The sequence below is a fragment of the Scyliorhinus torazame genome, chromosome 1 (genome assembly GCF_047496885.1).
Source record: "Scyliorhinus torazame isolate Kashiwa2021f chromosome 1, sScyTor2.1, whole genome shotgun sequence".
NCBI classification, from domain to species: domain Eukaryota; kingdom Metazoa; phylum Chordata; class Chondrichthyes; order Carcharhiniformes; family Scyliorhinidae; genus Scyliorhinus; species Scyliorhinus torazame.
This window is the reverse complement of record NC_092707.1, coordinates 156,907,728-157,025,617: the sequence shown is the minus strand read 5'-3', so window position 1 is coordinate 157,025,617 and position 117,890 is coordinate 156,907,728. Positions and strand designations below refer to the sequence as shown.

Here is a 117,890-nt window from a genome sequence, read left to right as displayed (position 1 = left end):
ACTTGCGTACGCTCCACAGTCCATTCCTTCCACACCCTCAGGGAGACCCAGTATCCGAAGGTTCTTCCTTCGCGCTCCATTTTCTAGGGCTTCGATCCTTTCAGTACACTTTTTATGAAGTGCCTCGTGCGTCTGTGTCTTAACCGCCAGGCCCAGGATCTCGTCCTCAATATCTGTCACCTTCTGCTCCACCACGCGGAGCTCTGTCTCCTGGGTCTTTAATGTCTCCTTGAGCCCCTCAATTGCCTGTAGCAACGGGGTCAGCACCTCCCTCTTCAGCAGCTCCATGCACCGTCTCACAATTTCATCCTGCTCAGGCCCCCATGTCGCCTGCGCTTTCTCCGCCGCCATCTTGTTGACCCTTTGGTCGACGATTCCTCGTGCTGCAGCCGCCGCCGCCGGTTTTTTCCTCCTTCATTTGGGGGGGGGACTCCCTTCTCACACACCCCACACCGGGTTGCGTCGTCGAAAAATTCCCCGTTGGGGCTCTTAAAAGAGCCCGAAGGTCCGTCGGAGCTGGAGCCGCCGAAGCGAGCGGCTAGCTAGGCATCACCGCAACCGGAAGTCCCTTCAGTGGCCTTGATGAGGTCTTTTCACAGTTGTTCCCTCTGCTGCTAGAATTCTTCTTTGATACAGGCCCTCAGGTCAGCTTGCAGCTTTAAGCTTGCCCTTCCCCCGCCTGCATGCTGGAAGAGGCCCTGTTTATCCTGCAGTTGCAGCCAAATCTTTTACTGTTTCTGCCGTGTCTGGCAACCCAGAGACATACCCTTCCTGGGGGACACTGTCGGGGGAATATTGCAGCCTTCTTCCCACACCGGGAAATGTCAAACAAATGCCGTGGGGGCCCTGTAAAAGAGCCCAAAAGTCCGTTCCAAGCAGGAGCTGCCGAATATGCGACCTAGCTCTGCATAGCCGCACCCGGAAGTGAGGAAACAGATAGTTAACAGTAACTTTGAAAAAAAATTTAAAATATAGATTTTTTTTTTAATTTTAATTAATTGACGCAATGTCAGTTAGAGGGGTGCAGTGCTCTGATTGCGAGATGTGGCAGGTCCTGGAGGCTTCCAGCGTCCCGGATGGCTTCATCTGCAGAAAGTGCACCCAACTGGAGCTCCTCACAGACCGCATGGTTCGGTTGGAGCAGCAATTGGATGCACTTAGGAGCATGCAGGTGGCGGAAAGCATCATAGATCGCAGTTTTGTAAATGTGGTCACACCCAAGGTGCAGGCAGAGAAATGGGTGACCACCAGAAAGGGCAGGAATCCCCTGTGGTTGTCCCCCTCTCGAACAGGTATACCCCTTTGGATCCTGTCAGGGGGGATAGCCTATCAGGGGAAAACAGCAGCAGCCAGAGCAGTGGCACCACGGCTGGCTCTGATGTTCAGAAGGGAGGGTCAAAGCGCAGAAGAGCAATAGTAATCGGGGACTCTATAGTCAGGGGCACAGATAGGCGCTTCTGTGGACGTGAGACTCCAGGATGGTATGTTGCCTCCCTGGTGCCAGGGTCCAGGATGTCTCCGAACGGGTAGAGGGCATCCTGAAGGGGGAGGGCAAACAGGCAGAGGTCGTTGTACATATTGATACTAACGACATAGGCAGGAAGGGGCATGAGGTTCTGCAGCAGGAGTTCAGGGAGCTAGGCAGAAAGTTAAGACAGGACCTCTAGGGTTGTAATCTCGGGATTACTCCCTGTGCCACGTGCCAGTGAGGCTAGAAATAGGAAGATAAGAGCAGCTGAACACGTGGCTAAACAGCTGGTGTTGCATCTAAACCGGAGAGGCATAAATATCCTGGCCACGAGGTTTGCTAGTGTCACACGGGAGGGTTTAAACTAGTATGGCAGGGGGGTGGGCACGGGAGCAATAGGTCAGAAGGTGAGAGCATTGAGGGAGAACTAGGGAATAGGGACAGTGGGGCTCTGAGGCAGAGCAGACAGGGAGAAGTTGCTGAACACAGCGGGTCTGGTGGCCTGAAGTGCATATGTTTTAATGCAAGTATTACGGGTAAGGCAGATGAACTTAGAGCTTGGATTAGTACGTGGAACTATGATGTTGTTGCCATTACAGAGACCTGATTGAGGGAAGGGCAGGATTGGCAGCTAAACGTTCCAGGATTTAGATGTTTCAGGCGGGATAGAGGGGGATGTAAAAGGGGAGGCGGAGTTGCGCTACTGGTTCGGAAGAATATCACAGCTGTACTGCGGGAGGACACATCAGAGGGCAGTGAGGCTATATGGGTAGGGATCAGGAATAAGAAGGGTGCAGTCACAATGTTGGGGGTTTACTACAGGCCTCCCAACAGCCAGCGGGAGATAGAGGAGCAGATAGGTAGACAGATTTTGGAAGAGTAAAAACAACAGGGTTGTGGTGATGGGAGACTTCAACTTCCCCAATATTGACTGGGACTCAGTGCCAGGGGCTTAGACGGTGCGGAGTTTGTAAGGAGCATCCAGGAGGGCTTCTTAAAACAATATGTAGACAGTCCAACTAGGGAAGGGGCGGTCCTGGACCTGGTAGTGGGGAATGAGCCCGGCCAGGTGGTAGATGTTTCAGTAGGGGAGCATTTCGGTAACAGTGACCACAATTCAGTAAGTTTTAAAGTACTGGTGGACAAGGATAAGAGTGGTCCTTGGATGAATGTGCTAAATTGGGGGAAGGCTAATTATAACAATATTAGGCGGGAACTGAAGAACATAGATTGGAGGTGGATGTTTGAGGGCAAATCAACATTTGACATGTGGGAGGCTTTCAAGTGTCAGTTCAAAGGAATTCAGGACCGGCATGTTCCTGTGAGGAAGAAGGATAAATACGGCAATTTTCGGGAACCTTGGAGAACGAGAGATATTGTAGGCCTCGTCAAAAAAAGGAGGCATTTGTCAGGGCTAAAAGGCTGGGAACAGACGAAGCCTGCGTGGAATATAAGGAAAGTAGGAAGAAACTTAAGCAAGGAGTCAGGAGGGCTAGAAGGGGTCACGAAAAGTCATTGGCAAATAGGGTTAAGGAAATCCCAAGGCTTTTGACACGTACATAAAAAGCAAGAGGATAGCCAGGGAAAGGGTTGGCCCACTGAAGGATAGGCAAGGGAATTTATGTGTGGAGCCAGAGGAAATGGGCGAGGTACTAAATGAATACTTTGCATCAGTATTCACCAAAGAGAAGAAATTGGTAGATGTTGAGTCTGGAGAAGGGTGTGTAGATAGCCTGGGTCACATCGAGATCCAAAAAGACGAGGTGTTGGGTGTCTTAAAAAATATTAAGGAAGATAAGTCCCCAGGTCCTGATGGGATCTACCCCAGAATACTGAAGGAGGCTGGAGAGGAAATTGCTGAGGCCTTGACAGAAATCTTTGGATCCTCACTGTCTTCAGGGGATGTCCCGGAGGACTGGAGAATAGCCAATGTTGTTCCTCTGTTTAAGAAGGGTAGCAAGGATAATCCAGGGAACTACAGGCCGGTGAGCCTTACTTCAGTGGTAGGGAAATTACTGGAGAGAATTCTTCGAGACAGGATCTACTCCCATTTGGAAGCAAATGGACGTATTAGTGAGAGGCAGCATGGTTTTGTGAAGGGGAGGTCGCGTCTCACTAACTTGATAAGAGTTTTTCGAGGAGGTCACTAAGATGATTGATGCAGGTAGGGCAGTGGATGTTGTCTATATGGACTTCAGTAAGGCCTTTGACAAGGTCCCTCATGGTAGACTAGTACAAAAGGTGAAGTCACACGGGATCAGGGGTGAGCTGGCAAGGTGGATACAGAACTGGCTAGGTCATAGAAGGCAGAGAGTAGCAATGGAAGGATGCTTTTCTAATTGGAGGGCTGTGACCAGTGGTGTTCCACAGGGATCAGTGCTGGGACCTTTGCTCTTTGTTGTATATATAAATGATTTGGAGGAAAATGTAACTGGTCTGATTAGTAAGGTTGCAGACGACACAGAGGTTGGTGGAATTGCGGATAGCGATGAGGACTGTCGGAGGATACAGCAGGATTTAGATTGTTTGGAGACTTGGGTGGAGAGATGGCAGATGGAGTTTAATCCGGACAAATGTGAGGTAATGCATTTTGGAAGGTCTAATGCAGGTAGGGAATATACAGTGAATGGTAGAAGCCTCAAGAGTATTGAAAGTCAAAGAGATCTAGGAGTACAGGTCCACAGGTCACTGAAAGGGACAACACAGGTGGAGAAGGTAGTCAAGAAGGCATACGGCATGCTTGCCTTCATTGGCCGGGGCATTGAGTATAAGAATTGGCAAGTCATATTGCAGCTGTATAGACCCTTAGTTAGGTCACACTTGGAGTATACTGTTCAATTCTGGTCGCCACACTACCAGAAGGATGTGGAGGCTTTAGAGAGGGTGCAGAAGAGATTTACCAGAATGTTGCCTGGTATGGAGGGAATTAGCTATGAGGAGCGGTTGAATAAACTCGGTTTGTTCTCACTGGAACGAAAGAGGTTGAGGGGAGACCTGATAGAGGTCTACAAAATTAAGAGGGGCATAGACAGAGTGGATAGTCAGAGGCTTTTCCCCAGGGTAGAGGGGTCAATTACTAGGGGGCATAGGTTTTAGGTGAGAGGGGCAAGGTTTAGAGTAGATGTACCAGGCAAGTTTTTTACGCAGAGGGTAGTGGGTGCCTGGAACTCGCTACCGGAGGAGGTGGTGGAAGCAGGGACGATAGTGACATTTAAGGGGCATCTTGACAAATACATGAATAGGATGGGAATAAAGGGATACGGACCCAGGAAGTGTAGAAGATTGTAGTTTAGTCGGGCAGCATGGTCGGCACGGGCTTGGAGGGCCGAAGGGCCTGTTCCTGTGCTGTACATTTCTTTGTTCTTGCCCCTCGCCTGAGGTGTGGTGAACCTCAGGTTAAGTCACCACCAGTCACCTCAAAGGGGAAAGCAGCCTATGGTCATCTGGGACTATGGCGACTTTACCTTTACCTAAACCAAAGCCCCATCTATCCTCTTGGGTCAATGTAAAAGATTCTATGGCACTACTTTGAAGGTGAGCAGTGAGCTCCTTCCCAGTGTCCTGGCCAGTTTTTATTCCCCAATCAATATCAAAAACAAATGATCTAATCTTCATCACATTACTGTTTGTTGGACCTTGCTGTGCACTAATTAGCTGTTGCATGTCCTGCATTACAGTTATTGGGGAGGCAGTGGCATAGTGGTATTGTCACTGGACTAGGAAATCTTACCTGGTCTGTCTGGTCTAGATGACTCCAGATCCACTGCAACGTGGTTGATTCTGAACTGCCCCCTCAAGGGCAATCAGCAATGGGCAATAGGTGCTGGCCCAGCTAAACAATTTAAAAAAAACTTTCAAGAGTGCTTGATTGGCTATAAATCCATGAGATTGTGAAAAGCTACTCGGAGACAAACAGCATTGCGTAATCAGGGCGGAAAGAGAAAACTGAATTTGGAGGCAAGATGCCCCAATGAACTCTCAACAGCATGAGCCAATATTCAAGGCCATTATTGGTCATCTTTTACTAGTTTACTTAATGGGCTTGCATCCAATATTAACCTATAATCAGACGGTTTCTGGTAGATCAGCTTGGCTTAATTTTAAACCATGAGAGTTATAAAGTCACAATTTACCCTGTAACATATCTGATCTGGGCTGACAATCCAGTGCTACTTTGAGGGAGTGCTGTGTTGTCAGAATTGCGGACCTGTGGCTGAGATGTTAACCAAAGTCTGTTCTCATGGCTTCGGTGGATATTAGAATTCCCACGTTGTTAAATAAAGAGGGGCAGGGAATTTCTGAAACAAGATTTGTCCCTTAACCATCACCACTAAAACAAAAAGTTTTAGTTGGACATCCTTTCTCATTTCTGGGATCCGCTATGTACAAATGGGTTACTGCATTCATCGGCATAACAGTCATTATTCTGTAAAGTAATGGAGTACATATGAAGAACTTTATGATCTGTGTGTTAGGTGATAAGATGCTACCTAAAGAGTTAACACAAAATGCAGATGAAGTAGGTTAACTATCACTGAACCTGAAATGTCAGACACGCAGGACGGCACAGTGGCACAGCAGTTAGCACTGCTGCCTCAAGCGCCAGGGACCCGGGTTGAATTCCAGTCTTCGGTGATTGTCTGATTGTTTGTGTGGAGTTTGCACGTTCTACTCGCGTCTGCGTGGGTTTCCTCCGGGTGCTCAAGTTTCCTCCCACAGTCAAAAGATGTGCGGGTCAGGTAGATTGGCCATGATAAATTTCCCCTTGGCCAATAAAAGGATAGGTGGGGATACTGGGTTACAGGGATTTGGGGGGGGGGGGGGGGGGGGGGGGGCTGGGTAGGGTGCTCTTTCGTTAGGAGGGTGTAGGCTCGATGGGCCAAATGGCCTCCTCCTGCACTGGGGGATTTTAATGCATCCCCAATATTGGGTCATGAGCCTCGCTTGCCTCAAACTAGAGTTACAGACAAGAACATAGCTCAACCATGAAGCAAGACTGAAGATTGAGCCAATTTACAGCAACAGCTACTCGTGGATCGGAGGGGACAACAGGGATGGGAGATAGGCTTACATTCTTCAAATATAGGGTCAGATGCAGGGCCTAAAAACGTACTTTGTACAAATGGGTTACGGCATTCATCGGCATGACAACAGTCATTGTTCTGTAAAGTAATTGAGTACATATGAGTACTTGCAGTCCTTTGAGGTCCAAGTTGATCTTGTGATCCTGATTTTCCAGATTGCGGCTGTAAGGGGCTGCCTCTGGGCAAACTACTGTTGCAATGTTGGCCACAGCAAGGGTTGGGGCTCTTTTGGCCTATGCAAAGGACCTAACATGCACACTACTTCTTCTAGAGTTCCCTGCCTGCATGCAGATCTGACCCACAGCACTGCAATCTCCAGCATGGACAGGACAAGGAGGCAGGTCCCAAATCCACCCCAACCGGAACAGGGATCAATCCCCATCCAATGGTACCAATTGGATCCAAACCAGCCATACAGCCAACTGCTGGATTCTGTGTCTTCCAGCTACCAATCCTTCTGCCAGTGGAAATTGTTTCCTCTTCTTTACTCTGTCAAAATCCTTCATGATTTTGATCACTTTTCTATTATAAGGATAGCCTAAATACATTAGTAAGACTTGTTACAATACAGTACTCGTATGTTCAAAATCAAAAAGTTTCCAATCTGGACTTGCCGTGATGCCACCATCTCTGATAGCACATTCCTTAAGATACACTTTCCATTTACTAATGTCTATCCATTTATAGGATTCAAGGAAATGGGTCAACAATTTAATGTGCCACCATTAGAAATTCAGCCACACACTTCAGAATGAATTTCAATACCCCAACTCTTTTTGTTCCGATCCCAAATCATGACCTGCCTTAAATCAGAGTAAGATTCAAAACTCCAAACTCAATTTTAACTGAGGCTAATTCCTGAGCTAAACAATGTTCATTACAATGTATTTTGAGATAACTATTGCCTTGTTTAATGGCTGTACAATCATAGAATTATAGAATCCCTACAGTGCAGAAGGAGGCCATTCGGCCCAGCGAATCTGCACTAACCCTTCAAATGAACACAGTACCTAGGTCCATTTCTCCGTAACCTAATCTGCACATTCCTGGACACTAAGACAATTTTAGCATGGCCCATCCTTCTAACCCGCATATCTTTGGAATGTGGGAGGAAACCGGGGCACCCAGGGGAAACCCACGCGGACATAAGGAGAACGTGCAAACTCCACACAATCTCTGGTGTTGTGTCATTTAATGGTTGCAAGTATGCTGTGGAAGATTTAGCTGCATGTAATGAGGTGGAAGAAAATGCAAAAAAAAAGACTACCAGTGATCAATCTATGCCTGTGTTAAAATGTAAGTTAAATCCTAAGTGAACCAAGATCATTATACCAACAATACCTCAATTTTAAAATTCTCATCCATGTTTTCGCAATCCCTCCACATCCTCACTCCCTGCTCTAATCTCCTCAACCTGACAGCCTTCTGTAGTCCTCAATTTTTGACTTCTTGTGAATCCCTGATTTTAAATCATTGCACCTTTGGTGGCCATGCCTTCAGCAACCTGGGCCCTTAGATATCTGTCCTAATAACCCAATTTTATTAGATTAAAGGCATTACTTAAATTCATCCATTTGAAAAGACTGTATTGTAACATGCAACTGCTTCTTAAATGATTATGGTTAAACTCCCAACAGGCAAACTGTGGGAAGCATTCTAAGAAGTACTTGATAGGAACAAAAATTCAAAGCCCTAAAGGGCAACTCCTCCACTTGTGTAGTTAACTTTGTACAATTTGGTCTCCTCAGCTGAAAAAGTATATACTTGCATCGGATTGGGGGCAACAAAGGTTCACTAGGTCAGATAATGTTCTCACCCCAGGAACCAATTTTGGGGAGAAATTTGTCTTCTGTTTCTATGGCTACTTGCACAGTCCATGGAGCAGTCTTCATCGATCGTGTTGATAGTGAGCGTTTGGAATGTGGAACTCACTGCCACAAGGAGTTGTTGAGGTGAATATCAAAGATGCATTTAAGGAGAAGTTAAATAAACACAATAAATAAATCCATAGAATCACGAGTGAAGGAGGTCATTCGGCCCATCAAGTCTGCACCGACTCTCCGAAAGAGCACTCTACCTAGGCCCACTCCTCCACACTAACCCCATAATCTAACCTGCACATCTTTGGAAGGGACAATTTTAGCATAGCCAATCCACCTAACCAGCACATCTTTGGACTGTGGGTGAAAACCAGAGCATCCGCAGGAAATCCACGCAGACAATGGGAGAATGTGCAATCCCCACACGGACGACCAACCGAGATCCAAATCGAATGTGGATCCCTGGTGCTGTGAGGTAGCAGTGCTAACCACTCTGCCACAGTGCCGTAAAAGAACAAAAACAAATGCTGGCAGATGAAGCAGCGTAGGAGCAAGTTCCAGAGCATGGTGGCACAGTGGTTAGCACTGCTGCCTCTCAGCGCCAGGGACCCAGGTTCAAGTCCAGCCTTGGGTCACTGTCAGTGTGGAGTCTGCACTTTCTTCCCGTGTGGTGCCTTGCCGGTTTCTGTGCTGCAAATCTATGCAATTCCATAGATCTAATATCAGGGATATCTCATAGCCATTGAGAAAATAAAAACTGGAAAATTACTTTTTTTTTTTAAAATGGAAAAAAAAAGCTTAATTTAATAATTTGTTGACACTCACATTTCTAAAGCAAGTTGAGTGCAAGTACTAGCTACTCGAGTTCATTGAATTGAAATATCTGAAACTGGTCTGAAGAGGGAAAAAGCAGCATTTTACAAACATAGCTGAAGATTCTATTTTCCGCAAAGCAAAGGCCAGACTTACAGAAGAGCGTGAGGAAAAAACAGCACACATTTTGTTTCCAACTACAGGAAAATACTTCACAGACACTTAAAAACGGACTCGTAAGGCAGTATTTAATGGAGGCGGTGGGGTCTTGTCCTCTGGCTGGAGTGCTGGCAAAAGCCCTGCATCGCCTCTTTTAAGGAAGGCCCCGCACATCATGTGCCACTCAGACACTTAACTCGTCAGCGGCAGGCCTACTTCAGGATCAAAGGGCCTCAACGCGTAGGTCTCACCCACGGAGAATTGCTGGGCAATTACAGGCTGGCACCTCTACTGAACACCAGGGAGGGAATGTCTACTGCCAGTGCTACACCCACATAAGGCCTAGGATCATCACAAGTTAATGATGGTGGGTGGAAGGTCAGAGGATGGGGCCAAGAGTGGGAGGTGGTTGGGGAGGGTTGATGTGGCCCTCAGCAGGCCTCCCCCGTATCAAATCCCTCAATTCCATTGAACAAGGGACCGTCCCCCCACCCAAAATCCCACAAGCATCTCCGCACAGGCTTGGCTGTTGTGCTCCCCACATCGCGAGTGCCTGCCCGCCGCTCAGTTAATACAAGTAGCAGCAGGGTGAAGCCCTTTAGTGGACTTTAATTATATACTTAAATAATGGCAGGGCAGGAAGGCCGTCCATGGGCCTTACCGCCACAGACTTAATTGGGATGGAGGCAAGAAGGTGGAGGGGCCCCGACCCTGCACCCTCCTGCCTGATTAAATGCCACCCCACCTCGCTGCAAAACCCACTAGTGGGGGTGGGGGTGGGGGCGGCGGAGAGCATTAAATCGTGCCAAAAATGCAGTTTCAGACAGGAGACAGAGGATTACCAACTATCCAGGAGTCTACAGGAATTAAAGGTTAATGTTTAGGAAACTACTGTAACATCAGAGAAGAAAATCCTGGTGACCACTTTTAACACTTTTGTCTGTCATATATCATAGTATTTACAATGCAGGAGACCATTCAGCCCATCGAGTCTGCACCGGCCCTTGGAACGAGCACACTACCCAAGCCCATACCTCCACCCTATCCCCATAACCCACTAACCCGACCTAACCTTCTTGGACGCTAAGGGGAATTTATCATGGCCAATCCACCCAATCTGCACATCTTTGGACTGTGGGAGGAAACCGGAGCACCCGGAGGAAACCCACGCAGCCACGAGGAGAACGTGCAGACTCCGCACAGACAGCGACCCAAGCCGGGAATCGAATCTGGGTCCCTGGAGCTGTGAAGCAACAGTGCTAACCACTGTGCCACCGTGCCACCCCAAATAAAAAAATATTAGACATGGGAGAAATAAAAAACTGACAAGAGGGATCATCCAATCGAGTAACCAAAACAATGTTCGCCTCCACTTGGCTGCAGGAAGCAGACAGCCACAGGATTGGATAAGTTGAGTGTCCAATGGGAGAGTCTGGGAATGCAGTGGTTGAAGACAGAAATATGGGCAATATCTCTATTGGACTTTTTGGGGAAAGCACACAAAGAGATGTATTTTTAAACTCTGATCTCCAACCAGGGTCGGCAACCCTGCTACTAGAGAATCGCAGCCTGGATACACAATCACAGGATTTCTGTTCCACTGACTTCAATTGTGTATGTGTGAAGTCATTGGGCAAGATTCACGCTCGACTGTGATTCCCTCACAGCCAAGTAGCAACCCAGCAGTGACGCTTCAGTGAGATATAGAAGGGCATCCCTCATAAATCATGGAACTGTATGCGGCAAAAAGCCATCACCTTGCAGAGAAGGAGGAGGATTTCGAAGGGGGAGGGGATTTTGGAGGCAAAGCGGTGGTAGAGCACTTCTTAAAAAGACACATTAACAATTATCAAAAAGTAACAGACAGTCCTTTTAAGCTATATTAGCAGTGACTGGGCTTTCGGACTACGGTAGTACATTGTTTTTATTTCTTCACAGGCTGTGGGCGTCGCTGGCTCGGTCAGCATTTGTTGCCCATCCCCAATTCCTCCTTGAGAAGGTGGTGGTGAGATGCCTTCTTGAACGGCTGCAATCCATGTGGTGAATGAACACCCACAGTGCTGTTAGGGAGTTCCGGGATTTTGACCCAGCAACCGTGGAGTGACAACGACACAGTTCCAAGTCAGGCTGCTTTGTGACCTGGGATCAAAATTGCAGGTGTTGATGTTCCTCTGCACCTGCTGCCCTTCTAAGTAGTAGAGGTTGTGGGTTTGGATGTTGTGTCTAAGGAGCCTTGGTGAGTTGCTGCAGTGCACCTTGTAGGTGGCACATGCTGCAGCCACTATCGGTTAGTGGTGGAGTGAGTGTCTAAGGTGTTGGCTGGTCCAGTCCAGTTTCTGGCCAGTTGTAACCCCACCTCAGATGTCCATACTCTCCTATAAGTGCAGAATTAATTTTTCATTACAGCAAGGAGAGTTGGTTCCAAATTGTATTCTCAGACAAAACTACTTCAGGTCAATCTCAAACAAAACATTTTTTTAAAAATCGTATTAAGAGTGAGAAATATCCTACTTGTCTCCTGGTTCCTGCAACAGAATTAACCATTTGAGTACTAGCTTAATATAGCTGCAACAAAATAAACAACTGGAAAACCACCTCTTGAAATTTTAAGAATGCCACAAAATTTGGTTCTGTGCAATTTGCAAATAATTTGACGAAATTCACAGTGATCACCAAGTGCAGAAATCTGAATCTCTTTTAGATGCAATTTACACAGCGGAAAACATACAGCATGCAAAAGGTCATTCAGTTCAATGGTTAAGAATAAAATTACTCTCGTCCATCGATGAAAAGGACAGAGAAGCACAGCGAGAGTCTCTGGCCTTGCTGAATTACACTCTTTTTCATCTTATCACAAAAGATTGCGGTTTAAATTGCAGTGAAGAATGTTTCAATGTTGTCCATGCAGTCAATCAGCAGAACTGAAATGAGAAAAGTAGTAAAAGTTGCTTCAGGATTTTGATATTTACTGGACTCTTAAATAACAATAGTGCTTTACTTAACTGTTGAACAGCAGTGACATACCAAGGGTTTAACATCAATCTATCAAAGCAAAGCCAAGATATTTAAATTAACATCATCAGTTCACAGTAATTTGGCCCAGTAACGTGCTCCAGTCTTTGTTATTCCCAAGAATAGAATGCAGATTAGGAAAAAATGACAATTGGTTTACTGACCCCAGCTGGGGCAATAAATTAACTAAAAACTGGCAACAATCAATCAGTGCACCATAATGGGGAAGAAGGGAAAAAGTAGCGAGACAGATTTAGGGCAGTCCGGTGGAATGTCCACCACGGAGGTACTTGCCGACACACACTAAAAGTGCTCAGTTGATTGGGACAACAGCAAGTTGTCAGCACCCATGGAATTATAACCGAGCTTCAGGCAGTAGCCCTGAGTGACAAGGTGAGAAACATGGGCCAGGATTTAGCGACCTTGCCGCGCGGTGTGTCTCTCCTGGCGGATGCAGTGAACGATTTAAATCTCATTCAGTCCAGTGGGACTGTAATATCCCACCAGCTGGGAGGAGCCATAAAATCCTGGCCATGTAAATACAGAGGGTGGAGCCCCCCAGCAGCATCGGAGGGGAGAAATTAGTGCCCTGAATTCCCACCTATGATTGCTATCCAGTGACCCCCCCCGCCAAAGAATGCATGTTTATGGACTTTGAGTAGAGATTAAACCTGTAATAGCCTTCATATTTGAATAATGTGCCCAAGGAATATTTATTTGGTACATGTCGCAAAGATGTAGAGTTGAAGTGAGGGAGCTGGAAAATGGTTAGGGCAGCACAGTGGTTAGCACTGCTGCCTCACGGCACCGAGGTCCCAGGTTCGATCGCGGCTCTGAGTCACTGTCCGTGTGGAGTTTGCACATTCTTCCCATGTCTGCATGGGTTTCGCCCCCACAACCCAAAGATGTGCAGGGTAGGTGGAGTGGTCACGCTAAATTACCCCTTAATTGGAAAAAATGAATTGGGCACTCTAATTATTTTTTTAAATGATTGAATAATGTGCCAATACTCACTCCATTGGCTAATGAACCACCCATGAAGAATGGGACTGAACCTCACTGTGACTTCTTTTAATGTGGGGGAGGGGTGGGGGGGGGGGGCAAAAGAGAAGGTATGATGGAATGATAAAACAAACCTTCCACCGGTTTCCGCATTCATTACACAGAACAAAAGTGGTCATTGGTTCATCAGCACTACGGGTCTGAACCTATGGAGATAATGAAAAGAAAAGATTCAGTACACAACTACAAAAGAACTTCGATTTAATGATCAGGAGTCCAGGGAAAGCACAAATTGGATGTGTTGAGCTCCTTAGCTGACTCTCAGACCATTAAGGAAATTGAAACTTGCTGTGATATTTAGACTCATCCAATTGTTGATGAAATATTAAGCATAAATGTCAATGATGGCTAATGAAGTAATATCAATGTTTACACTGTGATGTAGTATGAGGGAAATTGGGGTTATATGCACCATATAGATCTAGGAAACAGTACATTAAAGCTTTTAGCATTAATCATATTGCATCAATATCCAATTACCTGATTATAGGTACAATTTTTCTTCCTGCATTTCCCACATTGGAAGAGAGAAGAATGAGTTCCTCCTGTCTTTGCCATTTGATGCTCCCTGATTGCTTCCTTCGTTATCACATTGCGAAGTTCCTTTAACTCATCACTGGCCATCTCCTGCAAAGACATGGGTGAACGATGGGCTCAAGAAGATGGTCAACTTTACAAAAAGTTACAAATCCATGCATAACGGCAGAGAAATTGGTTCAGGTCTTCACCTCAACTGGATTCCAGGGAACAAGAGCCCATTGAAATCAAAACCCAGACCCTAACCATGGAGTCAAAGTCAACAAAGGTCGGACTCAACTCCAGTCTTCGCAGAAAATTTGAGATTCATAGAAAACAGAGGAAGTCACCGTCTTATAAGAAAGCTATACTAGTGTAGCCTCTCTACTGTATGACTCTAAATTCAGTACATACAAGTAGAATCATGTTAGATGGTATTAGCTATATAATAAAGTAAGATTGACCAGATGCTAATGGGATTATTCCATGTCAGCTCTCCACCCCTCTTCTCAAAGATGGGCTCTCCCATCGTGAAACAGTTCCACGTGCAGCAGAGACACTTTGTCCCTTGCCCAAGTGGCCGGTTGCTGGTCAATGAGCATCTGCAATTAGTGCAAGTTGGTATTGCAACCAGTTCTGTAACACACTAGTATTTTTTTCCATCTCTTCACTGTTGAAACCTGCAGGTGCTACCATATACCTTGAAGCCACCTCACCTCTGCGGTCATCCTCGCCAGATGCAGCAGGTCGATCGCACCAGCCAACACATTCTTTCTCAGGTTGGGGTTCTTTGGATCCTTCAGGTTACTTATTCTGCTTCGGACACGGTTTTTGTATTTCATATCAGTTTTCTGAAATTCCTGGTAGATATGTGAAATGGTTCAGAAAAAAAACATCATGGCAAAGGAAGCTGCCGACACAAGAGGAAACTTAATTAAGCTGTGAGAGAGTGGAATGCATTGGCTGAAAGGCTTGGTGGAAGTAAAATTAATGGCAACATTCAAAGGGAAGTCTGATAACTAGTGGATGGGAGAGATTTACAGGGCTGTGGAGGAAGAGCAAGGGAATGGGACTAATTGTCTTTCGAAAGAACCTGCCCTGGCAGCTAGGCTAGGCCGAATGGCTGGCATTCTGTGCTGCACAATCTCACCTCTGAATCACATGTTGGGATTCAACCCCTAACTCCACGAGATTTGAGTGTAAAATCTAGACTGACACTCCCAGTGCCTTAGAGGGAAGGCTATGGGATGATGTGCCATCATTAAAACAAGGGCCCATCTACCCTCGCATGTGAGCATAAAGGATTCCATCACACTATTTTGAAGAAAAGCAGGAGAATTCTTCCTGGTACCCTGGCTAATATTTATCTCAACCAACATCTAAAAATAAATAATCGGGTCATTACCTCATTGCTCTTTATGGGGACATGCTGTGTGCAAATTTGTGGTTGCATTTCCCTAATAACAGCAAAGACAAAACTTCAAAAATACTACATTAGCTGTAAAGGGCTTGGGGATGTTGTGAAGTTGTGAAAGGCACTATGTACAATTTCTTATTTCCTTTCACTCACTTTTTGTTCTCGACCTCCTGACACCATCACCCCTCAGTATCATCGCTGATTAATAGAAGTGGGGGTCGGTTAGCTCAGGTGGCTGGATGGTTGGTTGGTTCATGATGTGAAGCTATGCCAACAGCGCGGGTTCAATTCTTGTACCGGCTGAAGTCATCCATGAAGGCCCTGCCTTCTCAACCTTGCCCCTCACCCGAGGACTGCTAACCCTCTGGTTAAATCACCACCAGTCGGCTCTCTCTCAGAAAGGGAGAGAACAGCCTATAGTCCTCGGGAGTGTGGTGATTTTTATTCATTCATTTAATATAAAGGATATAATCCTCGATTTCTGCGCCCATCTTGTCACAGTTGGCACCATAGTCTTTGTAATCATCTATGGAAAGAAGAAGCAACACATTATTCCAACATCTGGAGCTGAAATGCACAAGAGTTGTTCCACAGTACAGTATTCCCAGCAAGGACAAGCATTCACAGGGAGCATCTGTGGGGAACATGCAGGCTGCACGTCCTCTATTTCCCATCTTGTGCTTCCTGTTAGGTGTGGCAGGGATTGTGGGATCTCGCCTACTATTTACTGCTAAAGCTGAGCAATTATTAGAGATCGTGCTGGGTCAGTGAAACTGTAGAAATTTGCAGGATTCTGGAAAGGTTCCATCAGGCTGGAAAGTAGTAAATATAACCAATTGCTCTATTCATGGAGGGAGGGAGGCAGAAAACAGGAAACTATAGGCCGGTCAGCTTGACATCTGCCGTGGGTGTTGTACTCCCGGAGACATGAAGAAGGTTTAACCAGATTTATTCTGAACTCAAAAGTAAAGCCGCACCCACGCACACAACACAAGTGTCCCAGCCCGTGGCCAACAGAACACTCGGTCCAAGTCCGGAACGGCATTTAAAAGGGCTCTGCAATGAGTCCCTGCTGGGAAGGCCTCTGCCTGTTACCATGGGAACTTGTCCTTCACGAACCCCACGGGGACATCGGGAAGTGATTACCCATGGTCCTCGTGAGGGTTATCACAATAGGGGAGGTGTTAGAATTATTACAGAGGTTAAAGAAGGGCATTTAGAAAAATCCACGGCAATCAGGAAGAGTCAGCCTGATCTGTGAAAGGGGAAATTATGTTCAACCAACTTATTGGAGTTCTTTGAAGGGGTAATATGCGCTGTGGATACAAAAAAAGAGCCTGTAGACCTACTGTACTTCAATTTCCAGAAGGTATTTGATCAGGTGCCACAGCAAAGGGTATTGCGGAAAATAAAAGCTCATGGTGTAGGGGCTAACATCCCTCCTGGATTGAAGATTGGCAGAAAACAGTATGCATAAATGGGTCTTTTTCTGATTGGCAGCAAGTGACAAGTGGAGTCCTGCAGGGGTCTGTTATGGGGCCTCAACTTACAATTTACATCAATGACTTAGACGAGGGGAGTGAAGGCATGGAAGACCAAGGCAGATGCCACAAAGATAGATAAGAAAATATGTTGTGAAGAGGACATAAGGAGGTAGCAGATGGGTAGAGTTAGGTTGAGCGAGTGGGCAGAAACCTGGCAGATGGAGTATAATATGGAAAAACATGAAGTTGTTCATTTTGGTAGGAAGAATAAAAAAGTGTTAGTCCTGGACTGGGACACTTGTGTTGTGTGCCGTGGGTGCGACTTAACTTTGCAGGGGGGGGGGGCGGTGTAAGAACCCGAGAGTCCCCAAATCAACACTGCAAAGGAGAAAAGATAGGGGCGGCCTGGCCTTACCAAACCTGCAATATTACTACTGGGCAGCCACGGCAGAAAGAGTGAGGGGATGGGTATGTGAACCCAAGGCGGAATGGCTGCGGATGGAGGAGGCCTCCTGCAAGGGAACGACCCTCCGGGCCCTCGCCACGGCAGCGCTCCCATTCCCCCCGACAAAATACACATCCTGCCCAGTGGTGGTAGCCACGCTAAGGTCGAGGAATCAAATGAGGAACCATTTTGGTCTGACCGAGCTGTCTCCCATGGCCCCCATCTACGGAAACCACAAGTTTCCATCAGTCATGCTAGACACCACCTTCAAGAAATGGAGACAGAACAGAGGGACGCCGACAGTCAGGACCTTTTACATGGGAAACAGACTAGCGACACAGAGAACTGACGGAGGAGCTGGAACTACCAACAGGACAGGAACGTAGGCACCTACAAGTAAAGCACTTCCTCTGCAACGAGACAGTAGGGAACCCCAGGGCCCCTGAGACCACACTGCTAGAGGACCTGATAAATACGGGAAGTAAGGAAAGGGGAAACTGTGGGACAATGTACAGGCAGCTACTGGACAAGGGACGAACGCCACTGGACGAGGCCAGAGGGAAATGGGGAGACGGAAATGGGGAGACGAACTGGGGACAGAAATGGGCTGGGGACTCTAGAGGGAAGCACTGAGCAAGGCCAACTCCACCTCCTCCAGCGCAAGACTCAGCCTCATGCAGTTCAAAATGGTACACAGAGTGCACCTAACCAGAACCTGAATGAACAGGTTCTTCCCAGAGGTGGAAGGTAAATGTGAATGGTGCCAGAGAGGCTGGCCAACCACACCCATATATTTTAGGCCTGTCCCAAACTGGTAAGGTTCTGGGCAGCCTTTTCCGAGATTGTGGGGGTGAGGGTGGAGTTGTGCCTAAGAGTGGCAATGTTTGGGGGAGGGGGGGTGAAGGGGGGGGGGGGGGGGGGGGTGTAGAAGAGCACACCAAGACAGAAGATAAGATATATATAAGCACCACATGTACTGTAAATATTAAACAAAGTGCAAATGTGTAAAAATTGAAAATACCAATAAAAATATTTCAAAAGAAACTTCCGGTGGGGGCATGTAGAGGGGAAGTCACACGTTGGGTGGCTCCTGCTCGGGGCCTGTTTTTAGGAGTTAATGTCTGGTCCTGGGGCAATTTGTGAATGATTGGGTGCAAGAAGGTATAAAAAATGCAAAGAATGTCAAAGAGTCAAATGAAAACAGCCACGAAGAAGGGAAATGAAATGAAAAATGAAATGAAAATTGCTTATTGTCACAAGTAGGCTTCAAATGAAGTTACTGTGAAAAGCCCCTAGTCGCCACATTCCGGCGCCTGTTCGGGGAGGCTGGTATGGGAATTGAACCGTGCTGCTGGCCTGCCTTGGTCTGCTTTCAAAGCCAGTGATTTAGCCCTGTGCTAAACCAGCCCCTTGGAGGGAGTGAGGGTTCACCGTCGAGTGAGAGGGCCAGCCCAGGAGCTGGCAAGATAGCATATGCTGGGCTGCTGGGTGGGGCCGCACTGCTTACAGCAGAGAAGATGACTGAGGTGATGTCCTTGGAGTTGAAGAAGCAGTTTGCGAAACATATGGAGGTGCTGAGAAAAGAGATGGTGGTGGCATTGAAGGCAGTGGTGGAGGAGGCAGTCATCCAGGTGAGAGTAGCTGTGGCGAAGACATCGGCCGAGGTGAGAGAGCAGGGCAAGAAGATGAAGGGAGTGGAGCAGGCCATGTTGCAGCACAGCAATCAGCTCACCTCGGTGGGGCATGAGTTGCGGAGGGTGGTTGAGGCCAATAAGGGGTTGCAAGCAAAGTTGGAGGACTTGGAGAATCACTCGAAGCGCAACATTTGAGGATTGTGGGCCTGCCCGAGGGGGTGGAGGGCCAGAGGCCAACGGAGTACTTTGCCAAGATGTTGGCGGAACTGATGGGGGAGGGAGAGGAACCTTCTCATATGAACTGGACTGGGTTCATCGGTCGCTGAGGTCTAAGCTGAAGTTGAACGGGCCACCAAGGGCAGTGATCATCTGCTTCCATAGGTACCACACGAAAGAGAAGGTTCCTGAACTGGGCAAAGCAGAAGCGGGAGGTGCAGTGGGCTGGTGCTGCTGTTCGCATTTATCAGGACTTGATGGGGGAACTGGCAAGGAAGCGAGCGGCATTCAGCCGAGTGAAGATGGTATTGTACAACTGTGGGGTGTGGTTAAGAGTGGTGTATCCAGCGAAGCTGAGGATGATATGCAACTCCAGACTCCTATTTTGAGACGGTGGAGGTGGCGGAGGCGTTTGTGAAGGCAGAAGGCTTGGGGCAGAAGTGAAGAATGGGACCGAAGAGGTGTGGTGGACTGTCGAAGGGGAGTTAGGAGAGCTTATATGTAGTTTTGACTTATGTTTTTACTTCATGCTGTTATACAGGTTAAGTTTTTTATTGTTGTTCTTTGTAGTGATATTTTTTCCTGAGATGTGCATATTTGATTGTTTTTCCTGGGACTGGGCGGGAGGGGGGAGGGGGGGGGGGCCTGGGGAAGGGGCCCCTGCACTTGCAAACTTAAGTCAGCTAGTGAATGGAGGTGTGGTGGTGGGAGGGGCTGCAGACATTGGAGCAGGTTTCAATGGGCCTAGGTGTGAAATAGGGGGAGGGGGCTTGATACGAGGTGAGGCTATCGAGAGGAAATGTAGGGGGGGGGATTCTGGGAGGGGGGGGGGGGGGCAGGGAGATGAGGTTCGATGTTAACAATGGATAGGGGCAGGTCAGGCTCATTGGGCAGGGCCCGGAGTTATGATGAGGGGAGGGCGGGGGGAAGAGACCCCCTCTAACAATAGTTATGTGGAAAGTGAGGGGGTAGGGAGGCCCAGTGAAGAGGTCAAGGGTGTTTGCGCAACTGAAAAGTTTGAAGGCTGATGTGGCAATGCTGCAGGAGACTCACTTCAGGGTGAAGGATCAGGTGAGGCTTATGAAGGGCTGGGTTAATCAGATGTTTCACTCTGGTTTTGATTGCAGGGCGCGGGGGGTTGCGGTCCTGGTTAGTAAAAGAATGCGGTTCCAAATGGAGAAAGTGGAGGTAGATCAGGGAGATTGGAGGGGAGGTTAGTGGCGTTGGTTAGCGTACATGGTCCTAACTGAGATGATGTAAAGAAGGTGCGTGGGGCCACCCCCGACTGGATTCACATGAACTGATAGTGGGTGGAGACTGGAACTTGGTGCAGGAGCCAAGATTGGATAGGTCACGTCCGCGGTCGCTTGCCCAGTCGGGGGGGGCGAAGACGTTGGTTGGACTAATGGTGGAAATGGGAGGAGTGGACCCTTGGAAGATTTTGCATCCGGGGGAGCGGGAGTATTCGTTTTTCTCTTAGGTTCATAAGGTCTATTCGCAGATAGATTTTTTTGTGGTGGGAAGGTGCTGTTGGCCGGGGTCAAGGGGCGGAATATTTGTCAATTGCGATATCGGATCATGCGCAGCATTGGGTGGACATGGTGTTGGAAAAGGGAGCAGTGCAGGGCCCGGGGTAGAGATTGGATGTGCGGCTGTTGGGGAACTGAGGGTTTTGTGATAAGATTGGGAAAGTAATTCAGGAATACCTGGAGTTTAATTGTGCGGTGGAGGTTTCGAAGGCGGTGGTATGGGAAGCTTTAAAGCGGTGGTGAGGGGGGGAGGTGATATCGTTTAAGGCAAAGGTGGACAAGGAGGAGAGGGTGGAGCAGCAAAGATTAATAGACGAGATGTTGGAGGTAGACAGGAGGTATGCAGAGGATGTAGATCCAGCACTGTTGGAAAAGAGGAAGGAGTTGCAGGCGAGCTTTCATCAGCTGTCCACAAAGAAGACGGTGCGCCAATTGAGGCGGGCAAGGGAAGCAGTCTACGTGTATGGAGAGAAGGCTGTGCTGGCAACCAACTTCAGAGGGGGGCAGTGGTGAGGGAAATTGTTCAAGTGCGGGATATGGCAGGAAAATTGGTGGTGGCTCCAGACCAGATTAATAGGGTGTTTGAGGAGTTTTAGGAGAGGTTGTATAGGTCGGAACCACCGGGGGAGGATCGGGGGATGCAGGAATTCCTGGATAGTTTGGAATATCCGAGGTTAGGGGAGGAGGAGTGAGTGAGATTGGAGGGGACAATAGTGGAGCAGGAGATAAAGGACGCGATTGGGAGGATGCAGTTGGGGAAGGTAGCAGGGCTGGATGGGTTTCCGGTAGAGTAGTGTGAGAAATTTAGGGATAAGTTGGCACCGCCGATGGTGGGGATGTTTGAGGAGGCGATAGTGGGGTGTTGCAACCGACTTTGGGGCAGGCATCGATCTCCTTGTTGCTCAAGAAGGAAAAGGATCCAACTGAGTGTGGGTCGTATAGATTTGTGGATGTGGATGCAAAGGTGTTGGAGAAGGTATTGGTGGGTAGGTTGGAGGAGTGCCTCCCGAAGGTGATAGGGGAAGATCAGGCAGGGTTTGTGAAAGGGAGGCAGCTCTTTTTGAACATTAGGAGTGTATTGAATGTAGTTATACGAATAGTAGGAGTTTGGGGTATTTTGCGCTGCACTGAGGGACCAGACAGGGATGTCCTATGTCCTCCCCTGTTGTTTGAGCCGGTGGCCATCGTGTTGAGGCGTTCAGGGGAGTGCGGGGTGGGGGGATGGAGCAAAGGGGCAGCACGGTAGCCTTGTGGATAGCACAATTGCTTCACAGCTCCAGGGTCCCAGGTTCGATTCCAGCTTGGGTCACTGTCTGTGCGGAGTCTGCACATCCTCCCCGTGTGTGCGTGGGTTTCCTCCGGGTGCTCCGGTTTCCTCCCACAGTCCAAAGATGTGCAGGTTAGGTGGATTGGCCATGATAAATTGCCCTTAGTGTCCAAAATTGCCCTTAGTGTTGGGTGGGGTTACTGGGTTATGGAGATAGGGTGGTGGTGTTGACCTTGGGTAGAGTGCTCTTTCCAAGAGCCGGTGCAGACTCGATGGGCCGAATGGCCTCCTTCTGCACTGTAAATTCTATGAAAGGGTATCTTTGTACATGGACGACGTACTATTGTATTTGTCGGAACCGAGTGCATTGATGGGGGGTATACTGGAGCTGCTTCGAGTGTTTGGGTCTTTTTTGGGGTACAAGCTAAATTTGGGAAAAAACAAATATTTTGTGGTGTCTCGGCCAGGGGTGGGAGCCGGGGTTGGGCGGCGACCCACTTTAGATACCTAGGAGTGTAGGTGGCACGGGATTGGGGGGGCGCTCTGTAGGTATAATATTACTAGGTAATTACTTTTTCTCAAATAAATTTTAGAGTACCCAATTCATTTTTTCCAATTAAGGGACAATTTATTGAGGCCAATCCACTTACCCTGCACATCTTTGGATTGCGGGGCCGAAACCCACGCAAACACGGGGAGAATGTGCAAACTCCACATGGACAGTGACCCATAGCCGGGATCGAACCTGGGACCTCGGCGCCATGAGGCAGCAATGCTAACCACTGCGCCACCTTGCTGCCCGGGTACTAGGTAATTACAAGGTGGGGAGGGTGAAAGCGGAGAATAAAAATAGTTTAAAAATGTTTGTTTTTGTTTTAAATCACATAGCAATTTTCCCTTCTCCCAATGACAGGTTGGTCTTCCCGCTGGCCACTGGCGTGAACGCCTTTTGCATTCATTTGCATCCCGTGAATGCTCATTAAAACAGCTACCTGCTGGTATCCCATCAGGCCTTTCAATCTTGCATCACACCTGTGGGAAATTATGTCAGTCTGAAACCAATTTCTAAAGAGTGACGTGCACAAGGCACTCCTCAGTTTACAAGAGACTTCAGATGGAGTGCAACAACTTTCTGCTACAGTGCTGCGCTGCTCCTGATGCACTGTACATCACTCTGCCAGGACACACTGGTTCCTGCCCTCCATCTCCATGCTGAGCTGATCTTCATGGACAGCACTTTGCTGCTGGCTCCATGGACTCTCCTGTGTCACCGTCTTGGATCAGTACTGGTGCCTGGGTTGGGGACTACAGAGGTCTCCACCCCCTGGTGCCAGACACCAATGGCTCTCTGGACTGCGCTATGCTGCGGGTCTCGTACAACCAGCATAACAAAGGTCCGAAGATCAACCGGGGGTGGAGTGGAAGGAGAGACCAGTGGGGTGGCTAGACGAAGGCAATGGGTAATGTGGAAAGAGGATTGTGCAAGGAGGAGGTGGGGGGTGGGAGCGAGGTTGAGGGCTCACAATGGCAGGCAGAAGGTCAAGAGGATGAGTATGACAAACAATGGAAGACCGAGGGGAGAAGTTGGACCTCGACAAGGCTGCATGAAAAGTTCACAAACAAGGGGGTCAAAGGAATACCACATTGTTTATCGTGAGCAGTTTAGGGTTTCCCTGACCCAAATGTTAGTCTTACTAGTCTATTTCTGACTAAACCTCCAAAGGAGAGAAAGCCATTTTTCCTGCAAAGAAACAGGACAGCTCTCACTGGAGGGAGATGACTTCCAGGCCTCAAACAGGTTTCAGTTACCTGCTAATGGAAGGTTTTTTTGAGTAGATCGCTCAAAACTCAACCTCCTACTTTTTCAGCCTTCGTCATCCAAGACATCCTAAATGAGCATCTCGGAATTTAAACTTACTCACTGTAGGAATATGCAGTTTATTGTTCTAGTGGGTGTTTATTATAAGATATTTCAGGACTTCCGGGTGCGGCGATGACCAGCTGAGTCGCACGTTTCGGCAGCTCCCGTTGAAACGGACTTTTGGGCTCTTGATAGGAGCCCCAACGGCAATTTTGACGGCTAAAAACACTGTGCGGTAAACCAGAAGGGAATCCCCCCTGGATACGGATGAAAAAAGGAGAAAGTGGCCGGATTGCAGTGGATCCTTTAGAACAGCGGCAAGGAAAGCAAGCAAAAACCAAGATGGCGTCGGAAGGTGGCAGTTGAACATGGGGCCCTGAACAACAAGAGTTCTTGAAATGCTGTGTGGAAGAGCTCAAAAAGGAAATGAAGAAAGAGCTGTTGGCCCCGATACTACAGGCGATCGAAGGGCTAAAGGAGGAACAAAAGACCCAGGAGCGGGAGCTTCGGGTCGTGAAGGCAAAGGCAGCCGAGAATGAGGACGACATTCAGGGCCTGGTGGTGAAGACGGAGACGCATGAGGCACATCAGAAACGATGTGTGGAAAGGTTGGAGGCACTGGAGAACAACGCAAGGAGGAACAACCTGAGGATTCTTGGTCTTCCTGAAGGTGCGGAGGGAGCGGACGTCGGGGCATATGTGAGCATGATGCTGCACTCGTTAATGGGAGCGGAGGCCCCGGCGGGTCCGTTGGAGGTGGAGGGAGCATACCGAGTGATGGCGCGAGGACCGAGAGCAGGAGAAATTCCCAGAGCCATAGTGGTGAGATTCCTCCGTTTTAAGGATAGAGAAATGGTCCTTAGATGGGCAAAGAAAACTCGGAGCAGTAAATGGGAGAACGCGGTGATCCACGTTTATCAAGACTGGAGTGCGGAGGTGGCGAGAAGGAGGGCGAGCTTTAATCGGGCCAAGGCGGTGCTTCATAAAAAGAAGATAAAATTTGGAATGCTGCAACCCGCAAGACTGTGGGTCACATATCGAGGGAGGCACCACTACTTTGAGACGGCGGATGAAGCGTGGACTTTTATTGTGGAAGAAAAACTGGACTGAGCGGGTTATTAAAAAGAACGTTTGAACAAAGTGGTGGGGCGAATGTGGGGGGCGAAGAGGGGGGTTAAAAAGGGGGGAAAGAGGAGTTTTATGTACTAATCCTGCGATGTGGTAACTTTTCTCTCTTCCACAGGTGGTGATGGGGGAGGAGGGGAGGTGGAGGAGATGGGGCGTTGGCCATTGGGGGCAGGGCCAAGGGAGAAGCACGGGCTTGGTTCCCGCGCTATGATAATCATGGCGGGAATAGAGAAGCAGGAAGGAGGGGGCGTCGCACGGTGCGAGCCGAGGTCACGGGGGGAAGCCGAGGTCGGCCAGAGTTTGCTGACTTCTGGGAGCAACATGGGGGGAGTAATTACGCTAGCGGGGGATCTAGCGGGGGGGGGGGGGGGGTGGGAGGGGGGAATTACTGGGTTGCTGCTGCTGGGGAGAGGGGGGAGCTGGTATGGGAGGGGATGGGCGGGGGGGCACCGCCTGGGGGAGATACAGCTGCGTGGGAACCGGGTGAGGAGCTGGAAAAAGGGGATGGCTAATCGACAAGGGGGGGGGGGGGTAGGAAGCCCCCCAACCCGGCTGATCACGTGGAACGTGAGAGGGCTGAACGGGCCGATAAAGAGGGCACGGGTACTCGCACACCTTAAGAAACTTAAGGCAGATGTGGTTATGTTACAGGAAACGCACCTGAAACTGATAGACCAGGTTAGGCTACGCAAAGGATGGGTGGGGCAGGTGTTCCATTCGGGGCTAGATGCGAAAAACAGGGGGGTGGCTATATTAGTGGGGAAGCGGGTAATGTTCGAGGCAAAGACTATAGTGGCGGATAACGGGGGCAGATACGTGATGGTGAGTGGCAAACTACAGGGGGAGACGGTGGTTTTGGTAAACGTATATGCCCCGAACTGGAATGATGCCAATTTTATGAGGCGGATGCTAGGACGCATTCCGGACCTAGAGATGGGAAAGCTGATAATGGGGGGAGATTTTAATACGGTGTTGGAACCAGGGCTGGATAGGTCGAAGTCCAGGACTGGAAGGAGGCCGGCAGCAGCCAAGGTACTTAAAGATTTTATGGAGCAGATGGGAGGTGTAGACCCGTGGAGATTTAGCAGACCTAGGAGTAAGGAGTTCTCGTTTTTCTCCTATGTCCATAAAGTCTACTCGCGAATAGACTTTTTTGTGCTGGGAAGGGCGTTGATCCCGAAGGTGAGGGGAACGGAGTATACGGCTATAGCCATTTCGGATCACGCTCCACACTGGGTAGACTTGGAGATAGGGGAGGAAACAGGAGGGCGCCCACCCTGGAGAATGGACATGGGACTAATGGCAGATGAGGGGGTGTGTCTAAGGGTGAGGGGGTGCATTGAAAAGTACTTGGAACTCAATGATAATGGGGAGGTCCAGGTGGGAGTGGTCTGGGAGGCGTTGAAGGCGGTGGTTAGAGGGGAGCTGATATCAATAAGGGCACATAAAGGGAAGCAGGAGAGTAAGGAACGGGAGCGGTTGCTGCAAGAACTTTTGAGGGTGGACAGACAATATGCGGAAGCACCGGAGGAGGGACTGTACAGGGAAAGGCAAAGACTACATGTAGAATTTGACTTGCTGACTACGGGCACTGCAGAGGCACAATGGAGGAAGGCACAGGGTGTACAGTACGAATATGGGGAGAAGGCGAGCAGGTTGCTGGCACACCAATTGAGGAAAAGGGGAGCAGTGAGGGAAATAGGGGGAGTGAGGGATGAGGAAGGAGAGATGGAGCGGGGAGCGGAGAGAGTGAATGGAGTGTTCAAGACATTTTATAAAAAATTATATGAAGCTCAACCCCCGGATGGGAGGGAGAGAATGATGGGCTTCTTGGATCGGCTGGAATTTCCCAAGGTGGAAGAGCAGGAAAGGGTGGGACTGGGAGCACAGATCGAGGTAGAAGAAGTGGTGAAAGGAATTAGGAGCATGCAGGCGGGAAAGGCCCCGGGAACGGATGGATTCCCAGTCGAATTCTATAGAAAATATGTGGACTTGCTCGCCCCGGTATTGACGAGGACCTTTAATGAGGCAAAGGAAAGGGGACAACTGCCCCCGACTATGTCTGAAGCAACGATATCGCTTCTCTTAAAGAAGGAAAAGGACCCGCATTGCCTATTTCCCTCCTAAATGTAGATGCCAAGATCCTGGCCAAGGTAATGGCAATGAGAATAGAGGAATGTGTCCCGGGGGTGGTCCACGAGGACCAAACTGGGTTTGTGAAGGGGAGACAGCTGAACACGAATATACGGAGGCTGTTAGGGGTAATGATGATGGCCCCACCAGAGGGGGAAACGGAGATAGTAGTGGCGATGGATGCCGAGAAAGCATTTGATAGAGTGGAGTGGGATTATTTGTGGGAGGTGTTGAGGAGATTTGGTTTTGGAGAGGGGTATGTTAGATGGGTGCAGCTGTTGTATAGGGCCCCGATGGCGAGCGTGGTCACGAATGGACGGGGATCTGCATATTTTCGGCTCCATAGAGGGACAAGGCAGGGATGCCCTCTGTCCCCATTATTGTTTGCACTGGCGATTGAGCCCCTGGCGATAGCGTTGAGGGGTTCCAAGAAGTGGAGGGGAGTACTTAGAGGAGGAGAAGAGCACCGGGTATCTTTGTATGCGGACGATTTGCTACTATACGTGGCAGACCCGGCGGAGGGGATCCCAGAAATAATGCGGATACTTGGGGAGTTTGGAGATTTTTCAGGGTATAAATTGAACATGGGAAAAAGTGAGTTGTTTGTGGTGCATCCAGGGGAGCAGAGTAGAGAAATAGAGGACCTACCGTTGAGGAAGGTAACAAGGGACTTTTGTTACCTGGGGATCCAGATAGCCAAGAATTGGGGCACATTGCATAGGTTAAATTTAACGCGGTTGGTGGAACAAATGGAGGAGGATTTCAAGAGATGGGATATGGTATCCCTGTCAATGGCAGGGAGGGTGCAGGCGGTTAAGATGGTGGTCCTCCCGAGATTCCTCTTTGTGTTTCAGTGCCTCCCGGTGGTGATCACGAAGGCTTTTTTTTTTTAAAAGGATTGAAAAGAGCATCATGGGTTTTGTGTGGGCCGGGAAGACCCCGAGAGTGAGGAAGGGATTCTTACAGCGTAGCAGGGATAGGGGGGGGCTGGCACTACCGAGCCTAAGTGAGTATTATTGGGCCGCTAATATTTCAATGGTGAGTAAGTGGATGGGAGAGGAGGAGGGAGCGGCGTGGAAGAGATTAGAGAGGGCGTCCTGTAGGGGGACTAGACTGCAGGCTATGGTGAGAGCCCCATTGCCGTTCTCACCGAGGAACTACACCACAAGCCCGGTGGTGGTGGCTACACTGAAGATTTGGGGACAGTGGAGACGGCATAGGGGAAAGATTGGAGCCTTGGGGGGGTCCCCGATAAGAAACAACCATAGGTTTGCCCCGGGGGGAATGGATGGGGGATATGGAATGTGGCAAAGAGCAGGAATAACGCAACTGAAAGATCTGTTTGTGGATGGGAAGTTCGCGAGTCTGGGAGCGCTGACGAGAAATATGGGTTGCCCCAAGGGAATGCATTCAGGTATATGCAACGGAGGGCTTTTGCGAGGCAACAGGTGAGGGAATTCCCGCAGCTCCCGACACAAGAGGTGCAGGACAGAGTGATCTCAAAGACGTGGGTGGGGGATGGTAAGGTGTCAGATATATATAGGGAAATGAGGGACGAAGGGGAGACTATGGTAGATGAACTAAAAGGGAAATGGGAAGAAGAGCTGGGAGAGGAGATCGAGGAGGGGCTGTGGGCAGATGCCCTAAGCAGGGTAAACTCGTCGTCCTCGTGTGCCAGGCTAAGCCTGATTCAGTTTAAGGTATTACACAGGGCGCATATGACTGGAGCACGGCTCAGTAAATTTTTTGGGGTGGAGGATAGGTGTGCGAGGTGCTCGAGAAGCACAGCGAATCATACCCATATGTTTTGGTCATGCCCGGCACTACAGGGGTTTTGGATGGGGGTGACAAAGGTGCTTTCAAAAGTAGTGGGGGTCCGGGTCGAACCAAGCTGGGGATTGGCTATATTTGGGGTTGCACAAGAGCCGGGAGTGCAGGAGGCAAGAGAGGCCGATGTTTTGGCCTTTGCGTCCCTAGTAGCCCGGCGCAGGATATTGTTAATGTGGAAAGAAGCCAAGCCCCCAGGGGTGGAGACCTGGATAAATGATATGGTAGGGTTTATAAAGCTAGAGCGGATTAAGTTCGTTCTAAGGGGGTCGGCTCAAGGGTTCACCAGGCAGTGGCAACCGTTCGTCGAATACCTCGCAGAAAGATAGATGGAATGGAAAAAAGGCAGCAGCAGCAGCCCAGGATCCGGGGGGGGGGGGGGGGGGAGGAACCAGAAGGACTCTCAGGGTTGTTAATATATACTGTATAATATGTATAGGTCGTTGTGACAGATAATTATATATTGGACTGTTAAATTATATCTTTGGAGAGTGTTACTTGTGATAAGGCAGTTGCCAATTAGGGTTAGTTTTCATTTTTGTTATTTATTATTTATTCATTTTTTGTTTATAAAATAGGTCATTGTTATTTGTGTTGTAATAATATTGTGTAAAGGATGCACAATGTACTGTGTTGGTTGACCAAAAATTTTCAATAAAATATTTATTTTTTAAAAAATAAGATATTTCAGAATGTATGAACAAAGTTAAGAGTCTTCAAACTGAAAATGTAACAGTTATTTGTTATCTGCTAACAGATTATCTTCTTTAAGAGAAGGATATATTTAAACGTGAAAATCCGAAAGTATCGTGCATCTCTACCTAATACATTTTGAAAAAGATTAATAGGCACATACTCCCAAATTCTCAAGGGACTTGTCTGATGAAACAGGTGGCTGGAACAGAGCGTTGCCTGGACTCTCGCAGGAGAGGAGGGAGTGATAGCTCTGTAAATCTGTCTATTCTTATACATTTTCTTTTCTATCTCTGTTAATAGCTCGGTTTTTATATCTCCATAATGAGCATTTCCTTTACAATTTTGTAGTTTCATTTGATCTTATTGGCAGTCTGTCTTCGAAAGCTGATTAATGTTTTGTTTAACATCAATTTAAGTGTCAAGCATTTTAACATATAGTCAGTCAGTAGGTCATCCTAAGAGTGACTTCATTTTGTTAGGACGTTATATTAATTGATTTTATTTGTTATCTTGTACGTAGCCTCTTTCGTTACAGCTGTCGCCACAGTTGCAATTAAGTCATTAAAAGGTATTTATCTTCTGTCAAGCCAAGGATCCTTTACTTCGGCTCTTTGTTCAAGGCAATTTAATTAGTCTAAGGGTGGAATTAGTGTCTTTTTCCATGTGTCTATTGGATTCTAAAAGATATGTCTGCTGTAATGATTTTATTTGACTTGGGTTATACACACTGTGCATCAGTTTTAATTTCTGATTCTTAGAAGCATCTTTATTTTAATCTGAATTCTGTGGTCAGCGTGGTATTCATCACATTACTGGAAGGGATGCACAAAGACTCTAGATGGGAAGGTTAGACATCCAAGTAGGGAATGGGCGCCTCAGAGCTGATGGGCTTGGTGGAGGGGGAGGTGTGGTTGAATCGACCAACAGACTTCTTAACGAAGCTGCAAGCCTTTTCCCTCGGGGTTGCTGACATGCTGATGAGGACAGGTGGGCTGGACAGAGTGATAGGCGCGTACTGGACTGTTTACAGATGGCGCAGGGACTTTAGAACCCATCAGCTGACAGCAGGTGGACAAATTAGCTCCCAGTCTACCATGTGACTCGGAGGGGGAACTCATCTGTGCATAATTAATGAGATTCCAAGTGCAAAATCTGGCATGGGACCTTGTCATTCAGTCCAGCGTGAAGTACAGAAAACATAGAAAATAGGAGTCGTCGGCCATTCAGCCCTGCGAGCCTGCTCCATCATTCATTATGATCATGGCTGATAATCCAACTCAATAGTTTGTCCCACTTTTCCCCCACACACATTGATCTTTTTCACTGCAAGAGTTATATCTGAATCTTTCTTGAAAGCATACTGGGCGTGATTTACCCAAATGGGAACAGAGTCTGTAGCATATGATTAGCCGGGTGTTTCCGGCTCCACTATGTAACGCCCATCCGTGCAGATCGGGGGACTCGGCAGGGAGTGTGTGGCTGAGGCCGCACTTAGCCCGGTTCCCTGCACTGAAGAGCTCCACTCTCCAGAACTCCTCCATGCAAGGAGAGATCAGGACGGCATTTTTAAATGCCATTCTGATTTCTCGAATCCCCGACAAGCCCCAACTCACTATAAGGGGGTCCTCGCACACACCCCGCACCACTCGACACCCGCGTAGGGCACCCCCAGCCCGATCCCCACAGTGCAGAAAATGCCAGGTTGGCACCTCGGCAGTGCCAGCCTGGTACCCTGGCAGTGCCCCTTCAAGCTGGCAGTGCTACCTGGGCACTTGACTGTGCCAGGCTAGCACTCAGGTGGCACTACCAGGGTACCACCCTGTCCAGAGGGCATGCACCTGGGGGCCTCAAATCCCCTGGGAGACCCCATAAGTGCCATTGCACCTGGTCCCCATTTGTAGAGACCAGCACGAAAGGACACTCGCCCGAGGTCTCCAAGGCAAAGGGGTTAGGACCCACGCCCTGGTTAGATTTCGGGAACGCATATTAGAGTTAGACTAGTTGCCTCACTCTAATATGCAGATTTACCAGAAGGTGATCCCGCCCATAATGGGCGGGATTCATATTGCGATGTCTCGCAAGATCGCGTTAGATCTCATGAGGCGTGGCGAGGAGGGTTGATCCCGGAAGTGGGATTTCCCGGCATCTACCGGCTGTGCTTCACTGCCTTCCGGGTAGATCCCGCCTACAATGTTTTGGCCTCAACTACTTTGTGGTAGCGAATTCCACAGCCTCACCGCTCTCTGCGTGAAGAAATATGTCCTCATCCCAGTCCTAAGTAGTCTACCCCGTAACCTCAGACTGTGGCTCCCCGTTCTGGACTCCCTCACCACCTACATCTACCCTCTCTGGTCCTGTTAGAAATTTCTCCATTTCTATGAGATTCCCCCTCATTCTGAAATCCAGCGAATACGGATCCGGTACAGGCGGCAGAAGAGGATTCTGGGAGAGGTCAACTCAAGTCACCTCGACTGTACTGTGGGTAGCCAAAGAACTAGAATCAAGGAGCGGAGGGGGAGGGTGAATAGCCAGCTGTCGTGGTGCATATAGGCACTACCTATATTGTTAATAAACGGGATGAGGTCCCACAAGCTGGGTAAGAAGTCTTACAACACCAGATTAAAGTCCAACAGGTTTGTTTCAAACACTAGCTTTCGGAGCACTGCTCCTTCCTCAGGTGAATTTAGGGAGTTAGGAGTTAAACTAAAAAGTAGGACCTTAAAGGTTGTAATCTCAGGATTGTTATCAGTGCCATATGCTAGTCAGAGTAGAAATGGCAGGATAGCCAAGATGAATATGTGGCTTGAGAGATGATGCAAGAGGGAGGTATTCAAATTCCTGGGACCAGTACAAACATGATGGTCTGCACTTGGGCAGGACCGGAACCAATGTCCTCGGGGGAAGTGTTTGCTGGTGCTGTTGGGGAGGATTTAAATTAATATGGCAGGGGGATGGGAACCAACGCAGGAAATCGAAGGGAAGTAAGGTGGGGACAGAAACAAAAGGCAGCAAAGGGAAAAGTGGAAGGTGGAGAAATCAAAGACAAAAATCAAAAAGGACCACATTACATCATATTCTAAAAGGCCAATAAATGTTTTTAAAAAACCAAGCCTGAAGACTCTGTCTCAATGCGAGGAGAATGTAATAAGGTTGATAAATTAACTGCGCTGACAATCATTAATGGATATGACGTAATTGGGATCACGGAGATCTGGCTCCAGGGTGACCAAGGATAGGAACTCAACATCCAGGGATATTCAATATTCAGGAAAGATAGAAGGAAAGGGAAGTGGGGTAGCATTTTTGGTTAAAGAGGAAATTAACATAATAGTAAGGAAGAACGTTAGCTTGAATGATGAAGAATCTGTATGGGTGGAGCTGCGGAACACCAACGGGCAAAAACGTTAATGGGAGTTGTGTATTGACCACCGAACAGTAATTGGGAGATTGTGGCTGGCAACAATCATGAAATTAGAGATGCGTGCAGCCAGGCTACAGCAGTTATTCAAGGTGACTTCAATCTGCTTATTGATTGGGTTAATCAAACTGGTAGCAATACGATGGAGGAGGATTTCCTGGAATGTATAAGGGATGGTTTTCTCGACCAATAAGTCGAGGGACTAACTAGAGAGCAGGCCATCCTAGACTGGGTAGCGTGCAATGAGAGAGGATTATTTAGCAATGTTGTGGTACGAGGTCCTTTAGGGAAGAGTGACCATAATATGGTAGAATTCTTCATCAAGATGAGAGTGACACAGTTAAGTCTGAGTCTAGGGTCCTGAACTTAAAGGAAGCTAACTTTAATGGAATGAGACATGCATTGGCCAGGATAAACTGGCAAAGGATACTTAAGGAGTTAACGGAGGATAGGCAATGGCAGACATTTAAAGAACACATGGATGAACATCAACAGTTGTACCTCTGTCTTGCGCAAGTGTAAAACGGGTAAGATGGCTCAACAATGGCTAACAAGGGAAATCGGGGATATTGTTAAAGCCAAAGAGGCATATAAATTGGCCAGATAAAAAGCAAGCCTGAGAACTGGGAGAAATTTAAAATTTAGCAGAGGAGGACAAAGGGTTTAATTCAGAAGGGGAAAAGAGAATACAAAAGTAAGTTTGCAGGAAACATAAAAACTGACTGCAAAAACTTCTATAGATAGAAGAGAAAAAGACTGGTGAAGACAAATGTAGGTCCCTTATAGTTAGAATCAGGTGAATTCATAATGGGAACAAAGAAATGGCAGACCAGTTGAACAATTACTTTGGTTCCGTCTTCACCAAGGAGGACACAAATAACCTTTCGGAAAAACTAGGAGACAGAGAGTCTAGCATGAAGGAGGAACTGAAGGAAATTCTTATTAGTCACGAAATTGGGCAAATTTATGGGGTTACAACCCGCTAAGTCCCCAGGTCTGGGAATGGTGTTCCGCCACAGCCAGCATCACAGTGAAGAAGTCTGGGACTGGTGTTCTGCCACAGCCAGCATCACAGTGAAGCAGTCTCGGAAAGGTGTCCTGTCGCAGTCAGTGTCACAGTGAAGCAGTCTGGGAGTGGTGTTCTGCCACAGCCAGCTTCACAGTGAAGCAGTCTGGGAATGGTGTCCTGCCGCAGTCAGTGTCACAGTGAAGCAGTCTGGGAATGGTGTCCTGCCGCCGTCAGCGTCACAGTGAAGCAGTCTGGGAATGGTGTCCTGCCGCAGTCAGTGTCACAGTGAAGCAGTCTGGGAATGGTGTCCTGCCGCCGTCAGCGTCACAGTGAAGCAGTCTGGGAATGGTGTCCTGCCGCCGTCAGCGTCACAGTGAAGCAGTCTGGGAATGGTGTCCTGCCGCCGTCAGCGTCACAGTGAAGCAGTCTGGGAATGGTGTCCTGCCGCAGTCAGCATCACAGTGAAGCAGTCTGGGAATGGTGTCCTGCCGCCGTCAGCGTCACAGTGAAGCAGTCTGGGAATGGTGTCCTGCCGCCGTCAGCGTCACAGTGAAGCAGTCTGGGAATGGTGTCCTGCCGCCGTCAGCGTCACAGTGAAGCAGTCTGGGAATGGTGTCCTGCCGCCGTCAGCGTCACAGTGAAGCAGTCTGGGAATGGTGTCCTGCCGCCGTCAGCGTCACAGTGAAGCAGTCTTGCAAAGGCATCCTGCCGCAGTCAGCGTCACAGTGAAGCAGTCTGGGGGGGAAAAAATGTTTTCGGGCAGCACAGTAGCACAAGTGGATAGCACTGTGCTTTCACAGCGCCAGGGTCCCAGGTTCGATTCCCCGCTGGGTCACTGTCTGTGCGGAGTCTGCACGTTCTCCCAGTGTCTGCGTGGGTTTCCTCCGGGTGCTCCGGTTTCCTCCCACAGTCCAAAGACGTGCAGGTTAGGTGGACTAACCATGCTAAATTGCCCTTAGTGTCCAAAAAAGTTAGGAAGGGTTATTAGGTTACGGGGATAGGAGTGAGGGCTTAAGTGAGTCGGTGCAGACTCGATGGGCCGAATGGCCTCCTTCTGCACTGTATGTTCTGTGTTGGCCTGGTGCTCTGCATCAAGGAGTACGCAACGAAGTGGCCCTAGAAATAGTGGTCGCATTATGATCATTTTCCAGCATTCTATAGATTCTGGAGGGGTTCCAATGGACAGCACGGTAGCATTGTGGATCGCACAATTGCTTCACAGCTCCAGGGTCACAGGTTCGATTCCAGCTTTGGTCACTGTCTGTGCGGAGTCTGCACATCCTCCCCGTGTCTGCGTGGGTTTCCTCCGGGTGCTCCGGTTTCCTCCCACAGTCCAAAGATGTGCAGTTTAGGTGGATTGGCCATGATAAATTGCCATTAGTGTCCAAAATTGCCCTTAGTGTTGGGTGGGGTTACTGGGTTGTGGGGATAGGGTGGAGGTGTTGACCTTGGGTAGGGTGCTCTTTCCAGGAGCCGGTGCAGACTCGATGGGCCGAATGGCCTCCTTCTGTACTGTAAATTCTATGAAATCTATGGATAGAAGGGTTGCTAATAATATAACCTCAATTTTTAAAAAAGGAGGGAGAGAGAAAACGGGGAATTATAGATTAAGTGGGTAAGCCCGACATTGGTGGTGGGAAAATGCTGGAGTCAATTATTAAGGATGAAATAACTGAGCATTTGGAAAGTGTGGGCAGGATCAGTCCAAGTCAGCATGGATTCACTAATTGACAAATCTTCTGGAATGTTTTGAGGATGTGACCAGTAGAGTGGACAAGGGTGAACCAGTGGATGTTGTGTATCTGGACTTTCAAAAGGCTTTTGACGAGGTCCCACACAAGAGATTAGTGAGCAAAGTTAAAGCTCATGGTATTGGGGGCAATGTATAGAATCATAGAATTTACAGTGCAGAAGGAAGCTATTTGGCCCATCGGGTCTGCTCCAGCCCTTGGAAAGAGCACACTACTTAAGCCAACACCTCCATCCTATCCCTGTAACCCAGTAACCCCACCTAACCTTTTGGACACCAAGGGCATGGCAATTCTACTAACCTGTACATCTTTGGACTGTGGGAGAAAACCGGAGCACCCAGAGGAAACACATCCACACACGGGGAGAAAATGCAAACTCCACACACAGTCACTCGAGGCCGGAATTGAACCTGGGAGCCTGGAGCTGTGAGGCAGCAGTGCTAACTACTGTGCCACTGTTTTGACATGAATAGAGGCCTGATTGGCGCACAGGAAGCAGAGAGTGGGAATAAACGGGTCCTTTTCAGAATGGCAGGCAGTGACTAGTGGGATACCGCAGGGTTCAGTGCTGGGACTCCAGCTGTTCACAATGTACATTAATGATTTGGATGAAAGAGTTGCATGCAATATCTCCAAATCTGCAGACAACACGAAGCTGGGTGGCAGTGTGTGCTGCGAGGAGGATGCAAAGAGGCTGCAGTGTAACTTGGACAGGCTTGCTGAATGGGGAAATACTTGGCAAATGCAATATGATGTTAAATGTGAGGTTTTCCACGTTGGAAGCAAAAACAGGAAGGCACAGAAAATGGGGCTTGGAAGCACCGCTAGAACTGGAAGAGATCATGGAGAGTATTAGCTCCATGCAGGCAGGGAAGGTGTCGGGATCAGACGGGTTCCCGGTGGACCTCTACAAAATCTTCGCGGCAGCACTGGCCCCACACCTGCAGGAGATGTTCACAGACTTGCTGGCAAGAGGCACGCTGCCACCTACATTAGCACAGGCCTCAATCTCGCTAATACCTAAGACAAAGACCCAACCGAGTGCGGTCGAATAGATCCATCTCACTACTAAACGTAGATGCCAAACTACTGGCCAAGATCCAAGCCAAAAAGCTGGAGTACTGCATTCCAGAGGTGGTCGCAGAGGACCAGACGGGATTTGTCAAAGGTAGACAGCTAACATCGAACATCAGGTGCCTGCTGAACGTGATCTCTCCCCATCCGGGGAGAGAACACCAGAGGTGATTGTCTCCCTGGACGCAGAAAAGGCCTTCGACAGAGTCGAGTGCAAGTACCTCGTAGAGGTACTGGTGCGGTTCAGGCTTGGAACAGGGTTCACCTCCTGGGTGAAGCTCCTCTCCAACGCTCCCATGGCGAGCATACAGACAAGCAACACCAGCTCCCGGTACTTCCAGCTGCACAGGGGCACCAGGCAGGGATGCCCGCCGCTGTCCCCGCTGCTATTCGCCCTAGCGATCGAACCACTTGCGATCGCTCACAGAACAGCAAAAAACTGGAGGGGTTCCAAAGGGGAGGCAGAGAGCACAGAGTCTCGCTCTATGCAGATGACCTGCTCCTCTACATCTCGGACCCACAGCGCAGCATGGACGGAATCATCGTGCTCCTGAAAGAGTTCGCCGCCTTCTTGGGCTACAAACTCAACATGAGCAAAAGCGAGATCTTCCCGGTGAATCCACAAGAGGGAGGGGCAGTGCTGGGGGGGCTGCCGTTTAAACAAGCCCAACACAAATTCCGCTACCTGGGGATCCAAATCGCTCATGACTGGGTGGGGGTTCACAAGTGGAACCTGACCACTCTGACAGAGGAAGTCAAAAAGGGCCTGCAAAGTTGGAACACACTCCCACTCTCCCTCGTGGGGAGAGTGCAGGTGATCAAAATGAACGTGCTGCCCAGGTACCTCTTCCTACTTAGATCCATCCCAATCTACATCCCCAAGGCCTTTTTCAACTCACCGGACAAGTTAATCATGGTGTTTGTATGGGGGGGAAAGAATGCTAGGATCCCAAGGAAGGTCTTACAGAAAACAAAGTCCAGGGGAGGGCTGGCCCTCCCAAACCTACAGTACCAACACTGGGCAACGACAGCAGAAAGAGTAATGGGGTGGATTAAGGAGCCAGAAGCCTAGTGGGTGCGCGAGGAGGTCTCCTGCAGGGGGACGTCGCTCCGGGCCCTCGCCACGGCAGCACTCCCATCCTCACCCAAAAAACACTCCAGCAGCCCAGTCGTGATAGCCACACTCCAGACGCAAACATTTTAGTTCTATGTTCTGTATAATCCTAACTGACTCAATCTCTCCTCATAGAAGTCAGACCCATCATCCCTGGAATCAGTCTGGTAAACCTTTGCCGCACTCCCATGAAAGCAAGAACATCCTCCCTCAGATAAGGAGACCAAAACTGCACACAATATTCCAAGTGTGGCCTCACTAAGGCCCTGTATAATTGCAGCAATACAACCCTGCTCCTGTATTCAAATCCTCTCGCTATGAAAGCCAACATGCCATTTGCCTTCTGCACCGCCTGCTGTACCTGCATATTCATCATCAGTGATTGGTGTACGAAGACACCAAAGTCCCGTTGTACATTCTCCTCGCTCAATTTATAGCCTCTCAGATAATAATCTGCCTTCTCGTCTTTGCTACCAAAGTGGATAACCTCACTTTAGCCTGCATCTGCCATTCATTTGCCCACTCACTCAGCTTGTCCAAATCACACTGAAACATCTCTTCATCCTCCTCATAGCTCACCCTCCCATCCAGCTTTGTGTTACCTGCAAATGTGGTGATATTACATTTAGTTCCCTCCTCTAAATCATTAATACATATTGTGAATGGCTAGGGTCCCAGCACCGATCCCTGGAGCACACCACTAGCCATTGCCTGCCATTTGGCGAAAAACCCACGTATTCCGACTCTTTGTTTCCCATCAGTCAACCAGTGTTCTATTCATCTCAATACACTACCCCCAACCCAGATTTCCCTTTCGTAAATCCATGTTGACTGTTGGATCCAGCCAACATTTTCCGAGTGCTGCCGGCACTGCCTGCCTCTGCACTCATCAAAATGGGAGAATTCCACCCAATGTCTGCAGTTTTGGTCTCCTTATTAAGGAATTATGTAAATACATTGGAGGCGGTTCAGAGGTGGTTTACTAGATTGCTACCTAGAATGAGTGGGTTGGATAGGTTGGACAGGCAACTAAAGTTTAGAAAGTGTGGGGTGACTTGATTGAAGTATTTAAGATCCTAAACAGTCTCGACAAGGGGACGTGGAAAGGATGGTTCCTCTAGTGGTTGAGTCCAGAAAGAGGGGGCACTGTTTTTAAATTAGCAGTCAACTTTTAAAGGAAAGGAGATGACCAGAATTATTTTTTTCTCGGAGAGGGTTGTATGACTCTGGAACTCTGCCTCAGAAGATGGTAAAGGCGGGATCATTAAATATTTTTGGGGGTAGATATATGCACTTGGCTCATCAAAATCTAAGGTTATCGGAGGTAGATAGAATTTGGAATTCAAACACAAACAAAGCAACCATGATCTTATTGAATGGCGGAGCAGGCTCGAGGGACCAAATGGCCTACTTTTGCTCTTATTTTGTATGTTCATAGCTTATGTACAATCCGGTTAGACTTTGAGAGTATATGGTATCTAGGTGTGCAAAGCTATTTCAAATGAGATTTGATTTAATATAAGCAAGTCAGGAAGTCAAACCTCACCAAAACATTACCTCACCAAGCAGTACCTCCGTGACTGGAGATATTGGTCTACTCTCCTGGCAGTGTTGGTAAAAATGGGCTCCTCTCACACCTTCTCTTCCACCATCACCCCACCCAACCCACTAATGTTGAAAAGTAGCTACCACTGAGGGTGAGGCAATTGAAGGAATTATGAAATGAGGAAAAAGCCCAGTTAGCAACCAATTAAGTGCCAACTATGGCTTATGTTGCTAGCATTCATAACTATTGAGTCCCACTGAGAACCTTGAGCACAAAATCTAGGCCAGCACTGCCAATGCAGTCCTGAGGGAATGCTGCACTGTCAAGAGAAGCCATCTTTCAGATTAAATATTAAATCATAGCCTCATATGCCTCTTAGATAGACGCAAATGATTCCAGCAATATTTATGATTCCAGCAATATTTAGGAAGAAGAGCGGGGGAGATCTTCCTCGGTGTCCTGGTCAAAGTTCCCCAATCAACAGATCAGATCTAAGCTTTGCAGCAATCTCACATCCAGTCATGAATGGTGATGAACAATTAAACAACTCACTGGAGGAGGAGGCTCCACAAATATCCCTATCCTCAATGATGGAGGAGCCCAGCACATCAGTGCAAAAGATAAGGCACTGGATGCTGGAAAGACTATGGGACCTGACAACGGGCGAAATTCTCCGGTATCGGCACGATGTCCGCCGACTGGCGCCCAAAACGGCGCAAATCAGTCGGGCATCGCGCCGCCCCAAAGGTGCGGAATGCTCCGCATCTTGGGGGGCCGAGCCTCAACCTTAAGGGGCTAGGCCCGCGCCGGACTAATTTCCACCCCACCAGCTGGCGGAAAAGGACTTTGGTGCCCCGCCAGCTGGCGCGGAAATGACATCTCCGGGCGGCGCATGTGCGGGAGCGTTAGCGGCCACTCACGGCATTCCCGCACATGCGCAGTGGAGGGAGTCTCTTCCGCCTCCGCCACGGTGGAGACCTTGGCGAAGGCGGAAGGAAAAGAGTGCCCCCATGGCACAGGCCCGCCCGCAGATCGGTGGGCCCCGATCGTGGGCCAGGCTACCGTGGGGGCACCCCCCCGGGACCAGATCGCCCCGTGCACCCCCCCCAGGACCCCGGAGCCCGCCTGCGCTGCCTTGTCCCGCCGGTAAGGTAGGTGGTTTAATCTACGCCGGCGGGACAGGCATTTTAGCAGCGGGACTTCGGCCCATTTGGGCCGGAGAATCGCGGGGGGGGGGGGTGCCCGCCAACCAGCGCGGCGCGATTCCCGCCCCCGCCGAATCTCCGGTGCCGGAGAATTTGGCAACCGGCGGGGGCGGGATTCATGCCAGCCCCCGGCGATTCTCCGACCCGGCGGGGGGGGGGGGGGGGGGGGTCGGAGATTCTCGCCCAATATTCTGACAATAATACTGAGAACCTGTGCTCCAAAACTTTCTGTATCGATAGTCAAGCTGTTTTGAGTACAGCTATTACACAGGTATTTACCTAGCATGTAGAAATTTGTCTAGGTACGCCCTGTAAACAAAATAAATAATATTTTATTGACACAAGTATGAAGCTACTGTTAAAGCAGGATAAATCCAACCCAGCCAATTACTGCCCCATCAGTCTATTCCAAATCATTAGTGAAGTTATGTGTGGGTGTTGGGGGGGCTGCGGAGGGGGCCAGGGACCCTCCCACAGTATCTTCGGGCTGGGGGGATGGGGATCGCTTCAGGGGCCTCGGAGATCGGGACACCATTTAAAAATGAGTTCCGGCGAGCAGAGCTCCCCAGAGTACAAAACAGGGCTATGTGCGGCCTCGGTCACACGTTCCCCATTGAGGCTCCTTATACAATGTGACTCGCGTTATGTAGCCATGTGATTCTTGGCACTGGGAGCACCGGGAAACACGCAGCTAAACTCGCTCGCTATGGAACTTTGTTCTCATTGAATTGAACTGAGCCCTACGCCTGTTAAAGGGTTTTGGGGGGGGGAGCATGACCACAGTTGTTGCTCGGATCCTCTTCTGTTATGAATGGGTGTTGTTTGTAAATTTTTCGATACAAAATGTGAAAACTCAATAAAAATATATATTTTTTTAAAATGGGAATTTTTGCTACTGATTGCACAATGTTCAGCACCATTCACCACTCCTCAGATACCGAATCAGTCCATGTCCAAAGGCAGTGAGACCTGGACAACTTCCAGGCTTGGGCTTGCAAGTGGGAAGTTACATTTGTGCCACAGAAGTGCTAGGCAATGACCCTCTCCAATCGCCCCTTGACATTCAATGACAGTACCATCACTGAATCCCCACTGTAACATCCTGGGGTTACCACTGACCAGAAATTAAATTGGACCAGACATATAAATACTGTGGCTACAAGAGCAGGCCAGGGGATAAAAATCCTGTGATGAATATCTCACCTCCTGACTCCTCAAAACCCTATCCACAATCTACAACGCACAAGTCAGGAGGGTGATGGAATACTCTCCACTTGCTGAATGAGTGCCGCTCTGAAAACACTGAAGAAGTTTGTCACCATTCAGGACAAAGCAGCCCATTTGATTGGCACCTTCCAAACCCATGACCATTACCGTCTATGGGCGGCACAGTAGCAGTGTTAGCACTGTTGCTTCACGGCGCCAGGGTCTCGGGTACGATTCTCACTTGGGTCAGTATCTGTGCGGAGTCTGCGCGTTCTCCCCGTGTCTGCGTGGGTTTCCTCCGGGTGCTCCTGTTTCCTCCCAAAAGTCCCGAAAGACGTGCTGTTAGGTAAATTGGGCATTCTGAATTCTCCCTCAGTGTACCTGAACAGGCGCCAGAATGTGGCGACTAGGGGATGTTCACAGTAACTTCACTGGAGTCAATGTAAGCCTACTTGTGACAATAATAAAGATGATTATGATTATTATTAGTACAAGGGCAGCAGATATATGGAATATTGAACATACAGTGCAGAAGGAGGCCATTTGGCCCATCGAGTCTCACCAACCCACTTAAGCCCTCACTTCCACCCTATACCCGTAACCCAATAACCCCTCCTATTCTTTTTGGTCACTAAGGGCAATTTATCATGGCCAATCCACCTAACCTTCACGTCTTTGGACTGTGGGAGGAAACCGGAGCACCCGGAGAAAACCCACGCAGTCACGGGGAGAACGTGCCGACTCCGCACAGACAGTGACCCAGCGGGGAATCGAACCAGGGACCCTGGCGCTGTGAAGCCACGTGCTATCCACTTGTGCTACCGTGCTGCCCAGATGACTGGGAACACCATCCCCCCCAAGCCACTCACCATCCTGACTTGTAAATATATCACCGTTCGTTCACTGTTATTGGGTCAAAAATCGTGGAACTCCCTCCCTAAAGTACTTGTGTACCTATATCACTTGGACTGTAGCGGTGCAAGGAGTCAGCTCACCACCACCTTTTCAAGGGAAATTAATAATAACAATAACCTGTGCTACCTTGCCACCCAAGGGGTGGGCAATAAATGTAGTCTGGCTACCCATATCCCTTAGAATCATAGAATTTACAGTGCAGAAGGAGGCCATTCGGCCCATCAAATGTGCACCGGCCCTTGGAACGAGCACCCCACCCAAACCCACACCTCCACCCTATCTCCTCAACCCAGTAACCCCAGCTAACCTTTTTGGACACCAGGGGCAATTTAGCATGGCCAATCCACCTAACCTGCACATCTTTGGTCTGTGGGAGGAAACCGGAACACACGGAGGAAACCCCCGCAGACATGGGGAGAATGTGCAGACTCCACACAAACAGTGGCCCAAGCCGGGAATTGAACCTCGCACCCTGGAGCTGTGAAGCAACACTGCTAACCCTTGAATATCATTATCTAGATTACAGTATCTGGTCATTATCACGTTACTGGTTGTGGGGCTTTAGTGTATGCAAATTGGATTCCGAATTTCCTACATTTCAGCCGTAACAACACTTTAAAAGTACCTTGTCTAGGAAAGCATTCTGAACTGTCCAGAGCACTTGAAAGGTGTCATGATAACGCAAGTTCTTTCTTTTATTCTTTAATTCATGAATTCTTCGAATGTCAAAAAGTGAAGAAAATCCATCATTTTCATCTGAACATATTCAACAAATTCCACAGCAAAGCCACCCTGCTGTTTTACCCAACAAAGATGCACTTTAGCTTTTGTTGTTCCCCGACTCTGACACTGCCACCTGCTGGCACTGTCCAGTACATGTTAACAATAATAAACCAAACCAACTTAACATGTTAAAAAAGCAACTTACCATCAGTCTTCAAAGCTGCTATCATCATCTCTATGCATTTGTCACGGATGGACACCCCAGTTGACAGGAAAGGAGGTAGAATGGTTGGTGTGGAGAAGGTAGGGCTGGAAGGTGACTCCATCTTTCCTTTGCTGCCACCGCCACTGTTAAAAACAGGTATCATAGGTCAAAAGAGGAAATCTCTGTAAGTTCAACCTGGACATGCATATTGCAGTAATAAAGAATCCGGCCATGGAGGTGTCTCATGGCGTACCCTGTGATCAACAGGAAGACCATAAGGACAAGGGGATCAGTAAACCAACAAGCATAAGAATGCAGCAGCACTCACGTCCTGTGGAGCAATTTTAAAGGCCCACCAGCACTTTCCATCAGCTTGATCTAAGAAGCCATTCAGGAGAGAACTTGGTGCCAAAAATTCAGGCTAGCTCTCCTTAGATGTGACATGATCACCAAGGACTTTCAAAACACTTCTATTAGCCTACGGAGTCATCCAAGCTCAACACATCTTCCCTTCGCTAATGCTTTTCAAACAAGTGGAATTAAAGGAAATAACTTGTTAGTAACTGCCAAGTCAGAGCAGGGTCACAGTGCAGTCATCCTGTGCAGTGTCATTGGGTGAGCACATTGGGAGGCTGGCTGGGAAATAGGAAACAGGAGGAGGTTTAGGTCATACAGCCCCTTGAGCTTGTTCCACCATTCAATAAGATTATCTACCTCATTGCCACTTTCCTTCCCCTACCGTCAAGTTGCGTGGGAAGTGCTCTGTGCAAGTACCTTTCTCTACCAGACTCTAAGAGTGAAAGTGTCCCTTAAAATCCCAAGAAGTTTACCTACTATCGTTTTCTGGACAATTGTTATGGGGACCGAATGCTACAAATGCTGCTGTGACGCCAACAAGAAAAAAATGTTTTATTTTTTATTTTTAAAGTATTTTTATTGGAATTTTAACACCAACATCCAAATTTACGTAACACATAAATTTAAAAAACAGAACACGAACAACAAGCACATCAACAACATACATATCACAGGTTGTCCCCGCATCTGTGACCATAGTTTTCATAATCACGTTTCCTTATTTACAATGGTGTGCATAGTTACAAAGGGAACCTTTTATTTACATTCAAAGGTTACTAATGCAGGACTTCCTACCACCAAATTCTTTTCTTTTTCTTTAAATATATCTTTTTATTGGCATTTCCCATATTTATAAGCAGTTGTATACATACACATCACATTTTTCTCACCCGCGCTAATTTCCTTTCTAATAGAGAGGTTTATTTTGTCCTTCGTTTAACTGACCCTAGGTGCATTTCGTTGCCCTCTGGATCGGCCTATGGTTCCGCGCCCGCCCCCCCCCCCCCCCCCCCCCCCCCCGGCTTCGGCTGTGCTTTTCTTTTATTTTCCGGACAAAGTGATGAAAAAAAGAGGGATTAGCCCCCCCCCCCCATTACTCATCTCTCGTGGTTTCCCCACCTTCTCCCCCCCTCCCCCGGCCGGGATGTACCTCTCCTGGTGTTTTTTTTTTACTTCTTATTAGGTTACGCCTCATTGCTGGCCTCGAACAGGTTTTGGAACAGGCCGACAAACTGCCCCCAAGTATCCAGGAAGCCTTCCTCTGACTCTCGGATGGCGTACTTAAACTTCTCCAGGTGGAGAGATTCTGAGAGGTCAGGAGCCAGTCTGCAGCTGTGGGTGGTGCTGCCGATCAGGATTCTCCGGCGTGCGATTAGGGAAGCGAAAGTTGGCCCCCTTCTCCATGTGTAACTCTGGCTGCTCCGATACCCCGAAGATTGCCACTATTGGGCATGGCTTCACCCTCACTCCCACAACCCTGGACATTGCCTCGGAGAAGGCTGCCCAGAACCCAGCAAGCTCCCAAACCATGTGGGTGTGGTTGGCCGGGCCCCTCTGGCACCGCTCACATTTGTCCTCCACCTCCAGGAAGAACCTGCTCATTCAGGTTCTGGTCAGGTGCGCTCTGTGCACCACTTTGAGCTGCATTAGGCTTGCGCAGGAAGAGGTGGAGTTCACCCTGCTCAGTGCTTCACTCCAGAGTCCCCATCCTACCTCTATCCCCAGTTCGTCCTCCCATTTCTGTCTGGTCTCATCCAGTGGAGTCCGGGCTCTGTCCAGTAGCTCTCCGTATATTTTCCCACATAGCCCCCCCCCCCCCCGCTTTTCATTGCTTGTGCCTATTGGGTCCTCTAGTAGTGTGGTTTCTGGGGCCCCGGGGTACCCTACTGTCTCTTTGCGGAGGAAGTGTTTTATTTGGAGGGGTCACATTTCCTGTCCTTTTGCTAACCTCCACTTCCTCGTCAGTTCGTCTAGTGTCACCAGTCTGTGCCCTACGTAGAAGTCTCCGACCGTCAATGTGCCCCCATCCCGCCTCCATCTTTTGAAGGTGGTATCCAGCATGGCTGGGGGGAATCTGTGATTGCCGCATATGGGAGCCAAGGGGGACATTTTGGCTATCCCGAAGTGATGTCTCAGCTGGGCCCATATTCTCAGCGTGGCCGCTATCACTGGACTCGTTGTGTATCTTGTTGAGGAAGATGGGAGTGCTGCTGTGGCCAGGGCCCGGAGGGTCGTTCCTTTACAAGATGCCCCCTCCATTTGTACCCAATCTGTGGTGGGTTCTTGTACCCATCCCCTCACTCTTTCTGACGTTGCTGCCCGGTGGTCGTATTGTAGGTTTGGTAAGGCCAAACCCCCTTTGATTTTCCTTCTTTGCAGTGTCTGTTTGGGAATTCTCGGGTTCTTACCCCCCACATAAATGCCATGATTAGACTGTCTACGTTTTGGAAAAAGGCCTTGGGGATGAAGATCGGTATGGATCGAAACAGGAAGAGGAATCTTGGCAGTACGTTCATCTTGATCGTCTGCACTCTCCCCGCCAGGGAGAGTGGGAGTGAGCCTCACCTTTGAAGGTCTCTTCTTACTTCCTCCACCAGGCTGGTCAGGATCCACTTGTGAATCTGTGTCCAGTCTCTGGCTATCTGGATCCCCAGGTAGCAGAATCTTTTCTGGGCTGATTTGAACAGGAGCCCCTCCAGCTCTCTCCCTCCCTGTTTGGGTTCACTGGGAATGTCTCGCTTTTGCCCAGGTTAAGTTTGTAGCCCAAGAAGGTTCCAAACTCTTTCAGTATTTGCAGTATTGCCTTCAGTCCCTCCTGTGGCTTCGAGACAAGTCATCTGCGTAGAGTGAGACTCTGTGCTCTCTGTCTCCTCTCCGGATTCCCTTCCAGCTTTTTGCGTCCTGCAGGGCTATCGCCAGGGGTTCGATCGCGAGCGCGAACAAGAGTGGGGACAGGGGGTAGCCCTGTCTTGTTCCTCTCTGCAGCTGGAAGTATTTAGAGCTGGTGGTGTTAGTTTGGACGCTCGCTTTGGGAGCGTTGTACAGGAGCCTCACTCAGGCGGTGATGGCCGCCACGTCCGGGTCCTCCGCCTCACCCCGTGGGGTCGTCTGCCTGCGCGGCCGCAGCTCCTGCTTTTTTCCTTCGCCTTCGCTGCTGCTCCTTCTTACCTCTCGCCGTCCCCCCGATTTATTATTATTTGCAGGCATATTCCTGTGATGTGCCTTTCTCTTTTTTTCCCTGGGTATTGGTGCGAAAAATAGATTCTTTTCCCCCTCAAAGAGAAACCCACCAGGGTTTTTTCTCCTTTTAAAATCTATTTATTTTATAAAAGGGAATTTTTATTTTTATTTTTTAAAAGAGAGTTGTTGTTTTTTTAAAGTGTTTTAAGTTTTCAGGAGAGGGGGAAAAAAAGTTGAATTTTAAAAATTATTTTGTTTTTGTCTTATCCTCTCCGTGCTCCGACTTTCAGGTAGTTTCTTATTGCGATCCCCACTCCTCCACGTGCAGCTGCTCCGCTGACCAGGACCAGTCTCTCCTCTTCTTTTTCTCTTCAGCTCCATGGAACGGAGCTTTGGGTCCTGGGCAGGGCGAGGGAGGCAAGGGCGATGTCGCGGGACTTTAATTCTTTTTAAGAACCCGCCGGGAAAACCCCCGAGAAAAGCCGCGATTTTGTGGATCTTTGATGCGGCAGCTCCGTTCGTGAACGCCACCGGAAGTCTCTCCCAACGAGGAAAATATTAACTTGGCAAAAGTTCTTGTAGATGAGGACTTTGACCTACTATGAGGCAAATCTTTTCTCCAAAGGGATACAACCAGTGGGTTTTACATTCATTTCCCTTCACCCAGCCAAGATGCATAAATGAAGTTAAGATACAGATAAGGCAAGGTATGAACACACACACACACACACACACACACACACGCCTCAACACAATTTTACAGCTTTTGTTTTTTTATAAATTTAGAGTACCCAATTTTTTTTCTCCCAAATTAAGGGACAATTTAGAGTGGACAATCCACCTAACCTGCACATCTTGTTGCGGGGGTGGGGTGGGGGGGGGGGGGGGGGGGGGGGGGGGGTTGGGGGTGAGACCCACGCAGTCATGGGGAGAATGTGCAAACTCCACACGGACAGTGACACAGGGCCGGGATTCGAACCTGCGTCCTCAGCGTCGTTGTCCGCTGCCCTCACCAGGGCATTTGTTGACTCAGGACCACTCCCCCTTCGCCAACAACTATCTGGTCCCAGCAGCATCACTGTGAGCAGGGTCCACTCCAGGGGCAGCATGCAGTCCATCACACCAAGAGACCAGATTAGAAGTGCAGGGTGTATTTACTGGGACCAGTCTAGGAGTCCTCAGTTCAAAAGGACACTGGAAGGCTGGGAAACACACAAGAAGGGGTTGGGAGTAGAGTGTGCAGTGAGCCAGTCCATTGAGCACAGGATACCTGAACAGGAAGGATTTTCCCCCCATTCCCCCAAGTCTGTAAAAGGCTGCCAGGTGACCCCTCACTCTGGGAAAAGGTAAGCAGCAGCAGTTGGAGGCCTTTAAGTCGCTATTAACTGACCACTCAAGGACCTCAGTCGGCTCAAGGAAAGCCAGGTTGCCCCAATACCTTCCTCGTCCTTGGTAAAATACCAGCGTAGGTGGGTAGGAACAGCCACCTTACACATGATTTTACCCCTTCCCTTAACCTCACCCCCAACCCCCTCTGACATCCTGTTCCCAGGGAAGGTAAACTTACATATAGGCAGTGAGGAGATAAGGAGACTAAGGGGTTACGGGGAGAAGGCAGGAGAATGGGGAAGAGAAAATATCAGCCATGATTGAATGGCGGAGAAGACTCGATGGGCCGAGTGGCCTAATTCTGCTCCTATCTTATGGTCTTATGGAGGTGGCATTTTAAAAACATAAATTTACGAAGGCAAGGTTCAGGAGAGGAATGCAAGGCAACAAATTAGGAATTAGCACAGTCACCCGCAACTGTGAGGGTGGGTCTCAAATTCATTTTTTTGTTATGACTGCATGAAGAACTGATTGAACAAGGCAAATTGGATCATAAAAAACTGTTACTCAATACAGCCCGTGTACTTTGAAAGCAAGATCTCCTACACAGTCTCTCACTCTAACTCTTTCTTTCCCAGGACCTAAAAATTAAGGAGCTTCTTACTTCTCTCTGTCTTTCCTTCTCGAGTCCCATAAAATTAAACCTTCTCATCACTGATCTATTATTTTCTGATTCATTTCATGTTCTATTTTATTTTCCAACCTTTCTATTATCTTGCATTATGTCCCTGCCTTGGTTTCTGAACTAAAAAAAAATACAAAGCACATATGCAACCTTTCTTCTTTCGAGTTATCAGCTGATGATTTGCTGTTGCATGAGTCCCTCCTGCAACACAGAATTAAAGGTGTAAAGGCTATTTCATTGTAGCCAGTCAAATGTCTATAAATCGCAAGATGCCACAGATGTGAAACTACAAGGAAACACTTCACCTGCCCCAGGAGCAGGAAAAGGTGAAATGGAATTTAGAAAATATTAAAATATTAGGAGAAATAAGGCAGAACTATTTCCTCGTGGTTGGGGAATCAGTAACTAGGAGTTATTGACTTTAAAATTGTCACAAAGTGTGAGTAGATCTGCCGCTGGGGGGAACGGAGAGTGCGGGAGGCACGGGCCCGTGACTGGCCGAGAAAGGGAGATGGCTAAGCGGCAGGGGGTGGGGGGGCAGCCCCCTGATTCGGCTGATAACTTGGAATGTGAGAGGCCTGAACGGGCCGGTCAAGAGCGCACCTGAAGGGACTGAAGGCAGATGTGGTCATGCTCCAGGAGACGCATTTGAGGGTGGCAGACCAGGTTAGGCTGAGAAAAGGGTGGGTAGGGCAGGTTTTCCATTCGGAGTTGGACGCAAAGAATTGGGAGGTGGCGATTTTGGTGGGGAAGCAGGTGTCGTTTGAGGCGCTGAGCATTGTGGCAGACAATGGAGGTAGGTACGTGATGGTGAGTGGTAAGCTGCAGGGGGTGCGGGTGGTCTTGGTGAATGTGTATGCCCCGAATTGGGACGATGCCGGAATTATGCGGCGCATGTTGGGCCGGATTCCGGACCTGGAGGCTGGGAGCTTGATAAGAACAGGAGTAGGCCATCTGGCCCCTCGAGCCTGCTCCGCCATTCAATGAGATCATGGCTGATCTTTGTGGACTCAGCTCCACTCTGCGGCCCGTACACCATATCCCCGAATCCCTTTATTCTTTAGAAAGGTATCTATCTTTTTCTTAAAAACGTTTAAAGAAGGAGCCTCAACTGCCTCACTGGGCAAGGAATTCCAGAGATTCACAACCCTTTGGGTGAAGAAGTTCCTCCTAAACTCAGTCCTAAATCTACTTCCCCTTATTTTGAGGCTATGCCCCCTAGTTCTGCTTTCCCCGACCAGTGGAAACAACCTGCCCGCATCTATCCTATCTATTTCCTTCATAATTTTATATGTTTCAATAAGATCCCCCCGCATCCAATGAGTACACTCCCAGTCTACTCAACCTCTCGTCATAATCTAATCCCCTCAACTCTGGGATCAACCTAGTGAATCTCCTCTGCACTCCCTCCAGTGCCAATATGTCCTTTCCCAGGTAAGGAGACCAAAACTGAACACATTACTCCAGATGTGGCCTCACCAACACCTTATACAATTGCAGCATAACCTCCCTAGTCTTGAACTCCATCCCTCTAGCAATGAAAGACAAAACTCGATTAGCCTTCTTAATCACCTGTTGCACCTGCACACCAACTTTTTGCGACTCGTGCACCAGCACACCAAGGTCCCTCTGCACAGCAGCATGTTTTAACATCTTACCGTTTACATAATCCATTCTGCTGTTATTCCTCCCAAAATGGATAGCCTCACACTTGGCAACATTGAATTCCATCTGCCAGACCCTAGCCCATTCACCTAACCTATCCAAATCCTTCTGCAGACTTCCAGTATCCTCTGCACTTTTTGCTTTACCACTCATCTTAGTGTCGTCTGCAAACTTTGACACATTGCACTTGGTCCCCAACTCCAAATCATCTATGTAAATTGTGAACTGCGGGCCCAACACTGATCCTTGAGGGACCCCACTAGTTACAGGTTGCCAACCAGAGAAACACCCATTTATCCCCACTCTCTGCTTTCTGTTAGTTAACCAATCCTCTACCCATGCTACCACTTTACCCTCAATGCCATGCATCTTTAGTTTATGCAGCAACCTTTTGTGTGGCACCTTGTCAAAACTTTCTGGAAATCCAGATAACCACATCCATTGTCTCCCCGTTATCTACTGCACTGGTAACGTCCTCAAAAAATTCTACCAAATTAGTCAGACACGACCTACCCTTTATGAACCCATGCTGCGTCTGCCCAATGGGACAATTTCCCTCCAGGTGCCCCGCTATTTCCTCCTTAATGATAGATTTCAGCATTTTCCCTACAACCGAAGTTAAGCTTACCGGCCTATAATTACCTGCTTTCTGCCGACCTCCTTTTTTAAACAGTGGTGTCACGTTTGCTACTTTCCAATCCTCTGGGACCACCCCAGAGTCTAGTGAATTTTGATGAAGCCCAATACTGCCTCTTTAGTGATTACAATCATCTCAAGGTCCTCACCTATCATATCTTTATTTCCATCAGTCACTGGCATGTTATTTGTGTCCTCCACTGTGAAGACTGACCCAAAAATCCTGTTCAGCTCCTCAGCCATTTCCCCGTCTCCTATTATTAAATCTCCCTTCTCATCTTCCAAAGGACCAATATTTACCTTAGCCACTCTTTTTTGTCTTATATATTTGTAGAAGCTTTTACTATCTGCTTTTATGTTCTGAGCAAGTTTACTTTCATAGTCTACCTTACTCTTCTTTATAGCTTTTTTACTAGCTTTCTGTTGTCCCCTAAAGACTTCCCAGTCCTCTAGTCTCCCACCAATTTTTGCCACTTTGTATATTTTTTCCTTCAATTTGATACTCTCCCTCACCTCCTTAGATATCCATGGTCGATTTTTCCCCTTTTTACCGTCTTTCTTTTTTGTCGGTATGAACCTTTCCTGAACACTGTGAAAGATCGCTCAGAAGGTTCTCCACTGTTCCTCAACTGCTTCACCATGAAGTCTTTGCTCCCAGTCTACCTTAACTAGTTCTTCTCTCATCCCATTGTAATCGCCTTTGTTTAAGCACAAAACAGTAGTGTTTGATTTTACCTTGTCATCCTCCAACTATATTTTAAATTCCACCATATTGTGGTCGCTCCTTCCAAGAGGATCCCGAACTATGAGATCATTAATCAATCCTGCCTCATTACACAGGACCAGATCTAGGACCGCTTGTTCCCTTGTAGGTTCCATTACATACTGTTCCAGGAAATTATCCCGGACACATTCTATAAACTCCTCCTCAAGGCTGCCTTTACCAACCTGGTTAAACCAATCGACATGCAGATTAAAATCTCCCATGATAACCGCTGTACCATTTCTACATGCATCCGTTATTTCTTTGCTTATTGCCTGCCCGACCATCCTGTTACTATTTGGTGGCCTATAGACTACTCCTATCAGTGACCTTTTCGCCTTACTATTCCTGATTTCCACCCAAATTGATTCAACCTTGTCCTCCATAGCACCAATATCATCCCTTACTATTGCCCGGATGCCATCCTTAAACAACAAAGCTGCACCACCGCCCTTACCGTCCATTCTATCCTTTCGTATAGTCTGATACCCTTGGATATTTAACTCCCAGTCGTGACCATCTTTTAACCATGTTTCAGTAATGGCCACTAAATCATAGTCATTCACGATGATTTGCGCCATCAACTCATTCACCTTATTCCGTATACTACGAGCATTCAGGTAAAGTACATATGGGGGGGACGGGGACTTTAATACGGTATTGGATCCAGCATTGGACCGCTCTAGGTCCAGGACGGGTAAGGGGCCGGCGGCGGCCAAGGTATTGAGGGGCTTTATGGACCAGATGGGAGGAGTGGACCCATGGAGGTTTGTTAGGCCGGGGGTCAGGGAATTCTCTTTCTTTCCCACGTCCATAAAGCCCGGATTGACTTCTTCGTTTTGAGCAGGGCGCTGATCCCGAGGGTGGAGGACACGGAGTATTCGGCAAATGCCATCTCAGACTATGCCCCGCACTGGGTGGAGCTCGAGCTAGGGGAGGAGAGGGACCAGCGCCCGCTGTGGCGCCTGGAGGTGGGTTTGTTGGCAGATGAGGATTGGATTTGTTTATTGTCACGTGTACCAAGGTACAGTGAAAAGTATTTTTCTGCGAGCAGCTCAACAGATCATTAAGTACATGAGAAGAAAAGGGAATAAAAGAAAATACAGCAGGTGAAAATACAGGAGGTGAGCGGGCGGATCCGGGGGTGCATTGAAAGATACCTAGAGGTTAACGATAATGGGGAGGTGCAGGTAGGGGTTGTCTGCGAGGCGCTGAAGGCGGTGTTTAGGGGAGAGCTAATCTCCACTAGGGCCCACAAGGAGGAGGAGAGGAGTGAGAGGGAGAGGTTGGTGGGGGAGATTTTAAGGGTAGATAGGAGGTATGCAGAGGTCCCCGAGGAGGGACTACTCAAGGAGCAACGAAGCCTCCAGGCCGAGTTCGACCTGTTGACTACCAAGAAGGCGGAGGTGCAGTGGAGGAAGGCGCAAGGGGCGGTGTATGAATACGGGGAGAAGGCTAGCCGGACGCTGGCACACCAGCTTCGGAAGCGGGAGGCAGCAAGGGAGATTGGGGGAGTTAGGGATAAAGGGAGGAACATGGTGCGGAGTGCGGTGGGAATAAATGGGGTATTAGAGACTTCTATGAGGGGCTGTATCGGCCTGAGCCCCCGACAGAGGCGGGGGGGGGGGGGAGATGCGTCATTTTCTGGACCGGCTGAGGTTTCCGAGGGTAGAGGAGGGGCAGGTGGCGGGGCTTGGGGCACCGGTAGGGCTGGAGGAGCTGACTAAGGGGCTGGGGAGTATGCAGGCGGGGAAGGCACCGGGGCCAGATGGGTTCCCGGTGGAATTTTACAGGAAGTATATGGACCTGTTGGGCTCACTACTAATGAGGACTTTCAATGAGGCAAGGGAGGAGGGGGTCCTACCCCCGACGATGTCCAGGGCGCTGATCTTGAAGCGGGACAAGGACCCTTTACAGTGTGGGTCGTATAGGCAAATCTCGCTCCTCAACGTGGATGCGAAGCTGCTAGCTACCAGAATTGAGGACTGTGTCCCGGGAGTGATCCATGAGGACCAGACTGGTTTCGCGAAGGGAAGGCAGTTAAACACCAATGTGCGGAGGCTCCTAAATGTAATCATGATGCCTGCAGTGGAGGGGGAAGCGGAGATAGTGGCGGCTATGGATGCGGAGAAGGCCTTCGATAGGGTGGAGTGGGGGTACCTGTGGTAAGTGTTGAGGAGGTTTGGGTTCGGGGAGGAGTTTGTTAGTTGGGTTAGGTTACTGTACGAAGCCCCGGTGGCGAGTGTGGCCACAAATTGGAGGAGGTCGGAATACTTTCGGCTGTACCAGGGGACGAGGCTGAGGTGCCCCCATCCCCCCTGCTATTTGCGTTGGCAATTGAGGCTTTGGCCATGGCTTTGAGAGAGTCCAGGAACTGGAGGGGGCTGGTGCGGGGGGGGGGGGGGGGGGGAAGAGAGACACAACGGATATCGCTGTATGCCGACGACCTGTTACTGTATGTGGCAGACGCGGTGGGGGGGGGATGCCGGAGGTGATGCGGATCCTCAGGGAGTTTGGAGACTTTTCCGGGTATGAGCTCAACATAGGGAAGAGTGAGCTATTCGTGATACACCCAGGAGACCAGGGAAGTGGGATAGACGAGCTTCCACTGAAGAGGGCGGGAAGGAGTTTTCGGTACCTAGGGATCCAGGTGGCCAGGAGCTGGGGAGGCCCTACACAAGCTCAACTTGACGAGGCTGGTGGAGCAGATGGAGGAGGAGTTTAAAAGGTGGGATATGCTGCCACTCTCCCTGGCGGGTAGGGTACAGTCGGTGAAGATGACGGTGCTCCCGAGGTTCCTTTTTATATTCCAGTGCCTCCCCATCCTGATCCCCAAGGCCTTTTTTAAGCGGGTCAGCAGGAGCATCATGGGGTTTGTTTGGGCGAAAAAGACTCCGAGGGTGAGAAGGGTGTCTCTGGAACGGAGCAGGGACAGAGGGGGGACATTAGGTTGCCTAATCTGTGTGGTTATTACTGGGCTGCCAATGTGGCGATGATACTCAAGTGGGTAATGGAGGGGGAGGGGGCAGCGTGAAAGAAGCTGGAGATGGTGTCCTGTGTGGGCACGAGCCTGAGAGCGCTGCTGACCGCACCGTTGCCGCTCCCGCCGACAAGGTATACCACGAGTCCAGTGGTGGCGGCGACCCTCAAAAATTTGGGGGCAGTGGAGACGCCACAGGGGGGAGACAGAGGTTTCGGTGTGGTCCCCGATCTGAGAGAACCATCGGTTTGTCCCGGGGAGAATGGATGGGGGGTTCCTGAGCTGGCACAGGGCAGGTATTAGAAGGATGGGGGACCCGTTTATAGATGGGACGTTTGCGAGCCTTGGGGTGTTGGAGGAAAAATTTGGGCTCCCCCGGAAATGCCTTCAGGTACATGCAGGTAAGGGTGTTTGTAAGACGGCAGTTGAGGGAATTTCCGCTGCTGCCAGCACGTAGGATCCAGGATAGGGTGCTCTCGGGGATGTGGGTCGGAGAAGGCAAGGTCTCGGCGATCTACCAGGAGATGCAGGAGGAGGAGGAGGCCTCGGTGGAGGAGCTGAAAGGTAAATGGGAGGAGGATCCCGAAAATACACAAGGCCAACACGGCCGTCCTATCGTTTCAGGCAATGGGACCCTGTGTGAGAACCTCTCTGGCTACATTGAGGGCATCTTGAAACCCATCGTACAAGGTACGCCCAGCTTCTGTCGCGACACGACGGACTTCCTACAGAAACTCAGCACCCATGGACCAGTTGAACCAGGAACATTCCTCGTCACAATGGACGTCTATGGCACTCTATACCAGCATCCCCCATGACGATGGCATTGCTGCAACAGCCTCAGTACTCAACACCGACAACTGCCAATCTCCAGGCGCAATTCTGCAACTCATCCGCTTCATTCTGGATCATAACGTCTTCACCTTCGACAACAAGTTCATGGGGACCAAATTTGCACCCCAATACGCCAACATCTTCATGCACAAGTTTGAACAAGACCTACTCACCGCACAGGACCTTCAACCGACGTTATACACCAGATACATCGATGACATTTTTTCCTTTGGACCCACGGCGAAGAATCACTGAAACGACTACACGATGACATCAATAAGTTCCATCCAACCATCAGACTCATCATGGACTACTCTCCAAAATCAGTTGCATTCTTGGACACACTCGTCTCCATCAAGGACGGTCACCTCAGCACTTCGCTTTACCGCAAACCCACGGATAACTTCTCGGTGCTCCACTTCTCCAGCTTCCACCCTAAACACATTAAAGAAGCCATCCCCTATGGACAAGCTCTCCGTATACACAGGATCTGCTCAGAGGAGGAGGAGCGTAACAGACGTTGAAAGATGCCCTCGTACGAACGGGATATGGCGCTCGACTCATCGATCGACAGTTCCAACGCGCCACAGCAAAAAAACGCACCAACCTCCTCAGAAGACAAACATGGGACACAACCGACAGAATACCCTCCATCGTCCAGTACTTTCCCGGAGCGGAGAAACTACGACATCTTCTTCACAGCCTTCAACACGTCATCGATGAAGATGCCAAGGTCATTCCCACACCCCCACTACTTGCCTTCAAACAACCGCGCAACCTCAAACAAACCATTGTTTGCAGCAAACTACCCAGCCTTCAGAACAGTGACCACGACACCACACAACCCTGCCATGGCAATCTCTGCAAGACGTGCCAGATCATCGACATGGATACCACCATTACACGTGAGAACACCACCCACCAGGTACGCGGTACATACTCGTGCGACTCGGCCAACATTGTCTACCTCATACGCTGCAGGAAAGGATGTCCCAAAGCATGGTACATTGGCGAGACCATGCAGACACTGCGACAACAAATGAACGGACATCGCGCGACAATCACCAGGCAGGAATGTTCCCTTCCAGTCGGGGAACACTTCAGCAGTCAAGGGCATTCAGCCTCTGATCTCCGGGTAAGCGTTCTCCAAGGCGGCCTTCAGGACACGTGACAACGCAGAATCGCCGAGCAGAAGCTTATAGCCAAGTTCCGCACACGAGTGCGGCCTCAACCGGGACCTGGGATTCATGTCGCATTACATTCATCCCCCACCATCTGGCCTGCGAAATCCTACCAACTGTCCTGGTTTGACACAATTCACACCTCTTTAACGTGGGATTACCCCACCTCTGGATCTGAAAAGATTTAATCACCTGCTAATGCTCACATTCCAAGCATTGTCTGGCATCTTTGAATCTGTCTATATATATGTTTCTGGAACATACCTCTGCATTCACCTGAGGAAGGAGCAGTGCTCCGAAAGCTAGTGACAGCGAAACAAACCTGTTGGTTTAACCTGGTGTTGTAAAACTTCTTACTGTGCTCATTAATTCAGTCAGCAGACAAGTGGCTCCTTATAAGTTGATACATTGTCTGGAAACTGATCAGTTTCCTGACAAGATCACTGTCCCCTTTGTATTGTGACACACACATCTTTGTCTATAGCAGTACCACGGAGCACGATGACGTCAATTGATCACCTGGGCTTTTGTATTGCTAATATACCTATCTCTGTAGAATTACTGCAGAATGCATTGACATCATCTGATCACCTCTCCTTTGTATCGAAATTAAAACTTTCGGTGTTGAGGGTGATCGTGGAGGAGGTGTTGTTGCCTATCTTTACTGATTGTGGCCTGTCGATTAGAAAGTTCAGGATCCAGTCGCAGAGGGAGGAGCCGAGGCCGAGGCCTCGGAGTTTGGAGATGAATATGTCTTAGTCTAAGCCAACAGAAAGGCTCAGAAATTATTGATGTCACTATCTGTGGGGGATGCTTCTTTTTGGTGTATAAAGATCTGTACATCCCTTTTGTGTGTCAGAGTGTGCTTGGCTATGACCTTTGATTGCAGTGGTCACTCTTCTTGCTCAATTATAACTTAATAAACTTAATTGTGTTGTTACCCGTTACATTTTCAGTCTAAAGTCTTACTCAGAGGTCGGAGTTTTTGACAATCTACCGCCAATCCTCTTTCAAGCAATGCTTTCCGGATGATAATAATTATAAGAATTCGCTGGATTAAATAAATGTCTCATCTTGCCTCTGACTCTTTTCTAACAGTCTTAAATCTGTTCCTTTTGGTTAACTACCGCATCTTCTGCAAATGGGCAGTTTCTTCTTATTTATTCTTTCAAAATCCTCAGCGATTTTGAACATTGCATTCAATCTCTCCTGAACTTTCTCTGCTCCAAGGAGAACAATCACAGTTGCTCTTGAAGCTTCACACAAGTGACAGCCACATTCCTAGTAAATCTGCATTTGTCTGGATTGTTCTGCATTGGAGACAGCCCATATAAAATGTGTCTTTTTCCTTATTGTAAACATTTATGATCTGAAGGAGAAATAAAATGAATAGGCATTTGTCTTTAAGATTTACAGCTGATTGGCAACCAAAATAATGTTTTGCTTTATTCTTTCGTGGGATGCAAGTGTTGCTGGCAAAGCCAGCATTTGTTGCCCATTCTTAATTTCCCTTGAACTGAGCGGATTGATGGCAATCCTATTGCTATGGGTCTGGAGTCACATTTAGACCAGAAGGTCCCGAAAGGACATTCATGAAGGATCTATATGACAATCATAGTTTCTTGTCACTATTACGGAGACTAGATGTCAAAATTTCAGATTTATAAATTGAATTTAAATTCAATTTCAAGCTGCCAGTGTGGGATTTGAACCTATGTACTCAGAGCATTAGCCGACCCTCTGGGTGACATCACCACTATGCCACCATCTCCCACTAGAAGTGCACCGAGGTACAATTTCTGCCATTCACTGAGATATATTTAAGTAAACATAATTTCTTACATTAACCTAGAATTACCTGTTAATATTCAAGTTATGTCTGTGTTCACAAGTTGAAGTCTGGGAGTTGGCAATAATATGTAACAAGTAGGGACAGGTGAGCGCTGGAATTTACAGCTGTGATCTTGGCTGGAAATCTATTCTATTCATCGTGTGTGTCTGGTTCCAATGTCATCAAAGTCAATGTAAAACTGTACAAGAGTTGGTTTGTGACTTTGGCCTCACAGCTCTCAATACAAAGATGGTACTGGTAGGTCTTGTTGGCACTAGGCTCTTTACCAAGATAGCAGGTCCTTATGGAAGAGAGTACATCAGGGAATGACAAAGTCCCTATTTTCTCCTCTGACATAATGAAATTGAATGGGATCTTGTCACCCAGAGTGACTGACTGGAAAAATGTGTTCTTTGTTACTGCCCCTAAGGCCAAGTAGCTCCAACATGTGGTGTCTGGTCTCTATCTGGAATAGCTCAGGAAACAGCTTAGGGAGAAACGTCTACTGAAGGGGAGGGGGGGGAGAAAGGATCAGCCAGTGATCCTTTTCCGAATCACAATTAATTGACACCAGCTGCTCACTAAGATGTGAATAGCAGATTAAGACAGGTCTAAACTCCATCTGGTGCTTTCCACAATCACTCAAACTTCTGACACTGCCTCGGCTAAGCCCTCAAAGAGCAAAGACCATTGCATCAGGGAGAGTCAAAACTTTCAGGAGAGCAGTCACGACAATTAAAGGGGAGTGAAAATAAGCCTGTTCATACTGGTTTTGATCTCTATTTCTAGTATGCCAAAAGGATAGAACCAGTCACATTTCGTCTTTCTTATCTGTCAAATGTTTCCATGACAACTCCAAAGTAATTGGTGGGGATCTGTTGAATGATTCTCTCCTGTAATGGAATGGAATTGGGTTTTAGACCTTTTCAGCATTAACCATCCCTCTTGCTCAGGAATACAGGGGTGGATTCTCCACAGCCAAAATTGCGTTTGGCGTGGGGGCAGAGAATCGAAGTTCACGACCAAATAGGGCCCGGCGCCACTCCGGCGATTCTCCATGCCCCAAAGAGTCGCGCGTCCGCGAATTATGCCACACGTCTGGGTGGCCATTGCCAGAGGCCCCCCCCAGCGATACTCCGCTCCCAGCAGGCCGAGTTCCCGATGGCATGGTTCTAACCACGTATGGCCGGTCGGGAACCTCGTGTGGCGGCTGCGGACTCAGTCCGCGGCCGCCCCGGTGGGGGAGCAGGGGGATCAAGCACGGGGGTGGGGGTGGTCCTTATGGGCAGTCGGGGCAGCGATCGGCCAGAAAGATCCTCGGGCACGCGGCCAATCGGGGGGGGGGGGGGGGGAGAGAGAGGGGTCCAAGTTTGTTGGTGTTGATCCACGGTCCGAGTCCGCCATGGCGCTCGGTGCGGCCGCTAGAGGCCGCCGCCATGCGCATGCGCGGACTCCGAACCCGAGGTGCAGGGGCCCGTATCCGCAGCCAATGCTGCATGAATTACTCAGGGTCCCTGCTAGCCCCCTGAATGTAAGTGAATCGGGATTTTTATTTCTCGGAAACTCGGGAGTGCAACGTCTGTGTTTTTACGCTGGCGTGGAGACATAGCCCCATTTTCGGAGAAACCAGCCCCAATGTTAGCGCTGGGTAAGATTCACTGCTTTCCAAAAAGTAATTATGAAACCCTCTCATTCACCCAAAAAAGCTATGTATGACTTGTGAAGCGCAACATCAGTATTATTGGAACCATAGTGAACTCCATGAAGTCAATGTGTCATAAGCAGCCTGCAAACTTTACAAAGGTGTTACATTTTATCAAAGTAATTATCATAGAAGGGCCAATTTCTATGATCTACAGATTTGTTTTTAATTATCGCCTGGGATTTATTTTGGTGTTAGGGTTAGTCCTTAATATCAACAGTCCTTAATATCATCGTCTCATTATGTTGTGCAAATGGGATAACATTTCTAAAATCACTGAACAGATGATCTCCTCGCCTTCCTTGATTAATGGTTTTCCTTTGAGTCAGCCATTGCCAAACTTTCAAAACTAATTATTTAAATAGTTTGATCAATGATCTATTAGAATGACAGAAAAGGCTGGACTGGCTGAACGGTCTCCTCCTGTTTCTATGGTAATAATATAGCTGCTTTAAACGTCCCTGATGGCTCCTGAATCATAAAAATCCCTACAGTGTAAAAAAAGGCCATTCAGCCCATCGAGTCTGCGCTGACCCTCTGAAAGAACATCCTACCTAAGCCCACACCCCAGCCCTATCCCCCGTATCCTCATTGGGAGTAACCAGGGGGGATCTACTGCATTTGAAATGATACCACCCGCGTCAGAAGAAATCCATATTTAATTTATAATTTCTGTATTTTTTTCGGCCAGCTTGAGCTAGAGGCATGATTGTCACTGTAATTCTTGGACTTTCGGTGGCAGCCACTTGGTGAGTGGGCGCACATTTGGTGGCTCCCGCTCAAGGTGGATTTTGTTCGTCCTTCTCCACCCATTTGGGGTTGTTTGTTGAGGGCAAAAGGTTTTGCGAGTGCCCAGGGAAGGTAATACTCCTCTGGTGTACGAATCAGAGGACGAGAAGTGCCATAGAAAGAGAGAGCGGCTGGAGCAGGGAAGTTTTTGTGGTGCGCCACAGGTGAAGATGGGGGAGGGTAAGGGGGCAGCATTGCCCACTGTAGCGGGATCCCCTTTTACCTCCACCCCCGTGGGCTTCTACCAGGCTTGGCACCCCGTCGTCCACTCTCTCACCGGTGGATTCGCTACCACATGCGCCTGCTTCACCTGAGCAGCGCCCCCAAGAGAGAGAGGAAAGGAAAACCTCTGCCCACCTGTACCTGGCAGCCTTTCCTGAGTGAGCGGGTTCGAATCGCCCAGGGGTTTCCCTCAGTTCTCGACACCGGATTTATGGTAAGGAGTATTTTAATAGTGACTTGGCTAGAGCTCGTTAGTGAGGGATTGAAGGAATTGAGACAGACTCCAATTCCAAAAACATATATTTATTAATTGCCAAGATCAACCACCACCGAATACAGAAAACACACAATTATCTTATACTTTAATGACTATTACTATGGAAGGAATACTATCGCAGCACAACGTAAAACTTACATACACAATTTTAGCAATCTTTTAAAAGGACAAAATAGGAGCATGCACCCCCTTTCCCCCAAAGCCTCAACCATTTTGCTGTTTAGCACAGGGCTAAATTGCTGGCTTTGGAAGCAGACCAAGGCAGGCCAGCAGCACGGTTCAATTCCCGTAACAGCCTCCCCGAACAGGCGCTGGAATGTGGCGACTAGGGGCTTTTCACAGTAACTTAATTTGAAGCCTACTTGTGACAATAAGCGATTTTCATTTCATTTCATTTTCACTATACTAGTCCCGGGAGCTTCGCAAGCTGCTGCGGGATACTTACAATCCAAGGCTGATGTTGTAGGAGCAGAGAGTGCAGCACAAGCAGAAGATCCTAAGAGATCGAATGGCCGTTTGACCACCCTTTTTATAGTCCAAAATCCAAGTTTTTTCGCTCCAGTCCAGCTTCTTTTGTGTGAGCATGTCAGTTAGCATTTCAAAGTTCCCACAGGCCCCGTCCCTTCTCCTGATAAGTCCAGGTAGCCAGCTCCAGTCTCCAGGCAGTTTCCCTCCAGGGTAAACTGCTTCCTGCCCGCTCCATTGTCCTGGGAGATCGCAGTCTTCCACACCTCGTTAAGAAGGTGGGATTTTCGAGTCTGCCATTCGCTCGAGATTGCTGCCATTATGACCTGATTATGCTGATGGGTTTTTCAGCTCCAATGGAGACAAGGTCATTATCATGTGTAAGGAGTTCTTACCAACACATTGTTTCTTGGCTGGGGGAGTTTCAGGGCTATTAGCATTTCCATTGTGCCTTTTGCTGATCCAATTAGTGCTGTCTGTCTACTGATGAGTTGTAAGTCCAGGGGGGGTTGCTGCAAACATTCCTTTTACACTCACACTTGGCAGCCCTGCAAGCCAAGCTTGCTGGGAAAAATGTTGCCAAGAAAAGTGTCCATTTTACAGTTTCTGAGTTTAAAGTCCGGTTTCGCAGTTCAAGGGGACCAGGGGATGCCCGAGATTCTTACACCACCCAGTGGTGGAGTTTTTGAACGGTAAATTCCAACGGCAGAGGAAAGAGGCTTTGGAAGACTTGACTAAGGTGGTGGAGCAGCTCAGAGCTGCGATTGAGCAAGTGGAGCAGAGGCTGGAGGCTCAGGACCTGCCGATCCAGAAGGTGGAGGAGGTGGTGGGGAAGCAAGAGGAGATGGTGACCTTGCTGGCGACCAAGTCGGGGATGGTTCTGGACAGCCAAAAGAGGCTGAGAGAAAGTGGAAGATCTGGAGAACCGCTCCAGGAGACAGAACCTGAGGATCGTTGGGATGTCCGAGGGAGGGAGGCCACCAAGTATGTGGCGAGCGCGTTGGAGACGTTGATGGGGGAAGAGGCCTTTGACCAACCCCTCAAAAGTAGATTGTGAGCATTGGGTGCTGAGGAGGCCGCCATGGGCAATGGTGGCGAGGCTGCATCAATTCTTGGACAAAGAAAAGATCCTGAAATGGGCGAGGCAGATCAGGAGATGCATTTGGTAAGGGAGTGAGCTGCGGGTCTACCAGGGCTTTGGTGCGGAGTTGGGGAAGGGGTGGGCCAGGTTTAAGAAGGGGGTGATTTTTGGGGTCTTGTACTCTGCCTGCTTGTGGGTGACACACCAGAGTTTTATTTTGACTCGCTAGAGGAGACAATGGACTTTGGGGGACAATGGACTGGGAGGAGTGTAAGGAAATTGAACTTTGGAGAGGCTTTGTGTTCACTGTAAAGTGCATGGGGTGGGCTACAGCGAGAGAGTGGCGATGGCGAGTATGCCTTTTGTTCTCTTTGTTTGTTGGTGATTGGGAGGATTGGGGTGTAGGGGTGGACTGGAGGGGTATGGGGAAGTCAGGGGCTTTGGGTGGGAGCTACCATGCGAGCTGGGCGGGCTAGTTAACGGAAGTGAAGTGGAGGGGGGGGGGGTCTTTGTTTGGGGGTGGGGTAAGGTTGCTGACATTGAAGTGGCTGGTGTGGCGCAGTTGGGGAGGGGAAGATGGCGATGGACAGCTGAGGGCAGGCCTGAGGCCCCCTGACCAGGCTGGATAAGTGGAACATTCGCGAGGGTTGAATGGGCCGGTTAAATGGTCAGGTGTGTTCATGCATTTGAGAAGTCTGAAGGCGGATGTTGTGTTTTTACAGGAGACACACCTGAAGCTGGGGGACCAGACGAGGTTGAGGAAGCGTAGGTGGGACAGGTGTTCTACTCAGAGCTGGATATGAAATCGAGGCAGGTGGCAGTGCTGGTTAATAAAGGGTATGTGTTTGAGGTGGGGAGCATTGTCGCCAATCCGGGGGCTAAGTATGTGATGGTCAGTGGGAAGTTGGAGGAGATCCCAGTGGTCCTGATAAACGTTTGTGCCCTGAATTGGGATGACGTGAACTTTATGAGACGGGTGTTGGGGAAGATTCCGAACCTGGACACGCATTGGTTGATTATTGGGGGTGATTTCAATACGATCCTGGACCAGAGTCTGGACCGAGCGAGTCCGAAGTAGTCGAGGGTGTCGGCAGTGGCTAGAGAGTTGAGTGGGTTCATAGAGCGCATGGGGGACGACGACAGATCCGAGGAAGTTTGCGAGGGCGAAGGAGTTTTCACACTTCTCCCACGTGCACTGGGTGTATTCCCGGGTCATCGTTTTTGTAATGGACAAGGCACTCCTGGTGGATTTAGCAATTGTAGTTTCTGACCACATGCCGCATTGGGTGGATTTGCTTGTGGTTCAGGGGGAGGTACAACGGCTGCAGTGGAGGTTAGGTTTGGGGCTGTTGGCGGTTAAGGGGGTGTGCGAGCAGGGAGGGCTGCCATTCAGGGCTATGTGGAAGTGAACGACACGGGGGAGGTTACAACCACCATGCTGTGCGAGACAATGAAGGCTGTAGTTAGGGGGGAGATTATTTTGATTTGGGAGCACAGAGAGATGCTGGAGCGGGAGGACAGGCCAAGGCTGGTAAATGAGATTCTGAGGGTCGACCAGAGGTACTCGGTGTCACCAGAGGAGGAGTTGTTGATGGAGAGGCAGAGGCTCCAGATGAAGTTTGGGTGACTGTCTACGGGGAAGGCGGTGGGGCAGTTGCGGAGAGCCAGAGTATGAGTACAGGGAGAAGGCTGGCCCATTAGTTGAGGAAGAAAGCAGCGGGGAAGGAGATTGGTAGGTTGAGGAACGAGAGGGGTAAAGTGGTGATGGACCTGGAGGGGGTGAATGGGACATTTCAAGCCTTTATAGGAGGCAGTATGAATCGGAGCCCCTGACGGGGGAGGAGGGGCTGAGACGGTTCCTGGATAGGCTGGAATTTCCTAGGGTGGAGGAGGAGAGTGTCAAGGGCCTGGGAGGCCCGATTGGGTTGATGGCGCTGATGAATGGCATGGATGTGTTGCATCAGGGAAGACGCCGGGGCCGGACGGGTTCCCCATTGAGTTTTATAAAACGTTTAGGGCTCAGCTGGGCCACTGCTGGTGAGGACATATAATGAAGTCACGGAATGGGAGTGGGGGGGGGGGGGGGGGAGGGAATCTTTCCCCGACACGGTCACAGGCTTCCATCTCCCTAATTTTAAAGAAGAATAAGGACCCGGAGCAGTGTGGGTTGTACCGCACGTTATCGCTATTGAATGTTGATGCCATACTATTGGCGAAGGTGCTTGCATCGCGGATTGAGTACTGTGTGCCGGGGATGATAGGGGAGGATCAGACGAGTTTTGTGAAGGAAAGGCCGTTGTCGGCGAATGTACGGAGGTTACTTAACATGATTATGATACCTTCGGAGGGGCAGGAGGGAGAGGTAGTACTGGCGATAGATGCGAAGAAGGCTTTTGATCGGATGGAGGAAGCTGTCTCTGCGGAGTCTGCACGTTCTCCCCGTATCTGTGTGGGTTTCCTCCAGGTGCTCCAGTTTCCTCCCACAAGTCCCGAAAGACGCGCTGTTAGGTAATTTGGACATTGTGAATTCTCCCTCAGTGTTCCCGAACAGGCGCCGGAATGTGGTGACTAGGGGCTTTTCACAGTAACTTCACTGTAGTGTTAATGTAAGCCCACATGTAGTAATAACGATTATTATTTGTTTGCTGGGGCGGTTTGGGCAGGTGTTTGTGATTTGGGTCCGGCTACTGCACAAGGCACCGGTGGCAAGTGTGCAGACGAACTGAGTGAGTTTGGGTACTTTAGGCTGCACCGTGGGACAAGACAGCGGTGTCCGCTCTCACGTTGCTTTTCGTCTTGGCGATAGAGCCGTTCGCAATGGCGCTTAGGGCGTCGAGAAATTGAGCAGAAGGGTGCCAATCATAGGGTTTTGCTACATGCGGATGATTTGTTATGATATATCTTGGGACCCGATTGGCAGCATTGGGGGGATTATGGAGATTTTGGGGGAATTTGGCTGGTTTTCGGGATATAAATTGAACATGGGAAGAGCAAGGTGTTCGATGCTAGAGGGCAAGAAAGGTGATTAGGGGAGCTGCCGTTAGGGTGGTGGGGGCGAGCTTTAGGTACCTAGGTATTCAAGTGGCGCGGAGCTGGGCCCAGCTGCACAGATTGAACTTGGCTCGATTGATGGAGAGGATGAAGGGGGATTTTAAGAGGTGGGGTGTTATTGGCGGGGCGGATGCGGACAGTGAAAATGACCATGCTGCCTAGGTTTTTGTTTGTGTTTCAGAACCTCCCTATCTTTGTCCCCAATTTTTTTTTTATAGCAAATTCAATGGGCTGATCTCGGTGTGTGTGGGGGCAGGTAAGATTCTGCAGGCGCGGTGGGTGTTTTTGGAATGGGGGGGGGGGGGGGGTAGGGGAGCGCTACTGGTGTGGCCAAATTTATTAAATTATTTTTGAGTCCAATTGAGGCGGGCGAGGGGGGCGGTCTACGAATATGGAGAGAAGGTCGAACGCATGCTGGCAGGTCAACTTCAGAAGGTGGCAGCGGCGAGGGAAATTGTTCAGGTTCGGGATGGGACAGGGAAGTTGGTGGTGGCTCCGGATGAGATTAATAGGGTTTTTGAGGAGTTCTATGAGAGGTTGTATAGATCAGAACCACCGGGGGAGGATCGCGGAATGCAGGAATTCCTGGCTGTTTTGGAATATTCGAGGTTGAGGAAGGAGAATAGGACCGCATTGGAGGGGGGATAGGGGAGCAGGAGAGAAAGGATGCGATTGGGAGGATGCAGTGGGGTAGCCGGGACGGATGGATTTCCAGTGGAGTACTATAAAAAATTTAGCGATAGGCTGGCGCCGCTGATGGTGGGGATGTTTGAGGAGGTGATAGGAAAGGGGGTGTTGCCACAGACTTTGAGGCAGATATCAATCTCCTTGTTGCTCAAGAAGGATAACGATCCGACAGTGTGGGTCGTATAGGCCCATATTACTCTTGAATGTAGATGCAAAAGGTGCTGGCGAAAGTGTTAGTGGGTAGGCTGGAAGAGTGCCTCCCGAAGGTGATAGGGGAAGATCAGACGGGGTTTGTAAGAGGGAGGCAGCTTTTTTCAAATGTTAGGAGGGTTCTGAATGTAGTTCTGGCACCTGTGGAGGGGAGGGAGACAGAGGTAGTAGTAGCGCTGGACGCCAAGAAGGCGCTTGACCGGATAGAGTGGAGGTATTTGATGGCGATTTGTGGATTGGGTAAAATTACTTTACATGGAGCCGAGGGCGAGTGTCCGCACGAATAATATGAGGTGGCCAGGAATAGGAAGGTGCTTTGCAGAGAGCACGGCAGTCAGGGGTGTTGGGTCTCCCGAATTTACTGTATTATTACTGGGCGGCGAATGCGGGGAAGTGTGGGGGGGGGGGGGTTAGAGGGGGGGACTCCCAGTGGGTTAGAATGGAGGAGAGTCTATGCAGGGGGTCAGGGTTGAGGGCTTTGGCAACAGCGTCGCTCCCAATGGCCCCGGGGAAGTACTCAGGCAGTCCAATGGTAGTGGCGACGCTCAGGATCTGGAAGCAGTTGCACCAGCACTTTAGGTTGTGGGCGGGGTCAAAGGAAATGCCGATTCGAGGGAATCATAGATTGAACCTGGGAGGAGGGATGGGAACTTTCGGAGATGGGAGGAGAGGGGAGTTAGAGCATTAAAGGATTTGTTTATGGGAGGCCAGGTGAGAAGTTTGGAGTCGCTGGGGGAGATGTTTAGATATATGCAGGTCCAAAATTTTGCCAGAAAGGAGGTACAGAGCTTTCCGATTGCACTGGCCCCTACACTGTTGGAAGAGATATTAGCGGCAGGGGGATTGGAGAAAGGGGTTGCGTCGGCAATTTATGGGGTTATTCTGAGAGAAGACAAGGTATCACTGGATGGGATTAAGGCAAAGTGGGAGGAAGAGTTGGGCGAGGGCATGGAGGAGAGGTTGTGATGTGAGGTGCTGCGGAGGGTGAATGCGTCAACTTCATGCGAGAGGTTGGGGCTGATACAGTTGAAGGTGGTATATAGGGCGCACCTCACTAGGGCGAGCATGAGCTGACTTTTTGAGGGGGTGAAGGATGTTTGTGAGTGCTGTGGGGGGGCCCCGCAAATCATGTTCATATGTTTTGGTCCTGCCCAAAACTGGAAGGGTATTGGAGGGAGGTCTTTGGGGTAATCTCAAGGGTGGTGCATGTGAGACTCGAATCAGGTCCCCTGGAAGCCATATTTGGTGTGTCAGATTGGCCGGGGTTGGCGGCGGGTCCGGGGGCAGATATTTTAGCCTTTGCCTCGCTGATTGCCCGAAGGCGGATGCTGTTGGGGTGGAGGTCGACTTCTCTGCCCTGTGCCTCGGCGTGGCAGGGGGACCTGCTGGAGTTCCTAACACTCGAGAAAGTAAAGTTAGAGCTGAGGGGAAGGATGGCAGGGTTCTACAACTCATGGGCCTTGTTCATCATGCATTTTCACAAATTGGATGATATCGAACATTAGGGGGGGGGGGTGTTGGAATGTATAAATTAATGATGATTATTTTTCATTGGTGACTTGTATTCAAAATGTTGGGAGCTGTTTGAGGGTGGGTGGGATGAGGGGATTGCCATTGTATTTGGTGTTATTGTTAATTATTTGTTGTTGTAAATATGATGAGTATGTGAAAAAGGAGAATAAAAATATTTATTTGAAAAATCTTATTATTGGGCAGCAAACATTGCGATGGTGAGGAAGTGGACTGTGGAGGAGCGGTCGGTCTGGGGGCGGGTGGAGGCGGCGGCGTTGGGTAGGGGAACGAGTTTGAGTGCATTGTTGTGGTCATCTTTGGGTATTCCGCGAGTCCAGTGGTGATGTCGGCTTCAAAGGTGTGAGGGCAGTGTAGGCAGCATTTTGGGCTTGAAGGTCCGTCGTTGTGGGCGCCGATCTGCGATAACCATAGGTTTGAGCCGGAGCGGCTGGACGTGAGGTTTCGGGGGTGGCGGCAGGTGGGGATTGTGTATTTCAGGGACTTGTTTATCGGAGGCAAATCCGCGGGGCTCGAGGAGTTGGAGGAATTGTATGAGCTGTCCAAGGGGAATTGACTTAGGTACATGCAGGCGAAGGATTTCAGGAAGAGTGTGGTGCCGTCAGGGGGCTGTCATCTCCGGTGTTGCAGGACAAACTGCTATCCAAGGATGAGATAGGGGAGGGTGTTGAATATTCACACGGAATTTATGGAGAGGGAGGGTGCCCCAGTGGAGGATATTAAGGGCAAGTTAAGCAGGGAAGTATGGGCTGGGACATGGGCGGAGGCCTTGCAGAGGGTGAATGTGTCCTCGTCGTGTACGAGGTTTAGCCTCATCCAGTTTAAACTGGTGCATAAGGCCCATATGACGGTGGCGAGGATGAGCAGGTTCTTTGCGGGGATGGAAGATAGGGGTGGGTGTGCACGGGGGGGCCCGCGAACCACAGCCGAATGTTCTGGATGTGCCTGAGACTAAGAAGTTTTGGGCAGGGGTTCTCGGATGTGACGTCAGAGGTGCTGGGTTGGGGGTGGTTCCGAGTGCGGAGGTGGTGAAATTTGGTGTGTCGGAAGACGCAGGAGTACAGGGGGATGAGATGGCGATGTATTGCCCACTGCCGCCCTGTGTAGCCACCTAAATTGGCCAGCTCCCGATTTAAAATGGCGAACGGCAAAGGCTGATGGGAAAGTCAGCCAACATAGACAGAAACCAGCAGGTGCAGGTTTGCTGTGTATTTACCTCTGCAAAGGCCAGACAACATCGATACCAGCGACCATCAGCATAACAATGTAGCAGCCATCTACATACTGATGAGCAATCTCCGGGAACAATAAGTAACATTTTGGACACACAGCAAAGCCAGACTCCCCGGCGCCAGCAGGAGCCAACACAAAGGAGGTGAACGAGCACCTCAAGACCGCCCATCGATCAGGGAACCGCTCCAGTATTGGAGAAATCGAACCAAGCGATTGGGACAAAGTCCAATTACTTGGGACCAGGTACAGGGTCCGCCCCGAAAGGCGGGAAAGAGTTAAGCCCCAAGTTCAAATCACTCTCTTCACCTCTTCGTCCTGCCCGGGTCACCCAGCAACACGAACCAACATTGACCGTGACCGGTGCAATGACCACCGACAGAAGTAAGTCTTAATTCAACGCTCGCTACGAGATAGGCACTCCGAGCTACCAATCCGTACCAACTTCGAATCCCGCAGACTCAGAACCCGAACGAAAGGCCATTTGTTCCCCTGACCTGGTGGGCCAGTCCGAAACTAAGTATAGGCCTGTTAGTTGTATAAGTAGCTTCGACGTAGAATTTGTGCATGAGTAGTAATTACTGTGTATAATAAACGTGCTTTGATTTAAACCTTACTAATCGGTGTATTGGGTTATTGATCATTACTCGGACTTGAACCTTGTGGCGGTATCATAAAGATACCTGGCGACTCGAGAGCAAAGGTAATAAAACAGAGCAATTGAACCAACGTAAAGTTAGCAACACCTGGTAGCCCGGAGACAAATGTTGTTGGGCTGGAGGGCCTTGGAGCCACCGAAAGCGGAGGGTGTGGGTGAACGACCTTGCAGAATTCATGGAGGTTGGAGAACTTCAAGTTTGCTCTGCGGGACGGCAAGGTGGCACAGTGGTTCGCACTGCTGCTTCACGGCACCGAGGACCCGGGTTCAATCCCGGACCCGGGTTACTGTCCATGTCAGGTTTGCACATAGTCTCCCTGTCTGCGTGGGTCTCACCCCTACAACCCAAAAAGATGTGCAGGGTGGATGAATTGGCCAAGCTAATTTGCCCTTTAATTGGGAAAAAAAGAATTGGGTACATTAAATTTAAAATAAAAGTTTGCTCTGCCGGTTCGGTAGAGGGGTTCACCTGGAGGTGGAAACCGTTCATCAATTTCTTCAAGGAAAATTGTAGGGTTAGCAAGGGGAAGGGGTGGTTTGGGGGTGGGGGGAAAGAGCAGGTTAAAATGGGGAAGGAGAGACGTGGCAGGGTGATCATAGAATTTACAGTGCAGAGGAGGTCAATTGGCCCATTGAATCTGCACCGGTCATTGGAAAGAGCTCCCTACTGTAGCCACTTAAAAATGGCCAACTCCCGATTCAAAATGGCGAACGGCAAAGGCTGATGGGAAAGTCAGCCAACAAGACAAAAACCAGCAGCTGCAGGTTGGCTGTGTATTTACCACTGGAAAGGCCAGACAATATTGATACCAGCAACCATCAACATAACAAAACAACAGCCATCTGCATACTAATGAGCAATCCCCGGGAACAATAAGCAACATTTTGACACACAAAGCAGAACCAGACTCTTCGGCGCCAGCAGGAGCCTACGCAAAAGGAGGTGAACGAGCACCTCAAGACCGCCCATCGATCAGGGAATCGCTCCCGCATTGGAGAAAATCGAACCAAGCGATTGGGACAAAGTCCAATCACTTGGGACCAGGTACAAGGTCCGCCCCGAAAGGCGGAAAGCCCCTGGGGACTATAACAATTGAGCCCCAAGTTCAAATCACTCTTCTCTTCTTCTCCACCTCTTCGCTCTCTTCACGCTCTTCTTCCTGCCCGGGTCACCCAGCAACAACGAACCAACATTGACCGTGACCGGAGCAGTGAAGATCAAAATCGTAAGTGTTAATTCAATGCTCGCTACGAGACAGGCACTCCTAGCTACCAATCTGTACCAACTTCGAATCCCGCAGGCTCAGAACCCGAACGAAAGGCCATTTGTTTCCCTGACCTGGTGGGCCAGTTCAAAGTTAAGTATAGGCCTGTTAGTGTTAGTTATAGAAGTAGCTTAGACGTAGAATTTGTGCATGAGTAGCGATTAATGTGTATAATAAATGTGCTTTGATTTAAACCTTACTAATCGGTGTATTGGATTATTGATCATTACTCGGACTTGAACCTCGTGGCGGTATCATAAAGATACCTGGCGACTCGAGAGCAAAGGTAATAAAACAGAGCAATTGAACTAAGGCAAAGTTAGCAACACTACTTCAACCCATGCTTCCACCCTATCCCCAGAACCAGTAACCACATCTAACCTTTTGGACACTAAGGGGCAATTGATCATGGCCAATCCACCTAACCTGCATCTTTGGACTGTGGGAGGAAACCGGAGCACCCGGAGGAAACCCACACAGACACGGAGAGAAAGTGCAAACTCCACACAATCACCGAGGCGGGAATTGAACCCAGATCCCTGGAGCTGTGAGGCAGCAGTGCTAACCACTGTGCCACCGTGCCATGTTGGTGTCAGGGGGGCTTGGCGGGCTGCGGTGGTTTATTGGGTTGATGTGTCATTCTTCTGATATTCTGCATTGTGTATATATATATATATATATATATATATATAAATGATTGTATTCAAAGCATTTAACATAGATATATATATCTATGTTAAATGCTTTGAATGCAATCATTTTTTTTAAAGTCTATGTAATTCTTTGTGCAAATCTCTTCCTTCACCTTACCATTGACAGTCATACCTTGCGCTCCCGTGAAGCATTTTGGAACAGGATATTACAATTAAAGATACTGTCCAAGTTGTTGTTGGACATGAGGCACTTTAGAATGGTTCCAAGAGATCTAATAAAATGCTATATAATACACATCACCCATTCTTTCGCAAGAGGCATTTGGCTCTGAATCAAGAAATCACGTCCAGGACTTTTACTAAGACAGTTCAAGTGAGGACAAGATCCGGCTCAAATTTCCCCATCAAGACTCACTGTCTAAACTCACATTTACAGAACAACCAGAAGTGTTGTAATTGTCTTTAGAAACCTTACACTCCAACACAGGTTAGTGCCACCAGATTAGATTGGGGGCAGGGAGAGGAGGAGTTATTCATACATGCAAAGCACCAACAAATCTTGGAAATGAGTAATTAAACTAATGGGCAGATTTATTTTTCACAGATGTTAACCACTGTGTTTTCTATTTACATGTACAGGCCATATGCTGGGAGAAGCAGAGCTAGTTAGTATTGAGATGTGTCAGCAACAAAACAGTGTTGAATTGTCACAATCTGTGAATAAAGTCAAGAAACAGACTGTCAATGTCTCTTGAATGGAGAACACATCACAGAAATATGACATCTCAGCAATATATCAGGGAATAAAAAACTTAATTGCCCACAACTGCAATAAGGTTATATATTTAAAAACACACCTTTCTGCAATAGTTCATACCCATATCATAGAAAGAAAGCTTTTAAATTATTTGCTTTGCCTTCATTGCTGAAGAATAAAAGTCAATACATCACAACAATCTCGACAAATGTCACACATATTTCAAGTCTTGGTGCATTTCAACAAAGTTTGCATTTTTCTGCTACTCATACGTTTGAGACGTTTGCCTGAAAAACGTCTTTTCCCCTTTCATAAAGAAATAGAGCTGGTCCTACCTCTCTTCGGCTTCTGTAGAGTTCTTCCTGGACGAAGGTGATAGAGTCATTAGTGACATAGAGCTTGAGGAGTTTCTCCTGCAAAGTATAAGAACCATTTCATAAAACTCTTGGGGAGTACAAATAGGCAATAGTTATACTTCCATTTATAGTTATACTGTATAATAGTTATACTGCATCAATAACACTGCACTCTAGCACTGCAGCCTACGGCGCTGAGGACCCGGGTTCGAATACCGGCCCTGGGTCACTGCCTGTGTGGAGTTTGCACATTCCCCCAGTGTCTGTGCGGGTTTCACCCCCCACAACCCAAAGAATGCAAAATTGCCCATTAATTGGAAAAAAATAATAATTGGGTACTCTAAATTTATATTTAAAAAAAATAACACTGCACTCTTCAGGGCAGCAATACAACTCCAGAACTAATATTGGTTTTCCTGTATTTTTCCAAAAGTCCAGGTTAAGAATCGGGATGGGGACAACATCCACTTCGACAACTTAGCAGCAAGCCAGTTTCAAATATTGTCCATTTTGGACATCTAGAGCCCCTGAAAGTTCAGCAATTTTATTGCATTTATGAATTGTTGCATGATGTTTACTCATATTGCCTGCCAATTGTCCATGCATGCATGCATGGTACAAGCCTAGAATATGCCTCAGTTTTCTTTGGAGTCTGAAGACAGTGTAACTATAGTCCATGTAACTGCTGCGGGTATATGTTGGAAATAGCTAGGCACTGTTAAGGGGATGACTCATGTTTTGGAGAGGCAACTTAAAATGGGGTAAAGGGTCTTGCACTGTGGGCTAGACACCTGATTTGTAATGCAGAACAAGGCCAGCAGCGCGGGTTCAATTCCCGTACCGGCTGAGAATTCGGAATTCTCCCTCAGTGTACCCGAACAGGCACCGGAATGTGGCAACTAGCGGCTTTTCACGGCAACTTTATTGCAGTGTTGATGTAAGCCTACTTGTGACAATAAAAGATTATTATTCATCCAAATCGCACTCAGATTGCATGGTTAAAGTGTGGTTAGGATCCCAAACGAGAAGCCAACTATTTTCAATTTGTAAAACTGAGGAAATATTACTGCACCACATGAGTGATAGCAGTGACAAACAGGTATCCTTATGTTAAAACAATCTTAAATTTAATCACAGAATTAACCACACTAGCAACAAAGAAATAGCTTTCCATAGTCATAGAATCATACAGCACAGAAAAGGCCCTTCAGTCCATCGTGTCTGCACCAATCAGAAACAACCACCTCACCATTCTAATCCCATTTTTTAGCCTTGTATGCCCTGGGATCGCAAGTGCACATCTAAATACTTCTTAAATGTTATGAGGGTCTCTGCCTCCACCACCCTTTCGGGCAGCGAATTCCAAACTCTCACCACCCTCTGGGTGAAAAGGTTTTTTCTCACATCCCCTCTAAACCTCCTGCCGCTTACCTTAAATCTATGCCCCCTAATCATCAACCCCTCCACCAGGGGGAAAGGTTTGTTCCTGTCTACCCTATCTCTATGCCCCTCATAATTTTATACTTCTCAATCATGTCCAACCTCAGTCCCCTCTATTCCAAGGAAAACAATCCAACTCTCTCCAATCTCTCTTCAGAACTAACACTCTCCAGCCCAGGCAACATTCTGTTAAATCTCCTCTGCATCCTTTCCATTGCTATCACATCCCTCCTATAATGCAAATTCCAGAACTGCACAAAATACTATAGCTGTGGCCTAATCAACATTTTATACAGTTCCAATTTAACCTCCCTGCTCTTAAAATCTATGTCTCGGCTAATAAAAGGAAGTAAATCATAAGCTTTCTTAACCACTATATCCACCTGCTCTGCTACCTTAAGGGACCGGCATACATGCACATCAAGATCCCTATGATCCTCGGTGCTTCCCAGGGTCCTGTCGTTTATCAGGTATCCCCTTGCCTTGTTTGTCCAGCACAAGTGCATCACCTCACACTTATCCAGATTGAACTCCATTTGCTACTGATCAGCTCATTTGACCAGCCCGTCTATATATCCTCCTGTAATCGAAAGCTATCCTCCTCACTATTTACTATCCCACCAATTTTCATATCATCTGCAAGCTTACTGCTCAACCCTCCTACATTCACATCTAAATCATTTATAGAAATCACAAAACAGCAAGGGCCCCAACACTGATCCCTGCGGGACCTCACTGGACACAGGCTTCCAGTCAGGAAAACACCCCTCGACCATCATCCTTTGCTTCATGCCACTCAACCAATTTTGGGTCCAATTTTCCATATTTCCTTAATTCCATGGGCTCTTACCTTCGCTATCAATCTCCCATGTGGGACATTATCAAAAGCCTTGCTGAAGTCCAAGTAGATGACTTCAAAAGTATTTCCCTCACCTCTTTGGAAAATTCAATCCAGTTGGTCAGAGATGATCTCCCCGTAACAAAACTACGCACACTGTTCTTGATTAATCTCTGCCTCTCCAAATGCAGATTAATTAAGGGCAGCACGGTAGCATTGTGGATAGCACAATTGCTTCACAGCTCCAGGGTCCCAGGTTCGATTCCGGCTTGGGTCACTGTCTGTGCGGAGTCTGCACATCCTCCCCGTGTGTGCGTGGGTTTCCTCCGGGTGCTCCGGTTTCCTCCCACAGTCCAAAGATGTGCAGGTTAGGCGGATTGGCCATGATAAATCGCCCTTAGTGTCCAAAATTGCCCTTAGTGCTGGGTGGGGTTACTGGGTTATGGGGATAGGGTGGAGGTGTTGACCTTGGGTAGGGTGCTCTTTCCAAGAGCCAGTGCAGACTCGATGGGCCAAATGGCCTTCTTCTGCACTGTAAATTCTATGAATTCTGTCTCTCAGAATAGCTTCCAATAGTTTTCCTAGCTTCCAATAGTTTTCCCACCACTGAGGTCAGACTGACTGGCCTGTAGTTTCCTGGTTTAGCCCTTACTCCCTTCTTGAATAATGGTACCACATTGGCTATCCGCCAGTACCTTTCATGTGGCCAGAGAGGAATTGAAAATGATTGCCAGCGCCCCTGCTATTTCTTCCCTTGCCTCACTCAGCAGCCTGGGATACATTTCATCTGGTCCTGGAGATTTCTCTACTTTTAAGCCTGCCAGACCACTCCTCTCTATGTTAATCTCTTTCATTTTATTAGTCCTTCTCCCGGATTTCTATACCCACACTGTCCCTCTCATGAGTGAACACTGATACAAAGTGCTCATTTTGAAACCTATCTACATCCTCCAGCTATATACACATATTATCACTGTGCCCCGAATAGGCCCTACTGTTTCCCTCGTTATCCTTTTACCCTTAATGTACTTGTAAAACAACTTAGGAGTTTCTTTTATTTTACCTGCCAATATCCTTTCATGTCTCCTTTTTGTTCTCCTAATTTCCTTTTCAAGTCCCTCTTGTACATTCTAAATGCCTCCAGGGCTTCTGCTGTTTTGAGCCCTCGATATCTACCATGAGCCTCCCTTTTTCTCCTTATCCAATGCTGTATATACCTCGATGTCCAGGGTTCACTGGATTTGTTGGCCCCACCCTTTTTCTTGATTGGAACATGTTGGCCCTGTACTCTCCCTTTTTCCTTCTTGAATGTGTCTCACTGTTCTGTCACAGATTTACCTAAAAGTGCCTGCTCCCAGCCCACTATAGCCAAATCACATCTGATCTTATTAAAATTGGCTTTCCCCCAGTTTTGAACTTTGATCTCAGGCCCATCCTTGCCCTTTTCCATAGCAATCTTGAACCTAATGGAGTTATGATCACGGTCTGAAAAATGCTCCTCCACTGATACGTGAACCACTTGCCCAGCTTTGCTACTGAAAAACCGGGACCTCAACTGCCTCAGCCATCTCCAGAGAGGCTTTAACTACAGTCAGAGCAATAACAGTAACTTGGGAGTGACTTACTGCCATAGTCAGAGTGGTAATTCCCTGGGACAGGTTGATTTCCAGCTGCAGGGAGTTTTTAACCACAGTCAGAGTAATACTGCCTCAACCGGGACCTGGGATTCATGTCACATTACATTCATCCCCCACCATCTGGCCTGCAAAATCCTACCAACTGTCCTGGCTTGACACAATTCACACCTCTTTAACCTGGGGTTACCCCATCTCTGGATCTGTAAAGATTTAATCATCTGCTAATGCTCGCATTCCAAGCATTGTCTGGCATCTTTGAATTTGTCTATATATTTGTTTCTGGAACATACCTCTTCATTCACCCGAGGAAAGAGCAGCGCTCCGAAAGCTAGTGACATCGAAACAAACCTGTTGGACTTTAACCTGGTGTTGTAAGACTTCTTCCAGAAAATTAAGTCCAGTATCACCGCCTCTCTTGTAGGTCCTTCCACATACCGACTTAAAAAGTCCTTCTGCATGTATTTTCAGAATTCTGCTCCCTCTAAACCTTTCACACTATGGCTACCCCAATTAATATTGGGAAAGTTGAAATTTCCCACTATCATTATCCTATTACTTTTACACTTCTCTGAAATTTGCCTATATATCTGCTCTCGACCCGTTAGGGGGCCTATAGAACACCCCCAGGTGTTTTGGTTTTTAGGTTCTACCCATATGGCTTCAGTTGAAGAGCCTTCTAAGATGTCACTCCTCCTTATTGCTATAATTGATTCCCTGATCAAAATTGCAACACCACTTACCTCTTTTCCTCCTTCCCTATGTCACCTGAAGATAGTGTATCCTGGAATATTGAGTTGCCAATCCTGCCCCTCTTTCAACCATGTCTCAGTGACAACAATTACATCATACCCCATGTTTTAATTTGCGTCCTCAATTTATCTGCCTTGTTCGTCAGACTCCTCGCATTAGAATAAATACCTTCCAATCTTGCCAACTTTCTTGTGACGGTAGCATTGTAGGGCAGCACGGTGGCACTGCGAGGGCAGCACGGTGGCACTGCGAGGGCAGCACGGTGGCACTGCGAGGGCAGCACGGTGGCACTGCGAGGGCAGCACGGTGGCACTGCGAGGGCAGCACGGTGGCACTGCGAGGGCAGCACGGTGGCACTGCGAGGGCAGCACGGTGGCACTGCGAGGGCAGCACGGTGGCACTGCGAGGGCAGGGCGGTGGCACTGCGAGGGCAGCGCGGTGGCACTGCGAGGGCAGCGCGGTGGCACTGCGAGGGCAGCACGGTAGCATTGTGGATAGCACAATTGCTTCACAGCTCCAGGGTCCCAGATTCGATTCCGGCTTGGGTCACTGTCTGTGCGGAATCTGCACATCCTCCCAGTGTGTGCGTGGGTTTCCTCCGGGTGCTCCGGTTTCCTCCCACAGTCCAAAGAAGTGCAGGTTAGGTGGATTGGCCATGATATATTGCCCTTAGTGTCCAAAATTGCCCTTAGTATTGGGTGGGGTTACTGGGTTGGGTGGGGTTACTGGATTATGGGGATAGGGTGGAGGTGTGGACATCGGGTAGGGTGCTCTTTCCAAGAGCCGGTGCAGACCAGATGGGCCGAATGGCCTCCTTCTGCACTATAAATTCTATAACTGGTCTCAACATGTCTCAAGGCCTTGTCTCAACTGGTCTCAGGCCTTCCTGACTTACTTGATGTCTCCTCCAATTTTGACTGTACATCTACCCAGCTGAACCTTCTCTCAGGATTCCAGGCCCCTGCCAAGTTAGTTTAAACCCTCCCCAACAGCACTCGTCCCATTTCAGTTCAGATGCAAACCATCCACCTTCTACAGGTCCCACCATCCCCCAGAACAGTCCTAATGCTCCAGAAATCTAAATCCCTCCCTCCTGCACCATTTCTCCAGCTATGCATTCATCCAGACTAACCTCCTATTTCTATATTCACTAACAGGTGGTACTAGAAATAATCCGGTAATCCGGAAGTAATAACTTTACAGTTAACAGTTACATCAAATCTTAATGTGGAGATGCCGGCGTTGGACTGGGGTGAGCACAGTAAGAAGTCTTACAACACCAGGTTAAAGTCCAACAGGTTTGTTTTGAATCACTAGCTTTCAGAGCGCAGCTCCTTCCAAAGGTGAATCTGAGGAAGGAGCTGTGCTCTGAAAGCAAGTGATTCGAAACAAACCCATCAAATCCTAAGTAAAAGAAGAAACCTTAACTTGCTTCCTAAACCTGCCACTATATTTCAATTAAGCAAACCAATATGTAGTAAATACCACTCATGAATAAAGTTAACAACCATGGTTTCTACTTGCTTTTCTCTGTGCAGAATCTTTGGAGAGTGAGCCTTTCAGAACCAAAATGAAACACTTCTGTTCAGATGAGCGTTCTAGGGCCAACTGACTCCTTCCATTAACTACATAATCTGCACACAAAGCATAAGGCATTCTTTTGTCGCTTCTTACAAAATGTCCCTTGACATGTTTAGCCAGGACCAAACACAATACCCCTCATGGGCGGGTGGGCCCGGGGGGGAACTACAAACCAATGAATGTATCCACATGTTCAACTTGTTTTACTTAAAATTTTCAATGCTTTGTCTTGCCTCACCACAAAGGGAGAAGCAACTCTGCAAACAAGCAACCTTTGTCAAATCGAGGAACACCTCTGAAAAATATTTTTGCGCTATTTGAATGACACAAATCATTCAATGCATCGTGCATGTGTCAGCTCTTTGGTAGAGCTATTTAATTCGTCCGATCGCTCCTGTTGTTTCCCCGTAGCCCTAAAGTCTGCCCATCAAGTATGTATCCAATTCCCTTCAGAAAGTTACTTCTACCAGCTTCCACCTGCCATTTGAGGCAGTGCATACCAGATCATAACAATCCTGTGCTGAAAGAAATGTTTCCTCCTTCCATGAAAGGTGGGTGCTGTGCCGCCTGGGTGTACCATCAACCCGCGATAATGACATTTTGGCTTAGTTCGTTAGTTAGTTAGTTAATTTTCCGTTTGATGTTTTGTTTTAGTTACAGTGCCTCACCTGTGGCTGTCACGTCCGACATCTTTGTTTGATTTATTGACAGTTTTTGTTCGAATCAAGAGAGTATATATGGGGGTCAGGGGAGGGAAATATTTCCTCATGTACCGCTTGTCCTATTTCCATTCACCCTAAATATGTGTCCTTCTGTCATTGGAAAATTTCCTCTTATTTATTCTATCAAAACAAATAAGGATTTTGAACACCTCTGTAAAATCTCAACTTAACCTTCTCTGCTCCCAAGGAGACAAACCCAGCTTCTCCAGTCTCTCGACACGAGTCCCTCATCTCTGTTGGCATTCTTGTAAATCTTCTCTGCACCCTGTCCACGGCCTTAACATCCTTCCTGTAGTGGGTCGAGAACTGGTCACAATGCTCCAACTGAGATCTAACCAGTGTTTCATAACAGGTAAGTATGACACCCTTGGTTTTATACACCCAAGATATAAGAGCAGGAGGAACACGCAGCCCATGCAAGCCTGCTCCGCCATTCAATGAGATTATGGCTGATCTTGGGCCTCAACTCCATTTTCCCGCCTGCTCCCCATATACCTCAATCCCCCGAGACCAAAAATCCATCTATCCTCTCCTTAAATATATTTAATGATCATGCATCCACAACTCGCTGGCGTTGAGAATTTAGAAGATTCACAACCCTTTGAGAAAATAAATTTCTCCTCATCTCATCCCGAAATAATCAGTCCCCATTATGAGACTGTAACCCTAATCTGTGTTTTTGATTCCCCAGCCAATGGAAACAACCTCTCAGTGTCTACACGATCAATCCCTTTCACAATCTTTTATGTTATTTATTTATATAGTCAAGGTTACCTTCTCGTATTTTATATAAATTTAGAGTACCCAATTCATTTTTTCCCAATTAAGGGGCAATTTAGCATGGCCAATTCACCGTCCCTGAACATTTTTGGGTTGTGGGGGTGAAACCCATGCAAACACGGGGAGAATGTGCAAATTCCACAGAGAGTGACCCAGAGCCGGGATCGAACCTGGAACCTCGGCGCCGTTGTGGCAGCAATGCAAACCACTGCGCCACCATGCTGCCCCTTAGGTTACCTTCTCAACATATCCCCTCATCCTGGGTTCGATTCCCAGCCACTTAAAAGCAAAAATTCTTGCGCGACTTCGCAAGTGGAAGAGAAGGAGAAACAGTTTCTAACATAGCCGCTCACCTTCCAAGATGTCAGTGTGTACACCATCGAATGTCTCTTTTCTGGCGCCCAAAACTGGACAAATTAGTTTACATTACCTCTCCTCACTCTTCTTAACAAAATGAATCACTTCATTCTTCTCTGCATTAAATTTCATCTGCCCATTTCACCAGTCCGTCTTCCTCCGCCTGAGGTTTATTACAATATTGTCTTTATTCTGAGTTGCGTATTGTTGGAAAACTTTGAAGTTATGCATTATAGAACATAGAACACAGAACATTACAGCGCAGTACAGGTCCTCGGGCCTCGATGTTGCGCCGACCTGTGAAACACTCTGAAGCCCGCCTACACTATTCCCTTATCGTCCATATGTCTATCCAATGACCATTTGAATGCCCTTAGTGTTGGCGAGTCCACTACTGTAGCAGGCAGGGCATTCCACGCCCTTACTACTCTCTGAGTAAAGAACCTACCTCTGACATCTGTCTTACATCTATCTCCCCTCAATGTAAAGCGATGTCCCCTCATGCTAGACATCACCATCCAAGGAAAAAGGCTCTCACTGTCCACCCTATCCAATCCTCTGATCATCTTGTATGCCTCAATTAAGTCACCTCTTAACCTTCTTCTCTCTAATGAAAACAGCCTCAAGTCCCTCAGCCTTTCCTCATAAGATCTTCCCTCCACACCAGGCATCATTCTGGTAAATCTCCTCTGCCCCTTTCCAATGCTTCCACATCCTTCCTATAATACGGCGACCAGAATTGCACACAATACTCCAAATGCTGCCGCACCAGAGTTTTGTACAGCTGCAACATGACCTCATGGCTCCGAAACTCAATCCCTCTACCAATAAAAGCTAACACACCGTACGCCTTCTTAACAACCCTCTCAACCTGGGTAGCAACTTTCGGGGATCTATGTACATGGACACCGAGATCTCTATGCTCATCCACACTGCCAAGAATCTTACCATTAGCCCAGTACTCGGACTTCCTGTTATTCCCTCCAAAATGAATCACCTCACACTTTTCTGCATTAAACTCCATTTGCCACCTCACAGACCAGCGCTGCAGCTTATCTATGTCCCTCTGTGACTTGTAACATCCTTCCGCACTGTCCACAACTCCACCGACTTTAGTGTCATCTGCAAATTTACTCACCCATCCTTCTACGCCCTCCTCCAGGTCATTTATAAACATGACAAACAGCAGTGGCCCCAAAACAGATCCTTGTGGTACACAAGTAACTGGACTCCAGTCTGAACATTTCCCATCAACCACCACCCTTTGTCTTCTTCCAGCTAGCCAATTTCTGATCTAAACTGCTAAATCGCTCTGAATCCCATGCCTCCGTATTTTCTGCAGTAGCCTACCGTGGGGAACCTTATCAAACACTTTGCTGAAATCCATATACACCACATCAACTGCTTTACCCTCATCCATCTGTTTGGTCACCTTCTCAAAGAACTCAATAAGGTTTGTGAGGCACGACCTACCCTTCACAAAACCGTGTTGACTATCTCTAATCAAATTATTCCTTTCCAGATGATTATACATCCTATCTTTTATAAACCTTTCCAAGGTTTTGCCCACAACAGAAGTAAGGCTCACTGGTCTATAGTTACCGGGGTTGTCTCTTCTCCGCTTCTTGAACAAGGGGACAACATTTGCTATCCTCCAGTCTTCTGGCACTATTCCTGTAGACAAAGATGACTTAAAGATCAAAGCCAAAGGCTCAGCAATCTCCTCCCTAGCTTCCCAGAGAATCCTAGGATAAATCCCATCCGGCCCAGGGGACTTATCTATTTTCACACTTTCCAGAATTGCTAACACCTCCTCCTTATGAACCTCAAGCCCTTCTAGTCTAGTAGCCTGAATCTCAGTATTCTCCTCGACAACATTGCCTTTTTCCTGTGTGAATACTGACGAAAAATATTCATTTAGCACCTCTCCTATCTCCTCGGACTCCAAGCACAACTTCCCACTACTGTCCTTGACTGGCCCTACTCTTACCCTAGTCATTCTTTTATTCCTGACATATCTATAGAAAGCTTTAGGGTTATCCTTGATCCTATCTGTCAAAGACTTCTCATGTCCCCTCCTGGCTCTTCTTAGCTCTCTCTTTAGGTCCTTCCTAGCTAACTTGTAATTCTCGAGCACCCTAACTGAACCTTCATGTCTCATCTTTACATAAGCCTCCTTCTTCCTCTTGACAAGTGTTTTGACTGCTTTAGTAAACCACGGTTCCCTTGCTCGACCACTTCCTCCCTGCCTGACAGGTACATACTTATCAAGAACATGCAGTAGCTGTTCCTTGAACAAGCTCCACATTTCCATTGTGCCCATCCCCTGCAGTTTTCCTCTCCATCCGCTGCATCCGAAGTCTTGCCTCATCGCATCATAATTGCCTTTCCCCCAGATATAACTCTTGCCCTACGGTATATACCTATCCTATTCCATCACTAAAGTAAACGTAATCGTAAACGTAAACCCAACGTAAACGTAAACCCGAGTTCTGACCATTAAAATAGACTGAAAACTGCAATCGTGTTAATACCGACGTTTACCACGTGGTCTATCCAGTCTGATAAATAAGTGTTCACCCCCACTCTCTGCCCCTTAGCCAATTTTTTATTTATGTTACCATCCCATGAGCTTTCATTTTGCTAACATGACTATTACGTGGTGCTTGGTAAATGCCTTGCAAAAGTCCATATACACAACATAAACTGCACTATCCTTATCTGCTCTGCTCATGACATCATCAAGTTAGTCAAGCAAGACTTCCGGTGGCTACTATGAAGGAGTAAGTCGCACATTTGGTGGCTTCCGCTCTGGTCGGACGTTTGGACCTTTTCCCCCGATTTTCTACCAGGCTTGGATTGTAAAACTGATAACAGAGGCAATTGTGAACTGAATTCCCACACCGGTGCATGGAGAGAAGGACTAGAAGTGCTTGAAGAGGCAGAAACAGAAAGACAGAGAAGGCTTGGGCTGAAGCTGCAACAGGAGACAGCATGGCGGAGGACTGGACCTCTGGTTTGTCGACTCAGTGGTCAACGGAGCAGCTGATGCAAGTTATTCAGGAAGGCTTTGCTATGCAGAAACGGGACTGCTTGGACCCGATAAAAGAGTCAATTGAGCGGCTGGAGGTTAGATTGGATGCCCAAGATCGGGCGATCCAGAAAGTCGAGACGGTGCTGGCTGAGCAGGAGGAACATCAAACTGCAGTGGAATTGGAGGTGGGGATGCTGAGAGACCAGCAGAAAAGGCTCCTCGAGAAGGTGGAGGACCTAGAGAATAGGTCCCACTGGCAGAACTTGAGAATCATTGGGCTCCCGGAGGGATCCTAAGGAGCGGACGCTGGAGCATACATAGCGGGTATGTTTGAGAAGCTGCTGGGGGAGGGGACATTCCCCCGACCCTTGGAGGTGGACAGGGTGCACAGAGCGCTCACGAGGAAGCCGCGAATGGGAGACCCACCCCCCGCCGAGGGCAATGGTGGTGAGATTCCACAGGTACTTGGATAAGGAGCGCAATCTACAGTGAGCCAAGAAGACACGGAGCTGTAAGTGGGACAACAGTATCCTGCGGGTTTACCAAGACCAGAGTGTGGAGGTGGCCAGGAGAAGAGCAGGCTTCAACCAGATTCGGTCGATCCTTTTTGAGAAAAAGGTGAAGTTCGGACTGTTGTAACCGGCCCATCTCTGGATCACGCACGAGGAACAGCACTTTTATTTCGAGTCGCCTGAGGACGCGCTGGACTTCGCGAAAAGGAACGGACTGGTGGTGGACTGAGAACTTTTGATCTTGGTTGCAACGTTCTTGTTCTGTTTTGTTCATTTTTCTGTCCTTTTTTTAAAAAAGTTTCTTGTTTTTCGTTTTGTGGAAGATGTTTGTAATGCCTTTTGCATTGATTTGGGACCAGCGGTGAGCTGAGTGAGTTAAGGTTTTCATTTGCACTGTTGGGGGATGGAGGTGTGCTTGTTTAGATCTTGGTGTTTTTCTGTCGGGCAATTGTGTGGGGATTGTTTGATGTTGGAGTATGTTTGTATGAGCGGGGGGGGGGGGGAAACAATAGGCGAGAGACTATTCGGTGCCATGGATGGGGGCCACCAAGCTAGCTGGGCGGGCTAGCTCACGGAAGTGCAGTGGGGGTGTGTGCATATGTTCGGTTTTTAAAGGGGTTGGATTACAGTGTTGTTACTTGGGACGGGAGGGGGGTAAATGTTCTGCTGATGAGGAAGGGACTTGGGCTAAGGGACAGAGAGGAGGTTGGGGGCGGAAGCTGCCTGGGGGCGGACCGGTGGAGCATGGGCTGGAGGCGGGCCCAAAAAAGGGGATGGCTGATCGGCAAAGGAGGGGGCAATGAGCCCTCCAACTAGGCTGATCATCTGGAATGTTCGAGGGTTAAATGGGCCGGTCAAGAGGGCACGTGTGCTCGCACATCTTAGGGGGCTGAAGGTGAACGTGGTAATGTTACAGGAGACGCACCTTAGAGTAACTGACCAGATTAGATTGAGGAAAGGATGGGTCAGTCAGGTCTTCCACTCGGGACTAGACTCAAAGACTAGAGGGGTCGCGATCCTGATCAATAAGCGGGTGGTGTTTGAGGCGGGTAGAATAGTCTTGGATGTGGGAGGTTGGTACATTATGGTCTGTGGGAAACTGGAGGGGGTGCAGGTGGTATTAGTAAATGTGTATGCGCCAAATTGGAATGATGTGGAGTTTATAAAGAGGATGCTGGGGAAGATACCGGACCTGGACTCGCACAGGTTGGTCATGGGAGGGGACTTCAACACAGTTATTGACCCTGGCTTGGACCAGTCAAGCTCGAAAACGGTCAGGGTGTCTGCAATGGCTAAGGAACTAAAAGGGTTCATGGAGCAGATGGGGGGGGGGGATCCATGGAGATTTGGGCAGCCGAGGGTGAAGGAGTTCTCCTTCTACTCACACGTGCATAAAGTGTACTCCCAGATTGAGTTCTTTATTTTGAGCAGGGCCTTACTGGCAGGGGTGGTGGACACGGGGTACTCGGCGATCACAATCTCAGACCATGCTCCGCACTGGGTTGACCTGCAGGTTAGTAAAGACAGTAACCAGTGCCCACAATGGAGGTTAGATGTGGGACTTTTGGCTGACGAAGGGGTGTGCGAGCGGCTGAGGAAATGTATTCAGAACTATCTGCAGGTCAACGACACGGGGGAAATTTCAGTAGCGGTGGTGTGGGAAGCACTGAAGGCGGTGGTCAGAGGGGAGCTGATCTCGATACAGGCCCATAGGGAGAAGGTGGACAGGGCAGAGATGGACCGACTGGTAAAGGAGATACTACAGATCGATAGGAGATATGAGGAGACCCCAGAGGCAGGGCTTCTAAGGGAACGGCGGAGGCTACAGGCGGAGTTCGGCTTGTTAACCACAGGAAAGGCGAGGGGTGCAATCTATGAGCATGGAGAGAAGGCCAGCAGAATGCTTGCACAGCAGCTTAGAAAGAGGGAGGCAGCCAGGGAGATAGAGAAAGTAAATGACGGAGATGGGAACCTGGTTGGAGATTCAGCAGGGGTGAATAAGGCGTTTAGGGATTTCTACAATAGGCTGTACAGGTCGGAACCCCCTACGGGGCTGGAGGGGATGAGGCACTTCTTGGAGGGGCTGAATTTCCCAAAGGTGGACGCAGAGCTGGTAGAAGGGCTGGGGGCCCCGATTGGGTTGGAAGAGATAATAGAGGGTCTGAAGGCCATGCAGTCGGGTAAAGCCCCGGGGCCCAGTGGAGTTTTACAAAACGTTCGCTGGGATATTGGGGCCTGTGTTGATGAGGATGTTCAATGAGGCAAGGGAAAGAGGGGTTCTGCCCCCGACGATGTCACAGGCCACGGTTTCGCTGATTCTGAAGCGGGACAAGAACCCGGAGCTGTGTGGGTCCTACAGGCCGATATCCCTGTTGATTGTGGTTGCCAAATTGCTGGCCAATATTTTGTCCTCCAGGATTGAGGATTGTGTTTCGGACATTATTGGGGAGGACCAGACGGGGTTTGTTAAGGGTAGGCAGTTGGTGGCCAATGTAAGAAGGTTGTTAAACGTGATAATGATGCCCCCGGAAGGTAGGGAGGTGGAGGTAGTGATCGCAATGGATGCAGAAAAGGCTTTTGATCGGGTAGAATGGGATTATCTGTGGGAGGTACTGGGGCAGTTCGGATTTGGGCGGGGCTTTATTGACTGGGTCAGGGTGCTGTATAAGGCTCCTGTGGCAAGCGTACGGACGAATAGGACAACATCAGGCTATTTTAGACTGCACCGGGGGACAAGACAGGGATGCCCCCTCTCCCTCCTGTTGTTCGCGCTAGCGATAGAGCTGTTGGCAATTGCACGGAGAGCCTCAAGCGGCTGGTCCGGGGGTGGGGGGTGGAGCACAGAGCTCTATGCAGACGACCTGCTTCTGTATGTATTGGACCCATTGGAGGGGATGGAAGAAATCATGAGGATTCTAGGGGAATTTGGCCAGTTTTCGGGGTATAAGCTAAATATGGGGAAAAGTGAGATGTTTGCGGTCCAGGCGAGGGGACAGGAGAAGCGATTGGGGGAGCTGCCGTTTAGATTAGTAGGGGGAAGCTTTAGGTACTGAGGCATTCAAGTGGCGCGGGAATGGGACCGGCTGCATAAATTAAATCTGGCCCGACTAGTAGACCAAATGAAGGACGATTTTCGGAGATGGGACGCGCTTCCGTTGTCACTGGCTGGGAGAGTGCAGACGGTGAATATGACGGTCCTCCCGAGATTCCGGTTTGTATTTCAGTGTCTCCCCATCTTTATTCCGCAGTCCTTTTTTAAACGGGTCAACAAACTGATCACTGGCTTCGTTTGGGCGGGCAAGATCCCGCGAGTAAGGAAGGTAATGCTTGAGCAGAGTCGGGGAGAAGGCGGGTTGGCGCTGCCAAACTTTAGGAACTATTATTGGGCGGCGAATATAACCATGATCAGGAAGTGGGTGGTGGGGGAGGGATCGGCATGGGAGTGTATGGAGGCGGCTTCATGCAAGGGCACCAGTCTGGGGGCGTTGGTAACTGCACCTCTGCCGTTCCCGCCGGCACGGTACTCCACCAGCCCCGTGGTGGTGACAGCCCTGAGAGTCTGGGGGCAATGGAGGAGACATGTGGGAGCAGAGGGAGCATCGGTCTGGTCCCCAATCTGTAATAATCACCGGTTTGCCCCAGGAAGTATGGATGGGGTATTCAGGATATGGCGGAGAGCAGGGATTGAGAGGATGGGGGACATGTTTATAGAGGGAAGCTTTCTGAGTATGAGGGAGCTGGAGATGTTTGGGTTGGCGAGGGGAAACAAATTCAGGCATCTGCAGGTGCGAGACTTCCTACGTAACCAGGTGTCAACCTTCCCGCTCCTACAGCTAAGGGGGATTCAGGACAGGGTAGTTTCCAGAGGGAGGGTAGGAGAAGGGAGCGTCTCTGACATTTACAAGGAACTTGTGGGGTCAGAGGAGACACAGACCGAGGAGCTGAAGCACAAGTGGGAGGAGGAGCTGGGAGGATAGTGGATGATCTATGGGCGGACGCGTTGAGTAGAGCCAATGCGTCCACAACATGTGCCAGGCTCAGCCTGATACAATTCAAGGGCGTTCATCGGGCTCACATGACAGTGGCCCAGATGAGCAGATTCTTTGGGGTGGAAGACAGGTGTGCAAAATGTGCGGGAGGACCAGCGAACCATGTCCACATGTTCTGGACATGTCCGAAGCTTCGGGGATTTTGGCAGGGGTTTGCAGATGTCATGTCCACGGTGTTAAAAACAAGGGTGGCACTGAGTCCAGAGGTGGCGATTTTCAGGGTGTCGGAAGACCCGGGAATCCAGGAGGAGAAAGAGGCAGACGTTCTAGCCTTTGCTTCCCTGGTAGCCCGGAGACTGTTACTATTAGTTTGGAGGGACTCAAAGCCCCCGAAGTTGGAGACCTAGCTATCGGACATGGCTAGCTTTCTCTGTTTGGAGACAATCAAGTTCGCCTTGAGAGGGTCACTGTTAGGGTTCGCCCGGAGGTGGCAACCATTCGTCGACTTCTTTGCGGAAAATTAACCGTCAGCAGAATGGGGGTGGTGGTTAGTTTAGCTTAGAGTAGGGGGTTAATAAAAGTGGGACCTGTAAGGAAGGGAGACAGCTTTTGCACTATGTTTATAGTTTCATGTACATTGTTTATTTTGTTGTTGTTACAATACCAAAAATACCTCAATAAAATGTTTATTAAAAAAATAGTCAAGCAAAAATTGCCTTCCACTAACACCACAATCTCAGCCAGTAATTAACTCTTTCTTCATTACATACAGCGTGCAGAATTCCAGTTTTATGCCTGGAAACCACTGCCAGCTGCTGATCATCCTCAGGTGCAGCAGAAATCGAGTCAACTTCATTTGGGACGGGCTGAACCTTATCATTTGAGCCAAGCCATTTAGAAGTGAAACCAGAAACTGCTTCTCTACCCAAAAAACTGTAGATTCTGTTGGTCAACGGAAATGTCCAAGACTGAAATTGATAGGATTTTGTGAGGCCACAACCTCAATGGAAATGGAGCAAAGATTGGCAAATGGAGTTAAGGTGCAGATGGTCCGGGCGGCATGGTGTCGCAGTGGTTCGTACTGAGGACCCGGGTTCGATCCTGGCCACGGGTCACTGTCTGTGTGGAGTTTGCACATTCTCCCCATGTCTGCGTGGGTCTCACCCCCACAACCCAAAGATGTGCAGAATTAGTAGATTGGCCACGCTAAATTGCCCCTTAATTGGAAAAAAATAATTGGGTATTCTAAATTTAAAACAAAAAGATACAGATGGTCCATGGTTTTGACAAGTCAAACTGTCTTTGGACTAGAATGGATGAATGGCCTACTCCTGTCCCTGCCTGTTCATTGTTTTAAACAGAATGACATGAGATTATTAATGTTTTGACCCCTGAGGGCTGTGGAAGCTCAGTCATTGTGTATGTTTAAAGCAGAGATTGATAGATTTTTGCTTAATAATATTTTAAAAATTTATGGGACTACTGTGTGTAAAAGGTATTGAAGTGTCCGAACACCCGTGATCACATTGAATGGCCTACTCCTGTTCCTGTGTTCCTGGCTATTTCAAGTGGTCACAAGATACCAATTGATGACTCATCTTCAGAACAGTAAAAGGACTATGAAATGAAATGAAATGAAATGAAAATGAAAATCGCTTATTGTCACGAGTAGGCTTCAATGAAGTTACTGTGAAAAGCCCCTAGTCGCCACATTCCGGCGTCTGTTCGGGGAGGCTGGTACGGGAATTGAACCATGCTGCTGGCCTGCCTTGGTCTGCTTTAAAAGCCAGCGATTTAGCCCAGTGAGCTAAACCACTATGGAAGTGAAAGTTAATATCCCCCACTCGAACAGTGTCAGAAAGTAGGCAGAACCAAGCAGTGACCACAGGAACAACCATGGCAACAACAGCTGGAGAGTTATTTCATAATCTAGCACATGGTTTAAAAAGAAAGATTATTTTTACATAGAACTATCCACGTCCTGAGGATGCCTAAATGCACTTTACAGCCAATAAATTAGCTTTGAATTGTAGCCATTGCTGCAATGTGGGAAAGCCAGCAAACAATTGATACACAGCAAGGTTCCACAAATCGCAAAGAGATAAAGATAAAGGTCTCCATTTTCTCATCAAGACATCACTTTTACGGTAATAACACTCTGGTATACACTCTTTTGTTTTCCGGATATTGTTTAGGAAGTTATTAAGGATTACTTAGTGTTGTATTCTTTGGGGGTTGTATTTGAATTGATGGTTGCTAAGATGTTCACTGTATGTTTTAAAAAGGTTGAGTTCATAGACTAAACATTGTTTTGCTTTAAAAAATACTTTTCCATTTCTGCTGTACCACACCTGTAGAGTGGGCCGTGTGCTCCCCATACAACAATCTAGTAAAAGTTGTGGGTCAGGTGAACTCCATGAGACACTTTGGGGTCCTCTAAACCCTGGCCCATAACAATATAAAGGGGGTGTTTGTTACCTCTCTGCACCGCAGTTGCTCCATGCCGAGGCAGCTGAGGCACACTTCACTGCTCCTATCTCACCCAATCGGAGTGAGGAAAGTCGGGCAACACAGGGGCTTTGGAGCAGAGTGGCAATCCGCTGAGGAAGATTTGGTTACCAGTACTTTATAGCTGGACACAAGGGATTAAGTGGGCGTTAAGGGCTGTGTTGTGAAGATGCACGAGCACCCAATACACACCCACACAGTTCGGATCACGTGTAACAAAAACAAAAAGAAATGATTCTTCCAGTAAAATGAGTCGTAACGTTTGCTAATCCTCAGGCTGCAGTGAAGGAATTCTACCTAAATGAAATACTGGGGTGAGAAAGGAAAACAAAGAAATCCGCCCTGAAGAAGGTGCCCAAAACCAAATGTGCCATGAGAACAGGGAGCAGCCACTGGCCTGACTCGGAGAAGCATATATCGGAACGGGGCCTCGAAAAGCATCAGAATTGTTAAATCATCACCAGAAACGTAATGCAAAATGGCTAGTGTTGCAGCAGGAGACCAAAATCGCTGAGTCTAGCTAAAGACCTGAATGCCAAAATTAACCGTTTCCGGCGATTCATCATTTGGAAATCACAAAAACACAAGCATGCCTGAAGTCACATCAGCAATACGGATGAAACACGCATGAATTTTGATACATCCAGTATCAACTACCGAGAGTGGGAAGTTTAAAAACAATTAGAACATACAGGGCAGAAGGAGGCCATTCGGCCCACCGAGTTGCACCGACCCACTTAAGCCCTCACTTCCACCTCATCCCCGCAACCCAATAACCCCCCGCTAACCTTTTTTGGACACTAAGGGCAATTTATCATGGCCAATCCACCTAACCTGCACGTCTTTGGACTGTGGGAGGAAACCGGAGCACCCGGAGGAAACCCATGCAGACACGGGGAGAACATGCAAACTCCGCACAGTGACCGAGCAGGGAATCGAACCTGGGACTCTGGCGCTGTGAAGCCACAGTGCTATCCACTTGTGCTACCGTGCTGCCAACTGACTTCTTCTGAAAGCCAGAATAGATGCAAAGGCATGATTCACGGTGGTCCAGGACTGAGCAAAATTAAAGCTATGGTAATTTTCAAATGTAAAACCATGCTGAAAATCAAGTTCCCTGCAGGAGTATTTGTACATGTCCATGACAACAATTGGATGAACGAGGAAGCAGTGTCAAGAGTATGAATAAAATACGGATTTAAGAATGGGATAAAACAACGATTAAAAGAAGTGTGGATAAAATAAAAATTTGAAGAAGGGGACGAAAGAGGAATAGATAAGAGTGCAGCTGGCGGAAGGGGCTTCGGTATACAAATCAGCTGAGAAGCATGGTAAATACATACTTACTTAAGTGAAGTGAAGAACAAAAGAAGTACAGAATTTTAGGTGTTAAAACTGCAAAAGAGGAGTTTAAAGTGAAGATGAGGATACAGTTCACAGGCTTCAAAAGTGAGTCAGTTAGATAGAAGGGCAGCACGGTAGCACAAGTGGATAGCACTGTGGCTTCACAGCGCCAGGGTCCCCGGTTCGATTCCCCGCTGGGTTACTGTCTGTGTGGAGTCTGCACGTTCTCCCAGTGTCTGCGTGGGTTTCCTCCAGGTACTCCGGTTTTCTCCCACAGTCCAAAGACATGCAGGTTTGGTGGATTGGCCATGATAAATTGCCCTTAGTGACCAAAAAAGGTGAGGAGGTGTTATTGGGCTACAGGGATAGGGTGGAAGTGAGGGCTTAAGTGGGTCGGTGCAGCCTCGATGGGCTGAATAGCCTCCTTCTGCATGGTATGTTCTATCAAATGGGAAATATGGTGCATCAGTAGCGGTGTGTGGCTCTGTGCTGACAGGGGTGTGGAGGGGGTGGTGGTGGTGGTGGTGGTGGTGGTGGTGGACAGGAGAAAGAAGAGAAGCAGCTGGAAAAGCACTTACGATCACAGCCACTCCCAGCTGGAAAGTGGAACTTTCCCAGAAAGAATTCTAGGCTGATGCTGTGGATTTAAAAACCTCAGAGAAAAGCTATGTTCAACCGAAGGAGGTTTTCCAACCTTAACTCGTGAGTGCTATTTGCTGGATTTAGCTCATAGAGTTATATTGTATGGGACGATTGTTTTGGGACAAGGGACATTTCTCAGAGTTTAGGAAGTGAATAGATGAGAACGGGGTTAATTCCAGACTATAGCGGGTGTGTATAACAATTATTGCTGATCGGTGTACCTTTGTTTTGTATTGTGGTCTCTCTTGTTGTGTCTTTTCCCTGATAATTATTTTGAGTGGTTACAACAAGACTGGACCCTTCCTTCACTGGCTTGCATATCTCGCCTTACATTTTACCAAATTGGAGAAAACATACTCTTAAGAACCCGCATTCAAAGGGCGACACAGTGGCCCAGTGGTTAGCACTGCAGCCGACGGAGCTGAGGACCTGGGTTCGATCCCGGCCCCAGGGTCACTGTCCGTGTGGAGTTTGCACATTCTCCCTGTGTCTGCGTGGGTTTCACCCCCACAACCAAAAGATGCGGTTGGGTGGATTAGCCACACTAAATTGCTCCTTAATAGGAAAAAACATAATTGGGTACATAAATTATTTTTAAAAAGAACCCTCATTCGAGGTTAGCCATCTGGGGTTTGGAATACCCTCGCATCTAACATCAGCAGGGTTCTTAGCAGTCAATAATATGTGGAATAAGCATCCTGGTGGCTTACGCATAAAACAGAACTTATTAACGTGGGACATATTTCGACTCCTCAGTTAGTGAAGCAGTCCATGTGCAAATGTGTGTCTGCTGTGCGGAGTCTGCACATCCTCCCAGTATGTGCGTGGGTTTCCTCCGGGTGCTCCGGTTTCCTCCCACAGTCCAAAGAAGTGCAGGTTAGGTGGATTGGCCATGATAAAATTGCCCTTAGTGTCCAAAATTGCCCTTAGTGTTGGGTGGAGTTACTGGGTTATGGGGATAGGGTGGAGTTACTGGGTTATGGGGATAGGGTGGAGGTGTTGACCTTGGGTGGGGTGCTCTTTCCAAGAGCCGGTGCAGACTCGATGGGCCGAATGGCCTCCTTCTGCACTGTAAAAATTATATGAAATGAAGCAAGACCTGGACAATATCCAGGCTTGGGCTGACAAGTGGCAAGTAACAGTCACGCCATACAAGTGCCAGGCAATGGCCAACTCCTACAGAGAGAATCTAACCATTACCACTTAACATTCAGTGCAGATGTGCAGGGTAGGTGGATTGGCCACGCTAAATTGCCCCTCAATTGGAAAACAATTATTGAGTACTCTAAATTCTTTTTAAAAAGAAATAGCATCCACATTGCGCAGTCAAACCAGAGCGATCTAACATCCATAGTTCAACTTTTGAATATATGCCTCAACAAACCATTCAAGAATCATGTATGTGCCAATTGGAATAGGTAAATGGTTAATAGAAAAAACACCTTCCCAAAGAGTGGCTGCCAAAGGGTAGCAGAGTGGCATAGTGGTTAGCACTGCTGCCTCAGGATGGGGAACGGGAGAGGAGGGTGTGCTACACAATGGGAGGAGTCGAAGGAGGCGGGAGTGGCCGGGGTCAGCAGGAGTCAGCTGACTTGCGGAAGTGCAGTGGGGGGGAGTAAATCAGCTAGGATGGGTCCTGGGGGGTGGGGGGGGAATCGAGTTGCTGCTGCTATGGTCAAGGAGGAGGTGGAGAGAGAGTGGGGGGGGGGGGGACGAGACAGGGGTATGTCGCTGTGGGGAACGGGCCGGGTGTGGGGTGCGGGCGCGTTGCTGGCCGAGGAGGGGTCATGGCTAGTCGGCGGGGGAGGGGGGCGGGTAGCCCCCTAATCTGGCTGATAACCTGGAATGTAAGGGGACTGAATGGGCCGGTTAAGCAGGCCCGCGTGTTCGCGCACCTGAAGGGGCTCAAGGCAGATGTGGTTATGCTTCAGGAGACACACCTGAAGGTGGCAGACCAGGTAAGATTGAGGAAAGGGTGGGTAGGTCAGGTGTTTCACTCAGGGCTAGATGCCAAAAATCGAGGGGTGGCGATCTTGGTGGGAAAGAAGATGTCATTCGAGGCGTTGAGCATTGTCGGTACATAATGATAAGTGGCAAGTTGCAGGGAGAGGGTGGTACTGGTCAATGTGTATGCCCCGAACTGGGACGATGCGGGTTTTATGCGGCGTATGTTGGGTCGGATCCCAGACTTGGAAGTGGGGGGCCTGATAATGGGGGGAGACTTTAACACGGTGCCGGATCTGGCACTGGATCGCTCCAGGTCTAGGACGGGTAGGAAGCCGGCGGCGGCTAGAGTGCTGAGGGGGTTTATGGACAGATGGGAGGGGTGGACCCTTGGAGATTTGCTAGGCAGGGGGCTAGGGAATTTTCATTCTTCTCACATGTCCATAAGGCTTATTCCCGAATCGACTTTTTCTTTTGAGTAGGGCGCTGATAGCGAGAGTAGAGGATGCTGAGTATTCGGCAATAGCCATTTCGGACCACGCCCCTCATTGGGTGGACTTGGAGATGGAGGAGGAGAGGGACAAGCGCCCGCTGTGGCGCTTGGAGGTGGGGCTGTTGGCGGACGAGGTGAGCGAGCGGGTCCGAGGAAGTATAGAGAGGTACTTGGAGTCCAATGGCAACGGGGAGGTCCGACTGGGGATGGTATGGGAGGCACTGAAGGCGGTGGTGAGGGGAGTGCTGATCTCCATTAGGGCCCACAAGGAGCGGAGGGAGAGGGATAGGCTGGTGAGGGAGATGGTGAGGGTAGACAGGTGGTATGCGGAGGAGCCCGAGGAAGGATTGTTGAGGAAGAGGCGTAGCCTCCAGGCCGAATTCGAGCTGGTGACCACCAGGAAGGCGGACGTGCAGTGGAGGAAGGCCCAGGGGGCGATTTACGAGTATGGGGAAAAGGCAAGCCGGATGCTGCCGCATCATCTTCGGATGCGGGACGCAGCTAGGGAGATCGGGGGAGTTAAGGACAGGGGAGGGAGTGTGGTGCGGAGTAGGGGTTGGCATCAATGGGGTCTTCAGGGACTTTTACGAGGAATTGTACCGATCCGAGCCCCCATGGGCGGAAGGAGGGATGGGCCGCTTCCTGGACCAATTGAGGTTTCCAAAGGTGGAAGAGGGACTGGTGGCGGGATTGGGGCCCCGATTGGGCTGGAGGAGCTGATCAAAGGGATAGGAAGCACGCAAGCGGGGAAGGCACCGGGGCTGGATGGTTTCCCGGTCGGATTCTATAAAAAATATATGGACCTGTTGGGCCCGCTGTTAGTCAGGACCTTTAATGAGGCAAGGGAGGGGGGGGGCTTTGCCCCCCGACGATGTCCCGGGCACTGATCTCCTTGATCCTGAACCGGGACAAGGATCCCCTGCAATGTGAGTCTTACAGACCGATTTCCCTGCTAAATGTAGATGCCAAGGTGCTGGCGAAGGCCTTTGTCACGAGGATTGAGGATTGTGTGCCGCAGATCATCCATGAAGACCAGACGGGGTTTGTGAAGGGGAGACAGTTGAACGCGAATGTGTGGAGGCTTTTGAACGTTATTATGATGCCGGCAAGGGAGGGGCAGGCGGAGATAGTGGTGGCGATGGACGCTGAGAAAGCCTTCGATAGGGTAGAGTGGGGGTACCTGTGGGAGGTGCTGAAGAGGTTCGGGTTTGGGGAGGGGTTTGTCAGGTGGGTTAGGCTGTTGTATGAGGTCCCGATGGCGAGTATGGCCACAAACAGGAGGAGGTCCGAGTACTTTCGGTTGCACCAAGGGATGAGACAGAGGTGTCCCTTGTCCTCCCTGCTCTTCGCACTGGCGCTTGAACCCCTGGCTATGCCACTGAGGGAGTCAAAGAACTGGAGGGGGTTGGTGCGGGGTGGGGAGGAGCATAGGGTGTCACTTTATGCAGACGACCTGCTGCTGTATGTGGCGGACCCGGTGGGAGGAATGCCAGAGGTAATGAGGATTCTTAGGGAATTCGGGGACTTTTCGGGGTACAAGCTCAATATGGGGAAAGAGAGCTGTTCGTAGTTCATCCAGGGGACCAGGAGAGGGGGATTGGCGAGCTCCCACTAAAAAGGGCGGAGAGGAGCTTCAGGTATTTGTGGGTCCAGGTGGCCAGGAGCTGGGGGGCCCTGCATAGGCTTAATTTTACAAGGCTGGTGGAGCAAATGGAGGAGTCAAGAGGTGAGACGTGTTGCCGCTGTCCTTGGCGGGTAGGGTGCAGTCAATAAAAATGATGGTGTTTCCAAGGGTTTTGTTCCTATTCCAGTGCCTCCCCGTGTTTATCCCAAAGGCTTTTTTCAGGCGGGTTAACAGGAGTATAATGGGGTTTGTGTGGGCGTGAGGGACTCTGAGGGTGAGAAGGGTGTTCCTGGAGCGGAGTAGAGATAGGGGGGCACTGGCGCTGCCCAACCTCTGTGGGTACTACTGGGCCGCCAATGCGACGATGATGCGCAAGTGGGTGATGGAGGGGGCTGCATGGAAGAGGCTGGAGACGGCGTCGTGTGTGGGTACGAGTCTGGGGCGCTGGCAACGGCGCCGCTGCCACTCCCTCCAAGGAGCCCGGTGGTGGTGGCTGCCCTCAAAATTTGGGGACAGTGGAGGCGGCACAGGGGGGGGGGGGGGAAGTTGGGGCCTCGGCGTGGACCCCATTACGGGGGAACCACCGGTTCACCCCAGGAAGAACAGGTGGAGGGTTTGCGGGGTGGCACAGGGCAGGAATACAAAAGTTGGGGGACCTGTTTGTGGACGGGAAGTTTGCGAGCCTGGGTGAGCTGGGGGAGAAGTACGGGCTCCCCCCGGGAACACCTTCAGGTACTTACAGGTAAGGGCGTTTGCCAGGCGGCAGGTGGTGGAATTCCCGTGGCTACTGCCACACACAGTACAGGACAGGGCGCTCTCGGGGGGGGGGTGGGTGGGAGTGGGGAGAATCTCGGAAACTTACCAGGTGATGCAGGAGGAGGAGGAGGCCTCGGTGGTGGAGGTAAAAGGTAAGTGGGAGGAGGAGTTGGGAGAGGAAATTGAGGAAGGGACGTGGGCAGATGCCCTGGGGAGGGTGAACTCTTCCTCATCGTGCGCGAGGCTCAGCCTCATACAGTTTAAGGTGCTGCACAGAGCACACATGACCGGGACAAGGATGAGCTGGTTTTTTGGGGGGTGAGGGGGTGTTAGGTGCTCAGGTAGCCCAGCAAACCACACCCATATGTTCTGGGCATGCCCAGCACTGGAGGAATTTTGGAAGGTCGTAGCGAGGACAGTGTCGAGGGTGGTAGGATCCGGGGTCAAACCGGGCTGGGGGCTCGCAATATTTGGGGTGGCAGAGGAGCCGGAAGTGCAGGAGGCGAAAGAGGCCGGAATTCTGGCCTTTGCGTCCCTGGTAGCCCGGCGAAGGATTCTTCTTCAGTGGAAAGATGCGAGGCCCCCAAGCATGGAATCCTGGATCAGTGATCTGGCAGGGTTCATTAAATTGGAGAGGGTGAAATTCGCCTTGAGAGGGTCGGTACAAGGGTTCTTTAGGCGGTGGCAACCGTTCTTAGACTTTCTGGCAGAACGATAGACATTGGTCAATGGCAGCAGCAGCTCGGCGGGGGGGGGGTTTACTTTATTTTTGTTATTTACACTGAAGGGTCTGAGGGGGTGTATACACCTGTTGTGTTAAGTCAGGGTGTTAATGTTAATGTATTATTTATGTACAGGGGGGGGGGGGTAGTGTGGGATTGCTTTTCTAGATTGTATTTTGTACTTAACCCTGTTGGGTTATCTTTTTCCATTTTGTTATTGATATTTTATGAAAACCTTTAATAAAAATTATTTCAAAAAAAAAAAAGCACTGCTGCCTCAAAGCGGCAGGGACCCGGGTTCTATTCCGGCCTTGGGTTACTTTCTGTGTGGCGTTTGCACGTTCTCCCAGTGTCTGCGTGGGTTCCTCCAGGTGCTCTGCTTTCCTCCTACAGGCCAAAGCTGTGCAGGTTAGGTGGGTTGGCCATGATCAATGCACGAGGTATGGGGCTAGGGCTGGGGAGTGGGCCCAGGTAGAGTGCTCTTTCAGAGGGTTGATGCAGACTAAATGGGCTGAATGGTCTCCTTCTACGCTGTAGGGTTTCTATGGAATATGTATGCTGCCCTGCTCGATGCTTTGTGTGCTTTCATCATCAAATCGAGGATTACCATTCATGCACAAATTATCAGATTGTTCAAAAAGTGTGGAATATCCGATTCAATGGATGAAAAGGAAGATGATTTGTTGTGGATAGATGGTTATGAAACCAAAAGCACCACATCTGATCCAAAATTGCCTCCTAACTAAGATGTCGTAGCCCAAGTGACTCAGAATGAATTCAATCCATTCTTTGCATCGGAGGCCAAAGACAACGAATTTGAGAGGTCTTAAAATGGTTTGATCGTGGTTAAAGGTATATTTGTGGAATGACATTATTCAACAAACTGTTCCACATTAACTTAATATGAATTTAGCCCTCAACCACCCAAACATTTTATACTAGGCGTATCAGTTGACTACCATCCCACCACACAGATTATGGAGGCTTCAATGGTCGACTAAGACACCACAATGTACAGTAAATTACATTAAAAGTACATAGTGCTAGAAAAATCATTTTCATTTTCGTGCTCCAGCCCACGCATCTAGAGAACTCATTTACTTAAGAGCATACTCACAACACTCAGTATCTTACTGAGCAGGCATATATCCAACTGCCTTTTGAAAGCTTGTGTAGAATCTGATATTTGCAATTGGTGTGTTCCATATTATAAAGAACTCACTGTGTGAAAAATAATTTTTCTGACGTTTCTGACAATTAAATCTACGACCTTGTTACTGATGTACCCATCATTGTTACTTTACCATGACAATACAGTGCAGAATGATGGCCTGTTCCTTTACCTCTCCACATATTCCTCTTTTGAATGTTGTTGAGGTGCTGACTTGTCTTTCTTTTCACCCTCTTTCCCTTCTACTTTCTCAGTCTTCTGAACAACTGGAATTTCTGAGGCTGAAAAAAAAGCATTGAGATATATTTTGATGCCTTCTTGGTGTTTATAGCTTGTCCACATGCTATATTAGAAAGAAGAAAAGTTAAGACAAGCTAGAAGTGCTCCCTATATTCAGTTGATGAATATAAAGTTTTTTATGGTTAGGATATAGCAGTATGATTGCAAGGGAAAGGCTTCAGAAATGCATTCAAGGGGCGGCACGGTGGCTAGCACTGCTGCCTCATGGCGCCGAGGACCCCGGTTTCAATCCCGAGCCCCGGGTCACTGTCCGTGTGGAGTTTGCACATTCTCCCCATGTCTGCGTGGGTCTCAACCCCACAACCCAAAGGTGTGCAGGTTAGGTGGATTGGCCACGCTAAATTGCCCCTTAATTGGAAAAAAAAAGAATTGGGTACTCAAAATTTATTTTTTTTAAACAAAAAAAACATAAATGCATTCAAGAGCCAGGTAGTTCACACAGCCTGCAACCTCGTTGTGACAGATGACATTGCAAAACGTTGATGGAAAGATTGTGGCCAAAAATCGTGACAAGAGCTCCGACAATTACAGAGAGAAGGTGCACAGTTACTGAAAGAGTTGTAATTCTTTGAATTCAGCCTGCGAGCATGTCATTCCACTCAATTAGAATATGGCTGATCACTTTGGTTCCATAATTCTTCATTTCCTTGCCTAACAAAAATCCATCAAGCTCAACTTTCAAATTTTCAGTTCACCCCCAGCCTCAACAGCTTTTTGGAATGAGGAGAAATGTTCCAGATTTCCATTGATCCGGTGTACGAAATAATGCTCCTAGCTCTAATTTCAAGGTTTTCCTCACCCCAACCAGAAGAAATAGTCTCACTATTTATCTAGTTGGATTTGTGAATCATTTTGAACACCCCAATTAAATCACACCATAGTATTCGCCATACTCCGACCACCTTCTCAATGGCAATGATGGATGAACAATATATGCTGGCCTTGCAACCAAACAACGCTCACCATCCCATGCATGAATTTAATTTTTTTTTTAAACCTCAAGATAACACGAGACCCAGACCATGAAAACTGCCTGATAATTTAATCCTTTTACAATAAAGAACTTTCAGGGAATGTGGGATGTTATCTCAAAAAATGGGAACTTGCATTTGTATAGCACCTGATTACATCTCTCAGAAACATTTATATAAATAATAAATATATTTTTTTATCTGTGCTCTTAGTTTTTGTCAGCAAACATGGTAGCTATTTTTCCACACAGTAAAGGAGGAATGTTGGCCCGATCACTGGAAAAGCTGCCCACGTTTCTTTCAATAATGCCATGGAATCTTCAGCATCCACCTGAACTCACAAGGTGGAACTTGGACTTAATTTTTAATCAAACGTTCAAAATTCCCGCAGTAATTCCTTCAACTGGCACAGGGGTCTTGACATTGTTACATTACAGGTGGTGGGACCTTTCTGCAAAATCGGCAGCTATTTTTCCTACATTACAATGAAGACTAGCTCTCAAAACTACCTAGTTGGCTGCAAAGCACGTTGGAACATCCTAAAGTTGTACTTTTGAAGTATAGTCACTGCTGGACTGTAAGACACGCAGCTCCAGTGTGCCCCCCATTGATGCACTCGGCCCTGACATATACAATAATAAATCATCCCCTCACCCGCCTCAAGAGGCGCACCACCTTCCTTGTGGACAACGGATTAAAGACACTCCATGTTCCACCGCCCCCCCCCCCCCTCCCCCCCCACTCTATTTCCTTCCACACCCCCGAGCTCCTCAATGCGATGGCCAAAGGCTCAATCGCTAACGCAAATAACTGAAAATAGCTGTCCCCTTTCATAAACCCAGTCTTCGGGAGGCACTCCTCCAACCTAACTGCCAACACCTTCGGCAATATCTTTGCATGCACATTCAATAGCGATATAGACCTGTACAAATCACACTCTTGTCGGATCCTTACCCTTCTTTAGCAGCAAGGAGATCGAGGCCTGCCCCAAAGTCTGTGACAGCACCCCCTTCCCTAACGCCTCCTCAAACATCCCCACCATCAGCGGCGCCAACTTATAACTAAATTTCTTGTAATACTCCACCAGGAACCCATCTGGCTCTAATACCTTCCCCGACTGCGTCCTCTCAATTGACTCCTTTATCTCTTGTTCCCTTATCACCCCCTCCAATATAGCTCTATGCTCGTCCCCCAACCGCAGGTATTCCAAACCATCCAGGAATTCCTGCATTCCCTGATCCTCCCTCAGTGCCTCCGACCTATACCACTGCTCGTAAAACTCCTCGAACACCCTATTAATCTGATCCGGGGCAACCACCAATTTCCCCGTCCTATCCCTCACCTGAACAATTTCTCTCGCCGCCACCTCCCTCCGAAGTTGGCCTGCCAACATGTACCCTGCCTTCTCCCCACACTCCTAAACTGCTCCCCTCACCCGCCTCAATTGGCGCACCACCTTCCTTGTGGACAACCGATTAAAAATAGTCTGTAGCTCCCCCTTTCTCTCCAAAAGCGCTGGATCCACATCCTCTGCATACCTCCTGTCTACCTCCAACATCCCATCTATCAACCTTTGCTGATCCACCCTCTCCTCCTTATCCACCTGCGCCTTAAACAATACCACCTCCCCCTCACCACCGTCTTGAGAGTTTCCCATACCACTGCCTGTGAAACTTTCCCCCCCCCCCCAACCCCCTCTACAATTAAACCCCACGTACTCCTCAATTACCTTCCCAACCTTTTCACAAAACCTCTGTCCCCCAACAACCCCACATCCAATTTCCACCCCGGCCTCTGCACTGCTCCCTTCTCCAAAACCATGTACATCCAATGCGGCGCATGATCCGAAATCGCTATTGCCAAGTACTCCAATCCCTTAACCCCAGCCAACAGCGCCTTCCCCACAACAAAAATAATAATTCCTCGAATAGACCTTATGAAGCGTGGAGAAAAACAAATCCTCACGCTCCCCGGGTGCAAACCACCCTCCCACCCCGGCTGGTCAAGCGAGCGCGGGTGCCACCTGTTCAACCTTGGTTCCTGTACCAAGTTCCAGTCCCCACCCACTATCAGCTCATGTGAATCCAAGTCCGGGATGGCCCCACATACCTTCCTCACGAACCCTACATTGTCCCCGTTAGGACCATATATGCTTGCCAATGCCACCAACCACCCTTCCAATGCACCTGTCACTACCACATGCCTACCCCCCTGGTCCGCACCACTTTCTCCACCTGGAACCTCACTCTCTTACTAACCAAAACCTCTACCCACCCCTCACCCCGCTATCAAACTCCAAATTAAATACTTTGCTAACCCAGCCCCTCCTAAGCCTCGCTTTTAAAAAAAAATGTATTTTATTACCAATTACCAATATGTATCAGAGCAGGCTACAACACAATCACCCCGGGAGAAGTCCATACCCCCCCCCCCCCATTGCGATGAACAGTTCCTCATACACGGTCACAAATATCCCCCACCTTTTCTCAAACCGCTCTGCAGAACCCCTTAACTCTTATTTGATCTTCTCCAACCACAGGAAGTCGTACAGGTCACCCAACCAAGCCGCTACCCCCGGTGGCGATGCTGACCTCCACTCCAGTAAATTTGCCGCCATCCAATCAGAGGGGTGAAGGCCAAGATATCGGCCTTCCTCCTCTCCATGAGCCCCAGCTTCTCTGAAACCCCAAATATCGCCACCGAAGGGTCCGGGTCCATCTCCTCCTCCATTATTCTGGCTAAGACCACGAAAACTCCTGCCCAGAATCTTCCCAATTTTATGCAACCCCAAAACATGGGTGCATGACTCGCTGGCCCCCGCCCACACCTCTCACACTCATCTGCTACCCCCTGAAAGACCCCACTCATTCTCGCCCAAGTCATATGCACCCTGTGCACCACCTTAAATTGTATCAGGCTCATCCTTGCACAGTGGATACCCTACGCAGTGCCTCTTCCCAAGCCTCACCTGGTTCTTCACCCTCAAATGAGTCTCCTGCAGCATAGCTACATCAGCCTTCAAACTTTCCAGGTGTACGAGCACTCTCGACCTCTTCACTAGTCCTCCAAACCCCCTCACGTTCCATGTAACTAACCTAACCGGGAGTCTCCCTCTTTCCTCCCCCCCCCCCCAATCTTCCTAGCCACCATCATCATAATTCAGAGGCCTGCCCACTGGACCTGACCCGCCCCATCCATTCATACCATCGAACCCCTCCCAGAATCCCCCCATCCAGTTCCTCTCAAAAACACCTCACCCAGTATCGATCTCCTCCCCCCCTCCCCTTTTCACACCTCTTAAGCCCATCGAAACCTGCTCACCAGGCTCCAATGTCCGCAGCCCCTCCCCCACCACACCTCCATACACCAGCTAACTGCAGCTTGCTCGTGCGGGGGGCCCCTGCCCAGGGCACGCTCCCCTCCCCCATCGCCCAGTCCCAGGAAACAGCCAGAAAAAACACCCCTCAACCCAACATATCCTGTGCAACATACAAATCTCAGCAAAAACCGTCGCTACAAAAAAAAAAGCAACAGCAAAACTTAACGCATATAACAGCATGAAGTAAAATAATAAAAGAATTATATATATATATACACACACTCTTCCAACTCCCCTCCCCACAGTCCATGACCAATTTTCAGTCCCATTCCTCACTTCTGCCCCAAGCCTTCCGCATTCACAAACGCCTCCGCCGCCTCCAGCGTCTCAAAAAGTGTCTGTTGTTGTCGGTCACCCTCAACTTCGCTGGATACACGACGCCAAACCGCACTCCACTGTTACACTGTGACTTTACTCTACCTAAAGCCACTCGCCTCCTCGCCAGTTCCACCGTTAAGCCTTGTAAATGTGTACACCAGCACCAGCCCACTGCACCTCCCGCTTCTGCTTCGCCTAACTCAGGACCTTCTCCTTCATGTGGTACCTGTGGAAGCAACAATCACTGCCCTTGCCGGCTCATTCGTCTTTGGTTTAGGCCTCAACGACCGATGAGCCCGGTCCAGTTCATACTGGGAAGGATCCTCTCATGCCCCCACCAACTCCGCCAACATCTTGGCAAAGTACTCCATCGGCCTCAAGCCCTCTACCTCCTCGGACAGGCCCACAATCCTCAAATTTTGCCGCCTCGAACAATTTTCCAAGTCCTCCAACTTTGCTCACAGCCCTTTGTTGGCCTCGACCACCCTCTGCAGCTCCTCCCCCATCGAGGTGACCTGATCACTGTGCTGCAACATGGCCTCCTCCACTCCCTTCATTTTCTCACCCTGCTCCCGAACCTCGGTCGATGCTTTTGACATCGTCGCCTTCACTGGGGCAATCGCTTCCTCCATCAGCACCTTCAATGCCACGGTCATCTCCTTCTTCAACACCTCCATGTGTTTTGCGAACTGCCTTTCCAACTCCAAGGCCATCACCTTGGTCATCTTTTTTGCCGTAAACAGTGCGTCCCCACCCAGTGACCCAGCCTCTGCCATCTTGCCAAGCCCGGGGTGGCCCTTTCACTCGACGGTGAACCCTCCCTCCCTCCCTTCTTCACGACAGCTTTTCTGATTTTTCGACATTATCCACCTTCCTACACTTGATTATCAAATAATTGCCCCTAGGATTCGTCATTAAACTCAAAAAAACAAGCCTCGAGCAGGAGCTACCCAACATGCCGCTACTGGAAGTCCCCGAAAGGGTTTAATAACTCATCCAAAAGAAAGCACATTCAACTGTGCAGCACTCCCTCCATTCTGCACTGGAGTATCGGCCTAGACTTTGTACTCTAGAATGGAGCTTTAGCCTACAATCTCCTAACTCAGATGCAGGAGTGTTACTTACTGAGCCATGGCTTGGAGAAGCTATCTTCATAGCTCCTTATCCATGCATATCGAGTGATTAGATATGCGGTTAATATGCATTACTGTACGCATTGATTTTCATGCTGAACATTAATGTTTCATCAATAACCAATTCAGAGAATTATCAAACATGTTGCACAAATGTGCGTAATGTACAAAATACATTCCAAACATGAATTTGTTGTTGCTTTCAGGGCATGGCTTACTTTTGTAGATAAAATACACCTCTAACAGTTGGGTTCCTGCACAGAACATAGCTTTGCCTTACCAAGAAGCTTCTTCCAGTTTTTGATGAGGATTTTAGCTAACGTGGTGACTTCCTCATCTGTGCTGTGCTTACGCATTGCATTTACAGACATCCCGATTCTTGTACTCTGGTCAAAGATAAAGAGGGAGGTCTAAATCAAATGTGACAACTCAATCATTCTTCAATTAACACACTGGAATATCCTGACACTGCAATAATTAATCCCAGCGATTAAGATTAAAATCAAAGTTCTTACCAGGTTCGTCAAACCAACTAGACGTAGTTTTGTTCATTGTGAAAATAGCACCACAACATTTACACATGCAAGATTGGGCTACCAACTCTCACAGGACGGATTCTTAGAGATTTCATCACATGACCTCCCATCTAGAGAAACAAATGGTGGGAACACCAACACAAAGATATTTATGGAATTCTTGAGATTTAGCCATCAGCCTGAGGGCTGTATTCATTATCCATCCATAAGAATATTGAGGCCATCTCAGTAAATATCTTGTTGTGAAGTCTGGCAAGCCGATGAGCGGAAACCAGATCAGAACAGGAGGCTGTCACTGACCAGCCCAAAAGGCTCTTCTTCGAGATGCACACGGCTACATATTCCTGCATTGATGGTGTAGGTGCAGATTTCATGAATAGAGAACCATTTCAGTTCAGCTGCAGAAGGATTCCTTTCACCCAAGCTTTAGGCTTCATTGGGCCATTTCTGTAAAGCATTTAGTTTGCAGCACACTGTTCACCATGCAAACCTCAGCCAATTTATTTCCACCCTCCATCAATCCTTCATGCTTTGCAATTGGAGGTTGGTGCATTTCATTCCCATTCAACAATAGTTAACATTGGGTGTTAGGGGCAGCACAGTGGCGCAGTGATTAGCATTGCTGCCTCACGGCGCTGAGGACCCGGGTTCGATCCCAGCCCCGGGACATTGTCTTGTGTTGAGTTTTCACATTCACTTTAAACAGATTACGTCCAGCAATAAAAAAAGTGTTTATCCGATCAGTTTTTGGCGGAAATGAAGGTTCTGCCGTTTCCAAAATGGGAACTGAACATATGTTAGCAATATGGATTGGGACCTGGTCCAAGAGTTCAATTTAACCATTTCCATCTTTACACAGTTCATGGCTTTGAATGTTATTGTATAATCCAAATTCATGTTTCTCCCCTACATACTCTCTACCTCCCAAGGCCCAGAAGGTTCAGTGAACACAGCCAACATGCTGTAGAAAATGGGTTTGATAAATGGAACTGATCTTTCGTCGGTTAGGTTAATGTGGAGTGAATAATATTTCTGGAAGGGGTCTGGGAAAGGAAGGGGGCAATGGGCAGAAGTGGAACCTGGATGTATTATAGCGTAGTATCGGCCCAACGTCCCCCACCCCCTATATGTATTTTTATCCAAATGCATTGCATTAGAGAATGCTCCTGGGATTTCCAAACATTATAGCAGAGACTACAAACTGAATGGCTAGTTGTCAGCCAGTCAGCACACAATGGGCCAAATGATCCTTTTCCTTGCTGTAAATTTCGATAATTACATAAATTCAAATGGCTGGGAAACACTTTGGAGGATCCGGAGGATTGGAAAGCCACTTTATCGAGTATGTTCTTGAATTAGAATGCTGACCGCCAGGAATTCAACTCTCCATTGAAAGTTGTCTACTGCCTATTTGTACAGTTTATCTTTTTCTATTAGTCATTGCAGAAAGTGGTTTGAAATCTATACAAGAACTTGCCACAACCTTGAGTCTCATATTGCAGTCTTTGAAGGCTCATTCAAGTGCAAGTACAAAAGTAGCCTTTTGTCTACGCTAACCCTTTTCCAATACCCAATATCCATTCAAAGGGAACCTAGATCAGTAGTCGAGAGAAAGAGGGAATGCAAAAACATGCTGAAACGCTGAGATAAGGGAAGTGGAATGGAAGAAGTGTCACGTAGAGTATAAACAGCAGCACAGACTAGATAGGCCGAATGGTCTTTATATTGTATGTAATGTGATGGTGCTGGGGGCTCTACAATCGAGCAACAGCAATGGTTTACTCATGGTGGGATTGGGGAAGGGATTTATGAGAAGATATTCAGTCCAATATGCTATCAGCAAACGCTGCCAACACTGGGTGAGAATCAGAAGCAGTGTTTCAACTTGCTCTCCATAGCCCAGGACACCAAGACAAACTGGGGATTGTTACCGAGTTGGCCCAAGGCACTTCCCAGAGGAACATAGGACATGGTCAGTAGGGCATGGTCAGTTGGGAGTTTCAATCGTAAGTTACCTGCAGCAACTTTAGTGTCATCTTCACACCTTGAAGTTCCTGGAGCAGATCAAGCGCACCATCCTATTTAGATAAAAACAAAGCAAAACGTTTGTTTTACTGGAAAACTCCGGAAGGTTTTGGTCATTCTTCCGTGAACACAGTTGCTCATTCGCTCTCAATGTTGGAGATCTACAATATGTTGAAACGCACGCACACAATGGAGTTAGTGCATTGAACTTTCAACTGGTGTCTCTCATTCATTCGACTATCTCACACACCTGGTTCCTCCCCTGTGCCTGCCCACCACCGTGGGGAAGCTGGATTTCAGCATCACGCAGCACAGGAGGAGGCCATTCAGCCCACAGTGGGCCGGGCCTTGGAAAGGGCCAAATCCAATTCCTCTTCTTCACGCCCACAGGCCCTGTCAATTTTTCATTTTCAAACATTCATCCAATTTTCCCTTTGAAACGCTGAATGTGCTCCAGCACTCCCCCCATCACAACAACCCGAATTGTGTGGGGGGAATGAGATAAAAAGGATGGAGGTGGGATGGTAGTAGTTGTTGGTCTGGAAAGAGAATGGCATTCCTCGGATTTACTGGTTCAATCTAATAATAAACACCGCTGCTCGGTCACAAGGCGGCGTTGGTACACTTGGCAAACTGCGGTGCTGCTCAGATTCGATCTTTTAAAATAAATGTTTTTTTTAAATCCGAGCCTCGTATCTGACGCTGTCTTTAACCTCCCCCCCCGGGAGGGAACAGGCCGCCAGACGGCACGGGGAGATCCCATTACCGAGTAACTTGGGAGACCGCGGTTCGAGGCCAAGCACCTGCCCCGACAAATCGATCCACGCCTCGGCGGAAAATTGTGTCGACTGTCACCCTGGAGCAAGTCGAACAAAAGTTGCCGCCGCTTCCGGGGACGGTTAGAGCGAGTTTCGAGGCTCGCTGTCAGGCCGGGCGGCGGCGGGGAGACCAACAGGCCCGGCCCGGACATGCCACCGTCTCTTTGTCGATTTCCGCCCCGCCGCCTTCCTCTCGGGTCTCGGCAGCCTTACCAAACTCTTCCTCGATACCATTTTATCCAGCCTCTTGGCGATTCCGACCAGGTTTTCCTCCCTGCCCATGGCGGCCTGTCCTACATCAGTCCGCACACAACAACAACAACAAAAAAAAAAGGCCCAGAAAGTTAAGTCGCAAGAAATAAACGTGAAAGATCTGGAACAAAGCAAAACATTTTTTAAAAAAAATTTAAAAAAATGTTTCACCAGAGTTAATGGTGCGCTCCCGGGCAGAAAGAGGCGTGTCCCCGACACTCGCCGCAACATCAGTCCCCCAGCGTGCAAAAAAAAAAGCAGATGGTGTCAAACTTCAACACAACAGGCTGTGCCCGGAATACCCCGGCAGGGGCTGAACCGGGGCAAGGGGATAAAAGCGAGCACATCCCAGCCTGGTCAGTTTTTTTTTTAAAGCTAATATGGGGGTGGGGGGGGGGGAGAAATTGGGGGGGGGGGGAGAAATTGGGGGGGGGGGGAGAAATTGGGGGGGGGGGGAGAAATTGGGGGGGGGGGGAGAAATTGGGGGGGGGGGGAGAAATTGGGGGGGGGGGGAGAAATTGGGGGGGGGGGGAGAAATTGGGGGGGTGGGGAGAAATTGGGGGGGGGGGGAGAAATTGGGGGGGGGGGGAGAAATTGGGGGGGGGGGAGAAATTGGGGGGGGGGAGAAATTGGGGGGGGGGGAGAAATTGGGGGGGGGGAGAAATTGGGGGGGGGGGAATTGGGGGGGGGGGGAAATTGGGGGGGGGGAGAAATTGGGGGGGGGGGAAATTGGGGGGGGGGGAATTGGGGGGGGGGGGGAATTGGGGGGGGGAAATTGGGGGGGGGGAAATTGGGGGGGGGAATTGGGGGGGGGAAATTGGGGGGGGGGGAAATTGGGGGGGGGGAATTGGGGGGGGGAGGGAGGGAGGGGGAAATTGGGGGGAGGGGGGAAATTGGGGGGGGGGAGGGAGGGAGGGAGGGGAAAATTGGGGGGAGGGGGGAAGGGAGGGGGGAAATTGGGGGGGAGGGAGGGGGGAAATTGGGGGGGAGGGAGGGAGGGAGGGGGAAATTGGGAGGGAGGGGGGAAATTGGGGGGGAGGGAGGGAGGGAGGGGGAAATTGGGGGGGAGGGAGGGGGGAAATTGGGGGGGGAGGGAGGGAGGGAGGGGGGAAATTGGGGGGGAGGGAGGGAGGGGGGAAATTGGGGGGAGGGAGGGAGGGAGGGGGGAAATTGGGAGGGAGGGGGAAATTGGGGGGGAGGGAGGGAGGGGGGAAATTGGGAGGGAGGGAGGGGGGAAATAGGGAGGGAGGGAGGGGGGAAATAGGGAGGGAGGGAGGGGGGAAATTGGGGGGGAGGGAGGGAGGGGGGAAATTGGGGGGGAGGGAGGGAGGGGGGAAATTGGGGGGGAGGGAGGGGGGAAATTGGGGGGAGGGAGGGAGGGGGGAAATTGGGGGGGAGGGAGGGGGAAATTGGGGGGAGGGAGGGGGGAAATTGGGGGGGAGGGAGGGAGGGGGGAAATTGGGGGGGAGGGAGGGAGGGGGGAAATTGGGGGGGGAGGGAGGGAGGGGGGAAATTGGGGGGGGAGGGGGGGAAATTGGGGGGGAGGGAGGGAGGGGGGAAATTGGGGGGGAGGGGGGAAATTGGGGGGGAGGGAGGGAGGGGGGAAATTGGGGGGGAGGGAGGGAGGGGGGAAATTGGGGGGAGGGAGGGAGGGGGGAAATTGGGGGGAGGGAGGGAGGGGGGAAATTGGGAGGGAGGGGGGAAATTGGGGGGGAGGGAGGGAGGGGGGAAATTGGGGGGGGAGGGAGGGGGGAAATTGGGGGGGAGGGAGGGAGGGGGGAAATTGGGGGGGAGGGAGGGAGGGGGGAAATTGGGGGGGAGGGAGGGAGGGGGGAAATTGGGGAGGGGGGAAATTGGGGGGGAGGGAGGAAGGGGGGAAATTGGGGGGGAGGGAGGGAGGGGGGAAATTGGGGGGGAGGGAGGGAAATTGGGGGGGGAGGGAGGGGGAAATTGGGGGGGGAGGGGGGAATTGGGGGGGAGGGAGGGAGGGGGAATTGGGGGGGGGGAGGGAGGGGGGAATTGGGGAGGGAGGGGGGAATTGGGAGGGAGGGGGGGAAATTGGGGGGGGAGGGAGGGGGGGAATTGGGGGGAGGGAGGGGGGAAATTGGGGGGGAGGGAGGGAGGGGGAAATTGGGAGGGAGGGGGGAAATTGGGGGGGAGGGAGGGAGGGGGGAAATTGGGGGGGAGGGAGGGAGGGGGGAAATTGGGGGGGAGGGAGGGGGAAATTGGGGGGGAGGGAGGAGGGGGGAAATTGGGGGGGAGGGAGGGGGGAAATTGGGGGGGAGGGAGGGGGGAAATTGGGGGGGAGGGAGGGAGGGGGGAAATTGGGAGGGAGGGAGGGGGGAAATTGGGGGGGAGGGAGGGAGGGGGGAAATTGGGGGGGGGAAATTGGGGGGGAGGGGGGAATTGGGGGGGAGGGGGGAAATTGGGGGGGAGGGAGGGGGAAATTGGGGGGGAGGGGGGAATTGGGGGGGAGGGAGGGAGGGGGGAATTGGGGGGGAGGGAGGGAGGGGGGAATTGGGGGGGGGAGGGAGGGAGGGGGGAATTGGGGAGGGAGGGGGGAATTGGGAGGGAGGGGGGAAATTGGGGGGGGAGGGAGGGGGGAATTGGGGGGAGGGAGGGGGGAAATTGGGGGGAGGGAGGGGGGAATTGGGGGAGGGAGGGGGGGAATTGGGGGGAGGGAGGGGGAGGAAATTGGGGGGGAGGAGGGGGGAATTGGGGGGGAGGGGGGGGAATTGGGGGGAGGGGGGGGGAATTGGGGAGGGGGGGGGAATTGGGGGGAGGGGGGGAATTGGGGGGGAGGGAGGGGGAGAGGGGAATTGGGGGGGAGGGGGGAATTGGGACGGGAGGGGGGAATTGGGGGAGGGGGGGAATTGGGTGGAGGGGAGGGGGACTTTGGGGGGAGGGGAGGGTGTGGGGGGAATTTGGGGGGAGGGGAGGGTGGGGGGAATTTGGGGGGAGGGGAGGGTGGGGGGAATTTGGGGGGAGGGGAGGGTGGGGGGAGGGTGGGGGGAATTTGGGGGGTGGGGGGAATTTGGGGGGAGGGGAGGGGAATTTGGGGGGAGGGGAGGTTGGGGGGAGGGGAGGGGAATTTGGGGGGAGGGGAGGGTGGGGGGAATTTGGGGGGAGGGGAGGGGAATTTGGGGGGTGGGGGGAATTTGGGGGGAGGGGAGGGTGGGGGGAATTTGGGGGGAGGGTGGGGGGAATTTGAGGGGGGGGATTTGAGGGGGGGTGGGGGGAATTTGAGGGGAGGGGAGGGTGGGGGGAATTTGAGGGGAGGGGAGGGTGGGGGGAATTTGAGGGGAGGGGAGGGTGGGGGGAATTTGAGGGGAGGGGAGGGTGGGGGAATTTGGGGGGAGGGGAGGGTGGGGGAATTTGGGGGGAGGGGAGGGTCGGGGGAATTTGGGGGAGGGGGAGGGTGGGGGGAATTTGGGGGAGGGGAGGGTGGGGGGAATTTGGGGGGTGGGGGGAATTTGGGGGGAGGGGAGGGTGGGGGAATTTGGGGGGAGGGGAGGGTGGGGGAATTTGGGGGGAGGGGAGGGTGGGGGGGAATTTGGGGGGAGGGGAGGGTGGGGGGAATTTGGGGGGAGGGGAGGGTGGGGGAATTTGAGGGGAGGGGAGGGGAGGGTGGGGGGAATTTGAGGGGAGGGGAGGGTGGGGGGAATTTGAGGGGAGGGGAGGGTGGGGGGAATTTGAGGGGAGGGGAGGGTGGGGGGAATTTGAGGGGAGGGTGGGGGGAATTTGAGGGGAGGGGAGGGGAGGGTGGGGGGAATTTGAGGGGGGGGAGGGTGGGGGGAATTTGAGGGGAGGGGAGGGTGGGGGAATTTGAGGGTGGGGGGAATTTGAGGGGAGGGGAGGGTGGGGGAATTTGAGGGGAGGGGAGGGTGGGGGGAATTTGAGGGGAGGGGAGGGTGGTGGGAATTTGAGGGGAGGGGAGGGTGGTGGGAATTTGAGGGGAGGGGAGGGTGGGGGGAATTTGAGGGGAGGGGAGGGTGGGGGAATTTGGGGGGAGGGGAGGGTGGGGGGAGGGGAGGGTGGGGGGAATTTGGGGGGAGGGGAGGGTGGGGGGAATTTGGGGGGAGGGGAGGGGAGGGTGGGGGGAGGTTGGGGGGAATTTGAGGGGAGGGGAGGGGAGGGTGGGGGGAATTTGAGGGGGAGGGGTGGGGGGAATTTGAGGGGGGGGGTGGGGGAAATTTGAGGGGAGGGGAGGGTGGGGGGAATTTGAGGGGAGGGGAGGGTGGGGGGAATTTGAGGGGAGGGGAGGGTGGGGGGAATTTGAGGGGAGGGGAGGGTGGGGGAATTTGGGGGAGGGTGGGGGAATTTGGGGAGGGGAGGGTGGGGGAATTTGGGGGAGGGAGGGTGGGGGGAATTTGGGGAGGGGAGGGTGGGGGAATTTGGGGGGAGGGGAGGGTGGGGGGAATTTGGGGGGTGGGGGAATTTGGGGGGAGGGGAGGGTGGGGGGAGTTTGAGGGGAGGGGAGGGTGGGGGGAGTTTGAGGGGAGGGGAGGGTGGGGGGAATTTGAGGGGAGGGGAGGGTGGGGGGAATTTGAGGGGAGGGTGGGGGGAATTTGAGGGGAGGGGAGGGGAGGGTGGGGGGAATTTGAGGGTGGGGAGGGTGGGGGGAATTTGAGGGGAGGGGAGGGTGGGGGAATTTGAGGGAGGGGAGGGTGGGGGGAATTTGAGGGGAGGGTGGGGGGAATTTGAGGGGAGGGGAGGGTGGGGGGAATTTGAGGGGAGGGGAGGGTGGGGGGAATTTGAGGGGAGGGGAGGGTGGGGGAATTTGAGGGGAGGGGAGGGTGGGGGAATTTGGGGGGAGGGGAGGGTGGGGGGAGGGGAGGGGAGGGTGGGGGAATTTGGGGGAGGGGAGGGTGGGGGGAATTTGAGGGGAGGGGAGGGTGGGGGGAATTTGAGGGTGGGTGGGGGGAATTTGGGGGCAGGGTGGGGGGAATTTGGGGGCAGGGGAGGGTGGGGGGAATTTGGGGGGAGGGGAGGGTGGGGGGAATTTGGGGGGAGGGGAGGGTGGGGGAATTTGGGGGGAGGGGAGGGTGGGGGGGAATTGGGGGGAGGGGGGAATTGGGGGGAGGGGAGGGGGGAATTGGTGGGGGGAGGGGGAGGGGAGGTGGAATTGGGGGGGGGAGGGGAGGGGGGAATTGGTGGGGGAGGGGGAGGGGAGGGGGGAATTGGGGGGAGGGGAGGGGGGAATTGGGGAGGGGAGGGGGGAATTGGGGAGGGGAGGGGGGAATTGGGGGGGGGAGGGGAGGGGGGAATTGGGGGGGAGGGGAGGGGGGGATTGGGGGGAGGGGAGGGGGAATTGGGGGGGAGGGGGGAATTGGGGGAGAGGGGAATTGGGGGGAGGGGAGGGGGGAATTGGGGGGAAGGGGGGAATTGGGGGGAGCGGAGGGGGGAATTGGGGGGAGGGGGTAATTGGGGGGAGGGGGGGAATTGGGGGGCGGGGAGGGGGGAATTGGGGGGAGGGGAGGGGGGAATTGGGGGAGGGCGAATTGGGGGCGGGAGGGGAGGGGGGAATTGGGGGGAGGGCGAATTGGGGGCGGGAGGGGAGGGGGGAATTCGTGGGGAGGGGGAGGGAGGGGAGGAATTGGAGGAAGGAAGGGGGGAATTGGTGGGGAGGGGGAGGGAGGGGAGGAATTGGGGAAGGGAGGGGGAATTGGGGGGAGGGGAGGGGAGGGGGGAATGGTGGGGAGGGGGAGGGAGGGGAGGAATTGGGGAAGGGAGGGGGGAATTGGGGGGAGGGGAGGGGAGGGGGGGAATTGGGGGAGGGGGGGCGGGAGGGGAGGGGGGAATTGGTGGGGAGGGGGAGGGAGGGGAGGAATTGGGGAGGGTGGGGGGAATTTGAGGGGAGGGGAGGGTGGGGGGAATTGGAGGGGAGGGTGGGGGGAATTTGGGGGGAGGGTGGGGGGAATTTGGGGGGAGGGGATGGTGGGGGGAATTTGGAGGGAGGGGAGGGTGGGGGAATTTGGGGGGAGGGGAGGGTGGGGGAATTTGGGGGGAGGGGAGGGGAGGGTGGGGGGAATTTGAGGGGAGGGGAGGGTGGGGGAAATTGGAGGGGAGGGTGGGGGGAATTTGGGGGGAGGGTGGGGGGAATTTGGGGGGAGGGGATGGTGGGGGGAATTTGGGGGGAGGGGAGGGTGGGGTGAATTTGGGGGGAGGGGAGGGTGGGGGGAATTTGGGGGGAGGGTGGGGGGAATTTGAGGGGAGGGGAGGGTGGGGGGAATTTGGGGGGAGGGGAGGGTGGGGGGGAATTTGGGGGGAGGGGAGGGTGGGGGGAGGGTGGGGGGGAATTGGGGGGAGGGGAGGGGGTGTATTGGGGGGAGGGGGGAATTGGGGGGAGGGGGAGGGGAGGGGGAATTGAGGGGGAGGGGAGGGGGGAATTGGGGGCAGGGGGAATTGGGGCGAGGGGGGAATTGGGGGGGAGGGGAGGGGGGAATTGGGAGGGGAGGGGGGAATTGGGGGGGAGGGGAGGGGGGAATTGGGGGGGAGGGGGGAATTGGGGGGAGGGGAGGGGAGGGGGGAATTGGGGGGAGGGGAGGGGGAATTGGGGGAGGGGAGGGGGAATTGGGGGGGAGGGGGGAATTGGGGGGGAGGGGAGAGGGCAATTGGGGGGTAGGGGAGGGGGGAATTGGGGAGGGGAGGGGGGAATTGGGGGGAGGGGAGGGGGGAATTGGGGGAGGGGAGGGGGGAATTGGTGGAAGGGCGAATTGGGGGCGGGTGGGGAGGGGGGAATTGGTCGGGAGGGGGAGGGAGGGGGAATGGGGAGGGAGGGGGGAATTGGTGGGGAGGGGGAGGGAGGGGAGGAATTGGGGGAAGGGAGGGGGGAATTGGTGGGGAGGGAGGAGAGGAATTGGGGAAGGGAGGGGGAATTGGGGGGAGGGGAGGGGGGAATTGGGGAGGGGGGCGGGAGGGGAGGGGGTGAATTGGTGGGGAGGGGAGGGGGAATTGGGGGAGGGGGGGCGGGAGGGGAGGGGGGAATTGGTGGGGAGGGAGGGGAGGAATTGATGGGGAGGGGAGGGGGAATTGGGGGGAGGGGGAAATCGGGGGAGGGGGAATTGGGGAGGGGAATTGGGGAGAGGGGAGGGGGAATTGGGGAGAGGGGAGGGGGAATTGGGGGGAGGGGAGGGGGAATTGGGGAGAGGGGAGGGGGAATTGGGGGAGGGGGAATTGGGGGAGGGGAGGGGGAATTGGAGG

At 49.9% G+C, this 117,890-nt stretch overlaps 1 protein-coding gene across 3 annotated transcripts; it reads right to left on the bottom strand.

Moving 5' to 3' along the window:
* Positions 1-11,759: 11,759 nt before the first annotated feature.
* On the bottom strand, positions 11,760-110,995 carry LOC140415503 (transcription elongation factor A protein 3-like). Of its 3 annotated transcripts, none has more exons than XM_072501062.1 (12): positions 110,859-110,995; positions 110,649-110,728; positions 109,608-109,670; positions 107,337-107,442; positions 101,128-101,236; positions 74,091-74,168; positions 43,738-43,880; positions 15,821-15,877; positions 14,651-14,805; positions 13,899-14,045; positions 13,493-13,564; positions 11,760-12,265 (listed from the first exon to the last, which is right to left on the bottom strand). In XM_072501062.1, the coding sequence occupies exons 2-12, from the start codon at positions 110,715-110,717 to the stop codon at positions 12,257-12,259; spliced, it is 1,008 nt and encodes a 335-aa protein (XP_072357163.1). In that variant the 5' UTR covers positions 110,718-110,728; positions 110,859-110,995; the 3' UTR covers positions 11,760-12,256. The 3 variants fall into 3 exon arrangements, with proteins under 3 accessions (XP_072357163.1, XP_072357162.1, XP_072357161.1); XM_072501061.1 differs by having other exon boundaries at positions 110,649-110,723; positions 110,859-110,983; XM_072501060.1 differs by lacking the exons at positions 110,649-110,728; positions 110,859-110,995 and adding an exon at positions 110,384-110,602.
* Between the last annotated feature and the right edge of the window lie 6,895 nt (positions 110,996-117,890).

Coding starts and splice junctions, on each gene's coding strand:
- LOC140415503 (XM_072501060.1), bottom strand. CDS start 110,587: ATGTCCGGGCCGGGCCTGTTGGTCTCCCCGCCGCCGCCCGGCCTGACA. Junction 101,237..107,336: donor AAACTGGAAGAAGCTTCTTG/GTAAGGCAAAGC, acceptor CTTTTTTTTCAG/CCTCAGAAATTCCAGTTGTT. Junction 74,169..101,127: donor AAAGAGGAATATGTGGAGAG/GTAAAGGAACAG, acceptor TATACTTTGCAG/GAGAAACTCCTCAAGCTCTA.